General features: G+C 39.3%; 13 protein-coding genes and 1 long non-coding RNA gene across 20 annotated transcripts; 7 read left to right on the forward strand and 7 right to left on the reverse strand.

Moving 5' to 3' along the window:
- Positions 1 to 7,206: 7,206 nt before the first annotated feature.
- LOC135612729 (uncharacterized) lies at positions 7,207 to 10,454 on the reverse strand. 2 transcript variants are annotated; one of them, XM_065109345.1, is made up of 7 exons: positions 10,326 to 10,454; positions 10,016 to 10,216; positions 9,855 to 9,935; positions 9,673 to 9,772; positions 9,414 to 9,502; positions 7,846 to 7,957; positions 7,207 to 7,628 (listed from the first exon to the last, which is right to left on the reverse strand). In XM_065109345.1, the coding sequence occupies exons 2-7, from the start codon at positions 10,055 to 10,057 to the stop codon at positions 7,438 to 7,440; spliced, it is 615 nt and encodes a 204-aa protein (XP_064965417.1). In that variant the 5' UTR covers positions 10,058 to 10,216; positions 10,326 to 10,454; the 3' UTR covers positions 7,207 to 7,437. The 2 variants fall into 2 exon arrangements, with proteins under 2 accessions (XP_064965417.1, XP_064965418.1); XM_065109346.1 differs by lacking the exon at positions 10,326 to 10,454 and having other exon boundaries at positions 10,031 to 10,265.
- Positions 10,455 to 10,479: 25 nt separating this feature from the next.
- Positions 10,480 to 10,938, forward strand: LOC135612731 (uncharacterized). Its single transcript, XR_010487067.1, has 2 exons — positions 10,480 to 10,615; positions 10,719 to 10,938. It is a non-coding gene; the product is annotated as an uncharacterized LOC135612731 (long non-coding RNA).
- A 1,238-nt stretch (positions 10,939 to 12,176) lies between these two features.
- On the reverse strand, positions 12,177 to 14,965 carry LOC135612728 (large ribosomal subunit protein uL2). Its single transcript, XM_065109344.1, has 2 exons — positions 14,456 to 14,965; positions 12,177 to 12,722 (listed from the first exon to the last, which is right to left on the reverse strand). The coding sequence occupies exons 1-2, from the start codon at positions 14,893 to 14,895 to the stop codon at positions 12,377 to 12,379; spliced, it is 786 nt and encodes a 261-aa protein (XP_064965416.1). The 5' UTR covers positions 14,896 to 14,965; the 3' UTR covers positions 12,177 to 12,376.
- A 2,415-nt stretch (positions 14,966 to 17,380) lies between these two features.
- On the forward strand, positions 17,381 to 21,939 carry LOC103985810 (pyruvate dehydrogenase E1 component subunit alpha-3, chloroplastic). The gene is made up of 3 exons (XM_009403650.3): positions 17,381 to 17,770; positions 17,952 to 18,741; positions 21,341 to 21,939. Exons 1-3 carry the CDS (start codon positions 17,549 to 17,551, stop codon positions 21,616 to 21,618), a joined length of 1,290 nt encoding a protein of 429 aa, XP_009401925.2. The 5' UTR covers positions 17,381 to 17,548; the 3' UTR covers positions 21,619 to 21,939.
- A 3,860-nt stretch (positions 21,940 to 25,799) lies between these two features.
- LOC135612732 (transcription termination factor MTERF8, chloroplastic-like) lies at positions 25,800 to 27,331 on the forward strand. The gene is made up of 2 exons (XM_065109349.1): positions 25,800 to 25,994; positions 26,071 to 27,331. The coding sequence occupies exons 1-2, from the start codon at positions 25,832 to 25,834 to the stop codon at positions 27,294 to 27,296; spliced, it is 1,389 nt and encodes a 462-aa protein (XP_064965421.1). The 5' UTR covers positions 25,800 to 25,831; the 3' UTR covers positions 27,297 to 27,331.
- Positions 27,332 to 27,468: 137 nt separating this feature from the next.
- LOC135612733 (UDP-glucuronate 4-epimerase 3-like) lies at positions 27,469 to 29,984 on the forward strand. Its single transcript, XM_065109350.1, has one exon. It carries the CDS (start codon positions 28,306 to 28,308, stop codon positions 29,683 to 29,685), a length of 1,380 nt encoding a protein of 459 aa, XP_064965422.1. The 5' UTR covers positions 27,469 to 28,305; the 3' UTR covers positions 29,686 to 29,984.
- A 4,331-nt stretch (positions 29,985 to 34,315) lies between these two features.
- Positions 34,316 to 37,247, forward strand: LOC135612734 (uncharacterized). Its single transcript, XM_065109351.1, has one exon. The coding sequence runs from the start codon at positions 34,450 to 34,452 to the stop codon at positions 35,101 to 35,103; it is 654 nt and encodes a 217-aa protein (XP_064965423.1). The 5' UTR covers positions 34,316 to 34,449; the 3' UTR covers positions 35,104 to 37,247.
- Positions 37,248 to 37,305: 58 nt separating this feature from the next.
- Positions 37,306 to 38,503, reverse strand: LOC103985808 (uncharacterized). Its single transcript, XM_009403648.3, has 2 exons — positions 38,215 to 38,503; positions 37,306 to 38,115 (listed from the first exon to the last, which is right to left on the reverse strand). Exons 1-2 carry the CDS (start codon positions 38,266 to 38,268, stop codon positions 37,528 to 37,530), a joined length of 642 nt encoding a protein of 213 aa, XP_009401923.2. The 5' UTR covers positions 38,269 to 38,503; the 3' UTR covers positions 37,306 to 37,527.
- Positions 38,504 to 49,735: 11,232 nt separating this feature from the next.
- LOC135612735 (IRK-interacting protein-like) lies at positions 49,736 to 51,731 on the reverse strand. Its single transcript, XM_065109352.1, has 2 exons — positions 51,348 to 51,731; positions 49,736 to 51,269 (listed from the first exon to the last, which is right to left on the reverse strand). The coding sequence occupies exons 1-2, from the start codon at positions 51,429 to 51,431 to the stop codon at positions 49,851 to 49,853; spliced, it is 1,503 nt and encodes a 500-aa protein (XP_064965424.1). The 5' UTR covers positions 51,432 to 51,731; the 3' UTR covers positions 49,736 to 49,850.
- Positions 51,732 to 56,582: 4,851 nt separating this feature from the next.
- LOC103985805 (very-long-chain aldehyde decarbonylase GL1-10) lies at positions 56,583 to 59,824 on the reverse strand. Its single transcript, XM_009403646.3, has 5 exons — positions 59,414 to 59,824; positions 58,701 to 59,023; positions 57,033 to 57,180; positions 56,917 to 56,949; positions 56,583 to 56,810 (listed from the first exon to the last, which is right to left on the reverse strand). The coding sequence occupies exons 1-5, from the start codon at positions 59,741 to 59,743 to the stop codon at positions 56,742 to 56,744; spliced, it is 903 nt and encodes a 300-aa protein (XP_009401921.2). The 5' UTR covers positions 59,744 to 59,824; the 3' UTR covers positions 56,583 to 56,741.
- A 2,626-nt stretch (positions 59,825 to 62,450) lies between these two features.
- Positions 62,451 to 68,115, reverse strand: LOC103985804 (enolase). Its single transcript, XM_009403645.3, has 17 exons — positions 67,960 to 68,115; positions 67,654 to 67,717; positions 67,245 to 67,309; positions 66,693 to 66,740; positions 66,500 to 66,586; positions 66,332 to 66,412; positions 66,142 to 66,243; positions 65,975 to 66,055; positions 65,822 to 65,896; positions 64,275 to 64,337; positions 64,094 to 64,174; positions 63,766 to 63,960; positions 63,621 to 63,671; positions 63,122 to 63,210; positions 62,997 to 63,048; positions 62,841 to 62,897; positions 62,451 to 62,747 (listed from the first exon to the last, which is right to left on the reverse strand). The coding sequence occupies exons 1-17, from the start codon at positions 68,023 to 68,025 to the stop codon at positions 62,667 to 62,669; spliced, it is 1,338 nt and encodes a 445-aa protein (XP_009401920.2). The 5' UTR covers positions 68,026 to 68,115; the 3' UTR covers positions 62,451 to 62,666.
- A 1,682-nt stretch (positions 68,116 to 69,797) lies between these two features.
- Positions 69,798 to 74,095, forward strand: LOC103985803 (ATP-dependent Clp protease ATP-binding subunit CLPT1, chloroplastic). Its single transcript, XM_009403644.3, has 6 exons — positions 69,798 to 70,096; positions 70,162 to 70,197; positions 70,320 to 70,429; positions 72,650 to 72,829; positions 73,488 to 73,615; positions 73,694 to 74,095. Exons 1-6 carry the CDS (start codon positions 69,906 to 69,908, stop codon positions 73,724 to 73,726), a joined length of 678 nt encoding a protein of 225 aa, XP_009401919.2. The 5' UTR covers positions 69,798 to 69,905; the 3' UTR covers positions 73,727 to 74,095.
- Positions 74,096 to 74,710: 615 nt separating this feature from the next.
- LOC135612736 (brefeldin A-inhibited guanine nucleotide-exchange protein 2-like) lies at positions 74,711 to 87,770 on the forward strand. Of its 2 annotated transcripts, XR_010487068.1 has the most exons (12): positions 74,711 to 76,073; positions 77,322 to 77,639; positions 77,749 to 78,094; positions 78,191 to 78,613; positions 78,700 to 78,986; positions 79,115 to 79,388; positions 81,397 to 81,887; positions 82,004 to 82,325; positions 82,461 to 82,842; positions 83,062 to 83,750; positions 83,884 to 84,011; positions 86,941 to 87,078. XR_010487068.1 is itself a non-coding variant. In XM_065109353.1 (11 exons), exons 1-11 carry the CDS (start codon positions 74,872 to 74,874, stop codon positions 87,550 to 87,552), a joined length of 5,346 nt encoding a protein of 1,781 aa, XP_064965425.1. In that variant the 5' UTR covers positions 74,713 to 74,871; the 3' UTR covers positions 87,553 to 87,770. The 2 variants fall into 2 exon arrangements, 1 of the variants encoding a protein (XP_064965425.1); XM_065109353.1 differs by lacking the exon at positions 83,884 to 84,011 and having other exon boundaries at positions 74,713 to 76,073; positions 86,941 to 87,770.
- A 1,409-nt stretch (positions 87,771 to 89,179) lies between these two features.
- On the reverse strand, positions 89,180 to 97,124 carry LOC135612737 (uncharacterized). Of its 5 annotated transcripts, none has more exons than XM_065109356.1 (9): positions 95,847 to 97,123; positions 95,395 to 95,729; positions 93,079 to 93,604; positions 92,414 to 92,994; positions 92,185 to 92,340; positions 91,724 to 92,057; positions 91,569 to 91,639; positions 91,358 to 91,480; positions 89,180 to 90,032 (listed from the first exon to the last, which is right to left on the reverse strand). In XM_065109356.1, exons 1-9 carry the CDS (start codon positions 96,739 to 96,741, stop codon positions 89,658 to 89,660), a joined length of 3,396 nt encoding a protein of 1,131 aa, XP_064965428.1. In that variant the 5' UTR covers positions 96,742 to 97,123; the 3' UTR covers positions 89,180 to 89,657. The 5 variants fall into 5 exon arrangements, with proteins under 5 accessions (XP_064965428.1, XP_064965427.1, XP_064965429.1 ...); XM_065109355.1 differs by having other exon boundaries at positions 92,414 to 92,997; XM_065109357.1 differs by having other exon boundaries at positions 92,414 to 92,679; positions 92,770 to 93,604.
- Between the last annotated feature and the right edge of the window lie 8,857 nt (positions 97,125 to 105,981).

The raw sequence follows: 105,981 nt of genomic DNA on the forward strand, positions 1-105,981 counted from the left end.
TCTAAGAACATGTTCTTTGAATATTTTGCACTGTAAGGCTTTTGTCAATGGATCAGCAATCATCATAGTGGTGCTCAAGTTCTCAATTGACACTTGCTGTTTCTGGACTCTTTCTCTAACCACCAAGTACTTTATCTCAATGTGCTTGGAACCACTAGAGTACTTATCATTCTTAGAGAAGAAAACTACTGCGGTGTTATCACAAAATATCTTCAGCGGCTTGGCAATTGAGTCGACCACACCAAGTCCCGAGATAAAATTTCGTAGCCATAAAGCTTGATTTGTGGTCTCAAAGTATGCCACAAATTCAGCTTCCATTGTTGGTGATGCAATAAGCGATTGCTTTGCACTTTTCCAAGAAATTGCCCCACGAGCTAACATAAATACAAATCCTGAAGTTGACTTCCTACTGTCGAGGTAATTTGCAAAATCAGCATCTGAATATCCAGTTACTTCAAGCTGATCAGATCTCCTGTATGTAAGCATATAATCTTTTGTCCCTTGTAGATATCTCATTACTTTCTTTGCAGCTTTCCAATGTTCCATTCCTGGGTTGCTTTGATATCTTCCCAGCATTGCAACTGCAAAACTAATATCTGGTCTTGTACAGGTTTGAGCATATAATAGACTTCCAACTGCGCATCCATAAGGAATATTCTTCATTTGATTCTTTTCTAAGTCATTTCTTGGGCACTGGTTTTGACTGAATTTTTCACCTTTAGTAATAGGTACATCATTGGTTGAGCAAAGCTGCATATTAAATCTCTCCAAGATACGATCAATATATCCTTTCTGAGATAATCCTAATAATCCTTGAGATCTATCTCTGAATATCTCAATGCCAATAACATAGTATGCCTCATTCATATCAACCATCTTAAAGTTCTTGTTGAGAAATATCTTGGTTTCGTGCAATAAACCAAGATCACTACTGGCAAGTAAAATATCATCCACATATAAGACCAATATAATAAACTTGCTCCCACTTACCTTCAGGTATATACACTGATCAACGGTATTTTCCTTAAATCCGAAGGAAGTAATGGTATTATGAAACTTTATATACCATTGTTTGGAAGATTGTTTAAGGCATAAATGGATTTCTTAAGTTTACAAGCCCAACTTTCTTTTCCCTTTTCTATGAATCCTTCGGGTTGTTCCATATAGATTTCCTCATCTAGATCCCCGTTCAGAAATGCTGTTTTCACATCCATCTGATGCAACTCAAGATCATAATGAGCTACTAATGCCATAACGATTCTTAACGAGTCCTTTTTAGAAATAGGAGAAAAAGTCTCATTATAGTCGATGCCTTCCTTCTGAGAAAAACCTTTGGCCACAAGTCTGGCTTTATATCGTTCGATATTGCCCGTTGAGTCGCGTTTTGTCTTAAAGACCCATTTACAACCGACTCATTTACAATCATTAGACAATTCAACGAGATCCCAGACATCATTCTGTACCATTGATTTTAACTCTTCTTTCATTGCATCATACCATTTTTCATAATCGTTACTTTCTATGGCTTGTGAAAACGATAAGGGGTCTCTTTTTATTCCTATATCATAATTTGATTCTTGTATATATACAACATAATCATCAGAAATGACATGTTTCCTTTTCCTTTGAGATCTTCTCAAATCTGCCAATTGTGATTGTTCTACAAGATCATCAGCAGCGACATCAACATCATGTGAGAGTTCTTGGATGTTATTTTGTTGTTCACCCTCATCAATACTCTCATTGATTTGAGGAACGACAATCTCTCGAACAGGAGATGATATGGGAGAATTAACCTGAATCTCCTCAATATCAAAAATAATCCTTCGAGATTTTTCACTCCCATTGATTTCGCCATTTTCTAGGAATTTTGCATTACTAGATTCTACTATTCTCATACTATGATTAGGGCAATAAAATCTGTATCCCTTGGATTTTTCTGGATAACCAATAAAATATCCTGAAATAGTTCTTGGCTCCAATTTCTTTTTATGTGGATTGAATACTCTTATCTCTGCAGGACATCCCCAAATATGTAAATGTCTCAGACTGGGCTTCCTACCAGTCCATAACTTAAATGGAGTCGATGAAACTGACTTACTAGGAACCCTGTTCAAGATGTACATAGCTGTCCTAAGAGCTTCACCCCACATCGACTCAGGTACAGAGGAATAACTCATCATGCTCCTAACCATATCCATCAGTACGATTTCGCCTTTCAGTAACACCGTTCTGCTGTGTGGCACACCTGGTAATGCATATTGAGCACAAATACCTCGTTGTTCTAGGAATCTAGCAAAAGGACCAATATTCTGACCAGATCCATCATATCTGCCATAAAATTCACCACCTCTGTCAAATCTGACAATTTTAACTTTTCTATCTAATTGTCTCTCAACCTTATTTATGTATACTTCAAGAGTATCAACGGCTTGAGACTTTTCATGTATTAGATAAACTTTGCCATATCTGGACAGATCATATATAAATGTGATGAAATATTTTTCTCCACTAAAACAAGGAATATGGAGTGGTCCGCAGATATCAGTATGAATAATCTCAAGAAGTTCTTTACTTCTTGTGGCATTTTTCTTTATTTGTTTAGTTTGCTTTCCCTTAATGCAATCTATACAAATATCAAAATCAGTGAAGTCTAAATGTTCCAAAATATTATCCTTCACTAATCTTTCAATTCTTTCCTTGGAGATATGCCCCAATCGTTTATGCCACAATATATAAGATCTTTCATTATTGAAACTACGTTTCTTTCCAACACTTGATTGCAGGGCCATTAGTGTCTTTGCAAACTCAAGATCCAAATTAATTCTGTACAAACCATCACACAGAATCCTCTAAGCGTAGATGATAAGTTCCCATTGATATTACTTTCGCTTTAAGACGATTTCCCATGATGATGAATCTTTCATGTTCTTTTGGTTTCCGAATTGAAAGAAATCCCTGCATGTTATTTGTAACATGAGTTGAAGCACCGGAATCTATCCACCAAGTGTTAGAAGAAACTTCTGTAATGTTTGATTCGAAACATACAAAGGTCGAGTTAATACCTTTCTTTTCGAACCAAGTCTTGCGTTTAATGCAATCCTTCTTCACATGTCCTTTCTTGCCACAAAAGAAGCACTTTACAGTAAAGGCTTTCTTTTCATTAGTCTGTTTAACATTTCCAGACTTAGCAAATCTCTTTAATGGATGATGCTTCAACTTTCTTTTCTTATTACCACCTCTTTGAGTAGTCGTCATGACATTATATGAATTTTCCTACCTTAATCTCAATTCTTCCTGAACACACATACTAGTCAACTCATTCAAATCCCACTTATCCTTATTTGTATTGTAGTGAATCTTGAATGGGCCAAACTGAGAAGGAAGAGAATTGAGAATAAATTGCACAAGGAAAGATTCATCAACATTCATGCCTAATGTTTTAAGTTTTGCAGCTTTGTCAGCCATATTGAGGATATGATCCTGAATTCCTCGAGTACCATCATATTGAGCCGTAGCCAGTTCTTTCATCAATGTGCTAGCCAATGACTTATCAGCAGATTTAAATCTATCTTCAATAACCTTTAAATATTCCTTTGCGCTAGTTGCAATCGGTAATGAAGTCTTTATGTTATTTGCAATTGTCATTCTTATGAACATTAAACTAAGCCTATCAGATCTTTCCCAAGCCTTCATTTCATTAACTTGTTCTGCAGTACTTTCATCGATCAAGTCTGCAGGCTTTTCAACAAGTAATGCTAGATCAAGATCTAATACACCCAGTGTGAATTGCACATGCTCTAACCATTCTGAATAATTTGATCCAGAAAGTACAGGGACACTAGAAGCATATGAATGTATATGCGGAAGTACCACTGCAAAAAAATATATAACAACATTAATGCTTTGAGTTTGTCAAAAAAATTGATGAACTATTGATATCATCTATATTACACCTTTGGGTGAAATATTGACATATCTAGTATTCACTCAAGAATATTTATGGAGGAATGATATCATCCTTGAGGAATAGGTATTGTTACATTTGGGTATACAACCATAAACTGCAAGGATATCTAAAATAGTATTATCCTACCCCATCACATAATTATTTGAATTAGATTCTCCTTTAGGATTATCTAAATCTCATAATTATATATGTCATTATGAATATTATTTCCTTAATATCATTTATGACTAATTCCTTAATATTATTTTATAAGTCATTAGTCTAGGTCACTTTGGTGGCTACAAGACTAATGCAATAATATAAAATAAAAATGTCCTATAAAATGACAAAACTTTTATTGTAATTCATATCACAAAAGTTTATCATCCCAGACCACTTTGGCAGCTACTAGTCAGATAAAACTTAGGGAAATGAATTACAAATAATATTCATCAATATTTCTTTAATTTTGCTAAGCAGTTCAATAAAAAAAAATGACCATAATAATTATTGAATATTAATGCAAAGCAATTCAATAATAAAGAACAATAATAATTATTGAATATTAATGCAAAACAGTTCAATAATAAATAACCATAATAATTATTAAACAATAATGCAAAACAATTCAATAATAAAATAACAATAATAATTATTAAACATTAATGTAAAACAATTCAATAATAAAATAATCATAATAATTATTGAACATTTATGTAAAACAGTTCAATAATAAATAACCATAACAATTATTGAACATTAATGCAAAGCAATTCAATAATAAATAACAATAATAATTATTGACTATTAATGCTAAGCAGTTCAATAATAAATAACCATAATAATTATTGAACTTTAATGTAAAGCAGTTCAATAATAAATAACCATAATAATTATTGAACTTTAATAAAACTCATATGATAATTTCAAGCATATACATGTGAATAAATAAATGAAAATTCCAAAAACAATAATTAGATTTTTAATTTTATTTACCACATATATAATGAATAATTCATATGAGAAAACCATAAAATAAACCATAATTTATATTTTTTTTAATCAAAATTAAATCCAATCAAATAATCAAAAATATAATCATGATAAAAATTAATCATAATTATAATAAATGATATTTATCAATTTTTTTTTTATAATTGAGAATGTAACCTAAATTTCTTAATTTCATAATGATAAAAACCGAAAATATTTGATAGGATATAAATCGAAAATATGCGAATGGCAGAACTGTAATTTGGCAGAAATTAGACCCGAGGGCAAAACCGTAAATATGTTGACAGAACATAAACTGTAATTACGATATTTTCAAAGGGTAAAACTGTAATTTTTAAAACCCTAGCCTCGAGGGCAAAAAAAACGTAAATATGCCAAAACCCTAATCTGCCATCGCCGCCGCCGCCTGCGCGAGCGGCGCTGCCGATGCTGCCTGCGGCCTGGCCGCTTATACGCGGCTGCGGGTTGCCGCCTGTACGCGGCTGCGGGCTGCCGCCTATACGCGGCTGCGGGCTGCCGCCTGTGCGCGGCTGCCAGCGGCAGTTCTAGCCTGCGTGCGGCCGCTGCCACGGCGCTGCCGCCGCGGGGCTGCTGCCAGCGCGCGGCCGCCGCCTGTGCACGGCCTACTCACACACGGCCGCCACTTGGGCTGTCTGCTTGCGTGTTGCCGACCGTCGCACGAACGAGGTCTGTAATGCCCGCATATGGGACGGATTCTGTAATGTCCGCATATGGGACGGGTTCTGTAATGTCCGCATATGGGACGGGTTCTGTAATGTCTGCATATGGGACGGGTTCTGTAATGTCCGCATCATATGGGACGAGTTCTGTGATGTCCGTATATGGGACAGGTTCTGTGATGTCCACATATGGGACAGGTTCTATGATGCGCACGCTACTCGACGTAAACGCAGATTTGCAGCGAGGTCGACGGTGACCATTACTGCTTAGCAGTTCTTGGAAGATAAAGGTAATTATGCATCGTAAATTAATTTACAGATCTAATGCATGATTTCAAAAACCGGGCTCTGATACCAATTGTAAGCATAAAGATCTGTAATTATGCTATGTCAATAATGCGAAAATAACCTAAATGCCAGGATTGAAATCAATGCATAGATCTAATTATACGATGCGTACCTTTTGATGCCATCCGTTCAGAGATCTTGTTTGATTTGCTAAGCACCGTGATCCAAGATTGCTACAGGCTCCATCTTTAATCCGATCGCGCTGCGAAATCTGCAGGGAGTGCGGAGAGTAGACCCTTTCTCCTCTCTTCCTATCCTTTCACAGGATCCACACAGATTGATGGATTTGGGGAGAGAGTCGAGGAGAATAACTGAATCCCTCAACGGAGAGATGCGTCTATGAGAGTCGAGGAGAATAACTGAATCCCTCAACGGAGAGATGCGTCTATACGTGTCAACGTTATGACGCTCTAACACACTAACACACCCCCAACCCCTAGAGATCCTGTCCTTTTATAGGCGAGAGCAGAGGGTTTACGATGAGATCTAAGAAGATTTCCTCCCATTAAGGATATCTCCGAGGAATCGTTCCGTAGTGGACTTAGTCTATTACCCAATTAGTTATTCTATTATATATTTTATTCAATTATAAAAGGGCCACATATTCTAACAGTTACATGATTATTATAGCAATATGTAATATCACGAAGAAACATGAAAGAAAAGCTTTAGGTAGACCACTGTCTAACTCCCTGTTTTAGGTATCAAATGTCGTACATCTTGTGAAGGTCAGGAAGAGTATATTACAATTCTGGAGTTTTGTTTGTGCAAGCATTTTATATGAAAGACTCGACTTGGATGTATAAGATAGACATTTTTATGTCATGAACTTGGATGAGATCGTTGTTACCAGATTGCTGAGGTGAAGAGCAATGGCCAACCTTCTGCAAAGATTAATATGTAAACTGATGTCTGTCGAGGTAGACTCTGATCCAGTGAGCATGTGCAGATAGAATTGCATTGACTGTGTTGGGTTCAACAACCTGCAAGAGACTGCAACCATTGAATGATTCTAATAATTAGATGGGCATTAGAAATAGTACAGCTAATGTACATCGATCTTCAAACTTCAATTTGTCCATTTCCAGCATTAACAGCATTACATGTCATACATGAAACAACGTACCAATGTGCGAAGATGGGAGACCTGCTGAACCTGCAAGTTTGACTTACGTCTCAATTTAGCGTAGCATTAGCACAGTTCTTCAAAAGCAATTCAAAAATTATATGGTTGTCTATATATATGGAGGGCTGTCACTGAATCTAGTGAAGTACCCACTATCGGTCTCAGGAAACTATATAATCTTGATTTGATTTGTTTCTGCAAGATCACTCGACTTAACAGTGTATGTCCCAGCGGTGGATTACAGTCTACCTTACATCATGAGTACAGGAATGTTGAACTTGGGAAGATTATACAAAATCCGATACCAACTGCAAGCTTATTTATTCAGGAACCTTGTTATTTAAGTAACAAATGGATGGTATTTCGGCATTGCTTGTGGAGATTGGATTGAGAGAAGAACGAAGGGACTCTGGTCCTTCTGCTGCAATTCTTTTGCATAGCATATCGCAATTGCTAATCACCTCCGTAAGCCTGCCTTTAAGTTCACCAACTTCGACCTGTAATTGCTGCACTGCAATGTTCACCAAACCATCAACGAAAGAAGAAAAAAAAGGCTGGAAAAGCAGTTGATCTTTCCTCTTCTTCTTAGGGAAATAATGGAGTCAAACATGTATCATCGTGTACATTTCAACAAAAAAGTGAAAATTACAGATTGATCATTAAATAATCAGATTTTATCGTAGGTAAATCTTTTTCAGCAAGATAATCAGGGAAGTGGAGAAACTCACCTTCAGCAAGACTCTGAGTGGTTGATCTCATGGCTGAAACTGAATAATTGAACCGCTGAAAAAGCTTAACAGCCAAAGCATCAGCAGTTTCTATCTTGTTTTCAATCTCCTCCTGCAGCATTTTATAGTCAGATCCTGAACATATTTCTATATTTCACCTTCGCGATGAAGATTCTCTTATGACATTAATAAAAAAAGATTTCTTGACCTACAAATTTGGCTATAAGGTGAAATTATGTAAGCATAGAAATCAATCACTACAGAAGCACAACAGAGTAACAAGAAGCATTTAGGAAATATACTGGATAAATTCTAAGGATAAACCAAAGGCATCACAATTTAATGCACCATAATTCTGCATGATTGCTATCACTATGTATGACATGAACTTAATTCTTTTGGTAGATCTACCACCTTTCTGCAATTCTATTATCTTCAGGAATAATCATTTGGCTGAGCCTTACAAAGTAAGAACTAGCTGCATTTCACAAAGCCGGAACATATTCATGAACAATGGTTCAGAAACCAGCTATACCGGCAGCATTGACTTAAGTGACACTTGCCTAAATATGTCATCAGCTTATCTGATGAAGTTGCCAAAACAGAGAGAGAATCACAAAGTCTATGGTTTGCATAATAGACTGGTTCAGAAACTACAGACAAGGAGCGTTCAGGTTGCAGTTATGTAGTAAGAAATATCTTTTCCCCTTCTTTTTCCTCACATGCTTCCACCCTTATGCACGATTTGGCACACACTTGCAGACCATTCTATTCCCTTTCTCCTGCCTACCAGTAACTGGCACCATATTGAAGCTCAATTGTTACTCCCCCAATATGAAGATTACACAGCACCAACTATTGATCCTAGACTGGATCAGTCAAAGATGTTAAGCCTATATTCTTCTTCATGCTCAATCAAGAAGAACGTTTTATTGTCACTAAAAACTCTCGCATAGTACTGAAGTTCTGCAATGTGCAGATTTTCAAATTTTAAGACCAAAATGCATCACAAAGTTATATGACACCTGTAATGAGTTTATCCATTAAGTCCAGATTTTTTTTCATCCCTTAAAGTGCTGCAGTGACAGAAACCCGAGAAGATTATCAACAGATAAAAAAGCTCATTCACTTTCATGACTGACATACAATTAACATTAAAGGCCCATGCCTGTTTAGCAAGATCAGAGGTGTTAGTAACACATTCGACCAAGTAGCCATAGGCCATGACAAAGAAGGCTAGAGGGTATTCCTTAACAATCTAGATTTTCGAGATGCAGGACAATCTAAATCAAGAATGCTCTCATGAGATTACTAACGGGAGATTTTATAGGAAGGACATGTCAATACAAATGTTGTGCTCCGAATTCTTAGGATAAAAGACTAGCTTAGCTCGCAAAGCATGCACATCAGCAGATGCACATATAGAAAATTAAATAAATGGTAGCTGCATCTAATCCTACTCCAGAAGTATCTAGAAGCAATAATAAGATGTTGAACAGTGTCATTGCCAGGATAAACATTCTGAATCCAATGTAATCATGCAGTAGTAACATTATACATGACAGCACCTGTTTTCTACTAATCTTCTTGGCCTTCTCTTCCTGCCACTCGCGATACATAGAAAAGAGCTCCAACAGAACATTGGGATTTAAAGTACCTAGTATTGAGAAATTCAACGAGTATACGATAAAAAGTTCAACCCAAGAGCAGCTAAGCATGCTATATTTATAGTGAAAATTGATATCTTTTCAGCTAATATGAACTATGAACCTGTGCCAACCCTTCCGAATGCAAGTAGTAATCTACTAAAAGAACCAAAAAGGTCACCTGAAGTAGAGGTGGAAGAGGAGGACGACGAGGGTTTCCTGACAAGAATGTCGGATAAGCTGGACTCGGACGGAGGCGGGGAGGTCAGCAGCGGCGTGGCCTGAAACGATCAGCATCGACAAAAAGGTTGATCGAAGGAAGGAAATCGAAGCAGGAAGGGGGAGAAGAGGGCACGGTCTCACGATTTTGAGCGCCTCGACGCGCTCCACGAGGGGATCCACGCCCTCGATCCTTTGGGAGACGGTGGTGATTTCATCGATCCGCTGCGGACGAGAAAAATCGAACCTAAAGCATCAAGAATAGGAACCAATTGCAAGAACGGAAGGGAAGAGGGTGAGGAAACCTGGTGGTGGTGTACCGGGAGAAGGGATTCGGAGGCGCCCATCGGAGTTCCGCGAGGTTGGGCATGCCGGTCGCACGTGCGATAGCCTCATATGGAATCGAGCAAGCTTCTTATTGGGCCGACTCAGAGCCCATGACTCCGCCCGCCTCGGGCAAACTCCGCAGGAGCCCAGTACGGCTCAAGGCACAGAATGCGCATGTCCTTGTTGCAGGGTCGGGCAAGAAAACATTATGCTGGACTTTCCTAGTAATTTCGTCGAACACCTGCTGCGCATTGGACAGACCACGAGTAGAGTGAAAGAAACCATTACCTCTCTCGGAATCCTTTAGCTTCGTTTGTCTTCTGCCACTCCACATCTGTCACCACCGCAAGGAGGAACAAACTTGCGTTTTCCTCAAGCTATCCCCACCACGAGAAAGAGAATCCAATAGCAGTCTTTTTCTTTACGTCTGTTGCGGGCTTGCGTCAGTCTCGCCCTATTGTCACACACCAACGCCATTAAAGCTATGGTATAGAGAGGGGTATAGATCATCACCCACCATGCCCTGGATATGCAGAGCAAGGAAGAAGAAGAGGAGGATGCTCAGCAACAAGGCAAAGGTATTCATTTACTCACCACCGTAAGCTTAGCTGATGCTTTTTGATTTCAAGATGGCTGATGGAACTAACAGAGAAGAGAATGCTTCTGATGTTGCTGCTGCAGGAAGGAAGACCAACAACAACAACAACAGGAGGAAGTTGTTGGAAGTGCAGCAAGCCATTTTGGCCAACATGTCTCAAGCTCATCAAGATTTCAGGGACGAGCTGGTTGGATCCGGAGATCGTGTTCAAATTGGCATGTGAGGTATTGGAAAAGTTGGTAGTTTACAATAAAAAAATCGAATTAAAATGAATATAATAAATATCGACTATAGATTCAGACATCTTTATCCTCGACGATGTGTGAAAAAAGATTTAATAAAAAAATTAATATATATAAAGATGAAGATTTTAAATTTTTTATTAAATATTATAATGATTATTTTGGAGCACAAAGTGTGTCCATCAACAAACAAATAGTTTTCTTCTCGTAGAAATAATTATAATTTTTCGACGATATATGAAATGAGATGAGATTACGTACTAACGAAAGAAGTACTCATCTGTTATGACTAAGAATTTTAGGAAAAAAGATGTCTTGTAATAGCTTGGGTGTGTCTATCAACAAATGTCTTGTAGACTTAGAAATGTATGTATTAATTAGAGTTATACTCTGAAAAGTAAAGAATGAGAAATATCATGGATTTTCTTTGTAGAAGAAGGTAGATGAGATTAGTTTACTATGTATCAGTTGAAATCTCTCTCCTGAATAAAAACAGTTTTGAGGAACCTGCCCTCACTCTGCTATGCTGTAATTTTGATGTATGGGGAGGGACCCTCTCTTCAGGAACAAATGCTTTGGAGTTTTGAGGAACCTGCCCTCACTCTGCTATGCTGTAATTTTGATGTATGGGGAGGGACCCTCTCTTCAGGAACAAATGCTTTGGCAATGTGGTTTGATTTATGGAACACCTTTGATTCAAAGGGAGATCAACTCATCACCTCTGAAGGGATATTGGAAAGGGATTCCTCTTTCTTCCCCAGAAACTTGAATGCACAGCATATAGGTGATGTCCATCACAATACAATCATATTGAAGTATACTAATCTCAAATGGTATGGTTCAACAATGGCAATAAGCCATAACATTTCATTGGATGGGTCTTTTTAGGCTTATGGAAGATAATATTTTTAATTAAATTAAGAGCATTCAATATTTATTTGTAGAAGTTATTAAATAAGGTAAGTCAATTGAAATTAATACTGCAAGGAGAAATAGAAGAAGACAAAAGAAACTTTATTTGTAAATAATAAAATGAGTTTTCAAGTTCTTTCTATCAACTGTTTGTGTAGTAGTTTGTAGAACACTTTTAAAACCTTTCTTCCTAATGAAATTTCATTTTCTAGAATGTTGTTAACCTCATCTTAATTATCAATCAAGATTCCAAAATGAGGAGCATTTCTTCCTTAAAAACACAGTACAATTTACCACACTGTGTTATAATAGGCTTTTGTTCACAACAGGCCAGTCCAGTCATTGCAGATAATATTTTCATCTGTGGATCTCAAACAATATAAAAAGAGTGGTAACAATTAAGATGTTGCCATCAACAGTAGGATTTCAACAAAATGGAATCCATAACAGGAAAAGGTAAAATAAAATATCTCGAAATCCATAATGGTCCTCCAACATAATAAATGACAAGAAAGTCACCATAATACTCAAATGACAAACTGAGCTCATCAGAAACCAATATACCAGACACTGTTCCACTAAGCAATCTAAGAGGTCTTCTCTGCCTTGGCAGCAGTGGCAGCAGCCTGTCCCCTGAGACGACCAGTCCTCCTTGCAGCAATAAGACCGACCTTCTGCCCAGGAGGAGCATCACGGCGGACGGTGGAGGCATGTCCAATGTGCTGGTGGTTTCCTCCTCCGTGGGGATGCTCCACAGGGTTCATAGCCACACCTCGGACCTTTGGCCAACAGTTCCTCTTCACTCTGAACTTGTGGTAGGCATTGCCAGCCTTAAGTAGGGGCTTCTCAGTTCTACCACCACCAGCAACTTGTCCGATCATGGCACGACAATTGCTGGGAACGATCTTCTTTGCTCCAGATGGGAGCTTGATCCTGCAACCAAAAACCAGAAAACAAAAATCACATCGGACAAGTTGGCTGATGAACTCAAGGATCACAAAGAGGTGCCTAGGCAGAAAAACTGCATTAAGATTTCGATCTCAACCTTATAGTTGCTTTTTATATTGATCGTATACATGTTCAAGCCAAAGAAAGAGCTAATATTAGAAATTTGTATTCTTCTGAGATACACTAGTATAAAGCTATCTGCCAAATAAAGGATTCAGTTTCCAACGGCTAGGATATATGTCTGATGCAAACTGGATGCAATATTTAGACCGACAAGTCAATGGAATTTCCACTGGCTAGGAAATATGTTTAATGCAAACTGAATGCAGTATTTGGAACGACAAGTCAGAATTCAAGAGGAAAAGAGTTTAATGATCGCAGGCTAATGGTAACATTAGACAATGAAGGCCAAGCAAATGAATGTGGCACAATCAGCACCTTGCAAATAAATCAATTATATGCTACTGCACTCATGTCCAAAATATTCAGATCAAAAGTTACAACACAAATAAAAACTTCAAAAAGAATTTATTTTCAACCAAACTGTTATCATAGGATGTGTAGAAGAAACAATATACTGATGAAACAAAATTAATTTCAAAGTAAAAAAAGAGCATTCAAATTGTGAAAATTAAGACTATTTTTTTGTCAGATGATGATTAAAAGGAGGCAGTCAATTGCCTTGCAAACTTTAGAAGTTGCAAGGTCCAAGACACATTTTAAAAAGCATGCACTCAATCTTTACATTCAAGATCTTGAGAAGGAATAAGTTTTGCCTTGATATTTCTTACTAAGATGAAACAAAATGGGTGGCCAATGTCATGGGATGAAGTATGTTCTACTAAAATCCAGCAAGCTTAATACTAAATAACAATACTTTAGACACGCAGAAATGATTTTTTTTCAGTGCAGCTACTGAAAAGGCTTAAAAAGTTGAATATTAAATTCACAAAGTATTATAACATATGATAATTAAGATATAACAAGTTATCTATCATCAACGTGTCTCTAGCCTATGCTAACATATCAGCAATTCCCTATCATCAACATGTCAATAGCCTCGATAAAACAGTTAAATGCCAAAACACTCCCTCAGCAACATATAATGCACAAATCAAAGCAGCTTCTATGATTGACAAGCAAGTAGAAGGCGGTCTAGACTTTAAATGAATGCCAAAAAGAGAACCCCACTTCCTAACCTATAATAGGGTTGTTAGCATCCAATGTTAAACCTTACGGAATTATAATTTCTCGTTTCAGTCTGATTTAACAGAAAAAATAGAACAGTTCGTTATTTGTTTGTTCCATCACTGGGCAGAATGATAAGACAAACGAAGTTTTACTATTCCTCGTACAATAAGAAGCAAAAAGTTTCTTTTCAGACGGATCTGACTGATATCAGAAGGCAATATTCAACAGAGCAGATCAAAATATCCAAATATCACCACAGAAATAAACACCAGAAAATGATGTACTTATCCAACTCCAGTAGTGAGATGCAGAAACGCCACCGGTACAATATTCTATCGTGAAAATTCAGATAAATAAGCAACATCGAGCTGAAAACATCTTAGGATGGATCTAGATCGCTTGACTCGGCACAACGAAACAGAAGCAAGAGTAGAATCATCGTCGATTGGGAAAAAAGAAATTTATTTTTCACTTCAGATCCCAAGTATACTTGACAAAAGAAAACAGTAGCAAGGAAAAAAGAGGACCTGGAGGTGCCGTTGTCAGGGTTGTGACTGATGACGATGGCGTAGTCGCCGGAGGCGCGGGCTAGAACACCGCGGTCGCCAACGTGGTGCTCGACGTTGCAGACGACGGCACCCTCAGGAATGGAGCGGAGGGGAAGGACGTTGCCGACCATAAGGGAGGCCTTGCGGCCACAATAGACGAACTGGCCGGTGTACATCCCTTCGGCGGCGATGAAGAGCTCCTTCTGGAGCTTGTACCGGAAGGGATGGCGGAAGGTGACGCGGGCAAGAGGGGCGCCACGGCCAGGGTCGTGCAAGATCTCGGTGATCACGCCCTTAAGGTAGCCATTGCGCTCCCCGAAGTCGAGGCTCCGGAACCGCGCGGGCCCCTTGCGGTGGTGCGTGTGGGAGCGGAAAACCGACCCGGCTCCCTTCCTCTGTGCTCGGATCACGCGTCCCATCTCGGCGGCGAAGCAATAGGCTAAAGGAGAGCGATACGGGGAGCGCGAGAAGGGGGTAGGATTTAGGGGCTCGACCGCGAACGAGGGCCATTTATATTAGTGAGACGGCGGAGGCGGCGCCCTAATTTGTGCGGTTCTGATGATGCTTGATGGTGCTCTGCGCACCGTTGGATTAATGGTCCTCAATTGGTAGCAAAGACCGAACCATACGATCCATTGGGCCTCATATGATATAATCATATTATATTTTCATACTTAGCATATTAATTGCGTCATGAAATTAATATTAAGGCATAAAAAATAGGAAAAGAATCTAACGAATCCATATGACTAAATGAAAGAAAAGATTTGATAAGGTCCGTATAAAAATATCGTATATTGGTGACTTCTAATTTACTACAAAATCGGATGAAAATATTGTATAGTTTACAAATTTTCTATGAAAAATCTATATGTTTACTATAATATTTTTTTATTATCTAAATAGCTACCTTGTTAATGGGAAAAGAAAACGTTGACATCATAATCCGTGCGATTGGGTCTGGACCCATATATGTAAGATCATTCAAGATATCTCAGAGATGAAAATGTAGAGCTCTCAAGATGTCATCTACACAAAGATCAAGAATGAAAAAGATTTCTCAATCTAATCCCTTCGATGCCCAAGTTATTAATATGATATAAGGTAAATGAGTATGAATACAAGTGGTCAAAGAAGATAACCCATCTTTTTGTATTGAAGATGAGTATTTATATTTAATCGGAAGGGGACAGAATATTTCGTAAAATATTAAAGACAATCGTTAACTATCTCAAATAGTCTCTCATTTAGCCTCTTATCCCCGTGGATAACAAGAAGATGACAACATATGATCACTTGCTTTGGACTTCTATGCATAAGGATAGAAAATGGAGGATAGACTCTATTTTCTACTTCCATCCTCAATATCACAGGGTGATCATACATTGAATGACGATTATCTAACGAAATTTTCCTTATCATTAAGTCATCCTATCCTCGTGTGTATATCATTTTCGTATGTCTCTCCTCATGTATATTAATATCCTCGCAAACATGTTCGTATATCATTTTTAGTAAGTATGTAGCTTAGTCCTCAACATATAATTAATTCATTGATTCAGAGGTATTTATCATTTGATGCATATTGTATTTTAAAGTCTTATCCCCTTGTATTTATGATATATAGAATACAGACTAGTATTTGCTAGTACTCTTATTACATGTGATTTATAACCTTTTAAATGAATTAGAAATTATTGGTTGTAATGATGCTTGAGATCTAAGCTTTGTACCTCATTATCTTTTTATTTAAGTTATTTCCCATTTCCATAATAGTAAAGGGTAAAGTAATTCAAACTTAGGCAATTTCCCATCTTTTTCCTTTTTTATAAAATATATCTCTAGTTTTTATATTTTTTAATTTGATGCTCCTCTTTAGAATGTTATCCAAAATACTCAACACCTATATTTTTTTATTAATTTTTTATACTTTTTCCAACCGTCATTACAATATTTTTATTTAACTCATTTATAATAATTTTTTAAATTATTATAAACTTTTATTAAGACACTAAAAATAATATAAGATCGTTAAAAAAATACTATAAGTGACATCATATTATATATCTTTGGTTGTCATATTATTTAGTTGAGACAAGGAGTTCATTCAGATTATTTATCGTGTTTTCAAATAGGTTTTACAATATCTTTATCATGACCAAAATAATAAATTTTTATTTTTATTTGAGTAATATTTTTTTTCTAAACTATTATAAATATTTATTTTATTTGAATCATAATATATCAAATGATTTTTAATATATCTTGATTATATTTGGCTTACCATTATTAAGGGGCCGAAAACATTATAAATCATATCAAATTTTTAGACTTTAAATTAGATTGACTAAGATTATGAGTCCATTTATATTATTATTTATAATATTCTCAAGTGAATTTTATAGTATTTCTATTGTGGTGATAAAAAACATTATAAAGGAAATATTTTGAATAATATTCAAAACACACCATTTGGAAAAAACAAAAAAACAAAAAAATCTTTTGAGCAAAAACGAAAAACGAAAACTTTTTGAGGAAGTCGGCCTTCAAACTTTAACTCCAAACTTCTCTCAATAATCCTCCAAATATTCTTAGCAAAATTACATGTAATATAGCACTTTTAATAACAAAGATTGAATTAATTACAAAAGAAAACTGAAAGAAATTTGGAAACAATTATCTCAAATTTCAGAAATCAAATGCCAAAAGAAAATTAGAGTCACCACTTTTTAATTCAACAGTTTTATGACATCACATACCCTTTTTTCTCACCCACACAACGCAACACGTCTTCTCTTTCGGTCCACCAGTCACTCTCCACGCACACTTTCCCTGGGCCCCTCCTCTCTCTCTCTCTCTCTCTAACACCACAGAGTTCCCTTACATACCCACACACACACCCCCCTCTCCTCCTCGGTCCATTTCTCTAGTCTTTCCCGATCGTCCGCTCAACGCTGCCCAAACTCCCTATAGCGATACTTCTAACGCCATCCATCCTCGGTCTCTCCGCCCCGTCTTCATTCCCCTCCTCGTCTCTCTCTCACTCACTCTCTCTCGCAAGATCTCATCAAAATGTCTGCCTTCGCCGCCGTCAGGATTCCCTCTCCTGTTCTCGTGAGAGCTCGATCCGCAGGCGAGAAGCCCTACGCTCCCTTCGTTTCGTGCCCGGCGGCGCACGGCCTTCACCGCACGCACGTCAGGTCGACTCGCCTGGGCCGCCCTCTCCTCGCCGTCTCCTCCGATGTCCTCAGCGGCCAGAAGTCCCTCGGCGCCAACTCCTCACCCTCCCACCATGTGTGTTCCCATTCCCCAAAAAGCCCTCTTTTGTTGGAAGAAACTCCTATAAAAATGAATCTTTCGGTAGAAAAGCCTCTCAAAATTGGTCTTTTGCACGATTCGGTTATGACACGGCTGGCAAAACTTCATCTTTTTGAGGGTTTTGTATGGATCTAATTCTGTTTGATCTCGATTGCAGGCGGTAGTAAGCCGGGAGGAGGCGTTAGTGCTGTATGAGGACATGGTCTTGGGGCGCGTCTTTGAGGACATGTGCGCGCAGATGTACTACCGCGGCAAGATGTTCGGCTTCGTCCACCTCTACAATGGCCAGGAGGCCGTTTCCACTGGCTTCATTAAGCTCCTTGAAACCCGGGATAGCGTCGTTAGCACGTATCGAGATCACGTCCATGCCCTCAGCAAGGGTGTCCCCGCCCGCGCAGTCATGGCTGAGCTCTTCGGCAAGGCCACTGGCTGCTGTCGCGGCCAGGGTGGCTCCATGCACATGTTCTCTGCACCACATAACCTCCTCGGTGGCTTCGCTTTCATAGGTGAAGGCATCCCGGTGGCTACTGGTGCTGCTTTCTCTTCCAAGTACCGCCACGAGGTCCTTAAGGAGTCCAACCCTAATGGCCTTGATGTCACTGTGGCCTTCTTTGGTGATGGGACCTGCAACAATGGTCAGTTCTTTGAGTGCCTCAACATGGCTCAGCTCTGGAAGCTGCCCATCGTGTTTGTTGTGGAGAATAATCTGTGGGCAATCGGGATGTCTCACCTCAGAGCAACTTCGGACCCTGAGATCTGGAAGAAGGGACCGGCATTCGGCATGCCTGGGGTGCACGTGGATGGGATGGATGTACTGAAGGTTCGGGAGGTGGCAGTGGAAGCAATTGGAAGGGCAAGAAGCGGGGAAGGACCCACGCTTGTTGAGTGTGAGACATACCGTTTTAGAGGGCACTCACTTGCGGATCCTGATGAGCTCCGGAAGCCTGGTGAGATTGAAATATTACTCTTTTGATTTGTTCATTGACTTGGCTACAAGAGTTAGTGCACAGTACACACGCTAATTTTGTATTTGTGAGATGTTATCGAACAGTCTCAACCGAATAAGAAATGGTAGGGTTTCACTGGAATTGCATAAAAGATGACATAAAAGTTTTTGCAACAAACATCATAATTGGAAATTCATTATTAAATAAATGATCTTACACCACATTTGGTATTCTAATAACTCAAATACTCAAAACACAATAATGTTGTGAGGTTAAATTGACTTTGAAGTTGTTGGTTGCCATTGCTGATTGATTTTTAGTAATTATAAATGTGACGGTATTTGGAGAATGGCATCTTAAAAATTTTGATGCACACTGTCCACTGACAGGTGTAGCCTGATTTCTTAAACGGAGTTGTTTGGAATTCAGTAGTAAAAGTTTTGGTGGTCAACATCACTACCGAGGGAATATCGACTATCATGAACTTGGTCATTATCGGTTTAGAGTGTGGCTCGACCGCAAATGTGACGTATAGGTTCACAGTCCTTAGAGAGGGGGGGAGCATGTGGTGAGAGGGGAGGACAAATGATAAGGGATCTACTATCCTTATTTGATTATATCCCAAGAATACATCGATAAATGTGAGGAATTCATGACCTAAGGTAACATCGACCAACTGATCAATACGAGGAAGAAGATAGTTGCCCTCCAAGCATGCTTTGTTGAGGTTGGTATAATCAACACATATCCTTCAGTTTTCATTAGTTTTTTCAGTGAGTACAATATTAGCGAGCCACTTGGGGTACTATATCTTAGTGATAAACCCTACTCCTATTAGCTTGTCTACCTTTTTATTGATCGTTTATTATCGATTAGGAGCAAACTTGAGAGGCTTTTGTTTTACTGGTCATACCTTAGGAGAAATGTTTGGGTAATGCTGGGCTATGTTTAGGTTGATTCCTAATATATCTTTTGATAACCATGCAAACAACTTGGTATTGTACTTAAGAAAACTGATAATTTGTACTTGTTCCTCCTCGAGAAGTATTGCCTCGACCTTAACAATTTAATCGAGATAGGTTTTATCCAAGAGTACCTCAATCAATTATTTCATCGGCTCAGAGTGTGAGAAAAATTTAGCAAAACTTCGAGGATCCATAAACAGTGCCTCAAATTATAGCTTCTTTTGTAAGGAGATTATCGTAAGGTAGCATTAGTGCGGCTTTCGCAGATTGCTTCTCAATTCTCCAATGTTAATTTTTGTCGAAAATTTCATTACCATGTGATAGGTCAACACCATTGCCCTTAGCCTATTTAGCGTAGGGTGTCCTATGATTGCATTATATGTCAAGAGGATATCGACTATTATGAACTTGGTCATCACCGGTTTAGAGTATGGCTCGACCTCAAATGTTACGTGTAGGTTCACAGTCCTAAGAGGGGAGATCGAGTCGCTAGTGAACCTTGTCAACAAGATGTCATAGGGTGAGTTTATTAGTCAATATTCTGAGCTTTTGGAAAGCGTCAAAGTAGAGGATATCGATAGAGCTACTTGTATCAATCATGACTCTTTTTACTCGTGTATTGATCATCCTTGCAAAGACAACTAAAACATTATTATGGTTTGGGTTGAGATACTTTGTATTTTCCTCTTTGAAGATTATCTCGAGGTTATCCTTTGTCCGTAGGCACTTTTCAAGGGTAACTTGGGTGTAAGCTTTACAACTCGAGGAGCTATCTCCTCTCGAAGTTAGTCTACCAATGATGATGTCAATCTATATTTCCACTGGTCCTTAGGGTCGAGGTGAAGGTTCTTAATGTCAGTTGCTCTCGTTTCTTCTTGGTGTATTTCTTTTTCTTTTTTCACATTGTCTCCTTTGAGTTGGGCTCAATTTGTTCATTTGTTATGATGCATTACTATGACAACTATGAAATTTATTGTTCATGTTTCAGTGGTGCTGAAGAGCGACGTCATAAGCTCTCAGTATGTCACACTGAAGAATTTAAATTATAGTATTTTGTAGATATCCATTATTCTACTCTATCGGAAGTAGATTTTATTCACACAAGCCACATTCTGGTAGTAATGTGTTTGAATGCTTTGTTATTTTATAACTATTTTAGATCAAGATTGCTGAATTTCTCACTTGGTGTCTGAGTAATCTAGAAACTAAAACACTTCATGTTGCACTTCTAGTGAAATATGTGTTTAGTTACAGACCTTACGTACGCACTTTTAATGACCTTATGGCTTTGATTTATTTAGACTTTGTTGCTTGTTCTTTTTCATCCTAAATATTTTAAGACTAATTATGCATTTGTGCATCATTTCAAAAAGTTTAAATAAGTTTCATTCATAGTTAACTTCTTTTATCATCTAATTAGGTTCTTTAGGATTTGTTCTAGTAACTTTCTGTCATCCCTTGACCTGGATACTTCCAAGTAAAATGATATGCACATCCACATACATCACACTGATATCTAAATGCAGAAATATATTGTAAGCCAACTTCTTTTGCAATATCAAAAGGGATATTAAGGAACATATTGCCATACTATAGTGCAATATAGATTACTAAACGCTTCTCATTTTCGACAGATGAGAAGGCACATTATGCTGCAAGAGATCCTATCATAACCTTGAAGAAGTACATTCTTGAAAACAGCCTTGCATGTGAAACAGAACTGAAGGCTATAGAGAAAAAAATTGATGAGCATATTGAAGATGCTGTGGAGTTTGCAGATTCAAGTCCACCTCCTCCAAGAAGCCAGCTATTGGAAAATGTTTTTGCCGATCCCAAGGGATTTGGGATTGGCCCTGATGGGAAGTACAGGTGCGAGGATCCTAAATTTACAGAGGGCACTGCTCAGGTCTAAGTTGAAGGTTTTAACACACTATCTACACCTTGGGTTGCTACTTATGGTATTTTGGCAGATATCAGTTTGATTAAAAAATATGTTCTTCACTATAAACTGTTTTTTCTTTTGGCTTCCTAATCTCTCTCTTTTTTGTTTACATTTTCTTGTCTTAAGCAGTCTCTAGCTTCATTTGATACGAACATGTAGAACTCCTAATGTGTGAGACTATGATAGTCTCAGTTTTCTCCATTAACTGAATTAAACATTATTTATCATCCAAATCTCATGTTATGTGGTATGTATGATAAAGTTATGCTTATGTTTGCTGTTTTTCACTCATCCCACTGATTGTTATGTGCAGTATCATTGTAGAAAGCTGACATTTGCTGATCAATATATCTCATCCCTCTTAAGACGGGGTTAAGAATTTTCTTGCAATAGAAACACTACCATATTGGTGATGTGCTGAAACAAAAACACTGGATGGTTACATCTTTGTGAATCTTTAGCATTATATTATGGAAGAATAAGAAAGAGGCTGGATTTGTTCCAAGATGAGTCTCATCCTGATCCACTAAAACACTTCCTTTTGGTTCTATTGTCTCTCTTTTAGAAACAGTTCAATTTGTTCGTGGTAATTGCTTATCGATACATCTTTTGGCTTCTAATCAACATCTTACTCATCTGAAATTACCTGCATATAGGATTCATTAATTTCCACTCTGTTCTATTTTCAGGAAAAATCAATACCTGAACACTACTCTTATCTGATAGGTCAGGATAACTAGTGACTGAGCACTAGTCTATCTGAAAGTAGTGGTGTGTGATTGTGGAGGTGGTGATGTGAAGATAGAGAGAATGAAAATATTTTACTTGCATTGATGGTTACTGATGAGGTATTTGAGATATGATATAATAGAACATGATAGAGAATCTCAGATGACAAATTGGATTGGATTGCAAATGGATTGGCTGTGGTCCACAATCCCAACTATTTCTTCTGTTCCATTGTGTTGGTGGCATTTCACAATCTCCTTGACATCTCTACAAATGCCAAATAGGATGTTCATTTCCATGAGAAGAATTTCCTGCAAATAGATCATCAGTTGTTTCAGTATTCCATTAATGTGGTCTTCTTTTATATAGGTAGCAATATAATATATATATATATATATATATATATATAATTCTTAATTGTCTTAATATTATTTTGAATTATTATAGGAAATTAACATAACAGAAATTAATTTTGAACTAACAATTGAGATATTTTAGATGTTACAAAATTCAAAATTTTAGGGATAAATTCAAAACAAAATTAATTATTTTGTATACAATTGCAATTGCTGTCTTGATTCTTTTGTCCTCCAATTTTCACTGGCATATTAGGTGGATAAGATCAAAGTCATCATCATCAATCTTTATGTGGCTGCGAGAGATAAGATGCTGCACATTTATTCTCTGTTACCTTCCACCATGCCACTTATCTTCAAGGAACTTGAATTGAGGATAATGCCAGACTTTGGACTGGACATCTGTAGAACACAAACTATGATGGAAAAGAAATTTAGAGATTTGAGTCTGGAAATAAATGTTTATTTATTTTCCATACTTTTTATTTAATTTGGTCCACCATCTTTCACATCTTTGGCCTGCTTCCTTCGGTTGATGCAGAGCCAAAGAACATGAAACATGTTCTGCAAAACATGGAACAAGTTCTTAGTTGCTACAGCAGAGCTAGAAAGAGAAAACAGAGCCAGAGCTACACTGCAGCTCACAATTCTATGGGAGACAGAATACTTTTTCTTGGAGAGGTTCTTCACCTCATTTTTTTGGGAGGTGATCTACCTTCTTTAGATCCTGTTCTACATACTATTTTGAGAGATGTCCAATCTCTCTCTTGCTCCTCTTTTTTTTTTTTGTTTGAGTGATAATTCATCATCACCACACCGTTTTTAGTTAATTATATATTATCTTTGACATTTGGATCATATTAATATTATGGTTTTTATACTTAAAAAAAATTTTAAGTTGAGATCTTTATAATTTTGAAAGTAAAATAAATAATATAATTTGTTGTGAAATGATACGAAAAATATAACATGTAATATCTATGTGTTAGATTGATACGAAAGTGACAAACACCTTTTATTTCTAACTTGTGAAATGTTGAAATTACTGTTGTTTTATCAATAAAGGTATTGAAAACTGAAGGAATATTGAAATTATTTTTTGCTTTTCATTTTTATGTTGATCCAACATGTGGTATCAATAGACGACGTTAAGATAAATAAAATTATTTTATTTTATTTTTAAAATTATAAAAATTTTATATAAAAATTTTAAATATAAAATTTATGATACTAATAGGGTTTAAGTAATATACAATTAGCTCTGCAAGAGGAGACTAATCTCGGATGCTTCTTAAATTACAGAGGAGTCCCAAAACACATTAAAGAACTTAGAAGACATTCCTGAAACTATAGGTACATATATAGTTGATATTTTGATACATTTTACAAATTTTCTTAATTTTTTGACTAAAGAAAGAACATTGCTTGAACATATATAGTTGACTAAATTTTTATTTTTAATTTCTAATGATATTTTCTTAGTTCTCTCTCTACTTCTTATTGTACTAATGATGATAAATTAATCATCTTATTAGATTATATTCATATCATGTCAAATGATTCTCTCACATTTTATTTATTTGTGAGATATGTAGTTAGTTATTTATGAATGAAAATATCTTTTTTATTTTTCTTTTAAGTATCCATCTTAATATTCCGAGAGGGAGAGAGAGAAAGTCTATTGTTGGATATAAAATGATGTTATATGATTATAAATAAGGTTAAAAGAGTTTCATCAACTTAATTTAGGAGTCAGTAATCTCATCAGATAATGAGAATTGGTGCAACCTACCTACCTAATCAAGAGGGATAGGAGGATCGTTTGTTTGACTAAGAAACAGCACAAAGTCAAAAGGTGGAAAACATCTGTGATGGTACGACTCAAAGACGGTGCCGTCTTTCTTTGGGGATTTGTTTTAGATCCGTAGCACCGGAGGATGCATGCATGGAACCCGTCGCCTTTGCCTCGTCTTTATGCTGCGTTCCTTTGACATCTTCTTTTAGACTCTTACAACAGCAACAGGTAACATGCATGCGCCTGACGCTTTATTCATGGAGTTTTGTCTCCGTCGTCTTCATTCGTCATCAGCCATGCAGTCCCTAATGAATGAAGAAGAAGAAGAAGAAGAAGAAGAAGAAGAAGAAGAAGAAGAAGAAGAAGAAGAAGAAGAAGAAGAAGAAGAAGAAGAAAGCTGCATGATTGCACCAGGATGAACACTGTACAAGATTCATATATGGAGAATAATAATAGCCTTTAATTTGATGCATCAGAGCAATTAACGGGTTCTAATTCCTACCCCTCGACTGTCATGAATCTAAACAAAAGGCAGAAGAGAAAGAACGCAGGATGTTCTCATGCATCCATCTTCTAATCTAACCAAGAGAAACACCTTATATGTATATATATATAGGTAACAGCGATTCAATGGAGAACGATGGTCTCGAAGCAGTTAAGCCCGTCCAATTCCACAGCAAACCGTGGCCGCCTCCACTCCTGCTGCTGCTCCTCCTGCTGCAAGTTGTTTGCCTTCTCTGCGAGGCCGGACTTGTTGATCTCGACCTTGGCCTCCTCTTCCTTATCCTTCTTCCCTCTCCGGATGAGGAGAGACGTGACCCACTGCGTTCTCGGAGCGGCCATGGAGTTCTGGTGGCAAGGAAAGTAACAGAAGGTGAGGAAGTGCTGCGTGTGCCGAGGGCTGACGGAGAACCAGGCGGCTTTGGCTTTATTGGCGAGGACGCAGCAGCGAAGGTGTTTGCTTCTTCTGTGCCTTCTCCTCGAGTAGGATTAGGAAGTCTAATTGGGTACGGAGAAGGTTGAGAGATGCGTGCGGACTCGGGCAAACCCGCGTGCGACGAATTCGAGACCAGTCCGGATTTGATCCAGTCAAACCGATGTCTTTCACTTTGACTTTTCTGCTGAATCACCCCGAGATCTTTTAGGGGTGACGTGGTGTCACCATCGCCCCCGAAGGGAATCCTGGGTGATTCAGCCCTGGTATCTCTTTCATGCGTCTTGATCGGTTTGTCGGGGTTCTGTACTCCCTGACATCAGCACGAGCGATTTCGAGCGCCTCTTCGAGCACCGGCGTGGAGGAGAGATGACTCTCTCCGCCTTATGCTTCGCCCCCACGACATCCCCCTTCTCTCCGCTCCGCTTCTCCTCTCTCCACGGCGCTCCTCTCCGCCTTCCGACGTTCCTCGCGACGAGGCCCCGTCGTCATCTCTGCACCACTCGTACGGCCCCTAATGTCTCGCCCTCTGGTAAGAGGCCGAGAAGTCTCTCGCACTCGCCTCCGATCTTTGAACCTTAGCTGACCTGTAATCGTTTCTGGACCAGCGTTTTGGTCCCTGCAAGAGCTGCATCTGGACGAGAAGGAAGCCGAGGCTCTCTTCCGGCAGCACCCGGAGCTGGAACTCGTGCCTCCGGAGTCTCTTCGCAGCCGTGTCCTCGCCTTACAGTCCGTCGGAATCGATGACCTCTCGCTCCGCCGGACCGTGGCCCGGCGCCCCGAGATCCTGTCGGCTCCCGAGCTCGGGCCGTTCCTCGAGTTCGTTCGCGACGAGTTGAAGGGGCTTAAACCGGCCAAGCTGGAGCGTCTGCTGACCACGACCCATCCCGAGTTCTTGACCGGCATCGCTGCGAGGGTCATGCGGCTCATGGAGCACGGCGTCCCCGGCGAGAAGTTGGGGCATCTCCTCAACCATGTGCACATAAGGAAGGTGTTCTGTGAAAGGCCCCTGAAAGATTTGGAGGAGATGATCCTTTTCCTGAAGCGGTTCAGCTGGCCGGACTTGGTCATCCGTCGGCCGATGATTCTGAATCTGGGCCTCCACGATCAGCTGATCCCGAGAGTCGAGTTCCTCGCCGAACTCGGGGGCGGAGATGAGGCAGCCGCGGCGGCCTTGATCGCCAAATTGCCTGCCCTCTTATCCTACACCGTCGAGCACTTCGAGTCCCATCTGGAGTTCTGGAGATCCGTGGGTCTCTCCGACGAGGAGCTCTTCAAGATAGCGCTGGTGTACCCTAACATCTTCAGCGTCAGCAAGGAGAGGAAGCTGGGGCCTCGGGTCCAGTTCCTGAGGCAGTGCGGCATGGACGCAGAGGACATCTTCAGGTTCCTGGTGAAGGCTCCCCTGTACGTGAGCCTGTCCTTCAAGGGGAACCTCTCCAAGAAGCTGACCTTCCTGGTGAAGATCGGGTACAAGCATCGGACGCGGGAGCTGGCGTGGGCGGTGGGCGCGACGACCAGGACGAGCTGCGAGAACATGCAGAGGGTGGTGGGCCTCTTCTTCAGCTACGGTCTGTCCTGCGAGGACGTGCTGGCCATGAGCAAGAAGCACCCCCAGGTGCTGCAATACAACCACGCGTCCCTGGAGAAGAAGATGGAGTTCCTCATCGGGTACATGGAGAGGGACGTCGGGGAGATACTGGTCTTCCCGGCATTCCTCGGTTACAAGCTCGACGACCGGATCAAGAAAAGGTACGAGATCAAAAGGGCGGTGAGGGGTAAAGGCATGTCTCTCAACAAGCTCTTGAGCGTGTCCACAGACAGGTTTTACTAAGCTTTGGACCTCAATTTCCATACACGATTAATTCACGAGTTTTTAGTTGGTTTATAGAAACAGATGGATTCAGATACGAATATTGAAAATATGGAAGATTAGGTTTCAGTACAGAGTGAGATAACGGTCGATCTCCTACTAAATCCCATCAAAATCTACGGTGGAGGGAGCAGATCTTTTAGCTTTCCGTGGTTGGTGCCACCATGGAGTGGTCAGCTTCAGGATGGATGATGGTGCTCCAGCTGAAGGACCGATGGTTCGATGGATCTTTTCTTAGGTCGAGGACTACAGATCATGGGTTCGATATCCAACAACAAATGAGATGTTCCTAATAATCGTGTCATGTGGTTGGATTCTTCCCCTTAACAGTTGTTGTTGTGTCTCTATAAGATGAACCGATTATAAATGGATCAATCGAAATGGGGAATGGAGATTTGGTAACGATCGATGATAGGATGATGGATCGAGATCGAATAGCTAATCAGGATCTTGTGCGTGCGGTAACCAACACAAAAATGGCATCAAAACAGCATCTGATCGTCCGTTTTTTGAGGGGATCCACATGAAATCCACATGCTTGGTTCTCGATGGGTGCCCTAAGAAACATGCATCTAATCTGCAAGTCAATCATCGTTGGTCTCCTGATCTATCGTGGAAGAAACGGCGACTCTGCGCCACCCCAATTGATTACCCGCGTGGGACCCGCCTTGACTTGGATGACTCTACTCCTCCCTCCAAGTGCGCCTCCGCCCACGAACGAAGTAATTGGTAGGTTTGTGGAGGAAGAAAGGGATCGGCGCTTTGCCACAACGCCAAGTAACAGAGGGCAAAAGGAGGCGACATCCGAATGCTTATGGCCAGCATCGAGTGAGGTAGGAGACGAAGTTGGACGCAAGAGCTCGATCTCACTATTCCAACAGCAAATTGGTGGGTGTCGGAGTGAGACCGACGCCATAAGAGAGGGAGGGGATCGCCCCCGAAATCCCACACAAAAGAGGATCTTGCGGCCATGGATGTAGATGATGCTCCCTCCACCCCTGGAAAGTGGAAGATGGAGAAGCCCCACCACCGCCACCATCCTCGCCTCCTCCTCCCCCGCTGGCACCATTCCTATCCCGTCTCCAAGCTCGTTTTCTGGTCCTTCTTCGCCCTCGCCCTCTTCGTTGCCCTCTTCCTCCTCTCCCCCCGCTCCTCCGCCCCGGCCCGTACCCCTGATTCTTTTGCTTCCTCGTCGACTTCTTCCGGCGTCCGGCGCGCCGCCCTCCAGATGGCCCCCTGGGGCGGCCCCGCGTGGGAGAAGCGCGTGCGGTCGTCCGCCCGGGTGCGGCGAAACCCCGGCGGCGCGTCCGTCCTCGTCACCGGCGCCGCGGGGTTCGTCGGGATGCACGTGGCCGCCGCCCTCAAGCGCCGCGGCGATGGCGTCCTCGGCCTTGACAACTTTAATGGGTACTACGACCCGTCCCTCAAGCGCGCCCGCCAGGCGCTGCTCGACCGCGCCGGGGTCTTCGTCGTCGAGGGCGATATCAACGATGGGGCGCTGCTTCGCAAGCTGTTCGACGTCGTGCCCTTCACCCATGTCGTGCACCTTGCCGCCCAGGCCGGCGTCCGGCACGCGCTGGTTGACCCGGCGTCCTATGTGCACTCCAATGTCGCCGGGCTTGTCTCGGTGCTCGAGGCCGCCAAGGCCGCCGACCCCCAACCGGCCATCGTCTGGGCCTCGTCGTCCTCCGTATATGGCCTCAACTCGCGTGTGCCATTCTCGGAAGCCGACCGCACCGACCGCCCGGCGTCCCTCTACGCCGCCACCAAGAAGGCCGGGGAGGAGATCGCCCATGCCTACAACCATATCTACGGCCTCTCCATCACCGGTCTCCGGTTCTTCACGGTCTACGGCCCCTGGGGGCGGCCCGACATGGCCTACTTCTTCTTCACCCGTGATATCCTCCTCGGGAAGCCTGTGTCTATCTTCGAAGGCCCTGGCCACGCCACCGTCGCTCGTGATTTCACCTACATTGATGACATTGTGAAAGGTTGCCTGGCGGCCCTCGACCATGCAGGGAAGAGCACCGGCAGCGGCGGCAAGAAGCGTGGGCCGGCACCCCTCCGAATCTACAATCTGGGCAACACCTCCCCTGTTCCTGTAACCAAGCTCGTCTCCATCCTCGAGCGGCTTCTCAAGGTTAAGGCGGTCAAGAAGCTTGTTAAGATGCCCAGGAACGGGGATGTGCAGTTCACCCATGCCAACATTACCTTTGCACAGAAGGAGCTCGGATACCGTCCCACTACTGGCCTCCACACTGGACTCAAGAAATTTGTTCGTTGGTACCTCGAATACTACTCCATCTCCTTGAGCAAGAATGACAGCAAAGGTAGAAGCATTAGTAGCTAGCTGATGGTACGTGAGAGCAGCAGCCCGGTTGCGGTGTAATTGAGGTGGTCAGGATTGTTCTTCAAATCCTTCATATGCTATTGATGTTGTCACGTAATTTTTTCCTCTCCTTTTAAACTTCCTTCAGTTAGCCTTTTGACCAATTTGTGGTTCTTCCTGTCGTTCTTCAATATTGCATAATGTGATTGTCGGAGGAACTTAAGAGTCATGTAAGGCTTCTCTACTGGCATGGTGCATCCTTTGCATGACTTTCTCATATTCTGAACTAGCAAAGAGAACACAGTACATGTTTTCTTTTACTGACTGATCTCTTCTTCTATTGTTTTGCATGTCCCACATTCCGCATTTCTTTTAGGTTATCATCTGTACATGAATAATGATTTAAATGTGAGAGCATGTTAATTCATTCGATATTCTTGTTTCCATGAACTTTATATCTCGAAATTTTTAGTCAGGGTTCATCTGTTATTTTGCTTTCTCTTCACTTCATTAGGTCATTTTGATACTAAGCTGACTACTACTGCCAGATTAATGTATAGTCAGAATGCTTGTATCCATGTGAAACGGGTTTTAAGTATAATGGTATAGAATTGTAAGTTTTCAGTTGCTTCCTAAAGCTGCTTAAGCAAGGGGAGCAAGGGAGAGTCAGGCACACCTATGGTATAAACATTAAGTTAGCAATTGTTGTTTCTAAATAGATAAACTGTTGTTTACATGAGTCATGGAAACTAAGAATACCTACTAGGTGTCATCTGATGATATAATTGCCTAATGAATCTAAATTTTCTTAGATGAGATGTTGCTTCGTTTAGTGGTAAAGGCTTTGCCATATTATGGTACTAATATACTGAAGAATTTTTTATAGAATTTGAACTTTAGCATGTTGCTAACTATAAAAACTTGTTTCTTTGAATAATGGTGCTTCAGAAAATGTTAGTTTTACTGAGATGAGATACAGTGGATGTGAGGGGTAACCAAGAAAATAGGATAAGAAATGTAGTCTTGATAGAGACTAAACGTAAAATTGTTTAAGATCAAATGAACATGCTTTAAGAAGATCTATAGGTAATGTGGTTAGATGAGCTGAGTTGATTAGGATTGATGGTGCAAGGTGAAGATCAGGAAACCTAACAAAACTTTACTAGGAACACCAAAAAGAGATTATATTTTTCTTGATATAACTAGAGGTACATAGAGCTTAATGGTAGCAAACAATCAATGTAACATATCCCAAATAGTTGGGACTTTGCAAGCTATTGTCATCTTCCTTGTTGCTGTGTCATGAGATCTGTAATTTATGTGGAAGGGGCAAGAAGGATGGAGGCTTTAGGTGTGATCTCTATCTATGCCATTGCCTCATTAGAATTTTGTCTTCCTAGATCTCTTCTAGAAACATCCTTGGTTAAAAATTCTTATAATTAGTGGAGACCAAAAGGTAGGTTGGTTTCATTATTTTAACATCACTTTATTAATCCATTCTAATAAAAAAAATCACAAAGCTATCATTGGAAGCATTCACCATATATGCAAAAGAGTTTTTGAATACTTCAATCTCAAAAGTGGAAGAAAAGTGGATTATGCCAACTACATATATATTGGTACGTGTTGCTCCCATGATGGTTAAGATATGGAAGAATGTCATTATCACGAGAAAGATAAAGAGAAATGAGGTAAATGTTTGATCAATTCATTTTATGTAACTAAGGGATGAATTACCATTGTGCGTAGTATCTTGGCATTCCAATATATTGACTAGAATTGGCCTCATATGATCAATCAATTTCATATAATTGAAAGATGGATTTACCGTAGCGCTTAGTATCTTGGCAGCCTACTAAATCTGCTGGAATTTGTTTCACAAGTTTTGATAATCTCAATACTTATATTATATTTGAAGGGAAGTTTCATGAAGAAAACTCATCACGAGCCAGATCTAGAATCATGTGACCAAACCTTTTAAGCACAGGCTAATAGCTAATATTACCCTATATACTATCTTAATTCTCTTCCCAGGTCTGATATGAGGAAGCTGGGTTGTCAATCTCCTCCACTAAAGATTTGACATCCTCGTCAAAGGACAAGCGTAATCCAGAATCATACCTTAATATGTGGCGCTTGAAGTCCATAACTCTGTGGCTTCAGCCTTTTACTATGTCCAGTACTGAGTCTCATATGATACCATTTATCATGATCCTATCGATGAAAAAACTGACCTATTAACTTGATGAGCCTAGAAACACAAGATCCATGATGCATATGTCTAAACCGATAGTGGACCAACTCAGTTCTTTATTGTGGATTTAAACTGATATGTCATGGAACTGGAGATGAGTTCCTCATGTTATGAGTCTGGAAATACACTTTGAAATCAAGAACCCTAAACCAATGAGTATTTGTTTTGGTGGCTCATAATATCCATGAGCATATTTTTGGGTGGAGACATCTTAAAGCAATGATGACACAAGAGGTAAAATGATGCAAAAGTGTTATTTTAACTAACATCTAATGAGCTGTTGTCAAGTATTTCAAGTAATCATTCTGGAAGGACCTTGTGAATCATGGCCCATCATTTCCTGCATGTAAAGCATGACTGTGGAGAACTTTAACTTTAGGGTTTTATTAAGTGGATTCCATTTAAGTTGAATGAAACATTTTTCGATTGGTATTCACCTTTCGTTTTGGTCATAGCAATCTGGAGAAGCAGTAAGACAGATATGTGCACTCGGAGAGAAGGTGGGGAAGCTAGGAGGAGGACTTTGACTGCAAAAGAAAGAATTAGAAGAAAAATTAGGGAACTCTTTATATCATGAAGACAAATCAGCAAAATAGATCTTTTTTTTCAGAACTCCTTTCCTCCCATCCACTAAACATTAAACCGACCTTTGCTTTTCTTTGAGTGATCAAATTTTGTAGGTTTTTCAATATATAGTCCTGGAAACACGATTCCAGTATTTTTATGTGGAATCATGTTTGTCGTAGTAACTAGTACCAGCACAAGATACTGGTTTCTAAGTGTAAATCCTTCCGAATTCTAGTCTGATGATCGTGGATTAGAGTAAAATGACATTTTATTTCGATAAAACTTGATATTTATCTTGGTTCTTTTGATTTTCTTTGTCATTCCTTGCACATCTTCCAAATTGATAGTCTTACCAAGGTTCTCAAAAGGTCAAACCTCAACCATACGACGAGTTAAACATAAGGGCAAAGCTCCAACCTCTGTTTTTGTCTTGGTTGTTAATCAAAGCTTACTGTTTACTAAAATTACTCTCTTTCAGGTGGCTTCAAATTTTTGCTTCATCTCTCTGTTTTTGTTGGTTAATCAATCCTGTAAACCTCTAGCTTTGTAGCTACTTGCAACTCATGCCTTTGAATTTTACCCTTTTTGTCGGCATAATGGTAGTTATCATAAAAAAAACAATTATGAGTTTCTTTTATCCTTCTCTCTGCTTAAATCTTCTGTTTTTTTCCTAAAGCAAATTTTATTATGGTAGAAACTACAAGGAAAATGATAATGTGCAGCAGTATGGAAGAACAAGATCTGACTGTAATGGGAGGGTCTGATAAGCTCTCATAGTACTTCCAGTAACTACTTTGCTTTGTTCTGTTGTAATACCTATTTTTCTTCGAAGATGAAGGTCAAAGAAAATCTCTGAAACATGTTATTTTGGATGGTTTCGCAAAGTAAATATCGGATGTTGTATACATTTCATTCTCTGATGCTCTGATACAAGCTAATGCAGTGAGATAAGGCTCCGTCGGATCTACCGATATCCTTCTCAGAGATGTCTACTTCATATACAATAAGGTATGATTTGGATTGCCACCATTTTTTCCCTCTTTGCTTCTTTCATGCGAATATAGTTTCTTCATCTGTTGCAATGGAGCTTTGTTCGAGTCTTTTTCTCAAAACTACTGCTGTGCTTTGTTCGAGCTTTGTTGCAATTGGATTCATCACAAGTTTTAGCATCAGGTTTGAGTGGATCAAAACATTGTTCTACAACTCTTTTCGAACTCCGGATCTGAAAACTCCATCATCATCTTCTAACAGTTGTTTGGTTCGTACTCCGGGAGTACGACGGTCGCACTACGGATGTGGTCGCCTTCTTCGTACTCCCCCCCCCCCCCCACATGTTTCATGCTGTTCTTATCCTCTACTCCCATCCAACTCTTTGTCCTATTCCCATAGTCAACGCCTCACCGGTAGCTGTCCGAAGTCAACGATCTTGATGAGCAGCCATTCACGAAAACTTCATTGTTTCCTTTCTTTGTTTCTTCTCATTAGTTTTCACCAACACCACATTTAAGTGGTGTGTGAATCCCAAGTTCTTTAAGGTTCTTTGCGTACGTATACACACAATACACGCAAGCAACCTAATCTAGTCTACCTGCTCTCTAGATCTTAATCTAAGAACTCTTCGACCAAGTTTTTGGAGATATTTATGACCTTTTAATATATATATATATATATATATCATAAAAAGATCTAAATAGTAAAAGGAAATATTTCGTTTCCACTCTCAGCCATGGAGACGTGCTCGAGTTGGACTTGGAAAGAGCGGGCCGCCTACATAACAAAAACGGTAAAATGCCGTGCTTCCCTCCGCTGTCAACCGTCACGAATCTATTGTTAGATCTTTTGTGATATCCCAAGAAAATCTTTCTTCCCTCCACTTATATAGTCCGTCATCCACAGCCCCACCGTGTTCAACAACCCCCACCACCATCTGTCGAGCGGAGCGGAGGAGGAGGCAGAGGACAAGGATGAAGCTGGTTTGGTGCCCGGATACCGCCTTGAAGGCCTACGTCGACGCAGTGAAGGCCCTCGCCGAACGCGGCCTCGAGGAAAGCAGCGTGGCCGAGATGGTCTCCGCCATGGCCGGAGGTTGGAGGGCTCAACTCGTGGTGGAAGCGTGGGCCCGCGACGCAGGCGCTGCCACCGGCGTCGGGCTCCGAGCTGCCGTCGAGCACGTGCGAGGCCGACACGTGTGCGTCGTCCCTGACGAGCAGTGGGCGGCGGAGTACGTCGGGGCCATGCGGCGGGCGGGCGCGTCGGTGGAGGCGGAGTCGGTGGCGGTGGGGGAAGCGGAGGGTGCGATGCGGGAGCTGGAGGGGGTGGACCTGATGGTGGTGGACTGCCGGCGGAGGGACGCCGGGAGGGTGCTTAGGGAGGCGCGGCCGGGGGAGAGGGGGATGGTGGTGGTGTGCAAATGGGCGGGTAGGCAGCGGGGCGGGGCGGCCGGGGTTTTCAGGGCCGGGACGAGGGTGGTGCGGGCGACGTACCTACCCTTAGAGGGCGGCGTGGAGGTGTTCCATGTCGGCGTCGGGAAGGGGCCAAGTTTGGGCGACGCCCGTTCCCGGTGGATTAGGTATGTGGATCATTACAGCAAAGAAGAGCATTTGTTCAGAAGATGGTGACTGATAGTGATAAGATTTAGATTTCCCTAACTATATAAAGAAATAATCGAAAAAAATCCTCTATTTTATTGAAAAAAAAATTTCTTTCTAATTTGTATAAATAGACGAAGGATATGTTAATATATTCAAGCTTCTTCAGTAATTTTTTTTCTTTACTTCTTTTCTAATATGGTATCAGAGCTATAAGGTAGAACTTGCACCTGAAGATGGATCGTACATATTGGATATACTACTTCCATCTTGAGGAGCAAGTAGAAAAAATGATGGCATATATTTGAAAGTGTAGACCGTAGAGATTTTTGTGGTGGACCGCGACTTCATCTCAGTCGTTCTTCTTCGGTAATTTCTTTCTCTATCTTTTTTTATGACTCATATAATTTTAGCATATATATATATATATATATATATATATATATATATATATGTTTGGTATTGTTTCTATTATTTTTCTTTTAGGTGCAAGTGGTTGACTTGTGATGATTAAGACTTTAAAGTGTGTGAGGAGGATTAATATACACAATCTTTCTGTAACTAAGAAATTTCAATCTAACAAGTGGTAAAATGAGTAACTATGAGCATTATTAACTTGAGTTTTAATTCCAAGAATTAGTACATTTTTCATTGTTACTAAAGAGGGTTATGCAGAAGCATTAATCCTTTACAATTAGCTAAGTAGTGATCTTTTGCAATCAAGAAAATCCATCATCATATATATCCTGCTTAATTATGTGCATGAAATATGATAATTTTAATCCGAGACGATAAGAACGAGTTTGAACAATTTTTATTAGATTAACTAAAATTCAAGTATAATTATAGAAATAGGAATGACTTATCTCTACTTAGAATTCTATTTGTAAATATAACCAAAACATATAATATTAAAAAGAAAAAGAAAATTATTTTAACATACCTATCTGTACTAAAACACATGCAATAGATCAAACTAAGTATCATAAACAAGAGAAGAAAAAAGGTATCACAGATCTCATCATCACTCATACTATAGAAAAGGAAAAAAAATGATTTAATATAAGCGAAGTATCCATCATTTGTGCTAATGGCTTAGGCTTGTTGATTATATGTCTAATTGACATGATTACCTCGCATCTTCCCTTTTCCTTGTTTAAAGGCAGTCGGAATTGGAATCATTGAATGTGCCACCACATCATGCCATGACATAATGACAGCTTATTTGATGGTAATGTTAACATCATTTGGAATTTGTGTCATGGCCACCTCATGCCACCATTCATCTTGCCATTAAAAAAGAAAGAGTGACCATTAATTAAGAATATTTTGCCATCACTAATATTCCTTGTTTGGGGGTCAAACAAGAGAAATATTTTTCTTTCATTACATGAGAAATTAAAATGATTATTTTACTAAAATATTTCTACATCATTAGAATAGCATAAGTGGGTTTTGTTTTGCTCAAATCATCACTATCATGTCACCTTTCTACTAAAAATATTTTTACTAAAGAAAATTTTGAACTTTTCTATTAAATAAAGCATAAAAATTGACATGAAATAATCCTAATTACTCAAATTGTCATTATCTTGTTACCTTACAACTAAAATATTTCATCCTTTAAAACAATATCAATATCATCAATATCCGCATTCTTTTTTTTTTTTCTCTCTATCCTATCATAATTAAAATTAAAAAAAATCAAAAATCAAAATAGGTTTGTGAACCTTTGAATGTCATTATTGTTAGAATACTTTTATCACATCCGCATATTCTTCTCCGTTCTTTCTATCCTTTACAGAATCTATCATATAGATTAAAAAAAATCCATTCTATATATTTTTTAATATTCATAAGGAGTCCTATCAATAAATAATTAATAGAGTCTCTCCGTAAGATTTACTAATATAATATAAGTGAACATCAGAATTTTCTATACCTCATCGAAAGTTAATAGGATCACATAATCTAATACTATAATGTGAATTGATTATAATATATGATCTGAATTATATGTATAATTTGAAGTTACCATTCTAATCACAATGTAACCTCTAAATCAAACTTACTTTAGATCATAGTCATTGCATTGGGTTGGGCCGTACTTAGCCACTAGTACAATAATGCATTAACCAATTGGATGTTCCAATAAAATCGAATCTCTATGATTAATTCATATAGGAAAGATAACGATTATTAATCCTATTATAAGAGGATTAGGCACAATATCACATATAAGTGAGTCTCCAAATTTACACTTTGGTACATTATACATAGATTAGTACTGAAAATTATGTACATATATATATATATATTGGAGGATGACTTCTTTTGAGGCATTATTAATGAGAAGTCTTTCGCCTTGCAATCGATCGCACTCACTACATGTATTGCAGTAGAAGCCTATTAAGATGCAAATGGGAGGGAGGCTTCAATCCCTTCCTTCCCTCATTAAGCTTCGATCCATTTCTTGCGAGGAGATGTGATCCTGAAGACGTGCTCCTCGCCGGTGCACTCGTCGACGCGAACCACCCACTGGCTCCTCTTGCCGGCAGGCGGAACCCGGCTCACCCTCAGCCCGCCACCGATGGGCAGCAGATCTACCCTCAGCCCCCCCAGGGCGTCGCCGCTCGGACTCGAGCTCTCGCAGAAGGCGTTGTGGCCGACCACGACTCCGCCGCAGGCCTCCATGGCGCCGAGCTGCGCCGCCCGGAACACCCGCTCGTGCTCCTCCGACGCGCAGTCGACGAGGACGAAGTCAGCGCCTCTGTACTCCCCCAGCAGCAGGTGTTGTGCGTCGCCGACGACGAGGTCCACGCGGCCCGCGTCGGGCCCGAGTGCTTCCAGCGAGGAGTGCAGCTCGTCGGGCCCGCGAACGATGCAGGCGATCCGGCCGCCGGTCTGATCCGCGGCGGCGATCAGCGCCAGGGTGGTCGGCCCAGCGGAGTCGGCGCACACCTCCACCATGAGGCGTGCGCCGCTCCCGGCGGCCAATGCCGACACGAACTCGGTGAGGTCGGGCTCCTTGGCTTTGTTTCCCTGCAAAAAACCAACGCAGGAAGCTCATGCAGTCAGCCATTCAAACTCCTACAGCTTGCATCGGACGGGAAAAGCTCAAGTGGTGGTGGCTTTGCTTACCAGTTTCAGTGTCCGGAGGAAAGCTTTGGTGGCATTCTCAGCAGACCAAGCCATGCCTCTGTAGCTTAATTCTCTTCTTCTTCTTTGTTTAGTGATGTCGATTAGGTTTTCTGGGTATCCACAAGCTCACAAACGTGGATATATATATAGGCTACAGACCACCATATAATATGCATCTTTCTGTACGGCCTAGTTGGCATGCTCCATCACTACTTCCTTTGCCTGCTGGTATGCATCAGATCCACTTCACTTCACCTGTTGAATCACGTTGACATGACTCTCTCTCTCACACACACACACTCTCTCTCTCTATATATGTATATTTATAGAAGAGACAAAGGAGATCTATGTTAACAGATGTCTTTATAGAGTCAGATGGATCTCCATAAACACAACAATGCATGTGACACAGAACTAGAAACAAGGAAGTCGGCAAGAGAACCTTCTGTAATAGATCGTTAACACATTGACTTAAAAGTGTTCATCCATCTAAATCTTGGTGTAGTGTTCTTAAGCCAGCCAACATCATCCTTGTCGACATCTTCCTCGTGCATCTTAAACAAGCTGCATGTGAAATTTACGTCTGCAGGAAGAGGGATGGGAACTCCACGGAGCAGCACGTGGATGAGACCTTATTGTAGTTCCTCTGTCATCTTCCTCGATGTTGCCCGTTCTCAGCAGGTTGTTTCATGGAAGGCGCTGCTTCTATATCTCCTATTCTCTATAGTTTGATCTGCACGGAGCACACATGCATGGAGTAAGGCTTCCTCTCCCAAAATATTGATGCATGACCTGTGATGTCTGCCTGATCCGATCTGATCCGACCTAACCTGTCGCGGACCAAACTAAAATGTTGAGATTTCCGAGGCTTTGTCTCATGGTTTGGAAGCATCGGGCGGCAAAACGCACCGACTATTACAGACTAATATTGCAGTCGTACTAAGAAGAGAATAGATTATCCATTGCTTCACACTTCCTCCGATAAAGAGGAGCAATCGTAACGCTTGTCGACTACGGTGTTCGAATACTGTTAAACTTATCCACATCAATTGTAATCACATCAAATATTTAAGTTAGGAATTGATTTTCTTTCCTTACTTGTTATTATAATTTAAGAAAATCCTAATCTACTTCCTTGTTTGTTGATATGAATTAAGGAAATAACTAGTAAGTATTCCAAATATGATGATATCATATTTGGTAGTATATTAAATGGAAATAATTTATATTAAATAAATACGAAAATTAAAATTTATTTCCCTTAATAGAGGCTCACCTCCTATTTAAAGGGGAGGGATCTCTCTCTCTTTCGTTCCTCACCTAGTCGAGCTTGGCAACGGGAGGAACAAGGAGTTACACCCTGTTGACAAGAGAACGAGGAGTTACACCCTGTTGACAAGAGGTAGGTTTTCCCTACCTTTCTTAAAAGTTTTAGCTTTTATTTTGATTCTTTAAATGTTGAAAGTTTTATAGTTTGAAAAATGTGTATCAATTCTTTAAATGTCAAATTTTTTTGTATTAAAGTAATCAGTTAAAGTTTTCAAAATATTCTCTGACCCATGATTAAGGTTTTTATTGTAGAATTAAATATGTTAAAAAGGTATATGTTTTATATGATATATTTTCTGTATTACAGTTTATCTTTAATCTTATCTGGATTAAAATCTTGTTAGACTAGAATATGTTATCTAAAATCCCTTTTTGATATTCTTTGATCTGAATTTTAAAATATATTATTCTGAATGATTTAAAATATGACTAGAATATGTTGAAATTTTATGTGTTGAAAACATGATTTTTATTTGAATTTAGAAAGCTATTTCCTTGTGTTAAAAACTTATCTCCTAGTCCCTCTTTTAATGTCTTATGATTTCTAGTCAAATTGAGAATGTTATTTCTTTGTATTAAAACTTTTCTCTTCGTCTATCTTTTAATACATTATTATGTTTTCATATATGTTGTTAATGGGTATACGCTATGACTAGTCCATGGGCTAAGGCTGGATCAATTTTATGCAATGCATGCTCAATCATGTATAATGCACATGACCAATAGATGGACTGGCTCAATCTAGCCCAATATTATTGTTGAACTTGAGCCCAAATATTGATTGAATTAAACTATACTTGATTAGTCTAGATCAATTCAGGGTGATTCCGAATTGATTGACTTATTCAAGTTAGTTTAACCTAAATTGAACTTAATCTAGTCTAAATTATACTAGTCTAGGGTGGTTCCAAACCAGTTAAATAAGGATTAAAGATCAGTTCAGTTAGGCTCTAGTAAATCGAGTTCAATTGAATCGATTAAACTAGAGTTCAAGTCAATTGAGGGTTAATTTATATTATTTGATATTGATGATTTTTGAAAGAGACGTTTTAAATATGTTATTTCATCCCGAAATGGATATGACCAGTGTGAGATTATATTCCTGCCAAGAGCAGGTAGGGCGATTCCCTTCGGGGATTAGCGGGCCGTCAGACGTGGCGGCTGGACGGTTCCTCCATCCGCTGTTGGGAGGAACGTGTCCCCACTTTGGCGGGTGTGGGACACCACTCCATCCGCTGTTGGGAGTGTGATATGAGTTTGCCTCCATCCGCTGTTGGGAGAACACAAACTCATCCCGTAGGATAAAGCCTCTCCATCCGCTGTTGGGGGAGTGCTCCTTCGGGTACTTGATATACGCCAATGGGATGATTGATTGAATTTTGGTCATGTATTTATCTTGATTTGACTTTTGGGGTTCCTACTCAGCGTTGCTGAATTTTCTTTGTTTTTGATTTTCAGAGCAGCCTCCCTCTAGTACTAAATCGGATTCCAGTGGAGAGCGAACATTCCTCTACCGCTAGGTAGAGCCACTTGGATGACTCTTGAAGTTAACTTTTCTATTTGTAATTTGATGAATAAATGAATTGTAATAAATGGTTATAGATGATGAATAAAGTGATGTTTATTTATTTGGTCTGTGTGAAAATATATGAAAAAAAAAAAAATTCAGGATGTGACAATTTTTATGGTATCAGAGCATGGTCTAGGGCCTGTAGGTGTATTAGGTCCCTTGATTGACTTTAACCAATGATTGTCTTTAACCTATTATAAGAGTAATAGAGCCAATTCCAAAGATTAGTGGTTTTATCACTCGGGGTGCTCATGGTCGTAATGCTACTAGTGTACGCACTCGGAGAGGTGTTCATACAAATAATAAGTTGGAAACTCTTTGACAGTTGATCAGATATATAGAAACTGTGTTATTACTATTAAAGGTCATGATTTGCTAGTAGATCTTATTATACTAGAATTTCAAGATTTCGATGTTATCTTGGGTATGGACTGACTTTCAACATACCATGCAAGTGTCGATTGTTTCCGGAAGACTATTACTTTTTCACCCTTAGATCAACCATCTTTCAAGTTCATTGGGATTCAGGAAAAGTTCCCTTATATTATTTCAGCTTTGAGTGCTACCCAATTATTACTCAAAGGATGTCAGGGATACTTGACATTTATTTTTGGAGAAGAATCTAAGAAGCCAGTATTAAAAGACATCCCCATTGTACGGGATTTTCCAGATGTTTTTCCCGAAAATCTACTTGCACTACTACAAAATAGATAGATTGAATTTACAATTGATTTTACCTGGCACTGCACCTATTTCTAAACCTCCGTATATAATGACACCAATTGAGTTGGAGGAGTTAAAGAAACAGATCCAAGAGCATTTGGATAAGGGTTTTATTCGATCCAGTGTATCACCTTGGGGTGCCCCTATCCTATTTGTGAAGAAGAAAGATGGATCTATGCGACTATACATCGATTATAGACAACTCAAGTGACCATAAAGAATAAATATCCCCTTCCCCGAATAGATGACCTATTTGATCAACTTCAAGGTACTCAGGTATACTCGAAAATTGATTTAAGATTTGGGTATCATCAACTGAAGATAAGGGAAGGAGACGTACCAAAAAAAAAAAAAACTGCTTTTAGAACAAGATATGGTCATTACGAATTCTTAGTAATGCCTTTTGGACTCACAAATGCACCGACTGCCTTCATGGATCTTATGAATAGGGTGTTCCACCCTTATCTTGATAAATTTGTAATTGTGTTCATTGATGATATCTTGATCTACTATAAAAGCATAGCAGAGCATGAACACCATCTTAAGATAGTTTTGGAAGTCCTAAGGCAAGAGAGACTATATGCCAAACTAAGCAAGAGCAACTTCTGGCTCAATGAAATTATGTTTCTCGGTCATGTAATTTCAAGTGCTGGTATATCTGTTGACCCTCATAAGATTGAAGCCGTGATAAAATGGAAGCAACCTTCTAATGTTTCAGAGATTAGAAGCTTTTTAGGTTTGGTTGGATACTATAGAAGATTCGTAGAAGACTTTTCAAAAATAGTAGCACCATTGACCAGATTGACACAAAAGAATATAAAGTTCATGTGGGATGATAAATGTCAACAAAGTTTTCAAGAATTGAAGAAGGAATTAACCAGTGCTCCTATATTGGTGATTCCTTCGGGGGGAGAAGGTTTTGTAGTGTATAGCGACGCCTCACTACAAGGGTTTGGTTACGCTCTAATACAAAACGAGAGGGTAGTTGCTTATGCATCGAGGTAATTAAAGCCTCATGAGAAGAACTGTCCTACTCATGACTTAGAGTTAGCAACTATCATTTCTGCACTGAAAATTTGGAGGCATTATCTCTATGGACAGACTTTTGAAATCTTCACGGATCATAAGAGTCTCAAATATATTTTCACACAGAAAGATTTAAATATGAGACAAAGAAGGTGGTTGGACTTTCTAAAGGATTATGATTTTAATATCAACTACCATCCTGGGAAAGCTAATGTAGTTGCTGATGCCTTAAGCAGAAATACCTATAGTCTTGTAGCCTATATGAATATTCAAAGGAATTCTATGATGACGGAGTTGGCAGACTTAAAACTTAAACTTTTATCGGAGATAAATAAAGGTTTTCTTGCGTGTCTGATGGCACAATCATATTTGGTGGAAAAGGTTAAAGAAAGTCAGAAGGAAGATACATATCTTCAAATGATAGTTAAGGACATAGCTCAAGGATCTAGACCTGAATTCCTCCAAGCCGAAGATGGTTCTATTACATTCCATAATCGACTTTGTGTTCCCGAAAGCCATCCAGTAAAGATGCAATTATTGGATGAGGCACATAGATCAAAATTTAATATCCATCCCGGGACTACTAAGATGTATCGAGATTTACGCCAAAACTATTGGTGGCGTGGTATGAAGAGAGATATAACAGAGTTTGTTTCTAAATGTCTGATATGTCAACAGGTGAAGATAGAACATCGAGTACCTGCGGGAAAGTTGCAAAGGATTTCGATTCCTGAATGAAAGTGGGAGCAAGTCACTATGGATTTTGTGACAAGATTACCCAAGACTGTGAAAGGATATGACGGAATTTGGGTAATAGTAGACAGACTTACTAAATCTGCTCACTTCCTTCCTATTAACAAGAAGTATTCATTGGATAAACTAGCAAGCTTATATATTAAGGAAATCATTCGATATCATGGGGTGCCAGTTAGCATTATCTCAGATAGAGATCCAAGATTCACCTCTAAATTTTGGGGAAGTCTACAAAAATCTTTGGGCACACAGTTAAAGTTTAGTACAGCTTTTCACCCCCAAACTGATGGCCAATCTGAAAGGACAATACAAACTCTTGAAGACCTCTTAAGAGTATGTGCTTTGGACTTTGGTGGGAGTTGGGATATGTACTTGCATCTAATTGAGTTTTTTTATAATAATAGTTACCACTCTAGCATACAGATAGCTCCATTTGAAGCTCTTTATGGAAGAAAGTACAGATCACTTGTATATTGGGATGAGGTGGGAGAACGGAAGCTTTTGGGGCCTCAATTAATTCAAAAAGATGCTGATAATATTCGAATTATATACCAAAGATTATTAACAGCTCAAAGTCGTCAGAAAAGTTATGCAGATCGAAGACGAAGAGATCTAGAGTTCGAAATTGGTGAGCACATCTTCTTAAAGGTGTCGCCAACCAAGGGAGTTATGAGGTATGGTCAAAGGGGAAAGTTAGCCCCAAGATTTATTGGCCCATTTGAGATCTTACAAAAGGTTAGGCCTGTAGCATACAGATTGGCATTGCCCCCGACTTTGGCTAGTATCCATGATATATTTCATGTGTCTATGCTTCGAAGATATATCAGGGATCCATCACATGTCATATCTTACCAACCTCTACAATTACGAGATGATGCCACTTTTAGAGAACAACCAACCCAGATCTTGGAAAGAAAAGAACATGTTCTAAGGAACAAAATTATACCTTTGGTAAAGATTTGTTGGCAACACCATTCAGACCAAGAGGTAACATGGGAAAGAGAAGAAGATATGCAAGAGCAGTATCCTCATCTATTCTATTAAGGTAAGCTAAATTTGGGGACCAAATTTCCTATAAGAGGGGAGAAATGTAATCACATCAAATATTTAAGTTAGGAATTGATTTTCTTTCCTTACTTGTTATTATAATTTAAGGAAATCCTAATCTACTTCCTTGTTTGTTGATATGAATTAAGGAAATAACTAGTAAGTATTCCAAATATGATGATATCATATTTGGTAGTATATTAAATGGAAATAATTTATATTAAATAAATACGAAAATTAAAATTTATTTCCCTTAATAGAGGCTCACCTCCTATTTAAAGGGGAGGGATCTCTCTCTCCTTCGTTCCTCATCTAGTCGAGCCTGGCAGCGGGAGGAACGAGGAGTTACACCCTGTTGACAAGAGAACGAGGAGTTACACCCTGTTGATAAGAGGTAGGTTTTCCCTACCTTTCTTAAAAGTTTTAGCTTTTATTTTGATTCTTTAAATGTTGAAAGTTTTATAGTTTGAAAAATGTGTATCAATTCTTTAAATGTCAAATTTTTTTTATTAAAGTAATCAGTTAAAGTTTTCAAAATATTCTCTGACCCATGATTAAGGTTTTTATTGTAGAATTAAATATGTTAAAAAGGTATATGTTTTATATGATATATTTTCTGTATTACAGTTTATCTTTAATCTTATCTGGATTAAAATCTTGTTAGACTAGAATATGTTATCTAAAATCCCTTTTTGATATTCTTTGATCTGAATTTTAAAATATATTATTCTGAATGATTTAAAATATGACTAGAATATGTTGAAATTTTATGTGTTGAAAACATGATTTTTATTTGAATTTAGAAAGCTATTTCCTTGTGTTAAAAACTTATCTCCTAGTCCCTCTTTTAATGTCTTATGATTTCTAGTCAAATTGAGAATGTTATTTCTTTGTATTAAAACTTTTCTCTTCGTCTATCTTTTAATACATTATTATGTTTTCATATATGTTGTTAATGGGTATACGCTATGACTAGTCCATGGGCTAAGGCTGGATCAATTTTATGCAATGCATGCTCAATCATGTATAATGCACATGACCAATAGATGGACTGGCTCAATCTAGCCCAATATTATTGTTGAACTTGAGCCCAAATATTGATTGAATTAAACTATACTTGATTAGTCTAGATCAATTCAGGGTGATTCCGAATTGATTGACTTATTCAAGTTAGTTTAACCTAAATTGAACTTAATCTAGTCTAAATTATACTAGTCTAGGGTGGTTCCAAACCAGTTAAATAAGGATTAAAGATCAGTTCAGTTAGGCTCTAGTAAATCGAGTTCAATTGAATCGATTAAACTAGAGTTCAAGTCAATTGAGGGTTAATTTATATTATTTGATATTGATGATTTTTGAAAGAGACGTTTTAAATATGTTATTTCATCCCGAAATGGATATGACCAGTGTGAGATTATATTCCTGCCAAGAGCAGGTAGGGCGATTCCCTTCGGGGATTAGCGGGCCGTCAGACGTGGCGGCTGGACGGTTCCTCCATCCGCTGTTGGGAGGAACGTGTCCCCACTTTGGCGGGTGTGGGACACCACTCCATCCGCTGTTGGGGGAGTGCTCCTTCGGGTACTTGATATACGCCAATGGGATGATTGATTGAATTTTGGTCATGTATTTATCTTGATTTGACTTTTGGGGTTCCTACTCAGCGTTGCTGAATTTTCTTTGTTTTTGATTTTCAGAGCAGCCTCCCTCTAGTACTAAATCGGATTTCAGTGGAGAGCGAACATTCCTCTACCGCTAGGTAGAGCCACTTGGATGACTCTTGAAGTTAACTTTTCTATTTGTAATTTGATGAATAAATGAATTGTAATAAATGGTTATAGATGATGAATAAAGTGATGTTTATTTATTTGGCCTGTGTGAAAATATATGAAAAAAAAAAAATTCAGGATGTGACATCAATCGTGATAATTATTATTGATCAGAATAGAGAAAAACGAGACTAATGAAAATGGAGATAGATACGAAGATCAAATATTGCTTATGTCACGTCTCATCAGTTTGACATGTCGGTCAGTGTCAAACCTAATCATCTTAGCAAACCCAATGGATGTCTTGCGATCGACGTAACTATCTCGTAGAACAACTCATTGCTCTAACAATTACTCAAGCTTCTTATAAAAAGGTCCTTCGAGGATACTTCTAAATCCTCCGATTACACTATCAACTTAAGCATCGGAGAAATCTCTATCGAGCATATCCCTAACATAGTTTTCGTAAAATCTTTTATCGAACGTTCTTATATTTTGACACTAAACTACTTATCGGTTAGTACTTATATCATCATTCCACGTACAAGCTTATATGCCACCAAAGCCTACTATTATATTGGATACTGTTGATGCTGTGTTGCCTTGTCGTTCGATCGTGTCGCAGCCAATATATTCGTTGGGCTCATGTGAGCACTCGAGATCAGACACTGGTCTGTGTTCTATGAGACTTGGCTGGTCTCTCAAGGACAAGGTATGGGCTTCAAGAATCTAATGAGTCAATGCCACCAGCAGAAGATGAAGATTTGGATTGAGGATAGATTTGATGTCTCAGTTTATCGGTTTAAAGGATGTGTGAAGGAAGAACTGAATCTAGGAGAGTAGTAGCAAAGCATGGGCACGAATGATTCTGATTGCATTGCATGCCCCCAAGAGGGAACACACTGTGTCTTCAGTGGATGATTTCATGCACTATGCTTTGAATCAAGTGGAACAGTGTGTCCCCTTCATGTCCTTACAAGAACAAATATATTGGCACATCTTCTTCTGCAGAGGTTGATGTCTTGGATCAATGAAGCAATTTGATTGTGGTTTTGGGCAACGAGAGAAGGTTCAAACCAAAACTTAACTCTATAACCTAACAAATAAGATTAGTAGGTCTAACTTAGATTTGTTGCACAACAAAGCTGTAATATCTCAATTGTTTTTGCATGTTTAAATTAAAATATTTAAATTTTTATTTATACTTTCTAGTAAAATCTTTTTGCGGCTTTGGGAATTGTTAATAGTAAGCATTTCACTTCTTCCAAATACAATAATTATCTTATTGAAATTATATGATTATTGATGAATGAAAATATTATTATTTTTCTTTCTTTTATAGTATTAATTGACTCTGCCATCTTTCTTTAATCCTTTCATGAGGTATTTCGACATCAAAGGATGAGTTAGACAAGTTGTAGATTTGGATGCAATCTAACAACTTGGGTTGGATTCCAAATAGGATTAGATTTGGATTAGATTTGAGTTGGATAAAGGACGAACCCAAACCTAAGCCGAGCCTAACCCAACCAGCATCCAATTTAAGCCACAGAAAGAGTCATTTATTTTTCACATATATATAGAAATTTTTTTATAAGAAAAGAGAAGCGAAGAGTAGAGAGAAAGGTAATTAAAAATTGTATAGTAACTTAAACATTAGTCAACGTGTAAATTTATTCTCTCTCCAATTTATTTATCTAACAAAATATTCTTCTCTTTAATACTTCCTCCAAATACCAAAGTGGTTACTATTTATTATGATTAATATTACCCAATTAGAAATTTAAAATATATATAAATTAAAACCTAAGCTTATCATCGAATGATTTTATGATGTAAGAACAAAAACATAATCGATATTATAATATGATATATGATCAACACCTCAGTGTTCTATGAATAACATAGTCGATACTTCAAAAGCATATGACAACTTGACATAAGGTTGACTCGATTGGACTTTATTATATCCTAAATTCGACACAACACAATTATGGTTAAGCTCAGAGACATGTACAACTGCTTCCGTCGATCACAAGAGGTATAATCCAAAGAGTTCATTATAAAAGGATTCCCCTTACACTTATCAATACGACCAAATCTTTCCACCCATTTACAAATGAATAAAAAGAAATTCCTGCTCTTATCATCTTTTTCTTCTTTTACCTCATCTTCAACTTCTTCCTTCCTCGTCGAGGATGATATTGAGGAGACAACGATCAAGGTTGGATGATATTGGCAAAAAGCATAAGGCGATGATTGAGAGCGTTGAGAATGATATCGAGGGGACAACGAGCAAGGTTGGACAATATTGACAAGGAGCATAAAGCGATGATCGAGAGCATGAACGTCATAAGGAGCATAGGACGATGATGATGTCGATAAAAAATATAGGATTATGAAAAAAAAAAGAATGAAATTGATAATAAAAGAGTTATAAATAATAAAATAATATATATTTTAAAATATAAATAAAATAAACTTCTAAAACTAATTTAAACATTGGAAGGATATTATGAAAATCTCGAAGTCAAGCGATGACATTAAATTTTATTAAATAAAATTTAATGATGTTTATATAAATAAAAAACATACTACAATTGTTGTGGGAAATAGCTTGGAGCCGTGGCCTCGGGGTCGACGCGGTTCGGTTCGAGTCCGGACGACAGGGATCTCTCCGGGGCGTCCCTCGAGCTCGCGGGGTCGGTCTGGTACGATGGTCCGATCGGGACGGGGTCGCCGTTTCCTCCGGGCAAGGACTCCTCGTCCGCGCGTCTGACGAGGGCCCTCGGCTTCGCACTTGCACAAAGGTCGGGTCGGGAAGCTCGACCCGACCCCTCCGATGAACAAGTTAAGAGGATGTGGAGGGAGTTTCAGGAGAAGAGGTGTTTTGTGTATGTCCGTCCTCCCCTCTCCTGATGAACGAGAGGATATTTATATGTAAGCTTACTGTTGTTTGATGTGCCCGCCTGTAGGAGGCAGGTTGATAGCGTCTGACATGGGAGTTAACGTAGCGTGAAGAACCGAGCCTGAGTAGACGTTAATGCGCCTCGACCGGTGTTCCAGTTCGTTTGACCGGATGCAATTATGCCGATCGAGGCATGAGATGTCGGCTGACATTAATTAAGTCTTATCATAATTACTATCCTCATCAATAATGGAGTTCAATTCATATTTAATAGTAAACCTTCTTACTTCACAATCAATATTATTGCGCATTTTCTTCAAACAAAAAACCAGTATCCAAATTTATATACACAGCCTTTTACTAAAAACAAGTATTAAAAAGAAAAAAAACAAAGCAAGCTGAAAACAGAAGCATTTCCGAAATCTTGGGACCATTACACAGCATTGCTTCTTGGAATCATTAGATTCTTAGTATTCACATCCCCTGCACGACTGTTGGCCACTGCTTCTCCCACTCACATCGACTGCCTCTTCTGCTGCTGCGGCCTCTCGGAAGTGTTCCTTCCGCTGCAACTGTCGATGCTGCACTCCGTGTTGCCGCTGTTGTACACGCAGAGCACCTTGCACTTCACCACCCCGCCGGTGTACACGTGGAACCCCGGCGCCACCATCATCCGCACGCCCACCGGAGTCAGCCGCTTGACCCTGTCGGCCGCTACGTCCTCCATGAACCGGCCATCGAACCTCGCCCCTCTGTTCGCCCTCAGCGTCGGGATCGCCGGGTGCACTGACCGGGCCATGAGCCGGACCACCCACGCCCCCTTGGCCGACCCGAAGAAGGCCTGCAGCAGCCCCTCAGGCCACGGCCGCGTGCGTCCCACCATCGCCACCACCTCGCTCATCTTTCGGTCACAGAACCGACTCAGCCCCACGCTGTAGTGCCTCGTGCCTTTGCTGAGAACCTCGTCCCAGCCTAGCCCTCGGACGGCCTCGTAGCCCGTCCGGCTGGCCTCGCACCGTGCCGCCGGGTCGATCAGGTCGGACTCCTCCCCGTCGTCCTCCTCGAATCCGGCGTACAGGACCCGGTTCAGCAGCGCCTCCATGTAGAACAGCAGCCCGCTTGGGTTCCTCCGCCACTGGACCGCGGCCCGGGGATCGTACGGCTGGATCAGCGTCGCGACCCTGTCGGAGGACCGTGAGCCTGGCCCCGCAAGACGGACCTGCGAGATCAGCGAGCGGGCGAGGTGGCGCACGGCCGTGTGGGCTTCGGCGACGGCGAGGTGGAAGGCCTCGGCGGTGAAAGGGGCAGAGGACGGGGGTAAGCCGGTAGCCGGGCCCGGTTGGAGGGCGGCTCCGAGGTCGCGGCAGTGCGACTCGAGGCGTTCGACCTTTCGCTCCAGCTCGGCGAGGGAGTACTTGAGGCGGGAGGCCTCAACGAGGGCTTCATCGCGTTTTCGGGTAGCGTGGACGAGTTTCCGCGACAGCTCCGCCGCTGCGAGGCGCCATTGGTCCTCGTGAACGTCGGAAACTGGTGTGGCTGAAGCGGTGGCAGGGCTCCGGCCGGTGAGGGAGAGGAAGAGAGATCGGAGGCCGCGGAGGCTGGGAGAAGAAGACACCATGGGGTGTCGATGCTGGCCAGCGGCGTTATCGAGGGGGACGACTGTTATGAGCTTGTCACGAGAGGTGGGGCGGCACTTGTTGCAGGAGACGGACACGGCCTCGCTCTCCTCCTGGCCTCTGCACCGGGAGGGTCGCCGCGGAGTGGCCGTCGGTGCGCTTGTCGCCGCTGAGGAAGCGGTGACGGAGGAGTGGAGCGGCGTGGGGTTATGCACGTATGGACTTCCGCTTACGGATGCGCTCGATGGCTGTTCTTTAGGCACGACTTCCAGTTGCTGAGATTCCTCCTCTTCTTCTTCTTTCTCATGCTCGGGAATCTGCCAATAAAGGTTTCATGCATGCGTGAGAGCCTCTAAAAGACTGAAACAAACGAGAAGAAGAGATCGATTACTCACCGGATCGAAGACAGGAGAGCGAGGAGGAAGGGGAGGAGGAGAGGGGAGGGAAAAGGACGAAGGACAGGAGAAGGGAGAGGCCATCGAAGACGAACTATTCTCTTCCTTCCTCTTCTCTTTACGGGACAGTAGCGAGTTAAATGCTGCGTCTAAGACTTCCCCCTCCCACAATAAATTAGCCGCAGACTTCGTTTCCTCGTGTCTCCTCTTTCACTGTTACCGCTACAGAAACTGCCATTGCTGGAGATTCATCATCAGCACGTTGTGGAGAAGAAATGACGTGTAGTTTTGCATATATTCTCCTTACAAGGACAAAAAAGTAAGGCATTGGAGAACTCAGCATGCATGTAAGACCATCACGAACTACAGATTGCTGCAGGAGACTTAGAACACAGATGAACTGGATACATTTGAAGTCTTCAATGAGCGACCATTCTGTCGTTGCGTTGGGTGAGCATTGATTAATGGCGGTCGCTTAGGATGGCCTTCCCCTGTCACTACGAATTAAATGCTGTTCACGGGAACTCAGTATCTTCTCTCACTACTCCTCGTCAAGCACACTCAAGTAGCACTGAGTCATGTGAAGGTCATTCTCAATGCAGCCACTCTTCTTCCTCCAAGGAAGAATGTTGGGAATGGGTAGCACGATACGATCTTGCTTCTCACACCTTAGATCAAGATTACATAGTGGGAGGGCACTGACTGCTCTCTCTCTCTCTCTCTCTCTCTCTCTCAGCTAAACCTGTAAGATTCAATTCTCTGGTCCCGGTCACGGATGAGCATGTGAGCCACATTTATGAACATCTGATGAGAAACCACTCTGTGTTATGGATCCATGCTCTTCGACAATGATCTCTTCTACAAGGAGAACTGTTCTTCTTCCCTTCTCTCTTCCTTGTGTGTCTCTGCAGGTCTTCCGTTTTATCAACGAGAGGAGGAACGGGGGTCTCTCGGCCATGGATGAGCTGACAGTGTGGATCAGGACACTGAGGAGAGTGGTGCAGACAAAAACAAGTGAGCTGTCAGCAAAAAGCTTTATACAGGCATCGGCAGCTTTGTACAGTCTCCTATTTAAGGAAGTCAGACGCGTACGCCGATCTACTTTTCCCAGTCAACCGAGTGCAGAAGGCTATCCTTTCGTTACACTGCTACTGTGATGAGAGGAGAGAGTAGAAAAGCGATGCTGTCATCGAACGGCATCAGGCATCACCATCTTTACGAGCGACGGGTGCTTCTCGACCTCATCTCACTCGCCTCCGATGCGTTCTTGTGAAGAGGCATGTCACGTGTAGGCTTGTGCAGGAGACAGAGACAGCTCCACCTCTCGACAGTGTGACGGTGACCGGTGGACACAGCGGTGGCTACGACTGTTCAGATGATCTATTCGTATGTTTGGATTAGGTAGAAGTCAGATGAGCCTTAAAGACTTGTGTTTCAAGATCTTGACACCTCCTTAAGATCCTTCTTTTCCTTCTTACTTTGTCATTAATGATCTTGATGCCTCCTTTAGGTCGGTAGATGCACCTAATTAGGTATAGGTCATCCATCCACGTAGTTGTAGATATAGCTTGCTAGTCCAATCAAAGGATTCATCTCGAAAGATACAAGTCAAATGAATAAAAGAAGATGATAATTTTTAACTATTAACACTCTTTGGGACGCTCAAGTCTAAGAGAGAGAAAGCTACGTACGATCGAGATGAGAGAGAGAGAGAGAGAGAGAGAGAGAGAGAGAGAGCGTATGTAATATAGCTGCATAGGAGATGTTTAGATCATAATCGAATCTGAAAATTAAATGGATTTAAAATGGATGAATCGAGTATATTATTAATTGATTTGTTCGAATTAAATTGATTTTAATTTAAAAAAATATTAATTCAAATAAATTTATCACTCTAACCTTTCAAGTCGATTAATCAAATCAATACAAATATTTAATTTTATAAATAAAATATGTTTGATTTTATAAATATTATTGTGTAGCCTAATTGAACTCAGATTTTGATTCAGTTTAATTGAATTAAATCAATTTATTTAATATATATATATATATATATATATATATATATATATATATATATATATATATATATATATATATATATATATATATATATTATTTAAAATTATAAATTATTTAATCGATTAACTAAATTGGATTAATCGATTTTGAATTATTTTGGTTTGGTATATCCAAATAAATTTCTATTCGAACTATTTTACTTGAATCGAATAAATTCAAAAATATAATTTAATTTGATTTAACCCATTAAGATTTGATCCAAACGTCAAGATGATAGGTCTTACAGTAAGTGATATAGCATACTTTAGCATCCATCTCATCGCATCGCATGTAACACATCAGTTGTTATAATAGACTCGATCCAACCAGTGCCGAACGAGACTAAAGCAAGCAAACCATACATACTCTGACTCTCTCGTTTTTAACTCTTGCTAACTTAAGTATCGAAGAGGTCGAGTCAGGAATCCCTCTCCTAACATCAAATTGTATGCAAGAACTTGATGAACGATGAAAGAAGTGATCAAACTGATGAGTCAACTAGCCAATAACTCTATTTTGATCGTTTAACCATGCTTAAGCGAGAGTTAACATAGTACACTCATTAGACCCATGTAAGCCAATCATACATATTGCCCACTTTCGATGTGGGACTAATGAGATGTTACAATCATGCCCCCGCAAGATGGTGCTCCTGTCAAGGATACCAATCTTAGATCGATGCAAAGCAAATGGTTTACAAGCAAGAGACTTCATGAGTAGGGCAAGAGCATATCACTACTGCTATTGCTGATGCTGTGGCTATGACGGCGATAGCTGCAACAGCAATGGCGATGGCTACGACAACGATGGCAGCGGCTGCAGCAGAGGAGAAAGCTACAGCGATGGAGAAAGCTATAGCAATGCTGTAGCAGAGGAAGAAACCGCAGCAGATGAAAAACCTGCAGTGATTTTGCATTGATGCTACAACAAAGGAGGAAGCTGCAACAGAGGAGGAAGCTATAGCAGAGGTGCAGCAGAGGAGAAAGCTACAACGATGCTATAATAGAGGAGAAAACTACAGCAAAGGAGCGATGCTACAATAGAGGAGAAAGCTACAACGATACTATAGTAGAGGAGAAAACTACAGTAGAGAAGAAACCTATAGTGATTTGCTCTTAACAGGAGTTGAGGATCAACAGTTGACAGTGAGGCAGAGGTGGACAACCGTACAGCAAACGAAAAGGGGAGTCGAGTCCGACGGGAAAATTGTACAGCAAACGAAAAGGGGAGTCGAGTCCGACGGGAAAATTGTACAGCAAACGAAAAGGGGAGTCGAGTCCGACGGGAAAGAGTTCCCCCCTTCTCTGCAGAGGCAAGGGATGTGATGAATGACAAGCTTCGATGGCCGTGGAGCCTCGCTCGTCTCACTTGCTCTGATACCATTTTAGAAAGAATAAAAGATAAAAAGAATTACCGAAGAAGTTTCAATGAAGAAGCTTTAAAGAAGTTTTATTGAAGATAAAAAGATTTATTGAAGAAACTTTATTTAAGAAGTTTTAATATATTAACATATCTCTCTCCTATTTATATATATTAGGAGGGAGGACTTCTCTCAGATTTCTGAGATTGGAAATGTTATATGCTATCAGAGAAGATTTCCAATCTGGGAATAGAGGGCCCTCTATCCGAGAATAGAGGGCCCGAGCGATGGGTCGTGTGGTGTTGTGGTCGATGGACGCAGGTGGGCTCGGCCACTTGGGGCCGGGGCTAAGCCTCTTCCACAGCCCACGTCGGTGAGCTTGCGGCAGAGCTACACGCCGACGATCACACGTGGTCGAGATTTAATGTTCCAAGAAATCCTCCAAGATTTCGTCGACGAAGCAGAGTCCTAAGATTTCACGCCTCCACGTCACCAAACCAAAATAAATAAATAAATAAATAACTAAAACATGATTAGATCCGCCACCAAACCAACGTGTCGGTGCTCCATAGATCCAACTAATTAGAGCACAAAGAACTATACGTGATGTAGATATGATTCCTCTCCATAAATCTCAAGTCAGTTGGGTATATATTATGATGTATTGATACTTAGTGCATCAATTTCATCTCCCGAATTGGATGACCTCTTCAAGAAAATTAAGGCTTTGAAAAAAAACATAAATCTATTTTAATCAACTCGATCCTCGATGAATATGAAGATCTCTAACCAAATTTTAAACTGCATCACACAAGTCTCTAAAGAGATTTTTTGGAACACTAGGATGGAATTACCTCTTCAAAAGCCAAAGGAGGGTTTGACATTCATGACCTTCAAACTATCAAAATATATATATATATATATATATATATATATATATATATATATATATATATATATATATATATATATATATAATTGTGCTAAAAGACTCATTCCTCTCCTCAACTGTGAAAACAGACTTTGGGTTACATCAAGTATGGGGATATCTGACCTTGAAATCAAAGGCATTTATTGCCCTCTCCAGTAACTTAGAAACCAGCCTTAGAAAATTCAGACATTTGGTATCTCACCTACTCATCAATAAAAAATGTGATCTTCGTTGGCTGCAAAAGTGCTTTCACCCTCTCCCAATCAATAGAATCCTCAAAATTCACATTGCACAACACCCCGAGGATGATTTCTAGGTATGATCCTTTACTCTAAATGGGTTAGCCTTTGCGAAGAGTACCTATCAATTGTTGAGAAAGGAGGATCACAAAGAAAACAAAGATAATCTAGTCAATGGGTTAGCAGCCTTTGCAAAGAGTGCGCTTCCAACCTTCCATCTTTTGTATGTTTCAATTCTGCAATTGAGTAATTAAATAGTTTTTCTTTTCAGAAAGACAAAAAAGTCTTTTGGAGGTTGAAATCAGGTGGAATATTCTTTTGCAAGAGCTCATGGTGCTATATTTCTCCTCCATTGGCCTGCTGGGTAGAGAGCTCAGAAATGATCATGATGAGTGCTGGTTTTTCTGCAAGTTCAATTGGCTGATGCATCTCTTCTTTTCCTTCGCTATGATTTGCAATGCACAATCTAAAATCTATCCCAGTTTTAGATCAAACATCTGCAAATGAAATAATCACACAGCAAGGCATGTGCCTATACTGCAAGACCGGATCTTTGAAGCTATAACTAGATGAGGTGCCTTGATCTTTGTACGAAGGTGCACTGTTGGCAAGATGTGTTTCGACCACAGACACAGACATCACTATTGAGGTAATTAGAGTGCCCATTATATACGGCAATATGGAGCACTGAAAGCTTACAACTGCAGATGCAAAGGCTTCCCTGGATAACATGCTATCAGCATGACTACAGCTTAAACCTTACTCATAACCCACATGATTAAGGCTGCCAACAGCTTAAACACTCAATCATACTTCTCCCACATGCCATTCGTTTCCCCATTTTGATTCTTTGCCTCCTCCTGCTCCTTCAGCTGCTCAAGATGACATGAGAACGAGTCAAAAGCAGGGAATTATATATATGTCAACATTCATGACAAATGAAGTGTAGAGCTAAAAGAAGAAGATGCAGAATAATACCTTTGCAAGTTGTCCTTTCTGATATCTGTAGCCCTGCAGTGAATAAGAAAAGGGTTTTAGAACACTGATTCATGTGTGAAATGGGAGGTTTACGTGACTACATGAGACTACCAGACCTTATCGGTTCCATATATGTAGTCACAGTAGGTGAACACCGATGCGAAGTTACTGTGACTTCTCCCTCCAACATAGTGATGGTAGTCATGGTACTCCGCACCTCCATAGAATGGGATGTATTTGGTGGGAGTCTGAGGAAAGTCATAGCTGCACAGACACCAACGAAGAGCGAGAATGAAAGCTTCGATCAGATAATTCCAACCCATGCAATAACATCTGATTACTCTCTTGAACTGTAATCTTAAGCTCCTACAGCGAGTGTTTGCTCGAGAAAGCCGGGTGTCATCTTTGCTATGTGCTTCCTGTAACCGAGTGCTCTTCCTCTGTGATTCTCTCTCTTCCGTCGCATGCAGACACAAGTTGTTCTCGGCAGATGCGCGCATAAAACGTGGAGAATCTTTGGAAGTGATGCGACGCAAATCCAGCTTCGGGTACTCATTCAATCTAAAGTGCATTTCAATAGGAAGGAGGAGTAGGTGGGATCCGCAGCTGAGGACAAAGAAGAAGCGACCAGATCTGACCACCTTCCTAAAACGATAGAATAATCTCATCTACCTCAACACTATGTGTGAATAATTATTTGGTTTTCGCTCTCCACGCTCGAATTGTTTAATGAACACTACCAAGCTCGAATTATTAGTACTCGTATAGTTATGGAAGTAAAACATCTAGGTCTATTTATCTTTACGTCGTCAGTATTATCAACAGAAACATGAAAACAAAAAGTAAAAAAATAATTTTAATATTCTAATTTATGGTAGCGAATGACGTCAATGGTGATAAACAGTATTGGAGGTGGCGGAAGATAACGCCACTAAGGATTGCGAGTGGTTGATGTGAATGAGAAGAGTGGTGGCGAGAGGTGATGGACCCTCTACATTTGCATCAACGTTGATGTAGTTATCGAGCGACCCTTTCATCGCATGACATCTGCATCGGCATCGTCACAGTTGTCGAGCGGCGTCGCTCAGCAACTACATCGACGTCGACGTAGATACAGAATAGTTCTCACCTCTTGTTGTCGCTCTCCTCATCTACAATAGCCATCCGTAGCCCCCAACGACATCGTTCGCTACCACCAGTTGAGACATTAAAATTACCTTTCTACTTTTTGTTTTTGTGTCTCCATCGGTAAAACCGACGATGTTATGATAAATTAAAATATATACATTTAACCTTCGTAACTATAGAGATGTCAATATATTTTTTTAAAGTTTAGAGATTGAGATACTAAAAGTATCTAAACTCACTTATCAAATCTAATTAAAAGAAGTTTGAGCTCATTAATACTTTTTTGTTTTATTTAACTCCGTGGTTCCATCATATACTTGCATTTACTTTCACATGTCAAAGTAATTTAATCTTTGGTGTTTTCGATGCAATGGTTTGAATGATTACACGATTGAGTTGAGGACACGATTTAAATACTCATACTAAGGTGGGTAGGTAAGGCAAGCTGGTTGATTAAGACACCACGTGAACAGGCATGCTTGGCGGATCACGAGATGCAAAAGATACCAAAACTTGTGGTCTCAGGCCCAGCCTTCTCCTTTGCTGCCATCGGCAGTGTGTGTCGCTCGATCATGTAGCAACGGGACCATATCTAATTTGCAGCGTTATGCATCTCAATGAGAAGACGACGATGGATGAAGGACAGGGAGACGTACCCGCAGTGCGTCTCGATGGCCTCGACGTGGCGGAGGACGAACCAGAGCCAGAAGACGAGGATGTGACAGGGAGCGATGGCGGGGCCGAGGAAGGCAGGGAAGCCGAGGATGAGCACCTCCGCCCAGTGGGCGTAGGGGGCGGCGAACCCCACCGGCGCCGAGAACTCGTGGTGCACCCGGTGGATGTGATCGTAGCCCCACCGGCTGTGCAGCGCCCGGTGGAGCCAGTAGTTGAAGTAGTCCTCCACCACGAAGTATACGGCCAGCTGCGCCGCCGCCTCCCACACCGACGGCAGCGGCAGCCCCGTCCGAATCCCCACCAACTGCGAACAGAAGAAGAAACGAGTCATACCTTCCATCTCCACATCGCCCGTGCGCTGTGCAAATCTGTAGTATTACGATTTAGACAACACAATGAATTAGAACAGTTTTGGACACGAAAGATAAATCCTTTATGGAGTCAAAGTTAGGGCTACACAACCCCAAAGATTCCATTTTTCTTGGGAAACTTGATCTATACTCGTATATCCCGTTGCATCATGTCACGTCAATCGTCGACGTGTGCTAGAGGCCGGAGTTCTTGGAAGGGATATGTAACACCACCAAATACTAATCATTCTTCAGTATATAAGGTACAGACAATGCTACATGTGAAATGAAGAGATGTATGAACGCATGTGTTGTTGCAGCGAGAATGTTGTCGTTAGGGGTACCTTGATGGTGGGGAAGGAGACGAGCTGGAGAGGGCCGACGGCAAAGAGGAAGGTCTTGACGACGTTCTTGTAGCACTTGAGGACGTCGGCGACGGGGACGTGGACCTTGGGCTGGAGCTTGTACTTGTGGATGGCCTTGGGGCGCTTCAGCTCCGCCAAGGCGACGGGGAGCGGGGCGACACTGTAGACCAGGAGGAGGAAGACGATGTTGTGGGCGTAGAGCCAGAAGTCATGCATGCCGGCGGAGTACTGGAACCAGACCCCCTCCACCGCCGTCAGGTTCCTCCCCAGGGCCGCCTCCGCCTCGCCGATGCTCGTAAACGGCAGCATAGCAACAGAAGCCAAGCTCAAAAAAGAGCGGAGGAGGAGGAGAGGCAGTGGAGGCTTGTTCTGAAGCAGCTGCTGTTCTGGTGGTGATCAACTCTTCTGTGATTTATAGGCAGAGACTAAGAAGACGGGCATTAGCCGGGTGACAAAAATACAAACAATAATAATAATAATAATAATAATAATAATTATTATTATTATTATTATTATTATTATTATTGTTGTTGTTGTTGTTATTATTATTATTATTATTACATATATGTGACAAAAAATTATTTATACCTACCCCCACCCCCTGTGTTAGCACCTGAACATATCTAAAGTAAGATTGGTTTCGTGGCCCTTCTTCCAAGGTAATTTTGATAAATCTAACATGTGATCATCATTGGTGTGAGCAAAGTGACAAAATTAACAACAACAACACCAACAACAACAACAATAATAATAATAATAATAATAATAATTATTATTATTATTATTATAGAAAAGTGATAAAATATTATTCAAACCTACCCCCTATGTTGGCACCTCCACGTATCTAAAGTGAGATTGGTTTCGTGACCGTCCTTCTAATGTAATTTTGATAAATCAACATGTGATCGTCCTTTAGGGGAATTATTTGCTTTTGGCCTGTTCACACGATTACAATTTTATCATTTGGAAGCTCATAAGCTCCGAAAGACACGTTTAAAAGTCCTTGATTTCCCTACTCTTCAATCAATATGGGATTAAATATTTTTATTAAATATTTATTTAACGGTTCAAATAATGTGATAGAATATTATGATAGAGGCATACATAGAATAATATCCCTGCTTCTTTATATCCTTAATCAATCAATGATTTGAGGATCAATCATATATTTGAATAGCTAATCTAATTACGTGATTTGGTTATACGAAGAAAATAAGTCGTCAACCAAGGTGCAATAATCGGTGAGGAAGAAGTGGGGGTGGCTCGGGGCAGAGAGCACTTCATCGACAAAGATGTGGAGGGTGGAGTGGTCGTGGCCACAGGAGAGTGTAAGGAGGGCGAAAGTTGTCTTGAAGTTGGTGGGTGATTGTAGTAGATCATCGTGGGAGGGTGAATGGATATCATAAAGAAAGTCGTCGATATAGGGAGGAAGGGAGAAAGACGGTTGTGACAAGATAGATCAAGGGAGAAGAGGCAGCCACTTGAGGGCAAAGGGAGTAGTGACACCAACGAAGAGATACCAAAGATGACAAGTGACGGTACTAATGGAGAGATCCCAAAGATAGAGATGCGTCGTCCCAAGAGTCATAAAGGGCAAGTTAGCCATCGGAAAAGAGGACCATATCATGGATGAAGTGGGAGTGCCCGATCAAACGTCCCCAAGGGCATTAACATCCTTGGTGTGATCGAAGAAGCAATCGAAATCAACAAAAGGATCGTCGAGCAACCAACAATGATACAAGGATTGCTATCGCCGAACAACAAGGAAGAGAAAATCTTGCTCGAAGCAAGAGGAGCTTTAATACCATGAAAAATTAAGAAATAGATTGTAAAAGGGATAAATTTTATCCATCAAGGTGATGAGTATTTATACAAGTTTTGAGGGAGACAATCAATTACTTAAATTATATAAACAAATCAACTAATCAAATATATGATTGATAGATGATAGATTGATTGAGAATAAAAAAAAAATATATATATATTATTTTATGTATATTTCTATCATGATGTTGTAGATGTAATGTATTAATAATTAATAAATATCATATAACAAGTAATAGAATATAATAATTAATAAATATCGTATAATTATCATAGAATAATTAATAATTTTTTCTTGGACAGATGTAAGCAGGTAAAAATGAAGTGTTAGCCTCGGGAAACATAACCAAAGAGACAGTCACTCCATATATCGGGCTGAGTCAAATTAATTCGAAAAGGACGTCCTGCAGGCACAAGTTTAATGCAGCATGCAGACGTTGGGTTTTCTGTTTTCTGGTGATTCCCAAATTCCACATCTTCGGCGGACAAAACAATGTGGTTCAAACTACTCCATCACCGTAAAGAAGAACACTGAAACCAGTCCCTTCGATGGTGAAGCGGCATGTCGCTCATCAAGACACGTGATACTCTGTCATGGATTCTGCATCCATCGATCAACAATATTTCTCCCTATGATTTGGGTTGGTTCCAAGCTGTCTCACATGGAACCATTGTCATCGGACACGGATCAAACCGGTTGGCCGGACGGGGGAAAAAAGGTGAACCAAACCCCTCCAATCGGTTCGGTTCGATCAACCGATCGGATCACTTAAAATAAAAAAAAGTAATTATTAAAAACCAATTTGTAACATAATTAGAAATACAGACGCTAAATTGATTAGATCATTTAAATTTTGTTAAAATAGTTATGCCTTTTTATTTATAACAAACAAAGAGAAATATATATAGATTTTTTTTTATCATAAATTATGTGGTTTGACCGACAGACCCACCGACTCAACGCAACCAATGGATCGCATGGAAAGACTACACAGTTCATGAATTAAAAAGGGCTTGTTGTCCATCGTTACGAATTAAATAGGCCACATGCGACGCACGATACATCATACCAAGTGAGTTCACAACAAAAATAGAAAGTAGCTAAAAATGGATGAATTTTAAATCCCCTTACCAGAAAAGCCTGCAGATACGGCAAATGGAAAGATTTTTCTGATAACTGGCAAAGAAAGGATAGCAAGAAAAATATTTCCTGGTGCATATTTCCAGTACAAAGCAAAACACTTATTTGCATGCGTTGGTCCGCATCTTTACGTTACAAACTCATCTCCCGATGAAAGACTGCAGTGTGTAGAACTAGAAATTATTCCTCAAGCAAATCAACTTTAGTCCGGTAAAAAAGGAAAGCCGAAATCAAAACTAGGCAGTTTTAACATCAGGCTCTTCCGTTTTAGTAGGGCTCCACAGGTGCTCGGAACTTTGCTCCCGCATAGACGGCTGCAGCACCAAGCTCCTCCTCGATCCTCAGCAACTGTGTTCACCGCACAAAAAGAAATGTTGTAACATGGCACATCAATCGCTATGTAGAGAGGTATTCATATCATAATATGGCGTGATGACTTACCTGGTTGTACTTAGCAAGGCGCTCAGAGCGGCACGGAGCTCCAGTCTTGATTTGGCCCTGTTTAAGAATCATCATCTCTCAAACAACAGACTTGTTGGAGAACAAGCGCTGTTTCTACAAAAATCATATGGTTCAGTGACGATGAATGTAACATACCGTAGCTAAACCAACCGAGAGGTCAGCAATAAAAGTATCTTCCGTCTCACCACTATAACAAGGGAAGACAGAGTGAGAATCACCTACAGATGCTAATAAAAATTATACACAAGCTAAAAGCGTACCTCCGGTGGCTAGCCATCACTCCCCAGCCAGCATGTTTAGACATTTTGACAGCTTCAATACTCTCGGTAACAGACCCTATTTGATTCACCTAAACAGCCATGCAAATAGAATAACATTATGTTGCAAGAGGGGATACCCTCCCAATGCTAAGAATCTTACATGCCATCAAGAAAACTATTCAAGCCAGGTTTTAGTAAGGATTCAAGTCTGGTACCATGGTTCATACCAATGCATGAATAATTACGGTTCTTGAAATCCTCTTACAATCGTTCATACCAACTCTAAGAATGGGTATAATTTACTGCATCCTTTCTCTCAGCACATCTTGGACTGTCCTGATTGCAGGTTCTAAGCAGCCAGCCCAACTGGTATATTTAATCAGATACAACCTCTATGTTCATCTAACTTGATTTTTTTTTCCCTCATCCACAATCCTACCAGATAATTAACCTCCTAATCCCTAAACAAAGGAACAACGATAAAATCATTAGACAATACCTTCAAAAGAAGCGCATTGCATGACTTCTCCTTTATCGCCTTGGCAACACGCTGCAGAAGTAAATTGAACAAAAGATTTCAGATCTCAAATAGGAATATTCTTAAGATACATTAGATTTTTAGTCTTTTCCTAATAGAAACTTACTGTTGGGTTGGTAACGAGAAGATCATCTCCAACAATTTGCACCTTATCTCCAATCTCTTCTGTCATCTTTGCATAGTGGGTCCAATCATCCTGATCAAATGGGTCTTCAATTGATACGATGGGGTACTCACTGACAAAAGATTTGTAGACATTTTTCAGACTGTCTCCAGATATCTTTTGAGAACCATCATTGTTCTGCAGTAACAGAGATTTTCACATCACCAAATGTAAAAATAGGCAAGAAATGAAACAAACATGAGGGAAACTTAAGATAATCCTAAGACTTAGAGAAAAAAGTACTTTAGTTAACCAACAAAAGCATTCTTACCTCCTCCTTGAAGTTGAGATCGTAAGTCTTATCCTTTTCGCTATAGAATTCAGAAGCAGCAACATCCATGCCAATCACAACCTACAGAAATAGACAAGAACAATCAAAAGCTGAAATTTAGAACTCAAAACTTGTAAGGGAACACATGTACATGGAAATAAACACAAATTATAGTACATACTTTGCCGGTATAACCAGCTTTAGCTATGGCTGTCTTCAAAAGTTCAAGACCTTCCTTGTTCTCCTGGAATTGAAAAATGGATACATATGTGTGAGATCACTCCCATAGATGACAGAGATATTTTTAACCAAAAAAAATTCTGACTTCAACTAAAAAAATTCTGACAGCATGAATGCAATGTGTTGCAGGGCAAGGTACAATTAAGCATTCATTGCCTGATGTTGTTCGCCAACTAAAGTAGGCATGAGGTGTCAAATATCATTAACAGTGCAAAAATTAACACTAAAATTACTAACCAACAAAAAGTAAAAAAATAAAATCTTAGCCAATGAGAACTTGAATCCAACTTGATCCTAAAATTTGGCAGCCTGAATTTCCACTTCCGAACATATTCATAAAGTTTAGAAATCAACAGCAAATGATTTGCCCAGGAGTATCCAAGCTTTAGAATTAAAAGCATGTATGCTGTAAGAGACTCGTATGTGTATGGTTAGACATCGACACAACGTTAGAGGAGATTTCTATCTAATAAGCCACAAAACTGACTTCAGAGGAGCAATGAAAGCTATGGCAGCAGTTTGTGAAAAAACTAGACATGGCAAACAACTGTCGTGCCTAAAAAAATGCTTCCATTACAACAATCCTAGATGGTTCCAGAACAACTTTAACAGATAAGTAGTTAAGTACCAAATGCAACATTACCTTTAAAACCAGAAGACAAACTATATATACACTAAGAACAAATGCACTTCAAAAAGAGAAACAAATGTTGCACTAACTTTATTATCAGAAAATCAAACAAGTGGCCACTAAGAACTTTTTCAGTTATTACCCTGTAAAGAAGCAAAAGTGTATAATATTGCAAGCTTTAAAAAATACAATATGGGGTAATATGAGATGAGATGTTACTAATAAATATGATCAATAATGACTTGCATAAATATAAAATAAAAGGAAAAGTGTATTTTTTATCTTTTATCTTGCCAAAAAAATACTTTGATCAACATACCTAGACTTCAATAAACTTTATCTGCTAACTTTTACAAGATACAAATAATCAGTCACAAGGCTTCAGTGACATCCTTGCCCATGACCATACAGCAGCAACAAATCAGCCATACTTGTTGTCAAACTAACCCTAAGATTAGAAGAGAAAATTGCATTTGCACCAAAGCTGATGCATTGCAGTTGAAACCAGAAACACAAAAAAATGCTGCAGACTGAAAACAGAATGTCCTAGTATCTTCATCACCTAAAATAATGGAAAATATCAACACAGAGCAAGTAGAAGAGAGGCTGTTAAGCTCATGGGGTAAGGTTGCAACTTGCAGGCTCACTCCTGATGCCCGACATATTTGCTTGCTCGGCTGCTACTGCTCTAACCATAATTTACCTGACTGATAATATATATTACAGAAACATAGTACACTCTAGATAACTGCATCTACATAGACTCTATTTAAACATGTTGCACGAATTATGCCACATCACAAACTTCACGGAAAAGGCAGGAGGCAATCATATAAGAATCAAAATGCACAGCAGACCTGAATGTTGGGAGCAAAACCACCCTCATCTCCAACATTAGTGGCATCCTGTCCGTACTTCTTCTTAATGACAGCCTAAAAAAAGAGAATGAGTGTCAAACGATGCTCTCTGAATCAGAGTTTAGAAATTGGCAAAAATACTATGTTACAAACCTTCAAATTATGATAAACTTCCACGCCCATCTTCATGGCTTCCTTGAAAGAGGAGGCCCCCACCGGAAGAATCATGAATTCCTATTATAATAACCAAAGAAAAAAGATAAGCATAATAACTAATATTATATGCAACTGCTCAGCACATAGCTCATGGGAATAATAACCTGCATGGCCAGCTTATTCCCTGCATGTGATCCTCCATTTATAACATTGAATGCAGGCACAGGCAAAACTAAGTTCTTGTTTCCAGCAAGATTTGCAATGTGCTGTATTTCAGGGAAAGAAATACATATCAGACAATAAGAAGTTTAACCAATTACTACCAATTTCACACAACATAATCACTTTACAAACCTGATAGAGAGGAATCTTCTTCACACTTGCACCTGCTTTGCATAAAGCAAGTGATACTGCCAAAATAGCATTGGCACCAAGCTGAAGCAAAAAAATCCAACCAGGATGGTGAATCATGGAAAAAGAATACAGCATGTATAAAATAATGTTTCAATAGCAGAATATTACCTTCTGTTTGCACCAGCCCCACTCGTTTTGTGTGCCATCAAGCTGCTGGACCATGAAGTTATCAATCTGAGCTTGCTCAGTAGGATCCTGCAACGTTATGCACATGAATGTTGGTTATACTACCAATGTGCAGTTTAATCTAAAGTAAAAAATAATCCAAATAAGTGCACCAAACTTATAGTCTTTTGCATACCTTGCCAATCAGTGCTGGAGCAATTATAGTATTCACATTCTCAACAGCCTGAGCCAAAAATAACGTTTAACATTATTGTCTTCTCCAACTTCATACACAATAGGAATCAAAATCCCAAAAACATTAACAAATATGATAGTTTTATTTTTAAAATAGGCTATAAGCTTCAGACATCTAAACCAAAAAGATGAATACATAATTAGTTCTACAAAAGAGATTATTAGATCCTATCACAACTAGCTTATGCAATTGTTAGGGTGCCACTCAAAAGATGGTAGAAATAGTTCAAATGCTGGCGAGAGGATACTAAGACCGAAAAACAAAAAAAAAAATCAATGAACAAATGTTAAAATAGTTTCATACTCTCTTAGGGTTACTACTCTTGAGATAATTTTCGAACCAGTGAGTTAATGCTGTAAAATCATATAGGTTGTAGATTAATTTGATTGATCTAACAAGAGTCTATTAAAAGTCATGCCACAACATTTATAACTTGAGAAATCACTTGAAGGAGAGATAGAACTCTTTCAAGCAGAGAAGTCGAAACATAACCTTGAGGACACCCTTCCCAAGGTAATCCGATCCACCATCTCTCAACTCCAATGCTTCGTATACACCTTAAATATCAAAAAATTTCCAATTAGTGTGTTCTTAAAGACATAAAACAAGCAGAGGAAAACAGCTATTCAACTATAGCACTCAAAAATCGATAATCCATAACCAGAATAGACTAGCACGATCACATAATGATTATATTATTTTCACCACTTGAGATGTGCACAATAAACCAGCTTACGCAAGCAATAGCCAAATACGGTAAAGTTATCGTCTTTATCGAAGATCGAAGCCCTCGAACAGTTATCTTTTCATGAAAGACACCACTTTTGTATACCAAAACGACATAATCTTTAAAACAAACAGAAATAACAAAAGATCAAAGAAATGATGTGCGATCATTTACCCGTGGATGCACCACTGGGGACAGCAGCCCTGGCAAAGGTCCCATCATCACAATGAAGATCCACCTGAAACAAACACGACAACCGCTTTCAGAGAGAGAAGGGGGAAGAAGAAAAAATGGGTATGGGTGGTTTTTCATCAATTCCGAAGCAGATAAATCAGATCTGACACAAGAAAATATAATTATTGAGGCATCCTTCACTGCATAAGGAGTCACAGCCAGAGATCTAAAAACCCTAAAACCCTATGATGAGTAGGAGGAGGAGGAGGAGATGGCGGATCGAAGCGAGAAGGATACGGATCTAACCTCGACGGTGGGGTTTCCACGGCTGTCGAAGATCTGACGGGCCTTCACGAACTTGATCGTCACCATTTTTTCCCTTTCCCTTTTTCTCGCTCGATCGGGGACGCAGAAAGAAAAGAAGCGATGAGGCAGAGACTGTGCGTAGGTGAAAAGATGTGAGGCCGGCGAAGCATTTATAGACGGACGGATGAGAAGCCGAGCCAGGAAGAGCCGTTGGATTCGAGGAACGCGATCCACGGTTTTGACCACAGTTATCGATGATTTTTATGTCCTTTTTCCCGGCTTTTGTAATTTTCGGGCTTCTTTAAGTGTTTATTTTTGCAAAGCATTTAAATTATATGTTTACCCTCATAACAATTTTAATACACGGAAATCACTAATTAAGAATCTCCACGGTAATTATGAGTGCTTTGAGATTAGCGAGCGTATGTGATCGATCCTTTAAAGAACCACGAGGCATTTCATCAAATAAGAAGAAAATTGGGTTTATTGGCAAAAAAAGAAAAGTGGGTCCTATTAAGACTAATTATTGCGGCACGTGGGATGCGGATGCGGCGAATCCGCATCGCATCTTTGACGCAGCCCTGAGCATATTCCTTCAAAGTAACCAACGAGATATCGATGGCTTACCGATACATTCCGAACCGGTATGATCTATTCAGAGAAAAAAATCGAATGATCTGTATATTTTCTTGTCGTTACGTGTAACGTCACGAGAAGCACCCGAAACCGTTACGGAGACCATAACGGTGCTTAATGTCAATATTTCACCTTTGCTGCTTTGGAAAAAGTCAAAATTGAGTCGTATAATTTGTGGCGCTCATGCACAGATGCGGTCGACATAGTTAGGCGAGTCAACAGAAAACAGAAACAAGAAAACAAAAACAAAAAACATGGGCGGTCGCAGAAAGAAACCAGTGGCCGACGCTGAAAGTTCCACGGGTTTTGCTGCATCTCGAAGCTGGAAGCGATTTGATTTCCCACATATGTGTTTTCAAGGGCCAGAATAGATTTCCATGGTCTCTTGATCAGTACTTTTTTATCCACGATGTCATGTGTTTTGATAACGAATAAATTATTCATTTTAATTATGATCATTAGATTTAAAAAATTTATATTAAATTTTCTATAATCAAATTTTCGGTCTTTATATTTAAAAAATTTATATTAAAATTTTTATAATTATAAAAATAAAATATTTAATCTCGTTTATCCTGACATTGTTAATTTTACTGACGAAAGATATAGATCGAATTGAAATTATATTTCTTTTTTACCTTTTTTATTATTTATCATCGTATCGTTCTTGTTGATCATAACCACAACACTCAGTGTTATCGTATGTTATTACCATTTAACATTACCCCCTCAATAGAGATATTCTGAACTAATTTCATCAATGGTTTAGTTTTGATTCGGGATATCATTCATTAATTTAATTTATCAGTTAAAACTGAACCGAATAAATTTTAATTAAAGAGATATTAATCTAAATTGATTATCCTAACTCCTTAATCGTTCAAACTGATTAATTAAATCATCTCAAAACTTAATATTAGAAATGATGTGAGCTTAATTTTATAAATCTTTTCATGTCGTCCAATTAGATTAAGATATCTGATTTAATTGAATTGAACCGATTTATTTAAAAATATATATTTTTGAAAATATTTTAAATTATGAATTAATTAATCGAACCGAATTAATAGTCTTGAATCAATTAAATCTGAATGTTCAGATTATTTTGCTTTAATCAAATTAAATCAAAAAACCGATTCAGGTCGGAGCCTTAAACGGTTCGGTTCGAACCGGTTCCCCCGAATCAACCTCATCCAAGAAAGAAGCAAATCGGTCGAAACAGCCTCTGCACGCGCTCAAATCCCATCATCTCCAGCGATTTCAAGAGAGAGATCGATCGACGCCGGCCGGAGAAGAAAACGAAGGTAGAGATGGCCGCCTCAACCCTCTCCCTCCTCCCAATTCCCACCAAGATCGCCTCCTCCCTGCTGCCGCCGTCCAACCCCCGCGCCGTCCGCCTCTCGAGCTCTCTCCTCGCCGGCTCCATCTCCCTCGCGCCGCCCTCGCTGTTCCGGAGGCCGAGTCTCCGCTTCGCTGCCGTCGTCTCCTTGCTCCCCACAGCGTAAGCCCCCAGTTCATTCCTTCCATTGGATCATTTCGATTCTTATTAGCTCATCTTTGGATCAGGAACCCGGAGAGAGCGTCGGCGGAGAAGATGCCCAAGTAAGCTATAGAGGTCCCTGGTCTTTGTTCTTGTTGTGGCTTTCTTTTGATGATTGGTTGCCTAGTGCTTCGATAAGGGTTGTTTTGGGTAGTAGTAATGGAATTAGTAATGAATGGGACAGATGGTCGTCGATGGCCGTAAGGGCCTTTGGCATGGCGGAATTGGAGGCGCGGAAGCTCAAGTACCCCAAAACAGGGACGGAGGCCCTCCTCATGGGCATCTTGGTTGAAGGTCAGTTGGATCTCTGACTTCCCTTTCCATACTTGTGTTATCAAATGCAATCTAGTAGTTACCTTTATTTCTGCAAGAATTACTTGCTACATATTCTTTGAGAAAAAAAGAAGACATAATCATCTTGCAACTCTTCCTGCAAGTCATGTACGTTGACAATTGTTGTGGAAATATTTCGTTGCTATCCGAGTACATTTTTTCTCTCATTACCAAACATGCAGCTCACATGTTTGTTCAAATGTTAGACTGATTATCTTTTAGGATATTTATATTGGTCAAACATTGCGTTGCAAAGCATGTATATTACCGCATGGTATAATACTATGTTGTCATATACTAAGTGTCCAAGTGTGTCAACTAGCACATGAATGGGGATGGTTATGTACTGTGCCAGCCCATGGGTGGCAAAGACCCAGCACAAAATATATTGATACTCAATGTTGTTGTTTCAAATCCATGATTTAGCTTCAAGTCTTGGCTGTTTTGACAATCCAATTTCTACTCAGGTGCCAGCCTGAAGTTCGTCTAGTGGCACAAGTATATGCACTACACTCACCAATGTTTGAATTCTGAGTATGAACTCAAATTCTTTTGGGTCAATCTGGCGATTGGCTGAAACAGACAAAAGTTGTTTAAAGAATCTTGTTCATAGTTTTCATTATTGAGTTTGCTGAGTTGATTTTGATCACGGATAGAAACTCAGGTTTGGTGAATTTAAAGCAGTCGTGAAACTAGATAAGTAGTAGTTTCAGGCGATTATGTTATGTTTTACTATTTCAATCGTAAGATATTTAAAAAAATTACTGCATTAATATTTTGGAATAACTAAGTTTAGTATCAAATAATCCATTTAATACTTATGAATTTACTTGATCAGAAGAAAGAGTGAAAGAGATAATCCATTTAATAGCTAAGTTTAGTATCAAATAATCCCTAGATCATGATTTTGTGAAGCCTCAGCCCTCTAGGATGTCATATATTGTTTTATTGGAAATCAAGATTTCAATGCCTTAATCAACGTCTTTGTCTAGTGTCAAAGGTCAAACAAATACTTTCAGACTCTAGCTTGTGGTTGACTTCCATAAAAGATCTAAATGTAGAGGTTAAAACATCTAAAAATTAAGGGTTGTAAGTCGTTTGTTTCTTACTCATGCCTATTTCTTTTAGTCTTTTTGTTTAATTTAAGTTTTCCATTTTTCAGTACTTGCAAAGCATATCATGTGAGATTATTTGTCTTCTTTCGAGAAGAATTTAGCTAATTGGTGCTTTTCTTTTGTGATTGAAAGAAGCTTAAACACTTTGTTAAGTAGCGAAGGTATAGATCTCCTTAGGAATATCTATCTTTGGTTAAACTTGTTAGATGATCTTGGTTAGTCTGAGTCTGAAGAAATATGGAAATAAGGGATGCATTGAATTTAAAAACCTATTAAAAACTAGTCAAATAACCTGCATCAATATCAAATCAAAGAATATACAGATTTTTTTACCAATAGCTTCTTACATGAGTAGAATTTAGGAGATGTCAACCAATTAGTTATAAATATGAAAGGTTGATTTGTTTTAAGAATGCACTTAAATTTTTTTGATAATGCATTATTTGTCACTTTTTCTGTCTCAACCTGTACAAATTCCTGCCTCTGCCAAAAATAAGTTTATAAAGTGTAGTAAAACAACACAATGTGTGTTTTATCCCATATAACTTAACTATGGTCTTGCTTAATGGCAAACTATATCTGTATTAATATTTTTGGTTTGTTTGTATGCATGTCACTTGGCTTCTGCAACAAAAACTTCTTAAATGGAACTGAGAAAGCAATCCTGTGGTTTGTGCAACTCCAACCGTAGGCTAGAGAAACAAATGTTGATATCTTGCACCTTGATCCTATTATTCGACGGGATAGATTATTTGTCAAAGAGGAGAAGCAATGAAAATGTAGGATAATGTTATTATCGCTGTTAGATCTAGCTAGCTCTTCAGCGCTGTCTTTTTAGGAAAATAACTTTGTATGCTCACTTCATGAGTGATAGCTTGCCAATTAAGCTTCAAAGATGGGGCTTACATTCTCTATTCTGAGCTCCATTTGCATGATAGAATTGTACCTGTGTGCTGTCTGATAATGTAATACTATCTCCTGATTTGGTTAGTTTGTAGTTCATTTAAGAATCCTTAACTAATGGATGTTCGTTAAGTAATTAATGTATGCTTGGTCTTTCTCTCAGGAACAAATGAAGCATCAAAATTCTTACGTGCAATTGGAATTACTCTTTTTAAAGTGCGTGAAGAGGCTGTAAAGTTACTGGGCAAGTCGGACCTGTTCTCTTTTAGCCCTGAACATCCTCCCTTGACTGAATCAGCACAAAGCGCACTAGATTGGGCTGTTGATGAGAAATTGAAATCTGGTTAGTTGGTTAGTTTGAACTTTGATTTCTTGTATTACTTGATCCTGTTTTATAATTAATTTATATATGTCACCATAAAGTGAGCTTCCTTTGACTGTGTTTGCCTGAACCTGCCCAGAGCATCAAGCAGGAAACTGATGCTGAGTTTCTTAGGCATCACTTGGCCTGACTCGACTATGGTTAACTTTATGCTGACAGCTTAAGGACCTAGTATGATCCTTGTGACTAGCCTATAAGATCACATACAGTTTTTTATTTTTTTTATTATTTTCTTGCAATGTTCTTAAATCATTTTGGTATGGAAGTTCCTGCATGGCTGATTGGGTTAGGTTGCCTTGAATTTGCATTCAATAGTGATCAACAACTTGTATGTATCATTTCATACCTTTTTCTTAATCCATTTTTGCCACTGTTCTTTACGAGACTTTAGCTGTTCATAAAGTTAATCAATTGGAATTTAGCATCCAGGCTCTGAGCCAGTTACAATTATGTTGCACTATAGTTGGTGAACGGGTAAATTTACTGCATGTGGTAAGTAGTTTAGTGGAACGTGTAATTGTGGATTTGAAAATTGTTGATTCTTTTAAAGTGATCAATTCTTTCTCTGCCAACTCAAATCCAGCCAGGCTTGGATTAAGTTTTGTTATAATGGTGGCAGGTGAGGATGGAGAGATAACCACTGCACATATGCTTCTGGGCATATGGTCCGAGAAAGAGTCAGCTGGTTACAAGATATTGGCTTCCCTAGGCTTTGATGATCAGAAAGCTAGTGAGCTGGCTAAGTCTGTGAGTATCTAACCTGTCCTCTTTTGAGTGAATTCACATGGCAGTTTGTTCTTAACAAGATTTGGCCTTTGCTTTCAGGCCAACAAGGATGTGGTCATGAACTCCCGATAGATGTTGTATAACACTAAGAACTGGTTCAGAGCTTTGACATGTATGCCAACTAGAATTTCCGCCTTTTCAAGGAGCTGATTGATTCCTAGCAATTCAGTTTCAGCAACTGCAAACAAGGTTAGAACATGGCCTTTCCTCATCATGGTGGTGGGCAGTGCCTGTTTTAGTTTCCCCTGGATTCAACACACATTTATAATGCTTGATATGAATGCTTCTCTCAATCTGGTAACCCACTACTATGGGTGAGGAGACACTTTTGACTTGGTATCTGGCTTTGTTGCAGAAGACAAACTGTAATTATTTCCCCATTGTAATTCTACACCAACCATCCGTGTTATTCTTGCAATTGACTTCATCGTTGGTGGTCAAGATAGCAGCAACTGTCGTGTAGGCACCGTTGGATGATGATGATGACAGAGTTAGCTTCTTTGATGTGGGCTCATCCGTTGGATCTGGTGTCCACCTAACTAACGTGTAACATGTTTCCCTCTCTATCTCTTCCTAACGCATGCAACATATCAAGACAGACTATGTATTATTGCATCGAGTGGAAGCGAAGGTGTTGGCCAACAAACAAAAGGGGCCATCGATCCACCAACATCGTGGTCGAGTCGAACCGTTCCTCCGTGAGTTGGGTGGAAGCTTTGACGAATTCTGCCCTCTACATGGAGATGGATGTACTATTCGATTGGGCCACAATGGTGAAGACCTCCTCCAACCAATGGGCCGTTGTCCCTTACACTGAATACTCCTTGGTTCCCAATCGACGCGATAATATGTGTGTGGCATCATCAACTCGCATCTACATGTGTTACAAGTTAAATCGATCTTTTAGACAGCAGCAGCACTAATTATTCTCTAGTATAAAGAAATGTAGCTGCATCACATGATGTCCATTTCGTATATTAAGAAAAAAAGAAAAGAAAAGCATCTACGCAGCAGCCCAACGCCACGCGAGATCAATCATATTCTTGGGCGCAATTTTGTACGAGTGTGACACGGTTACGCACATGTAAAGCCTTGTGCACCAGATCTAAAGCCCTCTCCAGATCCGGCATCGTTTCCTCTCCGACCCGCCGCCGTCTACACCCATCTCCCCCCGCCGCCGCCTCCTACCGCCCTCGTTTCGATCAGATTCTGGGGGAATGGCTTCTCCGGAAGCCGATTCCCGCCTCCCCCTCGTCCTCGCACCCGCCCTCGAGAAGATTGTCAAGAACGCGTCCTGGCGCAAAGGCCACTCCAAGCTCGCCCACCAGTGCAAGTCCCTCATCGATCGCCTCTCCCACCCTCCGCCTCCCCCCTCCCCTTCCTCCCCTAACTCCTCCTCCTCCCTCCCCGGCCCCCTCCGCGACGGCGGCTCCGCCGTTTACTCCCTCGCCGACTCGGAGATTTTCCTCGCCCCCCTCATCGCCGCATGCTCGTCTGGCTCCCCCCGCGTCGCTGAGCCCGCCCTCGACTGCGTCCAGAGGCTCGTCGCCCACTCCTACCTCCACGGCGAGGCCGACCCCGCCGGCGGCCCCGACGCTCGCCTTCTCGCCCAGCTCATCGATGCCGTCTGCGGCTCCCTCGCCCTCAGCGGTGGCGGCGATGACGCCCTCGAGCTGCTCGTTCTCAAGACCCTCCTCTCTGCCGTCACATCCACCGCTCTCCGTATCCATGGTGACGCCCTCCTCCAGATCGTCCGCACCTGCTACGACCTCTATCTCGGTAGCAAGAACCCCGTCAATCAGACAACCGCCAAGGCGTCGCTCATCCAGATGCTCGTCATTGTCTTCCGCCGCATGGAGGCCGATTCCTCCACCGTCCCCGTCCAGCCGATTGTCGTCGCCGAGCTGATGGAGCCCGCCGATCGCTCGTCCAACGCTGCTGCCGCGGACGTCAGCTTCGTCCAGGGGTTCATCACCAGGATCATCAGTGACATCGATGTGGTGCTGAACCCTTCCACTCCGCTGGCCCGTACTGAGTCTGCCAGGAAACACGACGGGGCGTTCGAGACCACGGCGGTCGAGAACACCAACCCTGCTGACCTTCTGGACTCGACGGACAAGGACATGCTGGATGCCAAGTATTGGGAGATCAGCATGTACAAGACAGCCCTGGAGGACAGGAAGGATGAGCTGGGGCCGGAGGGAGTGGTGGACAGAGATGATGAAGCAGAGGTTCAGATTGGGAACAAGCTGAGGCGTGATGCCTTCCTGGTGTTCCGGGCCCTCTGTAAACTCTCCATGAAGACTCCTCCGAAGGAGGCAGTGGCTGATCCTGCACTCATGAAGGGAAAGATTGTGGCTTTGGAGCTGCTCAAGATTTTGCTAGAGAATGCAGGAGCTGTGTTTAGGACTAGTGAGAGGTACTTGCTTGGTCACTACTGTTCCACTTCATGTTCTCCTTTTATGTGCTTCTTTCCTAGTTTCTACCTTTTCTAGTAAGTTTTTGTTTAACATGTGTAATTTGCTAGGTACACCTATGATCCTAATAGAAGTAATTACTCTATCATGCATATAAGATATTATGTCAATGCAACTACTAGATAATCATTATATTTAAAACCCACCAAAATAAATTTCTAGAAATCTTGTTACAGTCTTTTAATAGGTGAACAAGTACCATTATGTAAATCTTTATTCTTCTCTCTACATGCTTCTACTAGTTGTCTCAATAAATAAATATTTTCTGGATTGATATTTCAGGTATGAAACCAATTATAGGAAATCTGTCTTTTATTTTTCTTTTCATAGCACCATTTCATAATTTTTATGTTATTAGTTAGTTTCTTTGATAACTGGAGCAATTTTGAATGTCTTCCTTATTAACGAAAGTCTTCTCCCACATTTCTCAAACATCTATTAGTTCTCAAAATACTGTTGAATAAGCTAATCAATCAAAGTTACAAGCTATCCCGTTGATCTTTGAATCTCTTTTAAACTTTAATGGGACTGTCATCTCTGACTTTTTGTTCTTTTGGGATCTTCCTTCACCTAATTCACTTTACTTTTACAAACAAAAGTATGATTTCTAACCTATCACTTATTTTCTAATTTTCTAAAGCTAAATTCTGCATAGAATGTAACATAATCCATAAAAATAAATCTTCAATGGGATTGTGATTAACTTGATGACCTGCCCAAGGACAAGAAGTTTGGAATAGGTTTTTTCCATGTGTCGTCGATTTCGGTGGCTTTTCAACTGATCGTTAATTTCCTATTAAAAATCATGCTGCATCTTAGGTAGTCTCCAGTGTCACCTGCTTTGCAAGTTGCAACTTGTTTGAGGAAAATAGAACTTGCATGAGTATATAGCATGAGAATTTCGAAGTAGTTTACATGGGTGAAAGATACACTCAACTTTCAGATTCTAATTTCCACATAAACACTGTGCATTTTTTTGGCAACTGATGTTACATTCTGCTGAGATGATTGTATGCTTGTATTCAACTTCAACCCTTGATTAGCATACATTGATTGAGTACTTTAAAATTGAATGTCAATATTCACTGTTATTATTTCTTGTCTGTCAAATTTTACATAGCTTGTTTTCAATATCATATTAAACTGGATTGACATGCCCCAACCTGATGAAATTTCCTTCAATCAAGCAGGTTTTTAGGTGCTATTAAGCAGTATCTATGTTTATCCCTTTTGAAGAACAGTGCTTCAGCTCATTTGATTGTTTTTCAGCTGTCGTGTTCCATTTTTATGAGCTTGGTATCAAGATTTAGACCAGGATTGAAGGCAGAGATTGGAGTTTTCTTTCCGATGATTGTACTTAGAGTTTTGGAAAACGTTGCTCAACCGATTTTCCAGCAGAAGATGATTGTGCTTCGTTTCTTGGAAAAGCTTTGTGTAGATTCTCAAATTTTGGTGGACATATTCATTAATTATGACTGTGATGTTCACTCTTCAAATATTTTTGAGAGGTATGTGTTCTTCATTTTGATGTGTTTGGCACACAAGCTAACATTGGCAGAATATAATCATAAGCAAATGACCATCTGCATTTGTTTCCCATTTTCCTTGTTTTGTTAGGATGGTAAACGGTCTGCTTAAAACTGCTCAAGGGCCTCCCCCAGGGGCTCCCACAACATTGGTACCACCACAAGATGTTACAATGAAGTTTGAAGCTATGAAGTGTCTAGTGGCAATTTTGAGGTCAATGGGAGATTGGATGAACAAACAATTGAGAATTCCTGATCCTTACTCCCAAAATACAGAAACCGCAGATGGCAATACTGGTGGTAGTAATGAACTTCCTCTGGGAAATGGCAACAGTGAGGAGCCTGCTGAAGTAAGTGATTCTCACTCTGAAACAGCAAATGGAACCTCAGAAGTTGCATCTATTGAGCTGCGTAGGGCTTACAAACTAGAACTTCAGGTGCTCATCTAACATGGGTTTGATTTTTGTGGTAATTTTAATGCAATTATCTAACATGAGTTTGTTAAGTTCTTTTAATGCAATTATAAATTGCAGGAAGGTATTTCACTTTTTAATCAAAAACCTAAGAAAGGCATTGAATTTCTTATTAATGCAAAGAAGGTGGGTGACTCACCTGAGGAAATAGCTGCTTTCCTGAAAAGTGCATCGGGCTTAAACAAGACTTTAATTGGTGACTATTTAGGAGAGAGAGAAGATTTATCCCTGAAAGTCATGCATGCATATGTGGATTCATTCGATTTTGAAGGGATGAAGTTTGATGAAGCAATCAGGTGTTTCCTACAAGGTTTTAGATTGCCTGGTGAGGCACAAAAGATTGATCGCATCATGGAAAAATTTGCTGAGCGCTACTGTAAGTGCAACCCTAAGGCTTTTACAAGTGCAGATACAGCTTATGTGCTTGCTTACTCTGTAATAATGCTCAACACCGATGCTCATAATCCGATGGTGAAAAACAAGGTCTATCCTTTGTTTGCAAAAACTCATTATATGCTTGAATTTCTGTAGGTTATGGAGCAATAATGCAAATATTGTTGTTTATGCAGATGTCACCAGATGACTTTATAAGAAACAACCGAGGTATCGATGATGGAAAGGATCTGCCAGAAGAATATTTGAGATCCCTGTATGACAGAATTTCCAAGAATGAAATCAAGATGAAAGAGGATAATTTGGCTCCTCAACAAATACAATCTTCAAATTCAAACAAGATTCTTGGCTTGGATGGCATTTTAAACATTGTGATACGCAAGCGACATTCATCAACAGAGACTAGTGATGATATGATCAGGCACATGCAAGAGCAGTTTAAAGAAAAAGCTCGCAAATCTGAGTAAGTGTTCAAACAAAATTCAAATTTTCCTATAATAGTTTGATCCTTGGTTTTGCCAATATATTAGCAGGTTAATGTTAAAATTTGTATAAAATATATAGTTCAAGTTGCTTTATTTGTGAATATAGGTCAGCATATTACTCTGCAACGGATGTGGTAATTTTAAGGTTTATGATCGAGGTATGCTGGGCCCCAATGCTTGCTGCCTTTAGTGTTCCTCTTGACCAGAGTGACGATGAAACAGTCATATCGTTATGCCTCGAAGGATTTCGTAGTGCGGTCCATGTTACAGCAGTAATGTCTATGGAGACTCAAAGAGATGCTTTTGTTACTTCACTCGCAAAGTTTACATCCCTTCATTCAGCAGCAGATATCAAGCAGAAAAACATTGATGCTATTAAGGTTTGTTTTTAAGTTCCATAGGTTTTTATTTTTAGTCGAAAAAAAATGCTTTTTTAAGAAACTTTTCTCTTAAGCTTATGTACTTTCAGAGTATATGTATATATAGTTGCATGTGTTCCTGAGATTGAACTCAATCTTTGATGACATTTACTTATTATGGTTTGCTCCTTGATGTTGACCTTTTTTTTTCCTTCTCATAGTTTCTTTTTCAAAATAGCTTTAGATGATGTTAAACTTTATCAATGGTGCTCTTATTAATGCTTCTGGTTGTATCCTACAAGACATTGATTTCTTCAAATTGCATTTACCAAATATGAGAAAACCTTGATGTCTATATGGTGCATATTTTAGATTGTAGACACTAACTTGGAAGGAGAGCACATAAGCACTTTTCACCTGATGTAGACAGTTCAAGTGGATCAATCATAGACATACTCAATTTTTTGTCCTGTAATATGAATTCTTTTTTATTATTACGCTGGGAAAAATATGATGAGCATAACATTTTAAGCTTCTTTTCGTATGTTCTTTTTTCCTTGTTAATGTCCTAAACTTCTAAAAATGTATAATATTATTAGTCACAGCCATGAGTGGCTTAAAATCCAGAGATTGATGAGTAACATAATACCAGAAGATGATGTTGGCCCTCAAGAAAAATAAAAAATCTTCCATTATGATGCTATCTTTAGATAGAAGGCCATGGTAACAAATAAGTTTTAAGATGACTATTTGTTGGTTGGATCTGGTGAATTACAATCTCGATGTTTGAGCAGCATTATGAGCAGCATTATGTTTTCCCAAGTTCACAACATGCATATATTGGAAGTATTGTTTAAGCAAACTAATTAAAGCCTCAAGTCATGTACCTTTAGAGTATAATCTGTTTCATCTTAATATAGCTTGTGGCCTGAGCATGAGATCCTGGGTACAATCTTGGTCTTCTCATTTTTAAGATATTAAAGATATTTATTTTAAAGTCCAGTAGAGGAACTATGGCTTGTTATACATTGATAATCTACATCACTGTTCAGATAAGTTATGCCTTGCTTAGAGCAATTTTAGCAAGTTGTTAACACTGTATATAGTTAACTAAGAACATCATCTATTTACTTATAGAATCATTGTTCAGTATATACTCTAATTATGGGTGCCTGCAATGAATCTAGCATTGAACATCCAGAGATTTTTCAAATGAACTCATCTCCCATTTCTATTTTAGATGACAAAGCAACATGACATGGGCTGGCATACAAGTCTACTTTTCATAAAAGTAGAGAGAGAGAGAGAGAGAGAGAGAGAGAGAGAGAGAGAGGGTTTTATGCAATAACCTTGAACCGGAATTGAACTGCATGAAATGGGCTGGTCTGCTGTCTGGGGCTTTGTTGGACCTATGTTTACTGCTTGGTTCATACCAGTCCTGGTGGTTTTTCAAACCCTGGTCTTAGCAAGTACAAGAGATTCAGCAATTCTTAATCGACAACTCCACATTTTGACCCCAAGGTTGATCCTTATTTTGGTGCCTCTTAAAGTTCTTTCCATATATAAACAACCATTCTAACAGAACAAGGAGGAAGCATTAGGTTCAATAGATATGTAAACAAAAAATAAATCTAAGCCAACATCAAGGAAGATTCAAGACTGGTTTGGTCTGAAGGGTACAGTTAATAGCTAGCTAAAAGGTGACTGTCCATCAAAAGTTTTGTTAACTCACTGGGTCCTGTCTGCCGCTGGTACCGCCATGCTAATACACATGTTGAGTTGCACCTTCATTTTTTTTCTTTTGCTGCATTAATCACTGCAATTTGGGATAAAGAAACCATCAAGATTAGTTCTTTGACATTTGAGTTATCTTTTTGTATGCTTGTATGTGAAATAATTGGAATGTATGGGTTCTATCTTCTCACAGTTTCTAAAATCTATTGCATTCAGTTAACTGCAATTTCAATGGCTTTCTGAAGCTAATTTTCAGAAATTAAGATGACTTATCCTTTTTGTAAAATGTTTCCAGGCTGTTTTATACATCGCAGATGAAGATGGTAACTACCTTCAAGAAGCTTGGGAACATGTTTTGACATGTGTTTCTCGATTTGAACATTTGCATCTTTTGGGAGAGGGAGCTCCTCCGGATGCCACATTTTTCACAAGACAACAGACTGAACTTGACACATCTAATCAAACCAAATCATCAATCCTAACTACAATGAAGAAAAAAGGACCTTCATCTGTTGTTGCCAGAAGAGGTACCTATGATAGTGCTGGGGTCAGTAGTCAGGCTTCTGGAGTTGTTACATCTGAGCAGATGAATAATTTAATTTCCAATTTGAACTTGTTGGAACAAGTTGGAATTGCTGAAGTGAATCGCATATTTGTACGAAGTGAAAAGTTAAACAGCGAGGCAATAATTAATTTTGTTAAAGCCCTCTGTAAGGTTTCAATGGAGGAACTACGCTCTGCATCTGATCCTCGTGTTTTCAGTCTGACAAAAATAGTCGAGATCGCGTAAGAACTTACCCTCATTTTATTCTTTATGTAGAATGCATAAGAATTACCCTTATTTTATTATTGATGTTGCATATATCAATTTAGCACCTGTTTGATTGATTTCTTTTGTACAGACATTACAATATGAACCGTATCAGGCTTGTGTGGTCAAGCATTTGGAGTGTGTTGTCTGAATTTTTTGTTACCATTGGCTGCTCTGAGAACCTTTCAATTGCAATCTTTGCAATGGATTCCTTGCGTCAATTGGCTATGAAATTCTTGGAGCGAAAAGAATTGGCCAACTATAACTTCCAAAATGAGTTCATGAAACCATTTGTTATTGTTATGAGGAAAAGCAGAGCTGTCGAGATCAGAGAGCTGATCATCAGATGTTTCTCTCAGATGGTGTTGGCTCGTGTTAGTAATGTCAAGTCTGGGTGGAAAAGCATGTTCATGGTACTTATTTTCCTCTTTCTGCTAATTTTAGATTGCTGGAAAGTTATCATTGCATTCACTTGTTGTATGACTTAGATGTTGTATTTGTCTTATTGAAGTTGATCGAGTTAACAAACTGAATGGTACATATTGCAGGTATTTGCAACTGCATCATATGATGATCACAAAAATATAGTCCTTCTGGCCTTTGAGATCATTGAGAAGATTTTACGGGATTACTTCCCCTACATAACTGAAACGGAAACAACCACCTTTACTGATTGTGTTAATTGTTTAATTGCATTTACTAATAGTAGGTTTAACAAAGACATTAGTCTCAATGCAATTGCTTTTCTTCGGTTCTGTGCGGCTAAGCTTGCAGAAGGAGATATTGGTGCTTCTGCAAGATACAAGAACAAGGAGGCTTTTGCGAATAATGGTCCCCCTTCACCACACATTATAAAGGATGAAAAACAAGATACTCCATTGATCATTGACAAGGATGACCACCTACACTTATGGTTTCCACTTTTAGCAGGTGACATACATTTTGTTTGCTTATTCTATATGATTAAAAACACATCTATGATACTTCTTATGTGTTTGGTTGTAATTGCTAGTGCTACATTTAGGGAAGCTGTTTACAAGTTAGCAAATAATATTGTCTCAAGGATTATCCTTTCTTTCTTTTGCAGTTTTATCGGAACCTTTTATTAAGCAATATTTTCTCAAGGATTCTCTTTTCTTGCTTTTGCAGGTTTATCGGAACTCACTTTTGACCTAAGACCTGATATTAGACAAAGTGCCTTGCAAGTGCTATTTGATACATTACGAAATTGTGGTCATCATTTTTCATTGCCCTTATGGGAGAAAGTGTTTGATTCAGTCCTATTCCCTATATTTGACTCTGTAAGACATGACGTTGATACCCCTAGGGGAATTCCACAAGGACAAGGGTCAGAAAATGATACGGAAGAGCTCGATCAAGATGCTTGGCTTTATGAAACATGCAAGCTGGCTCTTCAGTTAGTTGTGGACTTGTTTGTGAAATTTTATGACACAGTAAATCCACTTCTGAAAAAGGTTTTGACATTGCTGACAAGTTTGATTAAGCGTCCTCATCAAAGCCTTGCTGGCATTGGCATTACAGCATTTGTTCGCTTAATGAGCAGTGCAGGGCCTTTATTTGTTGAGACCAAGTGGGAGATTGTTGTTTTGTCTTTGAAAGAAGCTGCTAAAGCCACTCTCCCTGATTTTTCATATATTTCATCTGGAGCTCATCTTGATAATGCAGCATCAGACAATGGGAATTCTCCTCTGATGCAAGAGAATGGTGAATCTAGGGGATCAATAGATGATGATTCAGAAGGCCTGAGAACGAGAAATTTATATTCTGCAATTGGTGATGCCAAGTGTCGTGCTGCCATTCAATTACTTTTAATCCAGGTCAGTGACTCTCTCCCTATGATGGCATTTGCTACTTGATTATGGATCTTGTTAGAAAATGGGAAAGCATCTTAATCTCTGAGGTTAATAAGCTTTACAAGGTGGGAGAACAGATCACCTACCCTTCTACTAGATGTACTTAGTAACTTGGAGAAGATAGAGAAATGATATGAGGAGGGAATAAAGACAAGAAGGGCAAATAATAAAGCAAAAAACAAAAGAAAGGCTGACGCTCTAATGGGAAATAAGCAAGGATATTAGGTAATATGACTAGATATTATGAGAAACTAAATGCTATATTAGTTTTGTGCAACAGTTCAACTACAATTTCATCTCCAATCATTTTCTTTTGATTTAGGACTCAAAATAATATTCATTTATCATGTTATTCATATATGCTTAATATATGAGAGGTTTTTGACTATTTGATGGGTTTGTTTCCTAGATATTCACAAAGCAATATTAAGTAGCTCATATACATTTGTTGACTTTATTTATTCATGTATATTCACAAATTCGAAGGCACAATCGGATAATGTTTTCTGCACTTTAAGTTAAGATACAAACAACTGCATACATACTATGGATTTTTATGGTACTTTAGTTTATTGCTTATGTTTAAACTATTTGATATGATACTACAGCACAATTCATGATGAGGCCCCATGTTCATGTTATCAGCATTTTTCGGTGCTTGCCCGTTGAAGAGTTTTATTTGTAACAAGAATGTTGGCCAGTTAAATCAGATGGGCAACCAGAGAGATGGTAGCTAAATGTGCAGTCTGGCTTAGCATTTGCTAATAGCTCAAGCTTGACCAAGGCTGGATTGGTCTGTACAACCCCGTTAAAGGGGTCTCAAATTTTCTTACATCTTCTCCTCTCGTACCTCGTCCTCTTTCACCTTCTTTTCATGCCTGTCATTACAGTGATAGTGTCAGGGTGAAACTTCTCAGGTTCCTTTGTACTCCTTGACCTCACCTTTAACTTCCATTTCTTGAATGATACTGTGGAAATTGGTCGGATCTGCTAATAGCAATCCATTTTGGCTGAATTTGGTCAATTTTCAGCTAGTTCAGTCAGTGCTTTGACAGTCTAGCCTAGAAATTGTCCAAGATTGGTTCATGCTTAGTTGATTTTTAGCTGGTTCCAACAGGGTTATCCTGTTCTGGAATCTGCCACCTTTTTTTTCGCTGAGAACAAACAAGGTGGAGTACAAGGGAAAATAGGTAGTTGGAGGATGAGGATATATTGAGAATAGCAGGCGTCTAGTAGCCTAATTTAATGGGGTGTCTCTCAAAGAAGTAGGATGTTGATCGAGGACGAGGGTTTGTCAAGGTTGCCTTTGAGGATGGATAAATGATGGGTTGCTGGAAAAGGTCATGTAGGCCAAGTTGCCAAGCTGATATATGGTTGGCATTTTTGAAAAGGTGGAGTCAAAGCCAGCTAAAGCAGGTGAGGTGGAGAGAGAATTTTTATATTAAATTCATCTAGTCTTTTCTATTATCATTTGGGAAAAAAATTTCAACCCTTTTGGTTGCTTAAGGATGCAGACAAATGGAGGGACAATTGTAGATCGTGAAGCAGCATCCTAACCATGTGCATTAGGAAGCTACTTATTCTAATAGAATTTGGCATACCTTGTAAATATATGCAAACTACAGCTTTAATCTTTATCAAAATCCAATTCACAAAGGTTGGATTAACTGATTCTCTTGTCTATTTCTGTTCATGATTATGTGTATTGTTCAATTTAAACAATTTGATCAGGTAGTGCAGGTTGTTACAAAATGGTATTGATGTGGAGTGGGCCTATCACCACAATTGCATATGTATGTGTCTCTCCTTGGACATGATTATAAACATTAGAACTGAGCAGTGGACCTACCAATTAGGAAGATGCTGTTCTCTATAACTAAATCAATTAAAAATTGCAATAAGGGTTGTTTTTCTCATTTATGTCACAGAATGATCACTTGTCTTCAACTTAATAAGGGTTAGGTGTTTGCCTTTAATTTTCTTTGTTGTTGTTGATAAGATCCCAGGACTGTTGAATGGACTCTGACTTATGCAAAGTCATCTTCTAAATCAAATTCAATTACTTTTGAGTAGGGTTGTTAATTCCAAACCAAGCCTGTTGGGTCAACCCGATTGGACATGGACTCGACTTGTTCAAATTGAGACATTGTCTGGTCCAAGTCAAGGCCTAATGACCCTCTCAGTCAGGTTTGGCTTCTGGTGAGGCCTTCTTGACCCATTTTGGTGTTTGTAGGTGAGTTAAACATGATAAGTGTGGCCCAGCCTATCATCTTTCTTTTTCTTTCTGGGTAAAACTTGGATGCTTACGTCCTCACATCTGCTCAATCAAATGTAGCTACTGAAGGTACCTGTGTTGGTCAGTTCTGCCATCAGTTTAGGCTGGAGGTTCACCCTGGAAAATCTTGCAGAGGGTCAGGAGGGTGAGGTCCTAATCTGGTGACCTGGATAGGACCTGACCTGATCCATGTAGGACCTGGACACTGAATGGGGTTTGGATTGAGCCAGATCTGGACACCTCTAGAAGAGGGGGAAAATATTCAAACACAAGGAGGCCTCTCCTTTTTTTAGTCGGAAAAGATTGGGATAAATGGAGGTGCCAAGACGCTAATTAGTTTGGATTGGGCCTGATCTGGACACCTCTAGAAGAGGGGGAAAATATTCAAACACAAGGAGGCCTCTCCTTTTTTTAGTGGGAAAAGATTGGGATAAATGGAGGTGCCAAGATGCTAATTAATAAACTGAGTCAGTTTGGGTCAACATGCCAACCTGCTGGGTCAGAACCAGGTTGACGTATCAAGACCTGCTGGCAGGTTGGTTCAGGCTCAGTCTTTATTACCCAAGCTCCCTACTTAAAAGCACCTCTTCTTTTAAGAAGATGCCAAACTCGAGTTCTCCATTTTCTCATTATCGTTCATATATATGATTCTGATGTAAATGGAATGTGCTGGGTGATAATTGATCTTGTTTGCAGTTATATGACCTGGTTGCTTTTTCCTGTATATGTTGTGCATATTAATATATATAGCTGTGGTTTCTCTTGGCAGCTTGCATCTAGACGTATAAAATGCATACTTTTTTTTCTATGACTTATTTAGAATGGAGAGTCGAATATGATTCATGCGTGAATTTTTACTTGAGGGTTTAACATTTGCAGGCTGTGATGGAGATATATAACATGTACAGAGCACAAATATCAGCTAAGAATGAACTTTTACTTTTTGAAGCATTGCACGCTGTGGCATGTCATGCACACAAGGTGAACAGCGATGCCGACCTAAGATCCAAGCTACAGGAGATTGGTTCCTTGACCCAGATGCAGGATCCTCCATTGCTACGCCTTGAGAACGAGTCATACCACTTATGCCTTGTTCTGCTTCAGAACAGTGTTGTGGACCGACCTCTGAATGGTGATGTAGAAGTGGAAGCACACCTTGTTCAACTCTGCAGAGAGGTCCTGGAGGTGTATCTTAAAGCAGCTAAAGGGCAGCCCGTTGTAGCTTCAACTGGCACTCAACCTCGAACTCACTGGCTCATCCCAGTTGGTTCTGGCAAGCGAAGAGAACTCGCAGCTCGGGCACCCGTTGTTGTGTCAGCTCTGCACGCCATATCTGGACTGGGTGATACCCCCTTCAGAAAGAACCTGGCCTTGTTCTTCCCCCTTCTTTCATGTCTGATAAGCTGCGAGCATGGGTCTACTGAGGTACAGGTCGCACTAAGTGACATGCTCAATACATGGGTAGGTCCAATCTTGCTTCGGGCATGTTGAACATGGTATGATGATCTCAATTTTAGGGCTTTGAGGTGGATTTATGTCAGTTTACTGGATGCTGTTTTGGCTGTTCATTTTTCTTTTTGCCTTCGGAACCTCGTATGAACAGTGTACCAGAAAGAAGAGATGGGGGGAAGATTTGATGTTGTAATCTAGTTTTTCATTCTGTAAATATGTTGCTGGTGGAATGTATTTCATTGTTGTGATGTTTTCCACTTGTTGATCCCTTGCAATCATGAATGATGATTATTTCTGGCATTTCTGCTAAGATAAATCATTTGTGAGTCAAAATTGGCTCCATGGGTTTTTCATTCCACCACTTAAATTCTGATGCCCTGATTTAAGAAATATAATAATAATAATAATAATAATAATAATAATAATAATAATAATAATAATAATACTATGATATAATAATATCATCTGTGTGATGAATATTTTATGCTTTTCGATTTTGTTTATGTTTTAGCCATCAAGGTTTGCAATAGGTTTGATAATTCTATTTTGATTGAATTTTATAATAATAAAGATGTTTGATGTAATATTTATGTTTATTTAGTTTTGTTCATGTCTTAGATGATATATTGATTGAGTTTTATGGTATTTTGCCTTATAAGCATAGCTTGTTGCTTGTGCGTGATTCTCTCAAAATATTCTCAAACTCTTGAAACGATTGGGTTTCAAGAGTCTTTGATTGTACGTAAATTGAAGGATATTTAATGAGAAAAAGTGATAAAAAAATATCAATCATCTAAAAACTCTTGAAACGCTTGTGTTGCATGTGGCCAGAGGGAGTTTGGATAGTGTCCAAGGATAGGTTGTTGCTCGATTTTACGATAGTATCACGTAGGTATCCAAGGATAGGTTGTTGCTCGATTTTACGATAATATCATGTAGGTATTTGTGCGTGATGGTTTATCTTGGATCGTTTTGTTATACGATCGTTGTTTAGAGATTGTTTTGTTATTCGATCGTTTAAAACTTATAAAGTCTATCTTTACATATTGTAATATCTTTGAAGTATTTGTTTTAATATTTACATATAAAATCTTGAGTTTACACATTGACGGAACAAAGACAACAATTTGCTTGTGAGGTTACGAAGAGGTTGATCTAACTATATGACTTAAACGTGACAATTCGATATCAAAAATCATAATTATATAACTTTGATTTTATCGAAAATCACAATCCCGATATCAAGAATAATCACATGTCCCTTTCTTTTCAAATGCGCACCGCAACCTCTTGGATCAACACGGAGCTGCTGGATGTGATGGGCATGAATATATATATATATATATATATATATATATATATATATATATATATATTCTCATGTCTAGTCTCCATTGTGAGTAAATTATAAGAAATGCATTTAATGTTATTTATATAATTAAATTCTGTTTATAACATAACATGGAATATTACTTATATAAAATTACTCGTACCAACAGCTCGGCCAATCCATCAACGCACAATGAACTCACACATTATTCTCAGATAAAGCTGCACTCGACCATTAATTATCTTTCAGCCATCAAGCACAAATTGCATCAGCTCTCTAAAGCTCGTCAGTATCCATGCCACAATAGGGGACAGTAGAGAGCAGTGAGATGATGTATGAAGAACAGTTCATTTGATTGAGAAAAAGTTTCCTTGAAGAAAAGAAAAAGGGATAATAAACCAACTGCCCAGAAAAAGTTACTACGACCTGCGAGTTTGCTATGCAATCATATGCTCTTTTTGTCTTGGCATGCTAACACAAGTTTCAGACTACAAGCAGGCACAATTTTTACATGTACACTAATGTTACACTTGCCAGCCAACTTCTTTGGGTTAATGACATCCACCGACATCAGAGGTAACGGGTTGAAGACGATCCTAAACCCTGCTGCAACAAAGTTGGTGACAATCTTTGCCTTCAACACATAGTTTTGGTTCCTAGTTCATGGTTGAAGACGATCGAGAGTAACGGGTGACAGAAAATGCACGGTTGTGTCACAAAAAGAAACCTTCGTCATAGTCTGGATCGATCAGGACCTGAAAGGACAAGCTACATCCCCCATAGTTGGCTTCGCGGTTGAGCTCAGCTGAGAGCATCAAGTGGAGTCGTCTGAGCTAGAACTAGAGGTTTCGGTCCCACCAGCATGTGGTCCGGCCACTTGGCTTTCGTCCTCGCTGAAGAGGGATTCATTGCCCTCATTGCTCGAATGAGACAATGCGGCAGAGTAATAATCTGAAACGGCAGCTCGGCTCCGTCTCTTCCTACCCTCCTCCATCACACCGGTTCCTCGTAGCTCAAGTCGCCTACGCTTCCGCGCATTGCGTTTGCGCTTTGGAAAATCTTCTCTATGTGAGTCCACTGCGTTGTCTTCTTCCTTTGAAGCTCTGGTCCTTGCTTTTTCATTTTCAGATTCAATTGTTGCCACGTCAGGGTCAACCTCGGCCTTCCTCCTCTTCTTGCTTGAATTTGTCTGGAACAAACGATCCATTCCGTTCAATCTTCAACAATTTTTTTGCAAGCACACAGGAAAAAACACACACACACATCTGGAAAACATGATTTAGCTCGTCATGGAAATTCATATGGAGGAAAAAAAAAGCACAAGATGGTGTCCATGCAGCAAAATTATCCATGTTTAACAAGAGAGACTTTTTTTTTTATATAAACCAGATACTGTAAATCAATAATTAAAAAATATTGATGAAAATTACACTTGCATGGTGTATTATACCCACAGATTGCAAATGCATGATGCCTGAGGCATTATGAGATGTGTTGCATAGTTTGATGATCCGGAAAAAGCGGTTAAATATCAGGGTGTTTTTGGTAATATGAAAAGAGGCTTGGAACTGGAATTGGAACAGATGTCTTGCATTCCTAATGTTTGTAAAGTCACAATATTCTTATGATTACATTACCATAAGAAATATGATTCCCTGTTAATTGCATTCATTACCCCTACAGGAATTACTCAAGATTCCAGGTTATAATATCTACTGTTTCCATACCTCCCTATACACAGAGATTTTCTTTCCCCTTAACGTCACTTATCTTTTTTACCTGTCTTGTCCCTTCTCAGATGGGATCCAAGTGAGAGAGCTCAAGCTGTGACTATGATGGCAGGGGCAGAAAGATCCTTTATCAAACACCACAGCATGATAGATCACAAGCTGTGGCTATGATGGCATTCCAATCTTGATCTGTGAACCAAGAACACTTCTGGGGGCTTCCCTAGGCAGTAAGACGGGGACGAAATAAAATGAAGACAAAAGAGACAAGTCACAATCCCTCAAATCCAAAACCTTGTCGACAGTGGCAATCCCCTTTCTATGTAGTGTCTGGTACTGAAAAAATTGGCGATCAAAAGAATACAGGCCTCCAAAGTACATTCTCCCATTAATTATCCTGTCTATATTCCGACAAACAAAAAGCCCTTTGATAAATTTGGACAGCAGAAACTCATACTTGGGGTGGCATTTGATACTGTGTTTAATAACATGTATCAAAAGCATTAATCTAGCAATTTCCCTACCGGCCTAAGGAGGACACAAAAAGTCTTTTGCATATTATTAGATGGGAGAAAAATCTTAGAGAACAATTTCTGTATTCAAAGAGCACAGTAATTAAAGCTAAATCTGGATTTCCTATAAGATAGGAATAAATCAAAGCAATCAAAGAGCGATGACCATAGAATGGTCTAATTTTCAGTGAAAAGAAAGCAACATCTAGCCATTTAAAAAGATAGGAGCTGAAGCAAAATAGCATGCACCATTCCTCTATTTGATGGTTCAATACCTTAGGACCTTGATCTATTAGATGAGCCCATTCACTCCTGTTCCTCAGACAATCATGGACCGCATGTAAATAACTCGGATAAGCATACCGCTCGCCATTGGGTTTTCTTAAATCATGCCAATGCTGCAAAAAAGAGAAGAGGCACATGAAACAGGACGGTAAAATGGCCACCATGAAGTTCCACTAAGGTGATAGAGTTATTAAACCATACCGGGCGAACAGCATTGCACAGCTCTTCATACCTTATGTGCTTATCTTTACTCATAATCTCATCTATCAATCCTGCAGGTTGATGCTTTAAGTGAATTTGCATCACTAGACAAATGACACAAGTTGTTTATGAAAGAAATGAAATTGGGAACCTACCAGGCAAAGTGCGCACAATAACACCACCTTCATCTCTAGGAATATCCCTAGGTGAGCTGCATGCTATAGAAGTAATATGTTCACTAACCTCAGATGAGGAAAAAGGATCACTTTTTTCACCTTCACCAGAGGCAAGAGAAATATTCTTCATTAACGCCAAGTCAGGAGGTCTAATCTGTGATTCCTTTTTCTTCTCTGATGAGATGGATGATTGCTGATGTCTCTGGTCTGGAAAAGATGACAACCTACCCTTTTTCCTGCTCTCATCATTTAACTCTTGAGAATTGCGGGTAACATATTTCGATGCATCTTCTTTGTTTTTCCTTCTGAATACCTAAAATTAACTAAATCAATGTTAGTAACCCTAAACTCAGTTTGAAGACAATATTTTGACAGTTCACATAGGAATAGGCATTGAATATACAGTTAAAATAGAAGTTTAATAGAAGAAGCAGTCTCACCGAGACTTGATCCTTTCCCCCAGAAACAGAAGGGCGTTTGGAAAGCACACTCATGCCGGTGGTGGGGGTTGACTGTATGCCAGCAGCTTGCCGCACACGTGGCACCCTGGGAACTCTAGGAGAGCTGTTTAATTCTTGATGCAGCAATAGTGCGAGCTGACAAAAGATGAAAAGAAATTAAGAACCCTGGATAAATAGACTGGTAGCTACGTGCAAGTTGTCATCTTACCTCTTCATCACTTAAAGTTGTGGTAGCATTGCTTGATGCAGATGGATGCATAAAAATAGAGGTGCTTAGAACTTTTGAGGAAGTGTATGGAGCTGACTGATGACTTCTTTCAGTTCTCTGAGACAGGTTTGTGGAAGTCTGCTTTATTTGAACAGAAGCTACTTGGGACTGCAATGAACCAGCAACATCATGAGTGCGTAAAACTGCTGTTCTGTCCTCTTTGCCGGAAGCTTTTGAAGATTGAAAAGGCAATTCTTCTTTTGAATCTGATACCAGATGCTCAGAGGCAGAATCATAAGATGTTCTACTAGTTTTTGATGGCCTAGATCCAGAAAATAGGGAAACTTTTGACTGACCTTTTGCTGGATTTTCTAAAATCTCTCCCATATTTTCTCCAGCTGGAGTTGGTGCACCTTCTTTCTTGGCAGCAGTATTTGTGCTCACCTTTGCTCGTGCTTGTTTGGTTAAATGGCTTGCCTTACCAGCTGAGGATGTAGACGTACTGGAAGACATGTTTGTACATGGAACAGATAGCTTGGTGACAACTGGTGAAAATGAAGTTGAAGAATCCTTTATGACACCTACTGCCAAATTAACTGCATCAGGAATTAAACTATTCAAATCTTGCAATCTTGAGTTTGTAGATTCATTAAAATTTTTTGTACCATGTCCTATCTCCAGTGTGCCTTTTTGTTCTGCTGAATTCTCCACTTGATTGCAATGTTTCAGAAGCTCACCAGTTCTTGAAGTTATACTATCTTTAAATTCATTACACTCTCTGCTAACATCCTGAGACCAATGTCCATGAGATGGAAAACTAGATTTGTTTTCTTGGTCCTGAATACCCTCAGATAACTGATTCAATAATTGCCCATGTTGTTGGCTGTCTATAGCAGGCAACTTTGCAGCTGTACAAGGAGCAGTGAAATTTAAATTCCCTGTTGACAGGTCATCAGCACCTTCAATTTTCACTTCATTTGCATCCATTTTTGTGCTTAATATCACTGCATCTTTTGAGCCTGAAAGTACTGGCTTGTCTAGCAATTCTTTACAACCATTTGCAAGATCAGCACTGGCAGGCTTTGAGGTTCCTGAGTCCATCACAACACTTGAAGAAACCTTAGCTAGACGCCCTTCAAAATTGCTCTCATCCTTGGGTTCTTTCATGCAGTACATGGCTCTGCTACTAACCTAAGTAAATATTTCAGTGGAAGCATGATTTATCGTCCAAAGCATCACATATTTAGCAGCAAAATTTAATGAAAAAGGAATGTCCAGTAGCAAGTCTAACAAAAAATTGTGCAACTCAGCAGAAAGCATAACCAAGAATAATTAAACATTTAAGTTACTGAGAAAAGCAACATCACAGAGAACATTGAAGAAAACAGAAGATTGAAAGGTCACAGACAAACTGTGCCTATCTACCAGTTAATAGTTGAGCAAACCATGAAAGCATTCTGCAATGCCTTAGTAGGTTGCCTGAAAGTCTAAAACATGATCTTACATCCAAGCATTCAGCAACTAAGCACAATCCTAAGCCTACATAAATTAATTTGAGACTGACTAGTAAGTACCAAACATGGGATCTTAACTTAAAACTTTTTTATGCAATGTCTAAATATAGGCCAAATATAAAAGGTAAGACGAATGTGAATACATCATACAACTTACAAGCATATCTTTGGAGAGAAACACAGGGAGAAGAAAGAACCCCTTTCTCGAAGTGGCAGGCAATATTTTGTCAGTGTGGAGTCTATTTCTGTCTGCAATGTCCCAAATCTAGATAGGTTATGAAATATATACATCATGAAATATCTAGGTAATTTCATTTTAACCCAAACAGACTGATTTGATTAGGATATGATGTATAACATCATGAAATATGTAGCTTGGTTCATTTTAACCCCAATCTTGGACCTCCATTGTTTTTCCTCCCAATATCCTTTATAAAAAACTTTTTCGCTGTTCTATCACTCAGCAAATTGCTTGATCAAGTTCCTCACAGACTCCATCAGCACAACATGCATTACATCCTCTCTCTCTCTCTCTCTCTCTCTCTCTCACTCACTCACTCATGCAAAAATCGACTGTTGACCCCTTCGCTCCCACAAACTTTGTTCAGAGACACATAAACAGTCTTTATTTAAAGCCATGATTTGCAAAGATATTGAAAAATTTATTGTTCCTTTCTGATTTTAACTTGGAGAAGATAATTCTAGGTATCATCAAATATCTCCCTTCCCCTACATATCAATAAGAATAAGCTTTTTCTAAATGATTAATCTTCTCAAAATTTTGGAATCTCTGTGATTGTACATTTAAATTTAAAAACGAGTATCACGAAATTATCATTTCTTGAATGTTCATTTACAGGATAGTCTAATTGGACATTAATCCTCAAACGAATTGTATTTAAATGTTCTAAAACACATTATTTCAAGATTATTTTAGCCCTTTGGTAATGATTTCCATGAATGTTCTCACTCTTCTGCAATCTCTCTCTCTCTCTCTCTCTCTCTCTCTCTCTCTGTCTGTCTGTCTCTTCTCTATATCAGAAATTACCCAGCCAACATAAGTCTACGAAGTGATCCAATTCACATTGTACAATAAAGATAACATCCACTATTTGGGTCAACAATAAGAGAACTGAAACTTTTGTTTTTATTTCTAATAAAGTTCTCTTAGATCTCTCTTTACTTCTCCTCAAGACATTAATTCTAGTCAACTCACCCCCTCTTAACCAGGGCATCTACCATCTTAAAAAGGTTTTCCTCATTTTACTCACTTTTAGAACTATACCTAATTATTCATGAATTTATCTTTTTTCATCCTTTCGAGTATTCCTTTGCGTCTATCTCAACATTCTTTCTCTCCACTATAGGGGATGCAGTTAAACTTATTTGAACAGTTAACCAGCAAAATATTAAGTCACACTTAATATTTATATAGATAAAAGCATCTACGATAAACAGACATGATACCTCATCTGTACTAGATTCTTTTGCAATTTGACTTGTGCCACCTCGAGATGCAACATCCATTTTTGGAGAATTATCACTTTTCTCGGTTTTTACAGTTTCCAGCTGGTCAACTTTCTCAACCTTCACCTCTCTCGCTATCATACTACTATCAGCTAGCAGGTGCTTGGGCTTGTCACTGTGACCCATTCCTTTTGGCTGACCAGCAAAACAGGATGCTGAGTGTAATTCTTCTGTCTGATCTTCACTTTTTGGACCTGGAACGCTTGTCTCTTCAAGCTGGAGATCCTTGTCCTTTTGGAACTCGAATTTCTTCATACCAGTGAAAGGTACAGAACCTGGCGAATTGCACAATCACGACAGCCAGCAAGAGAAGCATCAACACAAGCATTAGCATCTTACTCACACAAGCTGCTCTGCAACAAAAAGAGAGCAATGAATGCAAAGATACCAACCTCTCCTCTTAGTATCACCTGCAATTTTCTCAGCAGAACTCCTAGCCTTCTTCTTACCGGTCCAGTCCTTTGTTTCTCCTGGCTCCTCCCTCCTCTTCTTAGCAACATTTGCCTGCCCAACCGTCCGAAGCCTGCTCCTATCCTTCTTTCTGCAACTCAGGGATGAGCGGCTGCCACTTGAGACTTTCCCTTCTCCCTCCTTGATGGCCGCATCAAACTTCTTCACCGGAACATAAGGAATGATCTCCTTGGAGAGGGAGAATAGCACATCAGCCCCTCTGTTTGCCGGGTTCTCGGCCTCCTCCTCCCCCTCTTTCTTCTCCTCATCCTCCTCCCAACAAGGGAACTCCCTGTATCGGAAATTGAACTTCTTGGGCACGTACCCGGTGCACTTCCAGAGCTGCGACGTGAAGATCGATGAGAGGCCTCCGAAGAGGTTCGGCTCGCCGCCGGGGACCCCCTGCACGTGGACACGGTCCTCGAGCGGAATCTCCGCCCAGAGACGGCGCCGATGGGGTCCAGCCGCGGAGTCGGCCGGCTGCAGCGGCGGAGGGGGAGGTGGCGGGCAGACATCGGTCTTGGTGGGGAGCTCCACGAGGAGCTGGGCGACCTCGGTCTCCTCGGTGTCAACGGGGAGGGGGAAGTGCCCGACGGCGGCGGCGGAGGCTGAGCGGAGCCTCCGGGCGGCGGCCTTGCAGTTGTGGCAAGCGAAGGACGCCTCGCCGCGGACGTAGCGGGAGCAGCGGGTGTGCACCCACACGCCGCACTCGTCGCAGCTCACCATCTCCTCCCCGTCGTCGAAGGTGACGCCGCAGGAGCAGTCTACCGTCCACGACCCGTCGCCCCAGTCGTCCGGGGGCTCCGCCGGGGGCAGCCGTTGCGACCGCCCCTTCATAGCGTTTCACCCTCAGCCGGGGGGAGCAGCGGGGGACAGGAAACGCGACCTCAACCGGTCAATTCTCCTTCATCAGATAGCCAAAGAGAGCGAGAGCGAGCGGGATCCGAATCTTAATTCGGAGAAGACGAAAGGGGAAAAGGGGACGAAGAGATCTAGCGAAGAGGTGAGATCGAGGAGAGCGCTGCGAGGCGCTCTTGCTTGCTCACCCGCCTGCCTGCCTGCCTGCTATCGCAGCCCGGCTCTTCTCCGAGGGTAGACAAAGGCTGCCGCAAGAAGAACCCTTCCTCACCGACGGAACAGTCGTCGTCGTCGTCGTCTGCTGCTGCTGCTTGTCGCGCACAGGGGGGGAGAGGGGAGAAGAAAAGAGGGTAGCGGATTCGGAGATGTGTTATTATGTGCCATTTGATGAGGGGGCTTTGGAGTCCGGGGTTTCCCCTCGGCCACGGGCAGCACGGGAACCGAGTTACTTATGGGCCGAAACAGACCAGGCCGGTCTGGTCCAGTATGAGCAGGACCGGTCCGGTCCATTTAAATTGGGCTCAAAATGACGGTGTGCCGAGACGCAAGTCCAAACGTCTCTTTATTGAGTAAAGCATCCCTTAAAACTATTTTAATCTCTCACATATAATATATGTCAGACATAAGCATTAAAGCATCTCCAAACATATTATACATTTAGCCAAAGATAAGATTCAAATCATCCAAACATATTATATTTGGATGAGATATATCTTAACATCATATTATTTACTAGAACATAAGTATTATTGAACAAATATCTTCATACGCATGATACATTTATCTATGATACAACTATCAAAGTCTTTAATGTATCTTAATCCCAACATATGATATATCAAAGTGGCTGACACGTTTTACTTAGAAAAAAATATTATTTATATCTAATATATCTATTTTAAATAAAAGCATCAAATTTTGATGTAAATAATAATTTTTAGACGAATCTTATCCAAAAACATAATAAAGACAAATAATATGATAATTAACTGCATTAGCTAATCGAGAAATTCGATATGGGGAGTTTAGATAGCATAAAAACAATATGATGTCAACTAAGCATACCACATCAACATACCTCAAAGATAATCTTATCATCAATGGAATCAATACCTTAGTTTGGGTCAATACTCACAGAATGAACATTTTCTCTACTTAACATCATCCCACCACATTTCCACCACTTAAATCAACACCGCTAACAACTGCAAACATCTATGAGGAAATGGACTACCAAAATCAAATCATCATCATTTGTAACTTCAAGATGATCTACGCCTTCTCTCTCTAATCCCTCTAAGCTACGGAAAAGCTCTTCTGTCTCACATCAACATCTCGTACCTCTCCTCCATAAGAGACTATCGCATTAACAGTTCCAATCCGATCCCCACTTCCAACTCCAATCCGATCCTTCTATGTATATCCATCCCCCTTCTTCTAGCATGACATAACTAAGTAATAGAATTAAATAAAAATTATAATAAAATATAATACCTAGATTTATGTAAAAAATCTCTCCTACGTGAAGAGTCATAGGTTAAACCAGAGATAATCCACTATAAGAATAATGAATATATAAATCTCATAGTTTTTTGTCCAAAATCTAAACAACAATCTTAAGAGAATAACTGGGATACATAGATCATGTCATTGTACACAATATCCAAATTCTTCTAAAGTAATTACAGTAAGAATCTATTATAGATCTGGTATTTGACATCTATATGCTTTGACTTGAAATGAAAAGTTAAGTTCTTACACAAATGAATGACACTCAGACTATCACAATTCACCGTATAGTTTTCATGTTTCAGCCCCAATTCTTATAAGAATTCTTTCATCCATAACATCTCTTTACAAACCTACGTAGCAACAATATATTATGCCTCTATGGTAGAGAGAGCAATACACTTTTGTAATATGGATTGTCATGACACAATTCCCCTTGCAAAAGTAAGTACAAAACCTGATGTGGACTTCCTCGTATCAATATCTCTTGCTATATTTGCATTTGTATAACCTGTCAATGTAGGTGGTCCACCTCCAAAGCTTAAATAAACCTTAAAGCTCCTTTTGAGATATCTAAAGATCCACTTCACTACTGCCCAGTGCTCTTTGCATAGATTTACAATAAGTCTGCTAGTATAAATTTTTTCCTCAAAATCACCATGAATGAAAGCTATCTTTATATTTAACTGCGGAACCTCCAAGTCCTAGCTAGCAACAATACCAAGAGCAACACAAATAGAAGACATTTTAACAACAGGAGAAAAAATCTTTTCAAAGTCAATACCTTTCTTACCAAAGCATTTCATGACTAATCTAGTTTTGTACTTTGGTTGAGAATAATATTCTTGAGCCTTTAACCTAAAAACATACTTGTTCTTCAAAGCCTTTATTCCCTCTGGTAGTTGCACCAAATCATATGTGTGGTTCTTCTATACAGCATCTATCTCTTCCTGCATAGCAACTGACCATTTCTTTTTCTACTCGCTTTCAACTGCTTCCTGGTAATTCTCTGGTTCATCTGCATCAGTAAGTATCACATACTCATATGTAGAGTATCTCCTGGAAGGTTGATGTTGTCTAAAAGATCTTCTCAATTGAGGTTCTATGGGAAATTGTTCTCAACTTCTTCTTGCTCAACATGTCCTGCAGGTAGATCAACATCGAGCTCTATACCATCTTCCTGCACATCTCCCCCATCACCCTGATATACTGGAGGAGTAACCGGGTCACAATATACTAATCCTTATGTATAAGTCTTGGTTGGCGTCTTCTTCTTCAAATCCTCAAAGGTTTGATCCTCAAAGAAGACAACATCTCTGCTTCTAAACACCTTCTGATTTTCTAGATCTCAAAGCTTGTAACCAAACTGATCATGTGAGTAGCCAAGAAAAATACATTCTTTAGTCTTACCATCTAGCTTGGACCTCTTATTGTCTGAAATATGTGCAAATGCACGACAACCAAATACTCTCAAATGCTTGTAGGAAATATCTTTTCCTGACCATACATGCTCTGCAACATCACAATGACTATACATGGTGACAAGTTGATCACATCAATTGTAGTCCTCAAAGTCTCATCCCAAAACTTTTTGGGTAGCTTGGCCTATGAAAGCATGCATATAATCTTTTCCACGATGGTGCGGTTCATCATCACTGTAATTATATTATGTTGAGGTGTATCAAGGACTGTCATCTCATGTCGGATGTCATATGACCTGCAATAATCATTAGATAATCTTGTGTACTCACCACTATTATCTGATCTTGTGCATTTCAATTGTCTTTTTGTCTCCCTTTCAACTCTAGCATGAAACTCTTTGAAGATATTAATAACATAATCTGTAGTTTTTATAGCATAGGCCCAAACTTTCTTAGAAAAATTATCTATAAAAATGATAAAATAAAGTGTACCATTGATGCCAGGAATATTAACAAACCCACTAGGAGATTTTATCCTCAAAGGATTATATATATATATATATATATATATATATATATATATATATATATATATATATATATATATATATATATATATATATATATATACGGTCTTAGACATGTATTTTTTTAGATAAAATAGGACTAGCAAATGAAACTCTATGTTGTTTACCAGCCAAACAATCAATACAAGGGTTCAAATGTGTACCTCTAAAATCTGATAATATCTCTCTCTTGGAAAGAGCTTGTAGCCCATTCTCGCTCACGTGTCTCAATCGCCTATGCTATAACTCCATGCTAAAGTCTTTCTCTATAGCATTCAGCTGCTCACCATAAGCTTTTGCCTGCAATCTGTATAAGGTGTGACATTTTTTTTCCACTAGCTATAATAAAAGAACTTTTACTGAGCTTTCATTATTGCCCATCTTGACAACACTAAAATTTCTAGACCTGTAAGTAGTAAAAAACTCCATCTATGGTAGCATAATAAGAAGCATATATATCAATCACCCACCCAAGATCTTAATATATAAGAAAAAATATCATCAGAATGAGACAAAATCAAATAATCATCATCCTACACCATAGTTGTAGTATTATCTACTGAAGACTCTACTTTTTTTTTATTTTTTTTCGCTCTTCTTTGGTTGCTCGTATTGATTCTTATAATGTCCTTTCTCACTACTGTTATAGCAAATAATATCTTTTTTTGATCTTGACATGTTTCTACTCATGAGTGAACTACTTTTGTCCTTGGACTTTGACTTTCCTTTGTTCTATGAGATAAGTGCCTGTAAATCATTCTGAGATATTACTGAATTCTTTCTTCTCAACTCCTCATTCAACAAATTGCTTGTTACTTGACTCATTATGATAACACCATTTGGCACAGAATTACTAAGGCAAACCACCAGTGTCTCTTAACTTTCTGGCAAAGAATTGAGAAGTAACAATGCCTATAACTCATTATCAAGAGATATTTTCATAGAGGATAACTGGTTAGTGATACTCTGCATTTCATTCAGATGCTCAATTATAGAAGCATCCTATTTATATTTTAAGTTCACAAGTTATTTATCAAGAAAGTTTTGTTGCTAACTATTTTTCTTTCATAGAGACCTTTCAACTTTTTTCAAAGAGAATATGTATAATTTTCAATAGAAACATGGTGAAAGACATTGTCATCGAGTCACTATCGAGTAAACTTAATTGTTTTTCGGTCTAACCTCTTCTACTCATCATGCCATAGTTGTGGGTTTTGCACTATCCCCTACAAAGGTCCATACAAATCTTTGCAATACAAGAAATCTTCCATTCTTGGTTTTTATGTCATCCAATTGTTTCTATTTAAGCTAATCATACGAGAAACACTACCGGCCTCCATATTCGAACATAAAAAATTAAATCACCAAAACCTCATTCTGATACTAGTTGATGGGATAAAAAGAAAAATAAACTTTTGTATACGAACAAATACTAGTACGCCATAGTACGCAACGAAATTAAATAAAAATCACAATCAAATATGACACCAAAATTTACGTGAAAAATCTCTCCAACATGAAGAATAAAAATCATGGGGCATACTAGAGATAATCCACTATAAGAATAATTAATATACAAATCTCAAAGTCTTTTGTCCAAAACCCAAGCAACAATCTCAATAGAGATTACGCCACTATATACAATATCCAAATTCTTCCAAAGTAATCACAGCAAGAATCTACTGTAAACCTGATACGAGAACACTGCCCGGATGATTGAGAACACTTCCAATATAATATCAATGTTCTTATCTTTTTCCCTTTCCTTCACTTATTTTTCTATCTTTTTCTTCTTTTTTTAATCAAATTGCTACTGTAGTCATATGTCTTATTACTGTAGTTTTTCTTCTTATTTTCACAGCCTATTTTCACAACCATCATATTTTCCTTATTACATATAGGATTATATTAAAAAAGAGATGAGCTATGGGTCATTAAAACTAGACCGAACTCGTGGACCGTCAGCCCAACGTTTCTTCTCCAACGTAAGATCTCTGCGTCTCCCCACAGGTAGTGATTGATTTTGGAAGCAGTTCCCAATCTACATTGCCACTGCATTCAGGAATACTTAATAAAGTTGACCTGTTGGATGTTACCACAGCAACTCAACTGAGAAGCATGGAAGTGATCTAATGTCCTGCACTAGTGCAGATTAGCTCACCAAATATGATGGTGAGTTGCCAACCTACTGATTTGGAAGCTTCTCAGCAGCCACAAGATTCGTTGTAATCTTTGACTTGGCTGCTGTCCTCGATCTAAATCCATTTTTCCTTCAGCTTCTAGAAGGAAATATGTTGTCGACAAATCCCAATTCTCATGTGTGATCTTTCTCACCACATCTTGTCTCATGTGATTTAATAGGTAGAGGACTAAGAGAAGAAGGTTAGGCGAACATCTTTTCCCTGTATCTCTACTTTTTTATATTCCTTAAATCACCTGTAATTTGCTGATATAAAGTGAAGTTTTCATCCCTATCACCTCAAAATTAATTATGAAATCAATTCTTGTTGATGTGATCTACAAATGATAAGAAGTCTAGAAAACAAAAGACATTCAAACATATGCATCTAACGAGGAAGAACAAAAAAGAAGAAGAAGAAGAAGAAGAAGAAGAAAACAGTCAGTTTGAACAACATAGAATGCATTGCTGATTTGTACATCATCTAACATTACTTCCAGGGAGAGAAACCCTTTGGCTTATAAACAAAGACTTCCCTTCCCAAAGAAAGAACTTAATTCAAGAGGTCAGCTGGCATGATGATGCAAGGAATTCTTTCCCAGAGAAAGAATATATTTTTTCTTGATTTAGGAAGAGATCCCTCCCAAGGTTTGAAATTCATGGCACAGTTTTATTTAAGAAATCACTGCAATGCAATTAAAAACTCCATTTTGCATAGAAATTTAAATTATACAACACAAATATCAAATTTCATACACTGACAGGATGAGCACACACATGTACTCCAAACAAAAAAAAATCACATGAACTCCTCCATGAATGGGTATAAACTGGCTCTACACTAAGGTGAAGGCCATCTGATTAGTCCTCACCCTGTTATAATATATGTGATAGGATATCATAAACAAAACTGGAATGTGTACATGTCTAAATAAATATACATAAATACTGAATGAATGGTTAACAGTGACACATCATCCTCCAAGTGTCATATGGAGATCCAAGTTTGACCAAACTGGTAACACATGGGTTGGAGTTTTGTGTCCCCCATTGGTAGGCAATGTAAGAGCCCCTGTATGATAGGGGTTGGACAATGCATGTGAGAGGTTGACATGTCACTGGGGATTATATATGTAATAATTATATGTGTAATAATAAATTTTAACCCATAGTTTTTCTAATTCTAATTATATGTGTAATAATAAATTTTTATTTTTATAACATATCAAAATCAATATTAATTCGAGTTTGACTCTACCTTATGACTAAATTATTATTCGTCACTAAATTATAATAATATAAGAGAAGAATAATATAAAGTTTAAAGTACTAAGAGAAATTTAAGTGAACCAGTATACCTTAGGTCTTTTATAGATAACGTTAGATAATTATCGGAACTAAGTAGGATAGTTAGAACTATTTTGTGAAATTATTGGGTTACTTAGATGCGAAGGGTGGTTCCAACTGTCTAGCATTATTGTGCTTACCATATGATCTACTCGACTAATATGTTTGATTGATCAAATGATCGAATAAGTGTCGAACTAATAGTGATATATTGTTCAAGTGCTTAGAATTCTTAATCAATGACAAACTATGTTGATTAATAGCATAATATATATATATATATATATATATATAAATTAAAACACGAAAGCATATGGTCCCCTTAATTTCAATCTGAACTTATGGACCCTTTCATCGAGAGATTATTGAAGAGTCACTTAGAAAACTATGAATGTTAATTTCAATCTTTATTTTTAAATAAAAAATATAAAAAACCAAATAGACAATTGAATTTATATGAACTAGTTAAATAAATATATTTTATGGAATTCTTTATAAACGAAAAGAAATGGTCTATAGAATTTGCATCCTCTATGTTGAAAAGGTATAAGCTTTGTAAATTGAGCTAAAGAAATCGAATTAATCCTTTTCATTTTTTTGTTTGGAGTCCTCTATGCTTTAGACATTAAAAGGTTCCTAAAATACTATTTATTTTATTTTATTTTATTTTAATTTCAACCATTTATTTTTCGAATTAAAATAATGGAATCAGATAGACTATTGAAATTAAATGAACGAGTTAAACGAATCCTTTATAATTTTTGGAATGATATAAGCTTCCAAAAAGTATATAGAAATTCTTTACCAAGCCAAAGTCATTAAATTAATCTTTTTCTGGAGTGTTCTAGTATATTCCTAAAAGCTATTTATCTCATTTTTTTAATATCAACCATTTATTTTTAATAAAAACAAATAGATATTTGAAATCAAATAATTTAAATTACTAATTTTGAAGAGACTCTTTATATCTTTTTCTACAATGAAAAGGAAGGATCCTTAGAATTTGTATCCTTGATGTTGAAAAAAGATATAATCTTCCAAAAAGAATTTATAGGAAATCTTGACTATTGAGTCAATGTGATCGAATTAATCATTTTCTAGAATCTTCTAACTTGTTTGTATATTAAATTTTGATGCTACAAATGGGAGTTTTCTATTTAGCATGCAAGAGAATAAGATGTACATATTCGATGATATTAAATGTTGATTGAACTATTATTGTCAATCTGATGTAAATATTTTTTATACTAGACTAATGCAATCCAAAGCTTAAGTTAAAAAATTATTAGCTAAACTCATATATAAATTATTTGACTCTCTTAATATTTTTTTATTTTTTTTAATCTCTCCTTACACATAAATATCTTGTAGCAATATAAAAAAAAATATTTTTAAAAAAATTATATATTTTTTTCTCACATAACGATTCTTATTTTTTAAAAGATAAGATTATTTTTTTACAATCGACTTCCATTGCCTCTACACCATTGTCTTTAGCCATACTGATTGTTGGGCCCTCCTCATGCATTACAATTGTTGACCTCAATAAAAGGGAAGGAGGTGGCCATGGTAAGACTTTTCCTTTATCCTTTCGGTATGGTCCATTGTGCCAAATGTTGCCCCCACAAATTCACTTGCTACTTCGCCCTCAAGAGCATCACCGGCTCTTTTGCCATGAAAGGTCTTTCCCTCACAATCACCACCAAGCACCTCCCTACTACTACCAATCCGACCCTCGTCTTTGATGAATCTTGTCCCCATCATCACCTTGAAGACTCATAAGGTTTACTCACCCCTTTCTTCATCAATCTCAATAAGACCCATTTACTACCTTGTGACACCTCTATTACTAACTCAACGTCTCACGACTTCTCACGTGACCTCCTTACCCTTATTTGGTACTTTCATACTTCCCTCACCCTCATCTTTGAACTTATCATTAAATTATGTGGTGAGGCCAGTGTCAAATAGCTCTTCTCCCCTTGCGATGTCTTTGGTCGAGCATTAATATTAAGAGCTAGCAAGTGGTGATGATATCCAAGAAGAAGTTGAAGTCTATCGTCATCCTCTTATCCCATTCACAAATCACGAAGACGATCACATGAAGAGATAAGAGCTTATGATGAGATGGAGACTAAAGATAAAATAATAAAAATATCATGAAAAAACACTCCGAGAATAAAGTAAAAAACGAGCA

Source organism: Musa acuminata, chromosome BXJ2-5, assembly GCF_036884655.1.
Source record: "Musa acuminata AAA Group cultivar baxijiao chromosome BXJ2-5, Cavendish_Baxijiao_AAA, whole genome shotgun sequence".
Taxonomy (NCBI): domain Eukaryota; kingdom Viridiplantae; phylum Streptophyta; class Magnoliopsida; order Zingiberales; family Musaceae; genus Musa; species Musa acuminata.

What these genes read in the sequence shown, in the direction of transcription:
- LOC135612729 (XM_065109345.1), bottom strand. Translation starts at nt 10,057, where the DNA reads ATGGGCGCCTCCGAATCCCTTCTCCCGGTACACCACCACCAG. An exon ending in TCCCGGTACACCACCACCAG is followed by an intron (nt 9,936 to 10,015) that starts GTTTCCTCACCC and finishes TCTCGTCCGCAG; the next exon opens with CGGATCGATGAAATCACCAC. An exon ending in CACTCAGAGTCTTGCTGAAG is followed by an intron (nt 7,629 to 7,845) that starts GTGAGTTTCTCC and finishes TGAACATTGCAG; the next exon opens with TGCAGCAATTACAGGTCGAA.
- LOC135612728 (XM_065109344.1), bottom strand. Translation starts at nt 14,895, where the DNA reads ATGGGACGCGTGATCCGAGCACAGAGGAAGGGAGCCGGGTCGGTTTTC. An exon ending in CCTGACAACGGCACCTCCAG is followed by an intron (nt 12,723 to 14,455) that starts GTCCTCTTTTTT and finishes TTTTGGTTGCAG; the next exon opens with GATCAAGCTCCCATCTGGAG.
- LOC103985810 (XM_009403650.3), top strand. Translation starts at nt 17,549, where the DNA reads ATGTCTGCCTTCGCCGCCGTCAGGATTCCCTCTCCTGTTCTCGTGAGA. An exon ending in ACTCCTCACCCTCCCACCAT is followed by an intron (nt 17,771 to 17,951) that starts GTGTGTTCCCAT and finishes TCTCGATTGCAG; the next exon opens with GCGGTAGTAAGCCGGGAGGA. An exon ending in TGATGAGCTCCGGAAGCCTG is followed by an intron (nt 18,742 to 21,340) that starts GTGAGATTGAAA and finishes CATTTTCGACAG; the next exon opens with ATGAGAAGGCACATTATGCT.
- LOC135612732 (XM_065109349.1), top strand. Translation starts at nt 25,832, where the DNA reads ATGACTCTCTCCGCCTTATGCTTCGCCCCCACGACATCCCCCTTCTCT. An exon ending in CCCTAATGTCTCGCCCTCTG is followed by an intron (nt 25,995 to 26,070) that starts GTAAGAGGCCGA and finishes TTTCTGGACCAG; the next exon opens with CGTTTTGGTCCCTGCAAGAG.
- LOC135612733 (XM_065109350.1), top strand. Translation starts at nt 28,306, where the DNA reads ATGGATGTAGATGATGCTCCCTCCACCCCTGGAAAGTGGAAGATGGAG.
- LOC135612734 (XM_065109351.1), top strand. Translation starts at nt 34,450, where the DNA reads ATGAAGCTGGTTTGGTGCCCGGATACCGCCTTGAAGGCCTACGTCGAC.
- LOC103985808 (XM_009403648.3), bottom strand. Translation starts at nt 38,268, where the DNA reads ATGGCTTGGTCTGCTGAGAATGCCACCAAAGCTTTCCTCCGGACACTG. An exon ending in TCCTCCGGACACTGAAACTG is followed by an intron (nt 38,116 to 38,214) that starts GTAAGCAAAGCC and finishes GGTTTTTTGCAG; the next exon opens with GGAAACAAAGCCAAGGAGCC.
- LOC135612735 (XM_065109352.1), bottom strand. Translation starts at nt 51,431, where the DNA reads ATGGCCTCTCCCTTCTCCTGTCCTTCGTCCTTTTCCCTCCCCTCTCCT. An exon ending in GCTCTCCTGTCTTCGATCCG is followed by an intron (nt 51,270 to 51,347) that starts GTGAGTAATCGA and finishes CTTTATTGGCAG; the next exon opens with ATTCCCGAGCATGAGAAAGA.
- LOC103985805 (XM_009403646.3), bottom strand. Translation starts at nt 59,743, where the DNA reads ATGCTGCCGTTTACGAGCATCGGCGAGGCGGAGGCGGCCCTGGGGAGG. An exon ending in ACATATATGGAACCGATAAG is followed by an intron (nt 56,950 to 57,032) that starts GTCTGGTAGTCT and finishes TATTCACTGCAG; the next exon opens with GGCTACAGATATCAGAAAGG. An exon ending in AGAAAGGACAACTTGCAAAG is followed by an intron (nt 56,811 to 56,916) that starts GTATTATTCTGC and finishes CATCTTGAGCAG; the next exon opens with CTGAAGGAGCAGGAGGAGGC.
- LOC103985804 (XM_009403645.3), bottom strand. Translation starts at nt 68,025, where the DNA reads ATGGTGACGATCAAGTTCGTGAAGGCCCGTCAGATCTTCGACAGCCGT. An exon ending in GCAATGCGCTTCTTTTGAAG is followed by an intron (nt 63,211 to 63,620) that starts GTATTGTCTAAT and finishes ATGGCTGTTTAG; the next exon opens with GTGAATCAAATAGGGTCTGT. An exon ending in GTGATGGCTAGCCACCGGAG is followed by an intron (nt 63,049 to 63,121) that starts GTACGCTTTTAG and finishes CCCTTGTTATAG; the next exon opens with TGGTGAGACGGAAGATACTT.
- LOC103985803 (XM_009403644.3), top strand. Translation starts at nt 69,906, where the DNA reads ATGGCCGCCTCAACCCTCTCCCTCCTCCCAATTCCCACCAAGATCGCC. An exon ending in CATGGGCATCTTGGTTGAAG is followed by an intron (nt 70,430 to 72,649) that starts GTCAGTTGGATC and finishes TCTTTCTCTCAG; the next exon opens with GAACAAATGAAGCATCAAAA. An exon ending in TGATGAGAAATTGAAATCTG is followed by an intron (nt 72,830 to 73,487) that starts GTTAGTTGGTTA and finishes TAATGGTGGCAG; the next exon opens with GTGAGGATGGAGAGATAACC.
- LOC135612736 (XM_065109353.1), top strand. Translation starts at nt 74,872, where the DNA reads ATGGCTTCTCCGGAAGCCGATTCCCGCCTCCCCCTCGTCCTCGCACCC. An exon ending in GTGTTTAGGACTAGTGAGAG is followed by an intron (nt 76,074 to 77,321) that starts GTACTTGCTTGG and finishes TCAATCAAGCAG; the next exon opens with GTTTTTAGGTGCTATTAAGC. An exon ending in ACAAAAATAGTCGAGATCGC is followed by an intron (nt 81,888 to 82,003) that starts GTAAGAACTTAC and finishes TCTTTTGTACAG; the next exon opens with ACATTACAATATGAACCGTA.
- LOC135612737 (XM_065109354.1), bottom strand. Translation starts at nt 96,741, where the DNA reads ATGAAGGGGCGGTCGCAACGGCTGCCCCCGGCGGAGCCCCCGGACGAC. An exon ending in CAACTTTAAGTGATGAAGAG is followed by an intron (nt 92,341 to 92,413) that starts GTAAGATGACAA and finishes ATCTTTTGTCAG; the next exon opens with CTCGCACTATTGCTGCATCA. An exon ending in GGGGAAAGGATCAAGTCTCG is followed by an intron (nt 92,058 to 92,184) that starts GTGAGACTGCTT and finishes AGTTAATTTTAG; the next exon opens with GTATTCAGAAGGAAAAACAA.